The sequence below is a fragment of the Salmo salar genome, chromosome ssa07 (assembly GCF_905237065.1).
Source record: "Salmo salar chromosome ssa07, Ssal_v3.1, whole genome shotgun sequence".
Taxonomy (NCBI): Eukaryota; Metazoa; Chordata; class Actinopteri; order Salmoniformes; family Salmonidae; genus Salmo; species Salmo salar.
In genome coordinates, this window is record NC_059448.1 from 63,115,395 (window position 1) to 63,259,573 (window position 144,179).

The 144,179-nt window shown below is 46.5% G+C and overlaps 2 protein-coding genes and 1 pseudogene across 8 annotated transcripts in view; all 3 read right to left on the reverse strand.

Moving 5' to 3' along the window:
* Window positions 1-5,939: 5,939 nt before the first annotated feature.
* LOC106593594 (CCR4-NOT transcription complex subunit 2-like) lies at window positions 5,940-93,973 on the reverse strand (annotated as a pseudogene).
* A 13,189-nt stretch (window positions 93,974-107,162) lies between these two features.
* On the reverse strand, window positions 107,163-134,711 carry LOC106597878 (myelin regulatory factor-like protein). 2 transcript variants are annotated; one of them, XM_045722427.1, is made up of 25 exons: window positions 134,404-134,711; window positions 131,859-131,947; window positions 126,330-126,420; window positions 125,729-125,790; window positions 125,344-125,555; window positions 125,028-125,275; window positions 124,111-124,347; window positions 123,134-123,329; window positions 122,845-122,921; window positions 122,354-122,464; window positions 121,760-121,850; window positions 121,116-121,316; window positions 120,751-120,969; window positions 120,160-120,365; window positions 118,923-118,986; window positions 118,755-118,831; window positions 116,638-116,709; window positions 116,407-116,459; window positions 113,037-113,210; window positions 112,786-112,833; window positions 112,580-112,664; window positions 112,409-112,483; window positions 111,671-111,782; window positions 111,450-111,524; window positions 107,163-107,818 (listed from the first exon to the last, which is right to left on the reverse strand). In XM_045722427.1, exons 2-25 carry the CDS (start codon window positions 131,932-131,934, stop codon window positions 107,732-107,734), a joined length of 2,949 nt encoding a protein of 982 aa, XP_045578383.1. In that variant the 5' UTR covers window positions 131,935-131,947; window positions 134,404-134,711; the 3' UTR covers window positions 107,163-107,731. The 2 variants fall into 2 exon arrangements, with proteins under 2 accessions (XP_045578383.1, XP_045578382.1); XM_045722426.1 differs by having other exon boundaries at window positions 115,483-116,459.
* Window positions 134,712-139,586: 4,875 nt separating this feature from the next.
* The window catches only part of LOC123743807 (rab-3A-interacting protein), an 80,673-nt gene continuing 76,080 nt past the window's right edge, over window positions 139,587-144,179 (reverse strand). For 5 of the 6 annotated variants that reach the window (XM_045722432.1, XM_045722428.1, XM_045722429.1 and 2 more), the window contains one exon: window positions 139,587-141,629. In XM_045722432.1, coding sequence (XP_045578388.1) covers window positions 141,547-141,629 — 83 coding nt within the window. In that variant the 3' untranslated portion in view covers window positions 139,587-141,546. The remainder of the gene's footprint in view (window positions 141,630-144,179) is intronic. The other variant, XM_045722431.1, reaches the window with a different exon arrangement.

Below are 144,179 nucleotides of genomic sequence, written 5' to 3' on the forward strand. Positions count from 1 at the left end.
ACATACAGACCATTCTAGTGTTTCTATGTCAATGGCCCCTGTCCTAGCCTGGCACAGTTTGGAATGTGCTAACTCTCTCTCTTCTATTGATCAAAAAAATGTTTTCAATATATGTTTAATTTAACCTTTATTTAACTAGGCAAGTCAGTTAAGAAAAAAATCTTATTTTACAATGATGGCCTACCCAAGCCAAACCTGGACGACGCAGGGCCATGGGACTCCCAATGGGATGGGACACCCAATCACGGCCGGTTGTGATACAGCCTGGAATCAAACCAGGGTCTGTAGTGATGCCTCTAGCACTGAGATTCAGTTCCTTAGCACCTGCAATCCCCAACCATTCACATAAGACTTCCCCCTCACATCCCAATGTCCCCCAGCCTACTCTCTCCCCATACCACCCCCTCACATCCCCCTCTCACCAACTCTCTCCCCATACCACCCCCTCACATCCCCCTCTCACCTAGTCTCTCCCCATACCACCCCCTCACATCCCCCTCTCACCAACTCTCTCCCCATACCACCCCCTCACATCCCCCTCTCACCTAGTCTCTCCCCATACCACCCCCTCACATCCCCCTCTCACCTAGTCTCTCCCCATACCACCCCCCTCACATCCCCCTCTCACCTAGTCTCTCCCCATACCACCCCCTCACATCCCCCTCTCACCAACTCTCTCCCCATACCACCCCCTCACATCCCCCTCTCACCTAGTCTCTCCCCATACCACCCCCTCACAACCCATTCACATGCAGGACTCGGACAGAACATCACTAAGGGCCTGTCCAGCTGCCATGCATGCTCAGCACTCTGGAGGCTGTCCCACATCCCAGCATGCACCCTAGGTTGTCAAAGACCGAGAGGAAGGCAGACAGTCAGGGCTGTGAGACTGCTCAGACAGAAATCAACTCTCCTCTTGGGAAATCCTGTACTTTTCTGCAGTGCTGGCTGCTGTTCTGCTGCTCTGACAGAATGACTAATTTTATTCATTTTAGGACTCATGCATACATAAAGAAGATCTGCTGTCAGTACAGACTGCATTACCGACACGTTTTACCATATCTACAGTATGTATATTTTAAGATATATATAAATATTTTAGGATATCTATATGTATATTTGACACTCACTTATCTAGAGGGGAATATATTGATGGTGAAGAGGAAAATAGAGGGTTAGTGGTTGAGGAAGAAGAGAAGGAGAGTAAAGGGGAAGGACAGAAAGAAGGACAGTAAATGAAAGGCTTGGTGGGTGAGGAAGAGGATAGATGGATGGAGGAGAAAGGAAGGACAGAAAGAAGGACAGTAAATGAAAGGCTTGGTGGGTGAGGAAGAGGATAGATGGATGGAGGAGAAAGGAAGGACAGAAAGAAGGAAAGTAAATGAAAGGCTTGGTGGGTGAGGAAGAGGATAGATGGATGGAGGAGAAAGGAAGGACAGAAAGAAGGACAGTAAATGAAAGGCTTGGTGGGTGAGGAAGAGGATAGATGGATGGAGGAGAAAGGAAGGACAGAAAGATGGATGATGGAAGAGGAGATAAAGGACAGTTAATTTGTCCTTAATTAGCCACATCTTTGAGGGGCTGGCTGAGACCTGTCCTCTTCTCCTTCTGTGTTCCTAGAGCAGGGTTCCCCAACTGGGCCCGCGGGTGGTTCTCCTGCTGCTGTGTCCCTAGAGCAGGGTTCCCCAACTGGGCCCGCGGGTGGTTCTCCTGCTGCTGTGTCCCTAGAGCAGTGTCGTGTCTTTGGGGTACCATTAAACTGAAGACATGTTTATCAATTAACTCCCTGTAATTATTATCACGCGATTAAACTGATTAATCGTTTAATTGTAATTAACTAGGAGATCGGGGCACCAAGGAGAATATTCAGATTACAAAGCTATAATTTTCCTAATATAACTTCCTGTACTATAATATTATATTCTATTATAGTATAGGCCGATTATCTTCTAGTTTCAATGGTGTATTTACCTCTAGTCCAGTCTCATTCCAAACGTCGTAAATTGTTGTATCTGCACGAACCCAGTCTTTACTAAAATCATCCATACATCAATTGTCTTAAAATCATTTATTTACTACACTAAGTAATTAACAGAAAACATACAAACAGTAATTATCGTCACAAAGGATTGGTATAGTAATGTGCCCTAATGGCTAACAGGCATGGCTGGTCTGTTAGACAATGGGTCATAAACGGTCAGCTGAGAAGTTACACAGAGTTCATTAATATTAACAATTGACAATTGAAGGCTCACTCATTCGGGAACAATTGCAATCAATATATATTTACGCTCAGTGTGTCGTCGGGATCCTTGTTGGAGCGTCGTTCTGATGGAGAGTTCTCTCTCTCTCTCTCTCGGTTAGAATGGATCATTCATTAATGTCGTCATAGAATGGATGTTTCGTTGGTCTTCGCGTTCGATGATATAATTTACTTAGCTGCAGACTAATAATTAATATCAAAGACTTGTTCTTATTCTGTCGGTCTCGATAGTCTAAAAGTTAACCACGTGGTGTAGTTCACTTTCAGTAGAGGAATTGGATGGTAAAACCTACTGGCCATGGAGTGGAGGCCTGGTCTAAAGAAATGTAAATCAGGGTGGGTTTTATAGTGACCCTAGAACAGGCTTGTCAAATGACGCCTGGTCCTGTCTGTGTCCCCTTGGGGGCGTGCCGATGGCTGAGTGAAGCTTGGTACAGAAATCCAATTCTATCACATTAACATCAGTACATAGCATCTCAATGTATTACAAATAGCTTTATCCTTATTAATACATTTTATACAACCATTATGATGCAAGTCTCAAGCTGAGGCTATTATATAAACAGTTTTATGGTAATATGGCTATATTGTCTCTTCTGAGTATCACAAAATTGTACCAAGCGGACCAGTTCGTAGCTGGATTCTTCACCAATCTTCCATACCTTCTCCAGAACACAAATGTCGCTTGGCTCCCCAATTCTGTGAGTTGGAAGAATTTCCTGTGTCTCTCTATGGGCCATGTGGCCAGAGACTCTCCTGGAATTTTACCACTCCTTCACACAGGGACTGTGTGGGGAAGGTAGGTTGGGGGATGGTGCAAAAGGGGGGAGGGGGTCAACTGTCCTCCCTGTACTCAAAGAGGCCAACGTCATGACAGCAGGGTTCCCCAACTGGGCCCGCGGGTGGTTCTCCTGCTGCTGGGTTCCTAGAGCAGGGTTCCCCAACTGGTCCAATTGGGCCCGCGGGTGATTTTATTTGGCCCCTTAAGTTTAGTGAGCAAAACAAAAGTAATGTCATTGTTGGACATAAAAGAGTAAAACCCAGGAAACACCGGGGCTTCATCACATCCTCATACTGTCACAGTTTAAGAGATGGAGACAGGTTTAGTATCACACCATCTGGTATATGTTTACTGTTTTTATTATTTTATCTTGACTACTTTTATTAAAGGCTTTTTAGTCTTTTTATGGGGCTCACCTTGGCTCTGGTATGAAAGGCTACAACTCAAACCTTGACATACAAGGTTCTGGGGAATGTTTATGGTCTTTGCTCTCTGTAAAATCCAACGATTCCAACCCATTTAGTTTCAGCTCAGCCTGACTGCATTTCCTGGTGATTTACCTTTTGGAAAGGAATGGGTTTGGCTCCATGAACCCAAGAGATCGTCTCCTTGGCTTTAATTATTTTGTCTTTTTTTTGGTATTGGTAGAATTCTTTGCAGCTTCCATACTGTTACAGAAGTTCATTTCCTCAGGTTAGGTTGTGTCCTCGGAGCCCAGCTGTATTGATTCTGAGAGTATACCATATATTGACTGGTGAGTATTAACTAGCTGTATTGATTCTGAGAGTATACCATATATTGACTGGTGAGTATTAACCAGCTGTGTTGATTCTGAGAGTATACCATATATTGACTGGTGAGTATTAAGCAGCTGTATTGATTCTGAGAGTATACCATATATTGACTGGTGAGTATTAACCAGCTGTGTTGATTCTGAGAGTATACCATATATTGACTGGTGAGTATTAACCAGCTGTGTTGATTCTGAGAGTATACCATATATTGACTGGTGAGTATTAACCAGCTGTGTTGATCCTGAGAGTATACCATATATTGACTGGTGAGTATTAACCAGCTGTATTGATTCTGAGAGTATACCATATATTGACTGGTGAGTATTAAGCAGCTGTATTGATTCTGAGAGTATACCATATATTGACTGGTGAGTATTAACCAGCTGTATTGATTCTGAGAGTATACCATATATTGACTGGTGAGTATTAACCAGCTGTATTGATTCTGAGAGTATACCATATATTGATTGGTGAGTAGAGTTTCTAAATTCTGTCAACTTTCCCAACATTTCCAGGTTTTCTAGATATCCAGGCTGGAAGATTCCAGAAACAAAACAGGCGATCCAGAATCCTCCAACCAGGATTTCTGGAAAAACCTGACAGAGTTTTGCTACTTTACTGCACTAAGGAAAGGTGTGATTTTTCTGCCGCTAAATCACATGTTGACCACAAGGTGGCGCCACATACCACAACTAATAATACTTCATTTACACATCTCTTCACAAGGTTTCCCTTTAGTGGATGGTTTCATGCAGTGGATCTATACATTGTCATAAAGACCAGCTATGTGTGAGCAATTATCAAATCATTACTACTCGCATGGATGGGTAAGCCACATGTACTGAGTTAGTATGTGAAAAAGATGCAGAGAATCAAAAGAAGAAATCAAAGAATATTTCTGGTAATTCAATTGAGACCATAAACTCAGAGCCAGACAGACACAGCGCCAGACAAACACAGCGCCAGACAAACAGACAGACTCACACAGCTTCAGACACACCAGACACACACAGACAGACTCACACAGCTTCAGACACACCAGACACACAGACAGACTCACACAGCTTCAGACACACCAGACACACACAGACAGACTCACACAGCTTCAGACACACCAGACACAAACAGACAGACTCACACAGTGCCACACTCAGACAGACTCACACAGAGCCAGACACCACAGACACACAGTGCAGCGGAAATCAAACCCCCACCGCAGCATACAGGAGAAAGCCTTTCTACTTTATTAAAGAGAAGCAGCTTTTTTCCAGAACGTGATCAGAAAATACAATACTGTTTTTTCATCATATTATTTTTATTGGGTTTTTCTTTTCCTATGAAATGCTGCTGTTGAAAACAGCCAAAGTGAAGTGCTTCAGTCCTCATCTTTCTCCAATCGCATCCCTCCAAAACTAGCATCACATGGGTAGGGGTGTTCTTATTGGCTGACTGAGAATGTATCTGGCCCTTGATTGTTTGTAATGGTTGTTGTTCTTCGTTGTTGAATTGAAAGTGTTCAGGGCGTGAGGCATGGTCCCCTGTCCTGACCAGTTACTGTGCTCCTCTATCCACCGGCTCCAGTACGGTTTTAATCCAGGTTATGTGTTATTGTTGACAGGCATGGTCCCCAGAACAGTCCTGTTTTATCCACGTCGTACGGTATCGCTCCGCTCCGTGCTCACCTCCTAAAAACGAGGTACAGCCGGGCGACAGTCTGTTTTTATTTACTTTTTAATCTTCTCCAAAATAGATGTCATATATATAATATATACACATCAAACATACATCTCTTTATTCATCTGTGATGCCTGTAAGCCCCCCCTCCTTTTATTACAAAATGGTAACAAAGACTTCAGTTGGTTCTCCTCCTGTTCATCCCTGGAAGGAGGATGAGGCTCAGTGAATATAGACAACCTCCAGCTGTCCGTCACTGATTGGTGGATCATTCTTGTAGGCAGAAAAGGGGCAGAGAAATGGTGGGTGGAAAGGGAACGAATGAGGGAATAAACAGGAGAAAAAAAAATGTGTGTTTGAGAGTTAATGATATATCCAAACTGAACGATTATGGGTCTCGTCTTCACATATTAACAAATCCACAAACATCTTTTGTGTTCTTTTATTACGAAATAGAGCTACAATATGAACATTGCATTTTCTCCTGGCCTCTTGTCTGTGTCAGTCTGTCAGTGGGTTTTCCACTCTGCTGGAGTAACATTGTGTTGAGGTATTATCTGCATGTCACCGTGTTCTTTCAACACTTCTGATGGATAATGACAGATCAACCTTGTTCTGTTACTGTCAGAGGGGGTGTGTGTGCATTATGATGTCATGGTGCTCCGTGACCAATGGGGAGGTCTAATGAATGAGGTGTAAACAAAAAGTTGTGAATGTTTTCAAAATGACAACCAACCAAAACAAAGAGAAAAGGTCAGGAAAAAGAGGAAAAGAAAAAAAAAGATTAAAAAGGAGAAACCAGCGTCTGATTGGGCGGCACATCATTCAGTTCGGGGAAGAAGGACCTGCTCGGAGCCAAAATGGTCGCCGGGTTTCCCTCCATTTGGCCTAAAGTCAATTTGCCAGATGGTCGATCGTCGAGGAATAAAAAGCAGGATGCCTGAGCCAGCCACACCGGCATTGTCTGTCTGTAGGTCTGTCCGTCTGTCTGCTGTGAGTAACCAGGTCTAGGATCTCATGGTGGACTGGGTACGAGGGGAAGGAAGTCTCTCAGAAGGCTTGCTGAGCTGGGTTGTAGTTGAAGGTGGATGGCACGTGGGGTCTTTCTTCAAGCTTCTCGTATTCCAGATGAAACTCCTAGAAAGAGAGGGAGGGGAGAAACAAGGATTTTAGGGACAGCAGTGGATAAGGGCAGTGTTCAGCAGAAGCAGTGGATAAGGGCAGTGTTCAGCAGAAGCAGTGGATAAGGGCAGTGTTCAGCAGAAGCAGCGGATAAGGGCAGTGTTCAGCAGAAGCAGCGGATAAGGGCAGTGTTCAGCAGAAGCAGCGGATAAGGGCAGTGTTCAGCAGAAGCTCAGCAGAAGCAGTGGATAAGGGCAGTGTTCAGCAGAAGCAGTGGATAAGGGCGGTGTTCAGCAGAAGCAGTGGATAAGGGCAGTGTTCAGCAGAAGCAGCGGATAAGGGCAGTGTTCAGCAGAAGCAGCGGATAAGGGCAGTGTTCAGCAGAAGCAGCGGATAAGGGCAGTGTTCAGCAGAAGCAGCATTGTAAATACAGAACAGCTTCTCCTGTGGAGAAAATTGTACATATGATAGAACAATAGAAGCTTTCTATGGGGGGAAATCAGCAGGTTTACAAATCCTCTGGGAGTGAATGATCCCAGATGTCAAGGGTCCATGCTGGAAACACACATGTCCACAATTGCATGGCAAAGCACATCTATTCAAATACCAAACCACATACACTTTTGCAATTGGAAAAGCCGTTGTTAGCTTGCCTTGAAACCCCAAAAAACAGTATTTCTGATTTCTAGTTGTAACTACAACGCATTCAGAAAGTATTCAGACCCCTTCCTTTTTCCACATTGTTACATTACAGCCTTATTCTAAAATGGATTACATTGTTTTCTTTCTCATCAATCTACACACAATACCCCATAATGACATCACAATACCCCATAATGACATCACAATACCCCATAATGACATCACAATACACCATAATGACAAAGCGAAAACAGGTTAATTTTTTTGTTCAAATGTATTAAAGATAAAAGAACTGAAATACCTTATTTACATTAGTATTCAGACCCTTTGCCATGAGACTTGAAATTGAACTCCAGTGCATCCTATTTCCATTGATCACCCTTGAGATATTTCTACAACTTGGGACATGATCTGGAAAGGCAAACACCGGTCTATATAAAGGTCCCACAGTTGACAGTGCATGTCAGAGCAAAAACCAAGCCATGAGATCTAAGGAATTGTCTGTAGAGCTCCGAGACAGGATTGTGTCGAGGCACAGATCTGGGGAAGGGTACCAGAAAACGTCTGCAGCATTGAAGGTCCCTAAGAACACAGTAGACTCCATCATTGTTAAATGGAAGAAGTTTGGAACCACCTAGACTCCTCCTAGAGCTGTCTGCCAGGACAAACTGACCAATCAGGGGAGAAGGGCCTTGGTCAGGGAGGTGGCCAAGAACCCGAGAAGAATGGGAGAAACTCCTCAAATACAGGTGTGCCAAACTTACCCATGAAAACTCACGCCTGTAGTCGCTGCCAAAGGTGCTTCAACAAAGTACTGAGTAAAGGGTCTGAATACTTATATAAATGTTATATTTCAGTTTTTTAATTTTTTATTATACATTTGCAAAAAGTTCTAAACGGTTTTTGCTTTTCATTATGGGGTTGAGTGTGTAGAAAAAACAATTGAATACATTTTATAATAAGGCTGTAACAAAGAAATGTGGAAAAAGTCAAGGTCTGAATACTTTCTGAATGCATTGTAACTACGGTAACAGTCCTCAAGCCTTTGTTCTTCACCTTGGCTACTTTCCTCCAGTTAAGACAATCAAAGAAGTAGTAGGTGCCTCTCTCATAGGCGTTGGTCTTCAGAGTGGGCTCCATGCCCGGCGCCCGCGTGATCCACACCCGCTCCTCCTTGTGGTACCGCCAGTCCCGGTTGAAGCTGAGGTTACAGGTCACAGGTCATACAGGTTAAGGGTCAAATGTTAGTGCACAGCATTGTATACGGTAGTAACATTTGCTTATAAGACTTGAAGGACAAACTACATTAAGTAGAAGTAGAGGTGGCAGAAGGGGACCTGACTACATAGAGGTGGCAGAAGGGGGACCTGACTACATAGAGGTGGCAGAAGGGGGACCTGACTACATAGAGGTGGCAGAAGGGGGACCTGACTACATAGAGGTGGCAGAAGGGGGACCTGACTACATAGAGGTGGCAGAAGGGGGACCTGACTACATAGAGGTGGCAGAAGGGGGATGACTACATAGAGGTGGCAGAAGGGGACCTGACTACATAGAGGTGGCAGAAGGGGACCTGACTACATAGAGGTGGCAGAAGGGGGCCTGACTACATAGAGGTGGCAGAAGGGGGACCTGACTACATAGAGGTGGCAGAAGGGGGCTGACTACATAGAGGTGGCAGAAGGGGGACCTGACTACATAGAGGTGGCATAAGGGGGACCCTGACTACATAGAGGTGGCAGAAGGGGGCCCTGACTACATAGAGGTGGCAGAAGGGGGGACCTGACTACATAGAGGTGGCAGAAGGGGGCCTGACTACATAGAGGTGGCAGAAGGGGAGTGACTACATAGAGGTGGCAGAAGGGGGCCTGACTACATAGAGGTGGCAGAAGGGGGGCCTGACTACATAGAGGTGGCAGAAGGGGGGCCTGACTACATAGAGGTGGCAGAAGGGGGGCCTGACTACATAGAGGTGGCAGAAGGGGGTCCTGACTACATAGAGGTGGCAGAAGGGGGGCCTGACTACATAGAGGTGGCAGAAGGGGGCCTGACTACATAGAGGTGGCAGAAGGGGGCCTGACTACATAGAGGTGGCAGAAGGGGGGCCTGACTACATAGAGGTGGCAGAAGGGGGCCCTGACTACATAGAGGTGGCAGAAGGGGGCCTGACTACATAGAGGTGGCAGAAGGGGGGCCCTGACTACATAGAGGTGGCAGAAGGGGGCCCTGACTACATAGAGGTGGCAGAAGGGGGGCCTGACTACATAGAGGTGGCAGAAGGGGGCCTGACTACATAGAGGTGGCAGAAGGGGGCCTGACTACATAGAGGTGGCAGAAGGGGGCCTGACTACATAGAGGTGGCAGAAGGGGGCCTGACTACATAGAGGTGGCAGAAGGGGGGCCTGACTACACAGAGGTGGCAGAAGGGGGGCCTGACTACACAGAGGTGGCAGAAGGGGGCCTGACTACATAGAGGTGGCAGAAGGGGGCCTGACTACATAGAGGTGGCAGAAGGGGGACCTGACTACATAGAGGTGGCAGAAGGGGGCCCTGACTACATAGAGGTGGCAGAAGGGGGCCCTGACTACATAGAGGTGGCAGAAGGGGGCCCTGACTACATAGAGGTGGCAGAAGGGGGCCTGACTACATAGAGGTGGCAGAAGGGGGGCCTGACTACATAGAGGTGGCAGAAGGGGTCTGACTACAGAGGTATTTTCTGCTTCATGTTACATGTCAGTACCACTAAAACCCAGAGGAGGGCGCTTGTTGACAAGAAGACTACATAGAGGTGGCAGAAGGGGAGTGACTACATAGAGGTGGCAGAAGGGGGCCCGACTACATAGAGGTGGCAGAAGGGGGCCCGACTACATAGAGGTGGCAGAAGGGGGCCCGACTACATAGAGGTGGCAGAAGGGGGCCTGACTACATAGAGGTGGCAGAAGGGGGCCTGACTACATAGAGGTGGCAGAAGGGGGGCCTGACTACATAGAGGTGGCAGAAGGGGGCCTGACTACATAGAGGTGGCAGAAGGGGGCCTGACTACATAGAGGTGGCAGAAGGGGGCCCTGACTACATAGAGGTGGCAGAAGGGGGCCTGACTACATAGAGGTGGCAGAAGGGGGCCTGACTACATAGAGGTGGCAGAAGGGGGGCCTGACTACATAGAGGTGGCAGAAGGGGGCCTGACTACATAGAGGTGGCAGAAGGGGGCCTGACTACATAGAGGTGGCAGAAGGGGGCCTGACTACATAGAGGTGGCAGAAGGGGGGCCTGACTACATAGAGGTGGCAGAAGGGGGCCTGACTACATAGAGGTGGCAGAAGGGGGCCTGACTACATAGAGGTGGCAGAAGGGGGCCTGACTACATAGAGGTGGCAGAAGGGGGCCTGACTACATAGAGGTGGCAGAAGGGGACCTGACTACATAGAGGTGGCAGAAGGGGGCCTGACTACATAGAGGTGGCAGAAGGGGGCCCTGACTACATAGAGGTGGCAGAAGGGGGCCCTGACTACATAGAGGTGGCAGAAGGGGGCCCTGACTACATAGAGGTGGCAGAAGGGGGCCTGACTACATAGAGGTGGCAGAAGGGGACTGACTACAGAGGTGGCAGAAGGGGAGCTGACTACATAGTGGCAGAAGGAGTGCCACTACATAGAGGGCGTGGCAAGAAGGGGACTACATAGAGGTGGCAGAAGGGGAGTGACTACATAGAGGTGGCAGAAGGGGAGTGACTACATAGAGGTGGCAGAAGGGGGCCTGACTACATAGAGGTGGCAGAAGGGGGGCCTGACTACATAGAGGTGGCAGAAGGGGGCCTGACTACATAGAGGTGGCAGAAGGGGCTGACTACATAGAGGTGGCAGAAGGGGCCTACTACATAGAGGTGGCAGAAGGGGCTGACTACATAGAGGTGGCAGAAGGGGCTGACTACATAGAGGTGGCAGAAGGGGCTGACTACATAGAGGTGGCAGAAGGGGCTGACTACATAGAGGTGGCAGAAGGGGAGTGACTACATAGAGGTGGCAGAAGGGGCCTGATAGAGGTGGCAGAAGGGGCCTGACTACATAGAGGTGGCAGAAGGGGCTGACTACATAGAGGTGGCAGAAGGGGAGTGACTACATAGAGGTGGCAGAAGGGGCCTGACTACATAGAGGTGGCAGAAGGGGCCTGACTACATAGAGGTGGCAGAAGGGGCCTGACTACATAGAGGTGGCAGAAGGGGCCTGACTACATAGAGGTGGCAGAAGGGGCCTGACTACATAGAGGTGGCAGAAGGGGCCGACTACATAGAGGTGGCAGAAGGGGCCTGACTACAGAGGTGGCAGAAGGGGCCGACTACATAGAGGTGGCAGAAGGGGACCTGACTACATAGAGGTGGCAGAAGGGGACTGACTACATAGAGGTGGCAGAAGGGGACTGACTACATAGAGGTGGCAGAAGGGGACTGACTACATAGAGGTGGCAGAAGGGGACTGACTACATAGAGGTGGCAGAAGGGGCCTGACTACATAGAGGTGGCAGAAGGGGACTGACTACATAGAGGTGGCAGAAGGGGACTGACTACATAGAGGTGGCAGAAGGGGACTGACTACATAGAGGTGGCAGAAGGGGACCCGACTACATAGAGGTGGCAGAAGGGGACCCGACTACATAGAGGTGGCAGAAGGGGACCTGACTACATAGAAGTGGCAGAAGGGGGATCAGACTACATAGAGGTGGCAGAAGGGGAGTGACTACATAGAGGTGGCAGAAGGGGTCTGACCACAGAGGTATTTTCTGCTTCATGTTACATGTCAGTACCACTAAAACCCAGAGGAGGGCGCTTGTTGACAAGAAAAGGTGAGTAAAACAAACACCTCACCAAGCCTGTTACCATAGCAGACACTAGCTAGCCCAGCTGAGGAGCATCCTTCACACAGTGTGTCTGTCTGTATACGTACAGCTCTACTGCAGCCAGCAGCTGGAGGAGGTCTCCTCCATTCATGTAGTACAGATAGAACAGCAGGTCCTCTCCATAACGAGACAGTTTGATTGCAGCAAGCTGGAAGGAGGAGAGGGAGAGGAGGAGAGGAGGGGAGAGGAGAGGAGGAAGGGCAGAGAGAGAGGAGAGAAGGGGCGAGAAAAGGGGGCGAGAGAGAGAGGAGAGAAAGGGGGGCGAGAGAGAGAGAAGAGAAAGGGGAGAGGGAGAGAGAGGAGAGAAAGGGGAAGAGAGGAGAGAAAGGGGGAGAGAGAGGAGAGAGGAGAAAGGGGGAGAGAGAGGAGAGAAAGGGGGAGAGAGAGGAGAGAAAGGGGAGAGAGGAGAGAAAGGGGGAGAGAGAGGAGAGAAAGGGGGAGAGAGAGGAGAGAAAGGGGAGAAAGGGGGAGAGAGAGGAGAGAAAGGGGGAGAGGCAACAGGTTATTGATCTATTCCTCTACCTGGCACCATCAACAGAAGCTAACCGTGCCGTTCTTATCACAACCATGCTAGATAAAAAGATGATTCAACTCTCAGTGGACAGAGCAGTTACAACAATGCTTGTTTGGTGTTGCTAGTGCACTCAAACAGAGGGGCCAATAATACGAGGGCCAAAACAACAACGTTACATTGAGCTGGTTAGAAAAAGTACTTTAACCATCCTTAATGAACAACTTAGATGAAGGTGTGATAACGATGTGTTTAGAATGGACCGGTGTATCAGTGACTTGGTGCTAGATCAGAATGGACCGGTGTATCAGTGACTTGGTGCTAGATCAGAATGGACCGGTGTATCAGTGACTTGGTGCTAGATCAGAATGGACCGGTGTATCAGTGACTTGGTGCTAGATCAGAATGGACCGTGTATCAGTAGACTTGGTGCTAGATCAGAATGGACCGGTGTATCAGTGACTTGGTGCTAGATCAGAATGGACCGGTGTATCAGTGACTTGGTGCTAGATCAGAATGGACCGGTGTATCAGTGACTTGGTGCTAGATCAGAATGGACCGTGTTCAGGAGACTGTCTGCTTGGAGGGAAACCTAGTCAGCTGTCTTCCTCATTTAACCCAACCCCTCTGAATCAGAGAGGTGAGGAGGGCTTCCTCATTTAACCCAACCCCTCTGAATCAGAGAGGTGAGGAGGGCTTCCTCATTTAACCCAACCCCTCTGAATCAGAGAGGTGAGGAGGGCTTCCTCATTTAACCCAACCCCTCTGAATCAGAGAGGTGAGGAGGGCTTCCTCATTTAACCCAACCCCTCTGAATCAGAGAGGTGAGGAGGGCTTCCTCATTTAACCCAACCCCTCTGAATCAGAGAGGTGAGGGGGGCTTCCTCATTTAACCCAACCCCTCTGAATCAGAGAGGTGAGGAGGGCTTCCTCATTTAACCCAACCCCTCTGAATCAGAGAGGTGAGGGGGGCTTCCTCATTTAACCCAACCCCTCTGAATCAGAGAGGTGAGGGGGGCTTCCTCATTTAACCCAACCCCTCTGAATCAGAGAGGTGAGGAGGGCTTCCTCATTTAACCCAACCCCTCTGAATCAGAGAGTGAGGGGGCTTCCTCATTTAACCCAACCCCTCTGAATCAGAGAGGTGAGGAGGGCTTCCTCATTTAACCCAACCCCTCTGAATCAGAGAGGTGAGGGGGCTTCCTCATTTAACCCAACCCCTCTGAATCAGAGAGGTGAGGAGGGCTTCCTCATTTAACCCAACCCCTCTGAATCAGAGAGGTGAGGAGGGCTTCCTCATTTAACCCAACCCCTCTGAATCAGAGAGGTGAGGAGGGCTTCCTCATTTAACCCAACCCCTCTGAATCAGAGAGGTGAGGAGGGCTTCCTCATTTAACCCAACCCCTCTGAATCAGAGAGGTGAGGGGGGGCTTCCTCATTTAACCCAACCCCTCTGAATCAGAGAGGTGAGGGGGCTTCCTCATTTAACCCAACCCCTCTGAATCAGAGAGGTGAGGAGGGCTTCCTCATTTAACCCAACCCCTCTGAATCAGAGAGGTGAGGAGGGCTTCCTCATTTAACCCAACCCCTCTGAATCAGAGAGGTGAGGAGGGCTTCCTCATTTAACCCAACCCCTCTGAATCAGAGAGGTGAGGAGGGCTTCCTCATTTAACCCAACCCCTCTGAATCAGAGAGGTGAGGAGGGCTTCCTCATTTAACCCAACCCCTCTGAATCAGAGAGGTGAGGAGGGCTTCCTCATTTAACCCAACCCCTCTGAATCAGAGAGGTGAGGAGGGCTTCCTCATTTAACCCAACCCCTCTGAATCAGAGAGGTGAGAGGGCTTCCTCATTTAACCCAACCCCTCCGAATCAGAGAGGTGAGGGGGGCTTCCTCATTTAACCCAACCCCTCTGAATCAGAGAGGTGAGGAGGGCTGCCATAAGGGTGAATGGTGGTGTGTTGTGGCCATGTTGGCCAACAGCAACCCAACCCTGGGTGTGTTTATTCTGTGTCTGAGGTACATACCTTGTCCCTTATGTGAATGTTGGTTAAATACTCAGATGGAACATGGAAGTCTGGAAGTAAAGAGAGAAGTGGTTAGAGAGAACCAGACGGGGAAATGGGCAGAATCTATCCCACCTCCAGAGCACTCTGGCTGGGTAGGATACGTACCGATGTCCTGGGGTCGACACGGTGCTGACGCCCAGGGTGATGCAAACTTGGGGTACAGGTTTCTGAAGGACAAGAAAGTGGTCATGTTGATACTGTCACATCATTGTGTTGCCATGTTAACAGGTTACAATGGCGTGTCATTCTTTTCATTTTTAGATTAAAATGAAAGAATTGGACATAACAGCAGCCTATTGTCCAGCGAGTGTGTTTTTCAGGAGACTACAGCAGAACAGCTGTCTGCTACTGCTCTCAGGCTGACAGGCTGAAACAGAACATGTAGCAGGATGACTGGTTAATAAAGACTGCTCATCTTCTTATGACTGGAGGAGGGAGATGCCAAGAGAGGTTTACAGATGTGTGAAAGACTTCTGCCACTCCTCGCCCCGTTCCCTCCGTAACAGCCCGTTCCACTCCCCGTAACAGCCCGTTCCACTCCCCGTAACAGCCCGTTCCACTCCCCTCCGTAACAGCCCGTTCCACTCCCTTTCCCGTAACAGCCCGTTCCACTCCCTTCCCGTAACAGCCCGTTCCACTCCCCGTAACAGCCCGTTCCACTCCCGCTCCCGTAACAGCCCGTTCTACTCCCAACCGTTCCTCCCGTAACAGCCCGTTCTACTCCCCGTTCCCGTAACAGCCCGTTCTACTCCCCGTTCCCGTAACAGCCCGTTCTACTCCCCGTTCCCGTAACAGCCCGTTCTACTCCCCCATTCCTGTAATAACCCGTCTGAGTTGGGGGAGAGACTCTCCTTCAAAGGAGTGTTGAGTTGGAACACTCAATCAGCCAAACTGTCTCTCTATTATCTTCAGAAGGACTGCTATAGTAGAGATCAGCCAAACTGTCACTATTATCTTCAGAAGGACTGCTATAGTAGAGATCAGCCAAACTGGCTCTATTATCTTCAGGACTGCTATAGTAGAGATCAGCCAAACTGTCACTATTATCTTCAGAAGGACTGCTATAGTAGAGATCAGCCAAACTGTCTCTATTATCTTCAGAAGGACTGCTATAGTAGAGATCAGCCAAACTGTCTCTCTATTATCTTCAGAAGGACTGCTATAGTAGAGATCAGCCAAACTGTCTCTCTATTATCTTCAGAAGGACTGCTATAGTAGAGATCAGCCAAACTGTCTCTATTATCTTCAGAAGGACTGCTATAGTAGAGATCAGCCAAACTGTCTCTATTATCTTCAGAAGGACTGCTATAGTAGAGATCAGCCAAACTGTCTCTATTATCTTCAGAAGGACTGCTATAGTAGAGATCAGCCAAACTGTCACTATTATCTTCAGAAGGACTGCTATAGTAGAGATCAGCCAAACTGTCACTATTATCTTCAGAAGGACTGTTATAGTAGAGATCAGCCAAACTGTCTCTATTATCTTCAGAAGGACTGCTATAGTAGAGATCAGCCAAACTGTCACTCTATTATCTTCAGAAGGACTGCTATAGTAGAGATCAGCCAAACTGTCACTCTATTATCTTCAGAAGGACTGCTATAGTAGAGATCAGCCAAACTGTCTCTCTATTATCTTCAGAAGGACTGCTATAGTAGAGATCAGCCAAACTGTCACTATTATCTTCAGAAGGACTGCTATAGTAGAGATCAGCCAAACTGTCTCTATTATCTTCAGAAGGACTGCTATAGTAGAGATCAGCCAAACTGTCTCTATTATCTTCAGAAGGACTGCTATAGTAGAGATCAGCCAAACTGTCACTATTATCTTCAGAAGGACTGCTATAGTAGAGATCAGCCAAACTGTCACTATTATCTTCAGAAGGACTGCTATAGTAGAGATCAGCCAAACTGTCACTCTATTATCTTCAGAAGGACTGCTATAGTAGAGATCAGCCAAACTGTCACTCTATTACCTTCAGAAGGACTGCTATAGTAGAGATCAGCCAAACTGTCTCTATTATCTTCAGAAGGACTGCTATAGTAGAGATCAGCCAAACTGTCTCTATTATCTTCAGAAGGACTGCTATAGTAGAGATCAGCCAAACTGTCACTATTATCTTCAGAAGGACTGCTATAGTAGAGATCAGCCAAACTGTCACTCTATTATCTTCAGAAGGACTGCTATAGTAGAGATCAGCCAAACTGTCTCTATTATCTTCAGAAGGACTGCTATAGTAGAGATCAGCCAAACTGTCACTATTATCTTCAGAAGGACTGCTATAGTAGAGATCAGCCAAACTGTCACTCTATTACCTTCAGAAGGACTGCTATAGTAGAGATCAGCCAAACTGTCACTCTATCTTCAGAAGGACTGCTATAGTAGAGATCAGCCAAACTGTCTCTATTATCTTCAGAAGGACTGCTATAGTAGAGATCAGCCAAACTGTCACTCTATTATCTTCAGAAGGACTGCTATAGTAGAGATCAGCCAAACTGTCACTATTATCTTCAGAAGGACTGCTATAGTAGAGATCAGCCAAACTGTCACTATTATCTTCAGAAGGACTGCTATAGTAGAGATCAGCCAAACTGTCTCTATTATCTTCAGGACTGCTATAGTAGAGATCAGCCAAACTGTCACTATTATCTTCAGAAGGACTGCTATAGTAGAGATCAGCCAAACTGTCTCTATTATCTTCAGGACTGCTATAATAGAAATCAGCCAAACTGTCACTCTATTATCTTCAGAAGGACTGCTATAGTAGAGATCAGCCAAACTGTCACTATTATCTTCAGAAGGACTGCTATAGTAGAGATCAGCCAAACTGTCTCTATTATCTTCAGAAGGACTGCTATAGTAGAGATCAGCCAAACTGTCACTCTATTATCTTCAGAAGGACTGCTATAGTAGAGATCAGCCAAACTGTCACTCTATTATCTTCAGAAGGACTGCTATAGTAGAGATCAGCCAAACTGTCTCTCTATTATCTTCAGAAGGACTGCTATAGTAGAGATCAGCCAAACTGTCACTCTATTATCTTCAGAAGGACTGCTATAGTAGAGATCAGCCAAACTGTCACTCTATTATCTTCAGAAGGACTGCTATAGTAGAGATCAGCCAAACTGTCACTCTATTATCTTCAGAAGGACTGCTATAGTAGAGATCAGCCAAACTGTCACTCTATTATCTTCAGAAGGACTGCTATAGTAGAGATCAGCCAAACTGTCACTCTATTATCTTCAGAAGGACTGCTATAGTAGAGATCAGCCAAACTGTCTCTCTATCTTCAGAAGGACTGCTATAGTAGAGATCAGCCAAACTGTCTCTATTATCTTCAGGACTGCTATAGTAGAGATCAGCCAAACTGTCACTATTATCTTCAGAAGGACTGCTATAGTAGAGATCAGCCAAACTGTCACTCTATTATCTTCAGAAGGACTGCTATAGTAGAGATCAGCCAAACTGTCACTATTATCTTCAGAAGGACTGCTATAGTAGAGATCAGCCAAACTGTCACTATTATCTTCAGAAGGACTGCTATAGTAGAGATCAGCCAAACTGTCACTATTATCTTCAGAAGGACTGCTATAGTAGAGATCAGCCAAACTGTCTCTATTATCTTCAGAAGGACTGCTATAGTAGAGATCAGCCAAACTGTCACTCTATTATCTTCAGAAGGACTGCTATAGTAGAGATCAGCCAAACTGTCGCTTATCTTCAGAAGGACTGCTATAGTAGAGATCAGCCAAACTGTCTCTATTATCTTCAGAAGGACTGCTATAGTAGAGATCAGCCAAACTGTCACTATTATCTTCAGAAGGACTGCTATAGTAGAGATCAGCCAAACTGTCACTCTTTATCTTCAGAAGGACTGCTATAGTAGAGATCAGCCAAACTGTCACTCTATTATCTTCAGAAGGACTGCTATAGTAGAGATCAGCCAAACTGTCACTATCTTCAGAAGGACTGCTATAGTAGAGATCAGCCAAACTGTCTCTATTATCTTCAGGACTGCTATAGTAGAGATCAGCCAAACTGTCTCTATTATCTTCAGAAGGACTGCTATAGTAGAGATCAGCCAAACTGTCTCTATTATCTTCAGAAGGACTGCTATAGTAGAGATCAGCCAAACTGTCACTATTATCTTCAGAAGGACTGCTACAGTAGAGATCAGCCAAACTGTCTCTATTATCTTCAGAAGGACTGCTATAGTAGAGATCAGCCAAACTGTCTCTCTATCTTCAGAAGGACTGCTATAGTAGAGATCAGCCAAACTGTCTCTCTATTATCTTCAGAAGGACTGCTATAGTAGAGATCAGCCAAACTGATCAGCTACTCCTCACAGCCCAGACAAACAGACAGCAGCTACTCCTCACAGCCCATCAGACCGACAGACAGACAGACAGCAGCTACTCCTCACAGCCCATCAGACAGAAAGACAGCAGCTACTCCTCACAGCACATCAGACAGAAAGACAGCAGCTACTCCTCACAGCACATCAGACAGACAGACAGCAGCTACTCCTCACAGCACATCATACAGACAGACAGACAGCAGCTACTCCTCACAGCCCATCAGACAGACAGACAGCAGCTACTCCTCACAGCACATCAGACAGACAGACAGCAGCTACTCCTCACAGCACATCAGACAGACAGACAGCGGCTACTCCTCACAGCACATCAGACAGACAGACAGCGGCTACTCCTCACAGCCCAGACAGACAGACAGCAGCTACCCCTCACAGCACATCAGACAGACAGACAGCGGCTACTCCTCACAGCCCATCAGACAGACAGACAGCAGCTACTCCTCACAGCCCATCAGACAGTTTATTATACTGTATCTACTGATGGATAATGAAGCGTCACTCTGTCTGACTCCATAAGTCAGAGTCTAACTACGGCTGCAGCCTTCACTGCTCCTGGATCAGCCTTCACTGCTCCTGGATCAGCCTTCACTGCTCCTGGATCAGCCTTTCTGGATCAGCCTTCACTGCTCCTGGATCAGCCTTCACTGCTCCTGGATCAGCCTTCACTGCTCCTGGATCAGTTATTCCACGGTCCTGTTGGGATGGTTTCTACACGTCCTAGAGACGACCAGACTTACTCTGGCGAGTTGAGGTTGAGTCCTAGTGTTGTCAGGTCACTGCCCAGTGCTAGGTGCACCATGCCCGGGTCTGTCTCCGCTGCCCTGATGAACGTTAACAAGCCAATCATCCCAAACTGGTCTGTTACCATGCCCCCGGGAATGTTCGTCACGCGACCTGGAGGGGGAGGAGAGGAAAGACCAATGAGGACGGGACCCTCGTGTGTGTGTGTGTGTGTGTGTGTGTGACCCCGTCTATTAACTACAGGAATTAGTGTTGAACGTTGACCTTCGTGCCCGGCTGATGATACGGATAAAAAGGTTACATTTTTCCTGACCACATGACCATGGAAAAGTCTTAGTTAAAACGTTTTAATGTCACCTGAACAACTACAGTCAAATGCCTTTCTGTAGCTCTAAACACAATGCAGTAATCAATAACGCATTACTAGAAAAAAACAAACAAGAAAAGGAAATATGAAATACACAAGAAATAGGAAATACACAAGAAATAGGAAATACAAAGTAAGAAAGCATACTATATAGAGGAAATATTTAAAAAGTGGCATGTAGCTCGGCCCCAGTGATGTACTGGGCTGTCAGCACAAACCTCTGTAGCGCCATGCGATCCAGGGCGGTGCTATCGCCATACCAAGCAGTGATGTACTGGGCTGTCCGCACAAACCTCTGTAGCGCCATGCGATCCAGGGCGGTGCTATCGCCATACCAAGCAGTGATGTACTGGGCTGTCAGCACAAACCTCTGTAGCGCCATGCGATCCAGGGCGGTGCTATCGCCATACCAAGCAGTGATGTACTGGGCTGTCCGCACAAACCTCTGTAGCGCCATGCGATCCAGGGCGGTGCTATCGCCATACCAAGCAGTGATGTACTGGGCTGTCAGCACAAACCTCTGTAGCGCCATGCGATCCAGGGCGGTGCTATCGCCATACCAAGCAGTGATGTACTGGGCTGTCAGCACAAACCTCTGTAGCGCCATGCGATCCAGGGCGGTGCTATCGCCATACCAAGCAGTGATGTACTGGGCTGTCAGCACAAACCTCTGTAGCGCCATGCGATCCAGGGCGGTGCTATCGCCATACCAAGCAGTGATGTACTGGGCTGTCCGCACAAACCTCTGTAACGCCATGCGATCCAGGGCGGTGCTATCACCATACCAAGCAGTGATGTACTGGGCTGTCCCACAAACCTCTGTAGCGCCATGCGATCCAGGGCGGTGCTATCGCCATACCAAGCAGTGATGTACTGGGCTGTCCGCACAAACCTCTGTAGCGCCATGCGATCCAGGGCGGTGCTATCGCCATACCAAGCAGTGATGTACTGGGCTGTCAGCACAAACCTCTGTAACGCCATGCGATCCAGGGCGGTGCTATCACCATACCAAGCAGTGATGCAGCCAGTCAATATGCTCTCAATGGTACTGCTGTATATCCTCTTGACGATAGGAGGGCCCATGACAAACTTTTACAACCTCCTGGGGGGGGGGGCACTGCCACGTCTTGTTAACGAATGAGTGCATGTTTGGACCATTTTAAGTCTTTAGTGATTTAGACACCGTGGAATTGAAGCCGTCTACCCGCTCCACTGGCGCCCCATCGATGTGGAGGGGCATGCTCCCCCCGTAGTTCACGATCAGCTCCTTGGTCTTGTTGCTGTTGAGGGAGAGGTTGTTGCTCCAGCACTACACTGTCAGATTACTGTAGGCTGACTCATCGTCGCCGGTGATCAGGCCTACCACCGTCACGTCGGCAGCTAACTTAATAGTGGAATAACAGGGAGTACAGGAGGGGACTAAGCACACACCCCTGTGGGGCCCCTGTGTTAAGGGTCAGCGTGGCGGAGGTGATGCTGCCTACCCTCCCCACCTGGGGTTGCCCCGTCAGAAAGTCCAAGATCCAGTTGCAGGGGGAGGTGTTCAGACCCAGAATCCTAAACTTGGTGACGAGCTTGAAAGGGACTATGATGTTGAACGCTGAGCTGTAGTCAATGAACAGCATTTTCACATTGGTATCCCTCTTATCTAGGTGGGTGAGGGGAGTGAGGAGAGCAACTGAGATTGGGTCATCTATGGATCTGTTGGGGCGGTATGCAAATTGGGGGTGGGTCTAGGGGGCTGGAGTGAATGTGTGTCATAACCAGCCTATCAAAGCGTTCCATGATTACAGAAGTGACTGCTACAGGTTGGTAGTCATTGTGGCATGAAGCCTTAGAGTTGTTAGGAACAGGAATCATGGTGGTCATGTTAAAACATGTGGGATTAACAGACTGGGACAATGAGAGGTTGAAAATGACTGGGAACATGCCTGCCAGCGGTTCTTCGCATGCTCTGAGAATGGGCCCTGGAATACCGTCGGGGCCCGCGGCCTTGTGGGACCTGATTAAAGACCCTTCTCACGTCGGCCTCAGAGATTGAGCTGGGTCAGTGACGGCTCTCACACCCGGGTCCACGTGGTTGTCAAAGCGTGCAGAAAATGCATGGAGACCGTCTGATAGAGGCATCGTTGGGCAGATCACGGCTGGTTCTTCCTCTGTAATCCGTATTGGTCTACACAGGTCTCCCTAGTCATCGACTACACAGGTCTCCCTAGTCATCGACTACACAGGTCTCCCTAGTCATCGACTACACAGGTCTCCCTAGTCCTCGACTACACAGGTCTCCCTAGTCATTAGAGGTCCTGTGACAGGTGAAAGGTTGGATGGAGTGAAGGAGAGAGAAAGAGTACGAGAACAAGAGAGAGAGAGAGAAAGAGAGAAAGAGAGGAATGGAGTCTCACCGTCTGGTAACACCTGTATGCCTTTCTTCAACTGGTTGTTGTTCTGGGCTGTTGAGCTCTTGTCCCCGGGGAACTTGGGCCCGTCTGTGCTGCTGGAAGTCTTACCTGAAGAGTTTAGATTCTGAAAGAGGTGACAGAAAGAGAAGGGTTTAGATTGTGGAGAGAGGGACGGGAAGAGAAGAAGTTTCTGGAGAGAGGGACGGGAAGAGAAGAAGAAGATTCTGGAGAAAGGGACAGGAAGAGAAGAAGATTCTGGAGAAAGGGACAGGAAGAGAAGAAGAAGATTCTGGAGAAAGGGACAGGAAGAGAAGAAGAAGATTCTGGAGAAAGGGACAGGAAGAGAAGAAGAAGATTCTGGAGAAAGGGACAGGAAGAGAAGAAGAAGATTCTGGAGAAAGGGACAGGAAGAGAAGAAGAAGATTCTGGAGAAAGGGACAGGAAGAGAAGAAGATTCTGGAGAAAGGGACAGGAAGAGAAGAAGAAGATTCTGGAGAGAGGGACAGGAAGAGAAGAAGAAGATTCTGGAGAAAGGGACAGGAAGAGAAGAAGATTCTGGAGAAAGGGACAGGAAGAGAAGAAGAAGATTCTGGAGAAAGGGACAGGAAGAGAAGAAGAAGATTCTGGAGAGAGGGACAGGAAGAGAAGAAGAGTAGATTCTGGAGAAAGGGACGGGAAGAGAAGAAGAGTAGATTCTGGAGAAAGGGACAGGAAGAGAAGAAGAGTAGATTGTGGAGAGAGGGACGGGAAGAGAAGAAGAAGATTCTGGAGAGAGGGACGGGAAGAGAAGAAGAAGATTCTGGAGAGAGGGACAGGAAGAGAAGAAGAATTCTGGAGAGAGGGACAGGAAGAGAAGAAGAGTAGATTCTGGAGAAAGGGACAGGAAGAGAAGAAGAGTATTCTGGAGAAAGGGACAGGAAGAGAAGAAGAGTAGATTCTGGAGAGAGGGACAGGAAGAGGAAGAGAAGAAGATTCTGGAGAGAGGGACAGGAAGAGAAGAAGATTCTGGAGAAAGGGACAGGAAGAGAAGAAGATTCTGGAGAAAGGGACAGGAAGAGAAGAAGAAGATTCTGGAGAAAGGGACAGGAAGAGAAGAAGAAGATTCTGGAGAAAGGGACAGGAAGAGAAGAAGAAGATTCTGGAGAAAGGGACAGGAAGAGAAGAAGAAGATTCTGGAGAAAGGGACAGGAAGAGAAGAAGATTCTGGAGAAAGGGACAGGAAGAGAAGAAGATTCTGGAGAAAGGGACAGGAAGAGAAGAAGAAGATTCTGGAGAGAGGGACAGGAAGAGAAGAAGAAGATTCTGGAGAGAGGGACAGGAAGAGAAGAAGAGTAGATTCTGGAGAAAGGGACGGGAAGAGAAGAAGAGTAGATTCTGGAGAAAGGGACAGGAAGAGAAGAAGAGTAGATTCTGGAGAGAGGGACGGGAAGAGAAGAAGAAGATTCTGGAGAGAGGGACGGGAAGAGAAGAAGAAGATTCTGGAGAAAGGGACAGGAAGAGAAGAAGATTCTGGAGAAAGGGACAGGAAGAGAAGAAGATTCTGGAGAAAGGGACAGGAAGAGAAGAAGATTCTGGAGAAAGGGACAGGAAGAGAAGAAGATTCTGGAGAAAGGGACAGGAAGAGAAGAAGATTCTGGAGAGAGGGACAGGAAGAGAAGAAGAAGATTCTGGAGAAAGGGACAGGAAGAGAAGAAGAAGATTCTGGAGAAAGGGACAGGAAGAGAAGAAGATTCTGGAGAAAGGGACAGGAAGAGAAGAAGAAGATTCTGGAGAAAGGGACAGGAAGAGAAGAAGAAGATTCTGGAGAAAGGGACAGGAAGAGAAGAAGATTCTGGAGAAAGGGACAGGAAGAGAAGAAGAAGATTCTGGAGAAAGGGACAGGAAGAGAAGAGTTTAGATTCTGGAGAGGGATGAAGAGGCATAGTGAAAGAGTACATTCTACAGAGGGAGGAAGAATCCTGTTAGAGTCCCAGTATCTTTCCCTGTGCGGTTGTTCTCCTCCGAACACTAAAGATACAGTCCACTACTGAGCGGTCTTCACTAAACTGAACTGCTTCCTGTGGGATAAATAGAACTCTACTTCTTCAGAAGAGAAAAGGGGAAACGAACACTGGCTTCATTAAACAGCCCTCCTACAATGGATTTCAGAAGCCATATCCAGAGTAAACAGCAGTTCACAAGTCCCTCATCCTTCTCCCTCTCATTCCATTAGAGAGGCTGTTTCAGACAGTAACCGTGTTGATTTCCCCAGCAGCTCTCATACCCCCTGCTACTACAACATCAATCAATAATAACTTAGTTTGTCCTAGTTTAGTTCCAGGTCTCTCTACACATTGACGAAGCCTCAGAGCTGAGCAACATTAGTCACACATAACTCTGATCAACTCCCCGCAGTAGGAATAACACCAAATGGATGGGGACTGAGTTCCTCCTAGAGATGTACGACTCACCGTTTTGCTGTCGTCGTTGTTCGACGTGGCGTCCTTGTAGTTGGGACCAGGCAGTGCAGGGAAGTCCTCGTTATGGATGGAAAAGTCTTGGGACTGTTCGTTTGAGGGTTTGGTGACCATTCCAACTGCAGTACAGGAGGACAGGCTGTAGCTCAGGTAAATACAGAATATCTTATCGCTCTGGAAGACAACGATCAATATCACCGCATCCCAGCAACCCAGAAGCAAAGGTAAACATGTTTTATTTTCTCACAGACTGGGACACACACTCTCACCATAGAGAACCAGTGGGTTGAGGAGAGGAGTGGGGGGTCTCACCATAGAGAACCAGTGGGTTGAGGAGAGGGGGGTCTCACCATAGAGAACCAGTGGGTTGAGGAGAGGGGGTCTCACCATAGAGAACCAGTGGGTTGAGGAGAGGAGTGGGGGGGTCTCACCATAGAGAACCAGTGGGTTGAGGAGAGGGTGGGGGGGGGTCTCACCATAGAGAACCAGTGGGTTGAGGAGAGGAGTGGGGGGGGTCTCACCATAGAGAACCAGTGGGTTGAGGAGAGGAGTGGGGGGTCTCACCATAGAGAACCAGTGGGTTGAGGAGAGGAGTGGGGGGTCTCACCATAGAGAACCAGTGGGTTGAGGAGAGGAGTGGGGGGTCTCACCATAGAGAACCAGTGGGTTGAGGAGAGGAGTGGGGGGGTCTCACCATAGAGAACCAGTGGGTTGAGGAGAGGAGTGGGGGGGTCTCACCATAGAGAACCAGTGGGTTGAGGAGAGGAGTGGGGGGTCTCACCATAGAGAACCAGTGGGTTGAGGAGAGGAGTGGGGGGGTCTCACCATAGAGAACCAGTGGGTTGAGGAGAGGAGTGGGGGGGTCTCACCATAGAGAACCAGTGGGTTGAGGAGAGGAGTGGGGGGTCTCACCATAGAGAACCAGTGGGTTGAGGAGAGGAGTGGGGGGTCTCACCATAGAGAACCAGTGGGTTGAGGAGAGGAGTGGGGGGTCACACCATAGAGAACCAGTGGGTTGAGGAGAGGAGTGGGGGGGGTCTCACCATAGAGAACCAGTGGGTTGAGGAGAGGAGTGGGGGGGTCTCACCATAGAGAACCAGTGGGTTGAGGAGAGGAGTGGGGGGTCTCACCATAGAGAACCAGTGGGTTGAGGAGAGGAGTGGGGGGGTCTCACCATAGAGAACCAGTGGGTTGAGGAGAGGAGTGGGGGGGTCTCACCACAGAGAACCAGTGGGTTGAGGAGAGGAGTGGGGGGTCTCACCATAGAGAACCAGTGGGTTGAGGAGAGGAGTGGGGGGTCTCACCATAGAGAACCAGTGGGTTGAGGAGAGGAGTGGGGGGTCTCACCATAGAGAACCAGTGGGTTGAGGAGAGGAGTGGGGGTCTCACCATAGAGAACCAGTGGGTTGAGGAGAGGAGTGGGGGGGTCTCACCATAGAGAACCAGTGGGTTGAGGAGAGGAGTGGGGGGTCTCACCACAGAGAACCAGTGGGTTGAGGAGAGGAGTGGGGGTCTCACCATAAGGAGCCCTCCCAGCCAGTGGGTTGAGGAGAGGAGTGGGGTTTCCACCTCCTTCCCTCCGACTCGGTCTGCTAACGCTGGGAAGTCTGACAAGTCCAGACCCGTCACGTTTTCACTCCCGTCTACAGCAGGAAGAGAGACAGGACAAGAGAACAGTTAGTCAAGTCACCTCCCAATCTATTTAAAAAGCATTTCAGCGTCTCCCACTTGACAGATAAAACAAGGTGTTCCAGAGCCTCATATCAAACCTCTAGTCAGTTACAGAAACAAACCACAAAAAATGATCAAATTACTACAATTCATTGATGGCTTTCTGTCATCAATGAAGAAGGGTATCAATCAGACAGCCAATCAATGTCCTGAACATCACCTGTTCCATTGAAGATGTTGCTGGGTAACGAGTTGTTCATCCCGAACGATGGATTCCGGTTCATTCCAAACCCCGACATACTGAAACAGAGACACTATTTCAGTCGGAATTCAATTTCACATTTTACTCATTCAGCAGAAGCCCTTATCCAGGGCAAATTACAAACATGGACATACTGAAGCATGGAGAGAGAAACACACACCATTTCACTTTAATTCCTGTTTCAATTTGTTAAGTCTTTGACCACGCAATATAGAAAAGTACCTAAAAGTCCAAACCCCCATAACACCCTAAGGCAGTCATAATGACATACGGTAGGTAGCCTAGTAATAATGGGTCATCACAGAGCACCAGTCACTACATGGTCATCATAGAGCACCACAGTCAGTCATCACAGAGCACCACAGTCATCACAGAGCACCACAGTCATCACATGATCTGACTCTGTACCAAGCTAAAGGTAATTTCTCCCTGTTTCAAGGCTAATTTCATGTCATTGATTAGACTAATAACAGACATTTAATAGCACTGTGTCTGGTAGAGTTTGACATAGAAACTACTAAGGATAGAAGGCTTCCACTGTTGCCTTTGACTGCAGACGGGGCACAGTGAAGACCTGTAAAGGACTGTATTCTCAGTCTCAAGGTGCTGATCTAGAATCAGGTTCCCCATGGCCATATAATGATGATAGAAAAGGCTACACTGATCCCAGATCAGCACTGGTTGCTGTAATCCTACAATAGAGACTGGGGAATACAACCGACAGAAGTCTCCTCTGGCTAAATGACCAACGTGTTACATTAGGAGGGAGCGATGACTTCCAAACTGTTTTCTAACAGGTAATGGTGTTTGCTCAGCTGTGAGGAGTGCATTTCAAAACATCCCCACCCCCCCATGCCAAATGGGAATCTGCAGGCCAATCAGGTTGTTCAAAACAGCCCTTTCATCCAATGAAAACATTCGACCTTGTGCTGGATAGAAAGCCCTTATTAATGCACTGAACTGATCCTAATGGGTTAGCTAGAGAGATGGCATAACTACCACACACACACACACATATACACTTATCTATTGTTGTCATATATAACAGATTTACACACCATCTCCATGGAGACAGAACAGAGGTGGACTACTTCCTCTGTACTGTAGTGTGAGGACTAATTAGCTACACTGGGGAAGAATCAAAGTGATGACAGATGAGAAAAGGAGAGGAAGTGCAGAGAAGAGGAGGAAGATGAGATTGAAACTGCTTAGTTGACTCCTATTCTCAGACCACTAAACACACCTTCAGGATAATGTAGTAGATATGTCTTCACATTCATCATTCTCCACATAATTAAGAGACAAAGAGAAGAGGGTGAATAATAGTCTAGGCTACGCTACAGTCTAGGCTACAAGGCTAGGCTAGTCTACAGGCTAGGCTAGTCTACAGGCTAGGCTAGTCTACAGGCGATAAGGGAATTTATATGATTAAAGTATGACTAAAGAATTCCACCCTGTAACGTAATTACTAGACTATGTAAAATGTATTAGGATGATTAGACTAAATTCCAATAAGGTTTGGTTAAGACAAGTTAAGGGTGAGAAATGTGGGACTGAGAAAACAGAGGACAATTGAACTATACGTGACCTGACCTGGTTGGAAGTCTGAAAAACGTACGACAGGAAAGAGACCCTGTCAAGGTCCCTGTAATCTAGGGAGGGAGGGAACGGTATGGAACTGCCAGCTTGGTAGTGATAAAGGAAGAATGTGGACTGTGGGGAAAGATACAGCCCACCTACTGTCTGTGTGTGCATGTAAGTGGGTGGGGGGGTGGGAGTTATAAAATTACGTCTTTCATTTTTGACTTCAGAACGTTCTCTGAATAAACCTTGCGGACCTTTTGCAGAAGCTGAGTCTTTGCCTAATTATTATTAAATCCAGGGTCTTACAAACCTCGGGGATTGGTCAAAGCTTAAATAATTGTTTAGTTATCATTAGGATTGAAAATTCTCGTGACAACAGGCTAGGCTAGTCCACACTACAGTCTCAGTATGTGGAAGACGAGAGGAAGAGGAGACAAGGAGAGAGAGAGCGACAGGGAGAGAGAGAGAGAGAGAGCGACGGAGAGAGAGAGAGCGACAGGGAGAGCAAGAGCGAGAGCGAGAGCGAGCGCGAGAGCGAGAGAGAGAGCGAGAGAGAGCGACAGGGAGAGAGAGCGAGAGAGCGACAGGGAGAGAGAGCGAGAGAGCGACAGGGAGAGAGAGAGAGCGACAGGGGAGAGAGAGAGAGCGACAAGGGAGAGAGAGAGAGAGCGACAGGGAGAGAGAGAGAGAGCGACAGGGAGAGAGAGAGAGAGAGCGACAGGGAGGGGAGCGACAGGGAGAGAGAGAGAGGCGACAGGAGAGAGAGAGAGCGACAGAGAGAGAGAGAGCGACAGGGGAGAGAGAGAGCGACAGGAGAGAGAGAGAGAAGCGACAGGGAGAGAGAGAGAGAGAGAAGCGACAGGGAGAGAGAGAGAGAGAAGCGACAGGAGAGAGAGAGAGAGAGAAAGCGACAGGGAGAGAGAGAGAGAGAGCGACAGAGAGAGAGAGAGAAGCGACAGAGAGAGAGAGAGAGAGAGAGAGCGACAGGGAGAGAGAGAGAGAGAAGCGACAGGGGGAGGGAGAAGCGAGCGACAGGGAGGAAGCGCCAGAGAGAAAGCGAAAGGCGCGACAGGCGGAGCGAGAAGCGAGCGACAGGAAGAGAGCGGCGACAGAGAGCGAGCGACAGAGGGAAGCGGCGACAGAGGAAAGCGGCGACAGAGAGAAAGCGGCGACAAGGAAAGCGCGACGGAGAAAGCGCGACAAGGAGAAAGCGGCGACAGGAAAGCGGCGACAGGGAAAGCGCGACAGAGCGCGACAGGAGAAAGCGAGCGAAGAGGCGACAGGGAGAAAGCGAGAGCGCGAGAGGCGGCGAGAGGGAGGAAGGCGACGGGAGGCAAGAGGAAGCGACGGAGAGCGAGAGAGAGAAGCGACAGAGAGAGAGAGCGACAGAGAGAGGGAAGCGACAGAGAGAGAAGGGCGAGAGAAAGCGACAGAGAGCGAGAAGCGACAGGGAGAGAAAGGCGACAGAGAGAGAGAGAAGCGACAGAGAGAGAAAGGCGACAGAGAGAGAAGGCGACAGAGAGGAGAAGGCGACAGAGAGAGAGAGAGCGACAGAGAGAGAGAGAGCGACAGAGAGAGGGAGAGAGCGACAGAGAGAGAGAGAAGCGACAGAGAGAGAGAGAGCGACAGAGAGAAGAAAGCGACAGAGAGAGAGAGAAAGCGACAGAGAGAGAGAGAAAGCGACAGAGAGAGAGCGACAGAGAGAGAGAGCGACAGAGAGAGGGCGACAGAGAGAGACCACAGAGAGGCGAGCGACAACGGCGACAGAGAGAGGCGACAGAGAGAGAGAGCGCGACAGAGAGAGAGAGCGACAGAGAGAGAAGCGACAGAGAGAAAGCGACAGAGAGGCGACAGAGAAGGCGACAGAGAGAGGCGACAGAGGAAAGCGACAGAGAGAGAAGCGACAGAGAGGCGACGAAGAAGCGACAGAAGCGAGCGACAGAGCGCGAGCGACAGAGAGCGAGGCGACGGGGCGAGCGACAGAAAGCGAGGCGACAGGGCGAGGCGACAGGGAAGCGACAGAAAGCGACGAAAGCGACAGAGAGAGAGAAACGACGCGAGGAGAGAGAAGCGACAGAGAGCGACGGGAGAGAAGCGACAGAGAGCGACAGGGAGAGAGAGAGAAGCGACGAGGCGACAGGGGAGGGAGAGGAGAGACGACAGGGAGAGAGAGAGAAGCGACAGGGAGAGAGAGAAGCGACAGGGAGAGAGAGAGAGAGAGAGAGAGAGAGGCGACAGGGAGGAGGGGAGGGGCGAAGGGAGAGAGGAGAGAGAGAGAGAGCGACAGGGAGAGAGAGCGACGGGAGAGAGGAGAGAAGCGACAGGGAGAGGCGAGAGCGACAGGGAGAGAGAGAAGCGACAGGGAGAGAGAGAGAAACGGGGAGAGAGAGAGAAGCGAGGGAGAGAGAGAGAAGCGAGGGGAGAGAGAGAAAGCGAGGGGAGAGAGAGAGAGGAGAAGCGAGGGGAGAGAGAGCGAGGAGAGAGAGAGAAAGCGAGAGGAGAGAGAGAGGCGAGGGGAGAGAGACGCGGGGGAGAGAGAGCGACAGGGAGAGAGAGAAAGCGACAGGGAGAGAGGAGAGCGACAGGGAGAGAGGAGGGCGACGAGGGAGAGAGAGAGAAGCGGCGACAGGAAGAGAGAGAAAGCGACGCGAGAGAGAGAAAGCGGCGACAGGGAGAGAGAAAGCGACAGGGAGGGGGAGAGAGAAAGCGACGGAGAGAGAAAGCGCGGAGAGAGAGAGAAGCGACAGAGAGAAAGCGACAGGAGAGAGAGAGAGAGAAAGCGACAGAGAGAAAGCGAGGAGAAGCGACAGAGAGAAAGCGACAAGGGGAGAGAGAGAAAGCGACAAGGGAGAGAGAAAGCGACGAGGGAGAGAGAGAGAACGGACGGAGAGAGAGAAGCGGCGACAGGGAGAGAGAAAGCGAAGCGACAGGGAGGAGAGAGAAAGCGCGACAGGGAGAGAGAGAAGCGGCGACAAGGAGAGAGAGAAGGCAGCGACAGGGGCGAAAGCGGCGACAGGGAGCGAGCGAGGAGCGACAGAGAAGAGCGACAGGGAGAGAGAAAGCGGCGACAGGGAGAGAGAGAGAGAAAGCGCGACAGGGCGAGAGCGACGAGAGAGCGAAGCACAGGGAGAGAGAGAGAAAGCGCGACAGGGAGGAGAAGCGAGCGACAGGGAGAGAGAGAGAAGGCGACAGGGGGAAGAGAGCGCGACAAGGGAGAGAGCGAGCGACAGAGAGAGAAGCGGCGACAAGGAGAGAGAGAGAGAAGCGGCGACAGGGAGAGAGAGAAAGCGCGACAGGAGAGAAGAGAAAGCGGCGACAGGGAGAGAGAGAGAGAAGCGGCGACAGGGAAGAGAGAGAGAAGCGGCACAGAGGAAGAGAGAAGAGCGACAGGGCGGAGAGAGAAGAAGCGGCGACAGGGGAGAGAGAGAGAGAGAGAGAGAGAGAGAGGAGAGGGAGAGAGAGAGAGAGAGCGACAGGGGAAGCGAGAGAGAAGCGAGGAGGAGGGAGAGAGAGAAGCAGAGCAGAAGCGGGAAGCGAAGGAAGCGGGAGGGAAAGGAGCGAGAAAGAAGGAACGAGAGAGAGAGAAAGCGGCGACAGAGAGAAGCGACAGAGGAAGAGAAAGCGAGCGACAGAGAAGAGAGCGGCGACAGGGAGAGAGAGAAGCGGCGACAGAGAGAGAGAGGCGAGCGACAGAGAGAGATAGAAGCGCCGAGAGAGAGGAAGCCGACAGAGAGGCGAGAGAGAGGAAGCGACAGAGCGAGAGAGAGAGAGCGACAGGAGAGCGGAGAGAGAGAAAGCGACAGGGGACGAGAGAGAAGCGACAGGGAGAGAGAGAGAGCGACAGGGAGAGAGAGAGAGAGAGAGCGACAGGGAGAGAGAGAGAGCGACAGGGAGAGAGAGAGAGCGACAGGGAGAGAGAGCACAGGAGAGAGAGAGAGGCACAGGGAGAGAGAGAGAAGCGACAGGAGAGAGAGAGAGAAAGCGACAGGGAGAGAGAGAGAGAGAGAGAGCGACAGGGAGAGAGAGAGAGAGAGAAGCGACAAGGGAGAGAGAGAGAAGCGGCGACAGGGAGAGAAGCGAGCGACAGGGAGAGAGAGCGCGACGCGAGCGACAGGGGCGAGAGGAAGCGAGCGACAGGAGGCGCAGAAAGCGAGCGACAGGGAAGCGACAGAGAAGCGGCGACAGGGAGAGCGACAGAGAGCAGCGAAAGCGAAGAGGAGCGACAGGGAGAGAAGCGACAGGAGAGAGAGCGACGACAGGAGAGAGAGAAGCGAGACGCGACAGGGAGAAGCGAGGCGACAGGGAGAGAGCGAAAGCGACAGGGAGAGAGAGAAGGCGACAGGAGAGAGAGAGCGACAGAGAGAGAGAAGCACGGGAGAGAGAGGCGACAGGGAGAGAGAGAGAGCGACAGGGGAGAGAAAGCGACAGGGGAGAGAGAGAAGCGACAGGGAGAGAGAAGCGACAGGGAGAGAGAGAAGCGGCGACAGAGAGAGAGAGAGGCGACAGAGAGAGAGAGAGAGAAAGCGACAGGGAGAGAGAGAGAGAGCGACAGGGGGAGAGAGAGAAGCGACAGGGAGAGAGAGAAGCGACAGGGAGAGAGAGAGAAGCGACAGGGAGAGAGAGAGCGAGCGACAGGGAGAGAGAGAGAGAGAGCGAGCGACAGGGAGAGAGAGAGAGAGAGAGAGCGACAGGGAGAGAGAGAGAGAAGCGACAGGGAGAGAGAGAGAGAAGCGACAGGGAGAGAGAAAGCGACGACAGGGAGAGAGAGCGCAGAGAAGCGACAGGGGAGAGAAGCGGCGACAGGGAGAAAGAGAGAAAGCGAGCGACAGGGAGAGAGAGAGAGCGAAGCGACAGGAGAGAGAGAAAGCGAGCGACAGGGAGAGAGAGAAAGCGAGCGACAGGGAGAGAGAGAGAAGCGGCGACAGGAGAGAGAGAAAGCGAGCGACAGGGGGCGACAGAGAGCGAGCGAAGAGCGAAGAAAGCGACAGGAGCGAGAAGCGAGAGCGGAAGGCGACAGGGAGAAAGCGAGCGACAGGGAGAGAAGAGAGAGAGAAAGCGAGCAGCGAGAGAAGCGAAGGGAGAGAGGGAAAGCGAGAGGAGAGAGAAGCGGGAGAGAGAGAAAGCGAGAGGGAGAGAGAGCGAGAGGGAGAGAGAAGCGACAAGGGGAGAGAGAGAGAGCGACAGGGAGAGAGAGAAGGCGACAGGGGAGAGAGAGAAGCGACAGGGGAGAGAGAGAGAGCGACAGGGGAGAGAGAAGCGACAGGGGGAGAGAGAGCGACAGGGGAGAGAGAGAGCGACAGGGAGAGAGAGAGAGCGACAGGGAGAGAGAGAGAAGCGACAGGAGGGAGAAGCGACAGGGAGAGAGAGAGCGACAGGGAGAGAGAAGGCGACAGAGAGAGAGAGCGACAGAGAGAGAGGCGACAGAGAGAGAGAGAGAGAGAGAGCGACAGGGAGAGAGAGAGAGAGCGACAGGGAGAGAGAGAGAGAGCGACAAGGAGAGAGAGAGCGACAAGGGAGAGAGAGAGCGACAGGGAGAAAAAGCAGCGACAGGGGAGCGAGAAAGCGGCGACAGGAGCGAGAGAAAGCGAGCGACAGGGGCGAAGAGAAGCGAAGCGACAGGAGAGAGAGAGAGAAGCGAGCGACAGAGAGAGAGAGAAAGCGGCGACAGAGAGAGAGAGCGACAGAGAGAGAGCGACAGAAGCGAGCGACAGAGAGAGCGAGAGAGAGGCTATATACAGGGGGTACGTTAGAGTCAATGGCGGTCCGGTATAGAGTCAATGTGGAGGTTATATACAGGGGTACCGTATAGGGTCAATGTGGAGGCTATATACAGGGGGTACCGGTACAGAGTCAATGTGGAGGCTATATACAGGGGGTACCGGTACAAGAGTCAATGTGGAGGCTATATACAGGGGTACAGGTGTAGAGTCAATGTGGAGGTTATATACAGAGGGTATCGGTACAGAGTCAATGTGGAGGCTATATACAGGGTGTTACGGTACAGAGTCAATGTGGAGGTTATATACAGGGGTATCGGTACAGAGTCAATGTGGAGGTTATATACAGGGGTACCGGTACAGAGTCAATGTGGAGGTTATATACAGGGTACGGTACAGAGTCAATGTGGAGGTTATATACAGGGGACAGGTATAGGGTCAATGTGGAGGCTATATACAGGGGGTACCGGTACAGAGTCATTGTGGAGGCTATATACAGGGGGTACCGGGTATAGAGTCAATGTGGAGGTTATATACAGGGGTTACCGGTACAGAGTCAATGTGGAGGCTATATACAGGGGGACCGGTATAGAGTCAATGTGGAGGTTATATACAGGGGTTACGGTACAGAGTCAATGTGGAGGCTATATACAGGGGGTACCCGGTACAGAGTCAATGTGGAGGTTATATACAGGGGTTACGGTACAGAGCCAATGTGGAGGCTATATACAGGGGGTTACGGTACAGAGCCAATGTGGAGGTTATATACAGGTGGTACCGGTACCGAGTCAATGTGGAGGCTATATACAGTACGGTACCGAGTCAATGTGGAGGCTATATACAGGGGGCATGCCGAGTCAATGTGGAGGCTATATACGGGGACGGCCGAGTCAATGTGGAGGCTATATACAGGGGGAGCCGGTACCGAGTCAATGTGGAGGCTATATACAGGGGGTACCGGTACCGAGTCAATGTGGAGGTTATATACAGGGGGTACCGGTACAGAGTCAATGTGGAGGTTATATAGAGGGTACCGGTATAGAGTCAATGTGGAGGCTATATAGGGGGTACCGGTACAAGAGTCAATGTGGAGGTTATATACAGGGGGTACCGGTATAGAGTGAATGTGGAGGCTATATACAGAGGGTACCGGTACAGAGTCAATGTGGAGGTTATATACAGGGGGTTACCGGTACAGAGTCAATGTGAAGGCTATATACAGGGGTACCGGTACAGAGTCACTGTGGAGGCTATATACAGGGGGTACCGTTACAGAGTCAATGTGGAGGCTATATACAGGGTGTACCGGAACAGAGTCAATGTGGAGGCTATATACAGGGGGGACCGGTACAGAGTCAATGTGGAGGCTATATACAGGTGCGGTATAGAGTCAATGTGGAGGTTATATACAGGGGGTCACGGTACAGAGTCAATGTGGAGGCTATATACAGGGTGCGGTATAGAGTCAATGTGGAGGTTATATACAGGTGGTACCGGTACAGAGTCAATGTGGAGGCTATATACAGGGGGTACCGGTATAGGGTCAATGTGGAGGCTATATACAGGGGGTACCGTATAGAGTCAATGTGGAGGTTATATACAGGGGGTACGGTACAGAGTCAATGTGGAGGCTATATACAGGGGGGTACGGTATAGAGTCAATGTGGAGGTTTATACAGGGGTTAACGGTACAGAGTCAATGTGGAGGCTATATACAGGGGTTACGGTACAGAGCCAATGTGGAGGTTATATACAGGTGGTACCGTGCCGAGTCAATGTGGAGGCTATATACAGGGGGTACGGTACCGAGTCAATGTGGAGGCTATATACAGGGGGCGGTACCGAGTCAATGTGGAGGCTATATACAGGGGGTACCGGTACCGAGTCAATATGGAGGCTATATACGGGGGTACGGTACCGAGTCAATGTGGAGGTTATATACAGGGGGACCGGTACAGAGTCAATGTGGAGGCTATATACAGGGGTACGGTACAGAGTCAATGTGGAGGCTATATACAGGGGGTACCGGTACAGAGTCAATGTGGAGGTTATATAGAGGGGGTACCAGTACAGAGTCAATGTGGAGGCTATATACAGGGGTTACCGGTACCGAGTCAATGTGGAGACTATATACAGGGTGTTACGGTACCGAGTCAGTGTGGAGGCTATATACAGGGGGTTACCGGTACAGAGTCAATGTGGAGGCTATATACAGGGGGTTACCGGTACCGAGTCAATGTGGAGGCTCTATACAGGGGGTTACCGGTACAGAGTCAATGTGGAGGCTATATACGGGGTTACGGTACAGAGTCAATGTGGAGGCTATATACAGGGGGTTACCGTACAGAGTCAATGTGGAGGCTATATACAGGGGTTACGGTACCGAGTCAATGTGGGCTTTCGGGGTCCGTACAGAGTCAATGTGGAAGCTACATACAGGGGGTTTACCGGTACCGAGTCAATGTGGAGGCTATATACAGGGGGTTACGGTACGAGTCAATGTGGAGGCTCTATACAGGGGGTTACCGGTACAGAGTCAATGTGGAGGCTATATACAGGGGGTTACGGTACAGAGTCAATGTGGAGGCTATATACAGGGGGTTACGGTACAGAGTCAATGTGCGGGGGTACAGGTTAGTAATGAGGTTATATACAGGGGGTTACCGGTACCGAGTCAATGTGCGGGGGTACAGGTTAGTAATGAGGCTATATACAGGGGGTTACGGTACCGAGTCGATGTGCGGGGGTACAGGTTAGTAATGAGGTTATATACAGGGGGTACCGGTACAGAGTCAATGTGCGGGGGTACAGGTTAGTCGAGGTAATTTGCACATGTAGGTAGGGGTAAAGTGACTGCATAGATAATAGACAGCGAGTAGCAGCAGTGTAAAAACAAGGGGGGGGGGGGGGTCAATGTAAATAGTCCAGGTGCCCATTTGATGAATTGTTCAGCAGTCTTATGGCTTGGGTGTAGAAGCTGTTAAGGAGCCTTTTGGACCTAGACTTGGCGCTCCGGTACCGCTTGCCGTGTGGTAGCAGAGAGAACAGCCTATGACTTGGGTGATCAGACCTACCACTGTTGGGTCGTCAGTAAACTTAATGGCATTGGAGTGGTGCCTGGCCATGCAGTCGTGGGTGAACAGGGAGTACAGGAGGGGACTGAGCACACTCCTCTGAGGGGCCCCCGTGTTGAGGATCAGCGTGGCGGATGTGTTTGTTACCTAGCCTTACCACCTGGGGGCGGCCCATCAGGAGGTCCAGGATCCAGTTGCAGAGGGAGGTGTTTAGTCCCAGGATCCTTAGCTTAGTGATGAGCTTTGAGGGCACTATGGTGTTGAACGCTGAGCTGTAGTCAATGAACAGCATTCTCACATAGGTGTTGCTTTTGTCCAGGTGAGAAAGGACAGTGTGGAGTGGGTCTAGGGTTTCCGGGATGATGGTGTTGATGAGCCATGACCAGCCTTTCAAAGCATTTCATGGCTACGGGCGGTAATCATTTAGGCAGGTTACCTTTGCTTTCTTGGGCACAGGGACTATGGTGGTCTGCTTGAAACATGTAGGAATTACAGACTCAGTCAGGGAGAAGTTGAAAATGTCAGTGAAGACACTTGTCAGTTGTTGTGTCTAACCCAGTGATAATGTTTGTCTTTATTCCATGGAAGCAAAATGTTTGACTGGCAGTTATTCCATGTCTTTATACTGTAGTAGGGAGGAAAAAGGTTTGACTGGCTGTTATTCCATGTTTTTATACTGTAGTAGGGAGGTAAAAGGTTTGACTGGCTGTTATTCCATGTTTTTATACTGTAGTAGGGAGGTAAAAGGTTTGACTGGCTGTTATTCCATGTTTTTATACTGTAGTAGGGAGGAAAAGGTTTGACTGGCTGTTATTCCATGTTTTTATACTGTAGTAGGGAGGTAAAAGGTTTGACTGGCTGTTATTCCATGTCATTATACTGTAGTAGGGAGGAAAAAGGTTTGACTGGCTGTTATTCCATGTTTTTATACTGTAGTAGGGAGGAAAAAGGTTTGACTGGCTGTTATTCCATGTCTTTATACTGTAGTAGGGAGGAAAAAGGTTTGACTGGCTGTTATTCCATGTTTTTATACTGTAGTAGGGAGGTAAAAGGTTTGACTGGCTTCTATTCCATGTTTTTATACTGTAGTAGGGAGGTAAAAGGTTTGACTGGCTTCTATTCCATGTTTTTATACTGTAGTAGGGAGGAAAAAGGTTTGACTGGCTGTTATTCCATGTTTTTATACTGTAGTAGGGAGGTAAAATGTTTGACTGGCTTCTATTCCATGTTTTTATACTGTAGTAGGGAGGTAAAAGGTTTGACTGGCTGTTATTCCATGTCTTTATACTGTAGTAGGGAGGTAAAAGGTTTGACTGGCTGTTATTCCATGTTTTTATACTGTAGTAGGGAGGTAAAAGGTTTGACTGGCTGTTATTCCATGTTTTTATACTGTAGTAGGGAGGAAAAAGGTTTGACTGGCTTCTATTCCATGTTTTTATACTGTAGTAGGGAGGAAAAAGGTTTGACTGGCTGTTATTCCATGTTTTTATACTGTAGTAGGGAGGAAAAAGGTTTGACTGGCTGTTATTCCATGTTTTTATACTGTAGTAGGGAGGTAAAAGGTTTGACTGGCTGTTATTCCATGTTTTTATACTGTAGTAGGGAGGAAAAAGGTTTGACTGGCTTTTATTCCATGTTTTTATACTGTAGTAGGGAGGAAAAAGGTTTGACTGGCTGTTATTGCATGTTTTTATACTGTAGTAGGGAGGAAAAAGGTTTGACTGGCTGTTATTCCATGTTTTTATACTGTAGTAGGGAGGAAAAAGGTTTGACTGGCTGTTATTCCATGTCTTTATACTGTAGTAGGGAGGAAAAAGGTTTGACTGGCTTCTATTCCATGTTTTTATACTGTAGTAGGGAGGAAAAAGGTTTGACTGGCTGTTATTCCATGTCTTTATACTGTAGTAGGGAGGAAAAAGGTTTGACTGGCTGTTATTCCATGTTTTTATACTGTAGTAGGGAGGAAAAAGGTTTGACTGGCTGTTATTCCATGTTTTTATACTGTAGTAGGGAGGTAAAAGGTTTGACTGGCTGTTATTCCATGTTTTTATACTGTAGTAGGGAGGTAAAAGGTTTGACTGGCTGTTATTCCATGTTTTTATACTGTAGTAGGGAGGAAAAAGGTTTGACTGGCTTCTATTCCATGTCATTATACTGTAGTAGGGAGGAAAAAGGTTTGACTGGCTTCTATTCCATGTCTTTATACTGTTCATTGTCTCACCTGTTCAAAGCCTGCCTTTATTATATGTAACCAACAGGTCTTCATGGTTTCTATGTCCTGTCTTCACAATGTTCAATACATCCCCCATTGATACGGTCTGGCTTCATTCTAGTGTTACCTGTTGATGGTGAAAGGTTGCCGTGACTGCTGTTGCTTGGGCATGCAGATGATGCTGGGAGAGGCACGGTTGGGGCTGCCCAGGCCCGAGCTGCCCAGGCCCGAGCTGCCCAGGCTGTTGGTCCTGCCCCCACTAGGCATGCCCCCCACCATGACCTCCTGGCGCCCCACCTGCTGAGGGGTGCTCATCATGTTCCGCGTGTTCATGGGTAGGATGCCCCTACAGTGGAGGAGACAGAGAGAGAGACAGAGAGAGAGAGACAGAGAGAGAGACAGACACAGAGAGAGAGAGAGAGAGAGACAGAGAAAGAGACATCTCAGAGACATGGATGTGATCAGGGCGGCGTGATCAGGACAACATGAAAAGCACGTCAGATAAAAAGAGAACGAAATAAAAATTGCTGATTCATCAAAACCTTGTTTTTATTAGGCACGATGAGTGATATTTACCCAGTAAACAACAGTCCTAACCCCATAGGGAGGAGCTCACCTGGCTGCTGACAGCTGCACTGTCATTAACAAGATGTTCCTTTTGCCAAGCAACTTAATGCTTCAGTCAGCTGAATCAAGTTGGTAGAACCAGACATGCTGAGATGAATTCCAGAGCCAACTAGGTGACTGTCAATGTAAATGTCAGTACATGGCCTGTAAGTGGAGGGGTGTACCTGCTTGGCGAGGGAGGAGTATGGAGGGACATTGTGGGGGCGACTCCAGTGGCAGGGGTAACATGGCTCGGTAGCTGGTTGCCCTGTGGTAAGCTACGATTCAACTGAGCAGTGGTGTTGCTCATGCCCCTCATAGGGAACCCTAGGGCACCTGGACGTCACACAGACAACAGACACACAGGGGAGAAAGATGGTTATAGTTGGAGAGATACAGGCTTTAAAATGGTCAGCTATATTCCTTTATACAGTAGACATACACAGAAAGACAGGGGAGAAAGGCAGTGGGTTAGAGTCGGAGATAAACAGGCTTTGGACTGGTAAACTCTGAAGACGCTAGGTTATAATCCTTTAAAATACTTGGGAGAAACAGAGACTGAGTGTTTCAAGACAACAGCTGACAGGAGAAGACGATAGTGACAACATGGAACGGGTCCAAAACCCAGAGGACTACTGTATTTATATTGATCTGTGTACCAAGGTCGGCCTCAATTACACTTTCAACTCAGCCAATTCAATCCACTTCCTGAACAGGATATAGAATTGATCGCAATCCTTTCCTGTAGAGCATTATGCCATAGGTAGGACATATTGACCCAGCTAAAGGATCAGACCGGAGGACGTGTTATGTCCCAAATGGCATCTTATTCCCTATTAAGTACACTACTTTTGACCAGAGCTCTAAAAGGCAGGCTAAGCAGTGACAGAAGGCAGGCTAAGCAGTGACAGAAGGCAGGCTAAGCAGTGACAGAAGGCAGGCTAAGCAGTGACAGAAGGCAGGCTAAGCAGTGACAGAAGGCAGGCTAAGCAGTGACAGAAGGCAGGCTAAGCAGTGACAGAAGGCAGGCTAAGCAGTGGCAGAAGGCAGGCTAAGCAGTGGCAGAAGGCAGGCTAAGCAGTGGCAGAATGCGGCAAGCGTGGCAGCAGCTAGCAGTGACAGAATGCAGGCTAAGCAGTGGCAGAATGCAGGCTAAGCGTGGCGATGCAGGCTAAGCAGTGACAGAATGCAGGCTAAGCAGTGGCAGAATGCAGGCTAAGCAGTGGCAGAATGCAGGCTAAGCAGTGGCAGAATGCAGGCTAAGCAGTGGCAGAATGCAGGCTAAGCAGTGGCAGAATGCAGGCTAAGCAGTGGCAGAATGCAGGCTAAGCAGTGGCAGAATGCAGGCTAAGCAGTGGCAGAATGCAGGCTAAGCAGTGACAGAATGCAGGCTAAGCAGTGACAGAATGCAGGCTAAGCAGTGACAGAATGCAGGCTAAGCAGTGACAGAATGCAGGCTAAGCAGTGACAGAATGCAGGCTAAGCAGTGGCAGAATGCAGGCTAAGCAGTGGCAGAATGCAGGCTAAGCAGTGGCGTGCTCAAAGCCATGCAGGGATGGTGTAGGGACAGCGGACGAGCAGTGCTTACTTTGTGGCCCGTATAAACTGGCACCAAGCTGCGACAATTGACCTGACGACGATGGGGATGGAGATGCCAGCATCTGGAAGACAGGGAGCAGGAGATGCATGTTAGTGGAGGTTCATTCACTTCTCTTTCAGGTCACTTACAAGAGAAGGAAACTGGTAGGGGGTTCAGTCAAAGATCTTTTCCATTCACTTTACAAAGAAAGTCATCTGTTTTGTGGGATAAAATGGTATCTAATGTTAAATAAGGAGGGCTCCTTATTCTGCTCCTGTACTTCAGCTCTCTTGTATAGGCTACGTCACCTACCCTCTGTCAGACCAGGCCAATTGGCTCTACTAGATGGAAGACCGCGTGTATGGCTTTGTGTGGGCGAGCGGTTTGCTGACGTCAACGTTGTGAACAGAGTGCCCCATGGTGGCGGTGGGGTTATGGTATGGGCAGGCATAAGCTAAGGACAATGAACAGAATAGCATTTTATTGATGGCAATTTGAATGCACAGAGATATCGTGACGAGATCGTGAGGCCCATTGTCGTGCCATTCATCCGCCGCCATCACCTCATGTTTCAGCATGATAATGCACGGCCCCATGTCGCAAGGATCTGTACACAACTCCCGGAAGCTGAAAACGGCCTGCATACTCAGACACGTCACCCGTTGAGCATGTTTGGGATGCTCTGGATCGACATGTACGACAGCGTGTTCACAGGCCACTATCAACAGCCTGATGACGTGTTGTGCTGCATGGGGCAAATGCTGGTCACACCAAATACTGCCTGCTTTTCTGATCCATGCGCCTACCTATTTTTACAGTATCTGTGACCAACAGAGGAATATCTGTATTCCCAGTCATGTGAAATCCATAGATTAATTTATTTTCAATTGACTGATTTCCTTATATAAATTTTAAGTCAGTGTATACCGTATGGTTGGCTGTCATCAGGTAAAGCTGTATATGGTTGGCTGTTATCAGGTAAAGCTGTATATGGTTATGGTTGGCTGTTATCAGATAAAGCTGTATATGGTTATGGTTGGCTGTTATCAGATAAAGCTGTATATGGTTATGGTTGGCTGTTATCAGGTAAAGCTGTATATGGTTATGGTTGGCTGCTATCAGGTAAAGCTGTATATGGTTTGGTTGGCTGTTATCAGGTAAAGCTGTATATGGTTATGGTTGGCTGTTATCAGGTAAAGCTGTATATGGTTATGGTTGGCTGTTATCAGGTAAAGCTGTATATGGTTATGGTTGGCTGTCATCAGGTAAAGCTGTATATGGTTATGGTTGGCTGTTATCAGGTAAAGCTGTATATGGTTATGGTTGGCTGTCATCAGGTAAAGCTGTATATGGTTATGGTTGGCTGTTATCAGATAAAGCTGTATATGGTTATGGTTGGCTGTCGTCAGTCATCAGGTAAAGCTGTATATGGTTATGGTTGGCTGTCGTCAGATAAAGCTGTATATGGTTATGGTTGGCTGTCATCAGTCATCAGGTAAAGCTGTATATGGTTATGGTTGGCTGTCATCAGTCATCAGGTAAAGCTGTATATGGTTATGGTTGGCTGTCATCAGTCATCAGGTAAAGCTGTATATGGTTATGGTTGGCTGTCATCAGTCATCAGGTAAAGCTGTATATGGTTATGGTTGGCTGCCATCAGGTAAAGCTGTATATGGTTATGGTTGGCTGTCATCAGGTAAAGCTGTATATGGTTATGGTTGGCTGTCGTCAGTCATCAGGTAAAGCTGTATATGGTTATGATTGGCTGCCATCAGATAAAGCTGTATAAGGTTATGGTTGGCTGTCATCAGGTAAAGCTGTATACCGTATGGTTGGCTGTCACCAGGTAAAGCTGTATATGGTTATGGTTGGCTGTCATCAGGTAAAGCTGTATATGGTTATGGTTGGCTGTCATCAGGTAAAGCTGTATATGGTTATGGTTGGCTGTCATCAGGTAAAGCTGTATATGGTTATGGTTGGCTGTTATCAGGTAAAGCTGTATATGGTTATGGTTGGCTGTCACCAGGTAAAGCTGTAAATGGTTATGGTTGGCTGTCATCAGGTAAAGGGTAAAGCTGCAATGGTTATGCCGTATGGTTATGATTGGCTGCCATCAGATAAAGCTGTATATGGTTATGGTTGGCTGTCATCAGGTAAAGCTGTATATGGTTATGGTTGGCTGCCATCAGGTAAAGCTGTAAATGGTTATGGTTGGCTGTCATCAGGTAAAGGGTAAAGCTGCAATGGTTATGCCGTATGGTTATGGTTGGCTGTCGTCGTCAGATAAAGCTCTATATGGTTATGGTTGGCTGTCATCAGTCATCAGGTAAAGCTGTATATGGTTATGGTTGGCTGTCATCAGTCATAAGGTAAAGCTGTATATGGTTGGCAGTCATCACGTAAAGCTGTATAAGGTTATGGTTGGCTGTCATCAGTGATCAGGTAAAGCTGTATATGGTTGGCAGTCATCAGGTAAAGCTGTATATGGTTATGGTTGGCTGTCATCAGGTAAAGCTGTATATGGTTATGGTTGGCTGTCATCAGGTAAAGCTGTATATGGTTATGGTTGGCTGTCATCAGGTAAAGCTGTATATGGTTATGGTTGGCTGTCATCAGGTAAAGCTGTATATGGTTATGGTTGGCTGTCCTCTGGTAAAGCTGTCTAAGGTTATGGTTGGCCTGTCATCAGGTAATCAGCTGTTTATGGTTCTTGGTTGGCTGTCATCAGGTAAAGCTGTATATGGTTATGGTTGGCTGTCATCAGGTAATGCTGTATATGGTTCTGGTTGGCTGTCATCAGTTAAAGCTGTATATGGTTATGGTTGGCTGTCATCAGGTAAAGCTGTTTGGTTCTGGTTGGCTGTCTAACAGGTGACAAGCCTGTCAGTTCATCATGTGATCAGTGTTTAGTTCTCTGGTGCAGTCTAAATGGGGACAAGCCTGTCAGTTCATCATGTGATCAGTGTTTAGTTCTCTGGTGCAGTCTAACAGGGGACAAGCCTGTCAGTTCATCATGTGATCTGTGTTTAGTTCTCTGGTGCAGTCTAACAGGGGACAAGCCTGTCAGTTCATCATGTGATCAGTGTTTAGTTCTCTGGTGCAGTCTAACAGGGGACAAGCCTGTCAGTTCATCATGTGATCAGTGTTTAGTTCTCTGGTGCAGTCTAACAGGGGACAAGGAAAACAATGAGAAACATGACTGTCTGAAAAAGCAACACCAATAACTGATGTCATTTCCTTAAGCACACAGCACCTGAAATATGCAAATAGGTGAATTATACCCCAGAGTGAGAGAATATTTTTAGCACAGAACACAAGCGTGTAAAAAATTCTAAACCAAATGTGTGATGAGGATATTATTGAGATAATACATCAATTTTAAAATCGGGGAGACAAATCTATCCTCTGACTGGAAGCTGTATGGCACAGCAGACTACTAAAAGTCTGAATTCTTCCAGACTGGACTAAACGTAGCCCTACTACCTGCTCCTTGAACCCAAGAACTCTGGAATTTTCCGGAATCCCGTCCCACCTATAGAACCCAGGGCAGGCTGGCGTCACATTCCATCAGCACTGCCCGTTACCTCTGACCTGAGGGACATTTCTGGGCTGGACTCAGACCATCTTGTTATCCTTACTACCAAAGTATCCTACTCACTGTACTGGTATGAAGGTACAGAACCTAGTCCAAGCTGAGCTGCACATCTTTGAGGATTGGATTCCCTGGACCACCCGTAAGTTAACATGTCCGCAGGCATGACTGAGATAAAGGTGTCTGCTAAATGGTATATTACATGATGATGATTTATTCTCTTTGTCCTCAGTACTCATCTAATGAGAGGTGATCACAGTGTTGAGACTATAACACATTTATCATCACACCACTAGCACAGTCCAGTTTAGTTGGCCATAAAATAACCCTTTACATGTCAGAGTCCCTTCCAAGTTCCACTACTGCTCTGCTAAGAAGCTCCTTGTACAGAGAGTCTAGATGTCCATCAGATGTCTGCTTACCTGGAGCTGTTTAGAAGTTCTTTAAAGTCCTGGGAGTCTAAACTATTCAATAGAGAAGCACCATTCAGCTGAGCTGTTATCAGACAGGTCTGCTTTCAGACCAGATGATGTTCTCTCTCCAGGTTCAGTAGAGCAGATATCAGACAGGTCTGGTTTCAGACCAGATGATGATGTTCTCTCTCCAGGTTCAGTAGAGCAGATATCAGACAGGTCTGCTTTCAGACCAGATGATGTTCTCTCTCCAGGTTCAGTAGAGCAGATATCAGACAGGTCTGGTTTCAGACCAGATGATGATGTTCTCTCTCCAGGTTCAGTAGAGCAGATATCAGACAGGTCTGGTTTCAGACCAGATGATGTTCTCTCTCCAGGTTCAGTAGAGCAGATATCAGACAGGTCTGGTTTCAGACCAGATGATGTTCTCTCTCCAGGTTCAGTAGAGCAGATATCAGACAGGTCTGGTTTCAGACCAGATGATGTGTTCTCTCTCCAGGTTCAGTAGAGCAGATATCAGACAGGTCTGGTTTCAGACCAGATGATGTTCTCTCTCCAGGTTCAGTAGAGCAGATATCAGACAGGTCTGGTTTCAGACCAGATGATGTTCTCTCTCCAGGTTCAGTAGAGCAGATATCAGACAGGTCTGGTTTCAGACCAGATGATGTTCTCTCTCCAGGTTCAGTAGAGCAGATATCAGACAGGTCTGGTTTCAGACCAGATGATGATGTTCTCTCTCCAGGTTCAGTAGAGCAGATATCAGACAGGTCTGGTTTCAGACCAGATGATGTTCTCTCTCCAGGTTCAGTAGAGCAGATATCAGACAGGTCTGCTTTCAGACCAGATGATGTTCTCTCTCCAGGTTCAGTAGAGCAGATATCAGACAGGTCTGGTTTCAGACCAGATGATGTTCTCTCTCCAGGTTCAGTAGAGCAGATATCAGACAGGTCTGGTTTCAGACCAGATGATGTTCTCTCTCCAGGTTCAGTAGAGCAGATATCAGACAGGTCTGGTTTCAGACCAGATGATGATGTTCTCTCTCCAGGTTCAGTAGAGCAGATATCAGACAGGTCTGGTTTCAGACCAGATGATGTTCTCTCTCCAGGTTCAGTAGAGCAGATATCAGACAGGTCTGGTTTCAGAACAGATGATGTTCTCTCTCCAGGTTCAGTAGAGCAGATATCAGACAGGTCTGGTTTCAGACCAGATGATGTTCTCTCTCCAGGTTCAGTAGAGCAGATATCAGACAGGTCTGGTTTCAGACCAGATGTTCTCTCTCCAGGTTCAGTAGAGCAGATATCAGACAGGTCTGGTTTCAGACCAGATGTTCTCTCTCTAGGGGTTTAATACCTCTTCTCAGACAGATGAGCCAGAGGAGAGAGGTGAGGTACCCGTTTTGAACAGGGCTGTGAGCCTTAAACCAGCAGAATTCCCTCAGAGCAGACTGTGTGGGGGATAAACCCTTTGATATGTTATTGGCTGATATAAGAAGCCCTTATATGGCTGTTAGCCTCCATTATTATGGTGTCTATGGTAAAGCATGGGGACTCAACACAAACCAAAATGACCACGCCATCAGTAGTTGTGTTCATGCTTGGCCGCTGTCACGATTGCGCGGTCCTGCGCAGCGTGGTCCTGCGTAGGGGCCTTGCTCTGAGGTTAGAGTAGAAAGGCAGTCAGCCTGCCTCCCACAGAGCTGGCTTCAGTCAGTCAGCCTGCCTCCCACAGAGCTGGCTTCAGTCAGTCAGCCTGCCTCCCACAGAGCTGGCTTCAGTCAGTCAGCCTGCCTCCCACAGAGCTGGCTTCAGTCAGTCAGCCTGCCTCCCACAGAGCTGGCTTCAGTCAGTCAGCCTGCCTCCCACAGAGCTGGCTTCAGTCAGTCAGTCTGCCTCCCACAGAGCTGGCTTCAGTCAGTCAGTCTGCCTCCCACAGAGCTGGCTTCAGTCAGTCAGTCTGCCTCCCACAGAGCTGGGTTCAGTCAGTCAGTCTGCCTCCCACAGAGCTGGGTTCAGTCTGTTCTTCTCAGGGAGGAACGTAGCCTTGGAGCAGTGGGTACAACGTCTGTTGTTGATGGACTGGGAACATGATGACGGGTGCTCAGACTCAAGGATCTTTCTCAAAAATATTTCCTTGATTCCTCTCTCCTCGCTACTTATCAAACAGCACTGGAGGAGAAGATGTGAGGCTCTCCATAACTTGGCCGGGAGAGAGGACCGGAGGAACTGGGGGTAAGACTCGATAAAGAGACCAAGTTCTCTCCTCAGCATATTTCCTGAGCCTTCGTCCGTCCATCCGTCCGTCCGTCACAGGCTGGAGGGGAAGCTATCATTGTGAAGGGAACCTCTGAGATGATCACAACACACTGAGATGCTTGTTAACTGAGGGGTTTTGTGTCCCTGGCTGTCTGCCCCGTCTCTGGTCCCAGAGAACACTGTAGGTCCATTGTTCCTTCCCACACACAAGTGTCAACTAACCAACAAGGTTCGTCCTCGGCAGCTTCTGAAAAGGCAATCTATTTACTATATAAACACCGTACTTTTGACCAGGGCTCCTATGGAAGGAGAATATGGAACTCAGGGGATAGGGTGTCATTTGGGATACTGCCTCTGCCTGGGACTCCTTCCATTTGTTAATCAGAGGCCATATCAGAGCCGTTGGCTCCCGGCGGAGTTGATACTACACTGCCTCTGCCTGGGACTCCTTCCATTTGTTAACCTGTTGGGGGTAGGGGCAGTATTGACACGGCCGGATAAAAAACGTACCCGATTTAATATGGTTACTACTCCTGCCCAGTAACTAGAATATGCATATAATTATTGGCTTTGGATAGAAAACACCCTAAAGTTTCTAAAACTGTTTGAATGGTGTCTGTGAGTATAACAGAACTCAAATGGCAGGCCAAAACCTGAGAAGATTCCTTACAGGAAGTGCCCTCTCTGACAAGATCTTGTTCTTCTTGTCTCTGTTTATTGAAGACTGAGGATCTTTGCTGTAACGTGACACTTCCTACGGCTCCCATAGGCTCTCAGAGCCCGGGAAAAAGCTGAATGATATCGAGGCAGCCCCAGGCTGAAACACATTTGCGGTTTTGGCAAGTGGCCGATCAGAGGACAATGGGCTTACGCGCGTGCACGAGTCGACCCCGTGCTTTATTTTCTTTCGTCTTTTTACCTAAACGCAGATTCCCGGTCGGAATATTATCGCTTTTTTATGAGAAAAATGGCATAAAAATTTATTTTAACCTCTCTGGGCTAGGCGGGACGAATTCGTCCCACCTACGTAACAGCCACTTTAAGCCTGTGGCGCGATTTTCAAAACCTTAAAAATCCTATTACTTCAATTTCTCAAACATATGACTATTTTACAGCTATTTAAAGACAAGACTCTCGTTAATCTAACCACACTGTCCGATTTCAAAAGGCTTTACAACGAAAGCAAAACATTAGATTATGTCAGCAGAGTACCAAGCCAGAAATAATCAGACACCCATTTTTCAAGCTAGCATATAATGTCACCAAAACCCAGAAGACAGCTAAATGCAGCACTCACCTTTGATGATCTTCATCAGATGACAACCCTAGGACATTATGTTATACAATACATGCATGTTTTGTTCAATCAAGTTCATATTTATATCAAAAACCAGCTTTTTACATTAGCATGTGACGTTCAGAACTAGCATACCCCCGGCAAACTTCCGGGGAATTCGCTAACATTTTACTAAATTACTCACGATAAACGTTCACAAAAAGCATAACAATTATTTTAAGAATTATAGATACAGACCTCCTCTATGCACTCGATATGTCCGATTTTAAAATAGCTTTTTGGTGAAAGCACATTTTGCAATATTCTAAGTACATAGCCCAGGCATCACGGCTAGCCATTTAGACACCCGGCAAGTTTAGCACTCACCATAATCATATTTACTATTATAAAAGTTTGATTACCTTTTGTTGTCTTCGTCAGAATGCACTCCCAGGACTGCTACTTCAATAACAAATGTTGGTTTGGTCCAAAATAATCCATCGTTATATCCGAATAGCGGCGTTTTGTTCGTATGCGTTCCAGACACTATCCGAAATGGTAAAGAAGGGTTGTGCGCATGGCGCAATTCGTGACCAAAAAATTCTAAATATTCCATTACCGTACTTCGAAGCATGTCAACCGCTGTTTAAAATCAATTTTTACGACATTTTTCTCGTAGAAAAGCGATAATATTCCGACAGGGAATCTCCTTTTCGGCAAACAGAGGAAAAAAATCACAAAGGCGGGGGCGGTCGGGTCACGCGCATAAGCCCAGAGTCCCTTGATCGGCCACTTGAGAAAGGCGATAATGTGTTTCAGCCTGGGGCTGGGATGGCGACATTCTGTTTTTTCCCGGGCTCTGAGCGCCTATGGAAGACGTGGGAAGTGTCACGTTAGAGCAGAGATCCTTAGTAAAAGATAGAGATGGAAAAGAAGTTCAAGAAATGGTCAGACAGGCCACTTCCTGTAAAGGAATCTCTCAGGTTTTGACCTGCCATTTGATTTCTGTTATACTCACAGACACCATTCAAACAGTTTTAGAAACTTTAGGGTGTTTTCTATCCATATGTAATAAGTATATGCATATTCTAGTTACTGGGTAGGAGTGGTAACCAGATTAAATCGGGTATGTTTTTTATCCAGCCGTGTCAATACTGCCCCCTAGCCCTAACAGGTTAAACAGCGGTTGACGTGCTTCGAAGTACGGTAATGGAATATTTAGAATTTTTTTGTCACGAAATGCGCCATGCTTGTCACCCTTTCGGATAGTGTCTTGAACGCACGAACAAAACGCCGCTGTTTGGATATAACTATGGATTATTTGGGACCAAACCAACATTTGTTATTGAAGTAGAAGTCCTGGGAGTGCATTCTGACGAAGAACACCAAAGGTAATAACATTTTTCTTATAGTAAATCTGACTTTGGTGAGTGCTAAACTTGCTGGGTGTCTAAATAGCTAGCCCTGTGATGCCGGGCTATCTACTGAGAATATTGCAAAATGTGCTTTTACCGAAAAGCTATTTTAAAATCGGACATATCGAGTGCATAGAGGAGTTCTGTATCTATAATTCTTAAAATAATTGTTATGCTTTTTGTGAAGGTTTATCGTGAGTAATTTAGTAAATTGTTAGTAAATTCACCGGAAGTTTGCGGGGGGTATGCTAGTTCTGAACGTCACATGCTAATGTAAAAAGCTGGTTTTTGATATAAATATGAACTTGATTGAACAAAACATGCATGTATTGTATAACATAATGTCCTAGGTGTGTCATCTGATGAAGATCAAAGGTTAGTGCTGCATTTAGCTGTCTTCTGGGTTTTTGTGACATTATATGCTAGCTTGAAAAATGGGTGTCTGAATATTTCTGGCTGGGTACTCTGCTGACATAATCTAATGTTTTGCTTTCGTTGTAAAGCCTTTTTGAAATCGGACAGTGTGGTTAGATTAACGAGAGTCTTGTCTTTAAAATGGTGTAAAATAGTCATATGTTTGAGAAATTGAAGTAATAGCATTTCTAAAGTATTTGAATAACGCGCCACAGGATTCCACTGGCTGTTACGTAGGTGGGACGATTTCGTCCCGCCGACCCTAGAGAGGTTAATCAGAGGCCATATCAGAGCCATTGGCTCCTGGCGGAGTTGATACTACACTGCCTCTGCCTGGGACTCCTTCCATTTGTTAATCTGAGGCCATATCAGAGCCATTGGCTCCCGGCGGAGTTGAGACTACACCGCCTCCATCTGCTTTCTGGTGCCAAAGACCCGGGCAGGCCACCTTGATCTGGTGCCTGAACAGTTCTGAGTTTTCCTTCAGTTGTCTGGGAATGGGGGGGGAAATACAATCAGGGCTACATCCCAAATGGAACCCTATTCCCTAGTCAAAAGTAGTGCACTGTATAGGGAATAGGGTGCCATTTGGGACACAAGAAGAGTGAAGGCTCTATTGAGACCTGGGTTATGAATGCCTTGTTCTGCTCTTCTCTATGGATATCCTGTCTAGATAGACCAGGTTAGATGTCCTCCTGTCTAGATAGACCAGGTTAGATGTCCTCCTGTCTAGATAGACCAGGTTAGATGTCCTCCTGTCTAGATAGACCAGGTTAGATGTCCTCCTGTCTAGATAGACCAGGTTAGATGTCCTCCTGTCTAGATAGACCAGGTTAGATTTAAGCCCTCTCACGTGGTCAGTCACATAGCAGGCCCAGGATTCAGATTAGTGTTCATCTTGTAGAGACCATAGTTAGGATGTTCCATATCTAGATGGACTAATATCACCATGTGATTCATCTGTATTAACTGGAACTAAGAGTGAATGAGTCGTCCGCTTCCCTATTAACCACACAAGCACACACATATTTAACCTCACCACGCACAGTTACTGAGGCAAAGCGGAAACAACAAAAGATCAGCTTTGAAAATAATGCCATAGCAACAGAAACATGAGCTTAGATGACTGCAATGAAGCCAAAACCTGAACAGCTGGAGAAGCCGTTCACCCCCACATCAATCCAGAACCATAGAGAACCAAGTAGTATTGATTCAACCTCTATGGGTTTTACTGACTGAGTGACAACTGACCAATCAGCCACCTCACAATAGGGGGAAATGAGGTCAAAGGTTGTAACATGCCGGTAGCATCACTTACGTCTTTGTCTGATGGATGTGGGAACATGGACGACTGGCCATAATACATAGTGTCATCAGGGTAGTCGCTCTCCACCCCTCTACAAACCTCTTTCTGGTAGCACTAAACATGCTGTTAGTCACCTGTAGAGGGAGGAAAGGAGGAAAGGGTTTAGGACACAGGTCACCAACTGCTCGATCGCCATCCACAAGGCATTCCTAGTCGATCAAACATTTATGGAGAAAAGCCAACGATAAAGGCTTGAGCTACATTTTTATTATTATTTGTGTTGCCCTGTTGGCGGTGGGTGCACTTGATTCAGAAGCCCTGTTGGCGGTGGGTGCACTTGATTCAGAAGCCCTGTTGGCGGTGGGTGCACTTGATTCAGAAGCCCTGTTGGCGGTGGGTGCACTTGATTCAGAAGCCCCTGTTGGCGGTGGGTGCACTTGATTCAGAAGCCCTGTTGGCGGTGGGTGCACTTGATTCAGAAGCCCTGTTGGCGGTGGGTGCACTTGATTCAGAAGCCCTGAGCACCAGATAGGCAAAGTGTTCCCATTTTCAACCATTTAATTTGTTTAAAAACACAAACTCCTCCTACCCGGCGGACTGGGAGATCTGTGGCTAAATCAAGTGGACCCAGTGCACTGGCTAATCAGACAGCTCAAATCACCATGCCTACAGCTTCCACGGCCCCAGGCCACAGCAGAGTTTCATACTAGCCTACGTGACATTTCATAACTTAAAACCATGACCAGAGAGAGACTGTCAAAGAATACAGCAAAGAGCTGCTGTTTTTATGAGGGGAGTTCATGTCCATGTTTATTCAGCACGGTCACAGTTTTTATTCAACACTATTACAAAACATAAAAGCTCTTGTCCCTACTTCCACTCGCCCTGCAGCTGAAATGAATGAGTAGTCGTGTGTATCGACAGCCCTTCCCTTTTCTTATTATTAGCAGCTCGTCTTGTCTATTTTAATATCAAGTAATATTTCACTTTCTCTGGTCATAAGAGCAACATGAATTAGTGCATGAGACAGATGCAGTGCGACTCGAGTTCCACCGTCAGGTGTAAGACGGCGTCCCCTCACCGGAAGAAAGGATCTCGTCTCTCTCTATCTATATCTCTCTCTCTCTCTCTCTCTCTCTCTCTCTCTATCTCTCTCTCTCTCTCTCTCTCTCTATCTCTCTCTCTCTCTATCTCTCTCTCTCTCTCTCTATATATCTCTCTCTCTCTCTCTCTCTCTCTCTCTCTCTCTCTCTCTCTCTCTCTATATCTCTCTCTCTCTCTCTCTCTCTCTCTCTCTCTCTCTCTCTCTCTCTCTCTCTCTCTCTCTCTCTCTCTCTCTCTCTCTCTCTCTCTCTCTCTCTCTCTCTCTCTCTCTATCTCTCTATCTCTCTCTCTCTCTCTCTCTCTATCTCTCTCTCTCTCTCTCTCTCTCTCTCTCTCTCTCTCTCTCTCTCTCTCTCTCTCTCTCTCTCTCTCTCTCTCTCTCTCTCTCTCTCTCTCTCTCTCTCTCTCTCTCTCTCTCTCTATCTCTCTCTCTCTCTCTCTCTCTCTCTCTCTCTCTCTATATCTCTCTCTCTCTCTCTCTCTCTCTCTCTCTCTCTATATATATATCTGGGAGTTTTTTTTGGAGTTTGAAGTGCGGAGGACTCTGTCCTAACTAACTTTCTTGATCTTTTTCTTACATTTTTTTTTTTTTTCTATGGTGGAGGGTTAATGCAATATTTGTTTTAGCGGTATCCACCGTTTTTTTTTCAGAGTTAGGGTGGAAGAAGACAGAGTAAGGTTTCTGGGGTTTGCAAAGGTGTGGTATGCGCGATGGCTTCTCAGCCTAGCGCGGAGGAGACGCTGTCGATACGGCATGGATTCAGGTGTGTTCCTGAGAATGGAGTTAAGGTGGAGGAGGTTCTGCTCGCGGTCCGCGAACAGGTAGGGAGCTGAATTTATACATTCTGCTTCTAGAATGAACAAAGCGGTGGTGGTGTTCATGAAAAGAGAAAATTTGGTTGGTAGGCTAATTGCTAGCGGAATATTTGTAAGGGATGTGTTGGTGCCAGTTTTACCTCTTTCTACCCCTTCGACAAGAGTAGTTGTTGCAAATTTACCTCCGTTTATTACGGACGATCAAATCAGGAAAGAGCTGAGTCGTTTTGGCAAGTTTGCTAGCGGGTTTCGTGTACTGTCGGCAGGTTTTTCAGGCAGCTGCTGTTAAGCACGTTGTTTCGTTCGGAGGCAAGTGTTTATGTTCCTGAACAACAATGAGCAACAGCTAAATGTGCATTTTAAAGTGAGGCATGGGGAGGGGCTCTATGCAGGGTTTGCCAGCACAGACAGTCTACGGTGTTTTGAGTGTGGGGATTTGGGGCATAAGAGCTTTGGTGCCCACATAAAGGCCGTAGACAAAGTGAGGGTACAAGCGCCGGTGGGGGAAATCGAGGTCAAAGTGCAGGGGTAATGAGATGCGGACAGCAGAGGCTGGGCCTAGTCATGCCAGGGATGGTGGTGTAGATGAGGCTGGGTCTAGTAAGGCAAGAGATGGTGGGGTAGAGGAGGCTGGGTCTAGTCAGACTAGAGATGGTGGTGTAGTGGAGGCTGGGTCTAGTCAGGCTAGAGATGGTGGTGTAGCGGAGGCTGGGTCTGGTCAGGCTAGAGATGGTGGGGTAGTGGAGGCTAAGCCTAGTCAGGCTAGAGATGGTGGGGTAGCTGAGGCTGGGCTTAGCTATGATATGGAGGATGGTGTAAATGATGCTGAGCCTAGTCATGCTATGGAGGGTGGTGTGGAGGATGCTAGGTCTAGTCAGGTTATGCTAGTGGATGAGGAGAGTATAGTGGGGAAGTGTAAGAGACTAGGGGGGAGGAGGAGGTGCCAAGCGGAAAAGGAAAAGGGTGTGGTTAAAGGCACAATGGAAATTTTGCCTGTTGCTGTGGGAGATGCCATGACCAGAGAGGAAGAGCCGGTGGTCAGGGTGGGAGATAGAGATGAGGAGGAAAGTGAGTCTGAGGAAGAGGATGAGGAGATATTTTTTTCAGACTCCTCTTCAATAGGCCCGGAGCTGACAGCCAGTCAAGCAGAGGGGTCTAAGTACATTGAGAGAACTGACAAGGTTCCTGAATGAGACCAAGGGAAAAAAGTTAATCTTGAGGCTTTTTTCCCTGATTCAAGAAAGTTTGTACGATCAGTACAACATGCTGTAAAAATGGGGCATGGTGTCCTCTCACCCAGAAACGGTTTAGGTTGAGGAAGTGGGTCACAACAGTGCGTAAGGGTTTACCTTCGGACACTGTTTAGATGTATACTTTCTTTCTGACACTGGGACTTTTGAGCTTTGCTATTGGTCTTTTTCTCTGCTGGCTTTTCTCCCACTTCTTATGGAGACTCTACGGGTAGGCTCGCTCAATATAAATGGCGCTGCGGGAAAGATGATGTGTTGGGTGAATATGTAAAACAAAAAAAGTACAGGTGTTGTTTCTGCAGGAGACACATAGTGATGTGTTGAATGAAGATCGATTGGGGGCTCTGGTGGAAAGGGGCAAGTGTGTTGAGCCATGGGACAAATCTTAGTGCAGGAGTGGCAGTCCTTTTTGCACCGGTCTGTCTGTAAAAATGTGCTCCTCAAAGGAGGTGTGTGGGGTAGGCTCCTTGTTGTTAAAGCAGAAATTAACAACATGGGTTTTGTCTTTATAAATGTGTATGCGCCTAACACAGGGAGAGAAAGAGGGGTTCTATTTGGGGAGTCTTAGACAGGAACTCTCACAGGTAGCGCCTGAGGAGACACTGGTGGTCGGAGGGGACTGGAACTGCACAATGGATTTTACAAAAAGACAGAAATGGGGAAGAGCCTCATTCAGTGTCAGTGGGAGTGTTAGGGACATTATTAATCAGTTCGACTTAGTGGATGTTTGGAGAACTAAACATCCGAACACAAGACAGTACACATGGGTGAAGGTTTTTGGGGCTAGGGTGAGTGCAGCCCGACTTGATCGGTTTTATATGTCTAGGAATCGGAGCAATAGGCTGTTGGGCGCTACCATTCTCCCGGTGGGGTTTTCCGATCATCACATAACCATGGCTCGGCTGTCTATTTCACCAGGGCCCCGGCGGTAATCCTATTGGAAATTCAATGTAAAGCTCTTACAAGATGCCACTTTTGCGAGGTTTCCAGACCTTCTGGGAAAGGTGGAGGCAGCAAATAGAGGAGTATGAGTCTCTGAGCCAATGGTGGGATGTGGGGAAAATCCAAATTCGGCTTTTCTGTCAACAATACACAGCTCTCTCATCCTCAGAGGCTAGGAGAGTATTGGGGGAACTAGAGCGGTGTATTAGTGAGATGGAGGTAGAGATGGTGGGGCAAGGCAATGTAGGCCTCCAGGCTAATTTAGCTGAATTACGCAGGGACCTGGGCAGTTTTTCCAGGTTAAAGCAAAGGGAGCACTTGTAAGAGCTAAGATTCTCCATGCTCAAGGAGATGGATGCTCCCAGCTCCTTCTTCTTTGGTTTGGAAAGACAGAGCAGTGAAGCCAAGGGTATGCATTGTCTACGGCTGTCTGATGGGCGGGTGACCTCTGTGGTGGGTGAGATGCGGGAGCGGACTGTGGAGTTTTATACTGAATTGTATAGGGCAGAAGAGTGTGATCCTTTGTGTGCTCAGGTCTTGTTCACAGAACTCCCTAAACTCTCTCTGGCACAGAGGGACGATTTGGACGTTCCTCTGTTGTCCCATGAACTGGCAGAGGCCGTAACCCAGATGTCCCCGGTCGTGCACCGGGGGTCGATGGACTCCCAGTGGAGTTTTATAAAAAATTCTGGGGAATAATTGGACAGGACTTCTTTTGCGTGTTGCGTGAATGCATCGGGGTAGGAGAGTTGCCGATGAGCTGCCGTCGGGCGGCTCTGACTCTCCTGCCCAAAAAAGGGACTTGTGTGAACTTAAGAACTGGAGGCCTGTGGCATTGCTCTGTGCGGACTACAAGATATTTGCCAAGGTCCTCTCTAACAGACTGAAGTCCCACTTGGACTCGATAGTACATAAGGACCAAACATATTGTGTACCGGGACGCTCAATCACGGACAACCTGTTCTTAATTAGGGACATGTTGGACTTGTCGAGAGGTTCTAATGTGAACTTTGGACTGGTCTCTTTAGATCAAGAGAAGGCTTTTGACAGAGTGGACCATGAATATCTGTTTAATGTGATGTCTGTGTTTGGGTTTGGGAGGAGTTTTTGACCTGTGTGAAGCTGTTGTATGCTGGGGCATCATGTATGGTTAAGGTGGGAGGGGGGCTCAGTAGGCCAGTCTGGGTGAGACGGGGCATTAGACAAGGATGCCCTCTATCTGGGCAGTTATACACATTAGCCATTGAGCCTTTTTTAGGCCTGCTACGCAGGGAGACTGCAGGGAGTGTGCTGGACAGGTATGGGTGTGGTGACAGGCATAGCAGTGTCAGCATATGCAGATGATGTCTCTGTGATGGTCAGGGATGGTCAAGATATGCAGGCACTGGAGACCAGTCTGAAGGTGTACGAGGAGCTTCATCAGCTAAGGTAAACTGGGGCAAGAGCAAAGCTCTGTTGTGTGGGGCATGGGGGGATAGGGCTCCTCCTCTGCTTCCAGGGGTTTGCAGTGGGGTTGTGAAGGGCTTAAAGTGTTGGGGGTGTACCTGGGCTCGGAGAGGTGGGTCAGGAAGAACTGGGAGGGGCTGTCACAGGCAGTGGTGTCAAGACTGGCCAGGTGGAGGTGGCTCCTGTCCCAAGTGTCATATAGAGGGAGGGTGCTGATAATTAACAACCTGGTGGCATCCTCCCTGTGGCATAAACTGGCTGTCCTCAACCCCCCGCCGGTCTGCTCGCAGACCTGCAACGCAAGCTGGTGGACTTCTTCTGGTCGGGCCATCACTGGCTGAGGGCGGCGGTGTTGTATATGACCGTCCACGAAGGAGGACAGGGCCTGGTGGAACTGGAGAGCAGGATGGCTGCTTTCCGGCTAAAGGCGGCACAGAGACTGCTGTACCATACTGATGTTGGCTGGAGGAACCAGCATGTGCGCTGCTGAGGAGAGCTGGAGATTTGGGGTTGGACCGGCAGCTGTTCCTCATGAAGCTGGAGAGGCTGAGTACAGCAGGTCTCTCCAATTTTTTACTCTGCGGTGCTGAGGGCCTGGCAGCTGCTAAGGCACACACGAGAAGGGGGGGTGTGGAGCCTGGGCTGTGGGTGTGGGAGGGAGCCTATCTTCCACAACCCAGCCATCCCTTTGAGATCGGTCCAGTCGGCCACCCTGCAGAGGCAACTGATGGCAGGGGGTGTAAAAAGGCTGGGTGACTTGAGACTCCTGGGAGAGGAGGGGGGGAAAAGCCCGGAAGTCTTGGCACAGCAAACAGGAATAACGTCTCTTAGGCTGCTGGAGAGATTCCTGGAGGAGGTCCAGGAGGCACTGTCTGAGCCGGTAAGGGGGATGTTTGAGCAGCCAAAGGGAGAGGGGCCACCAATGTTTCCGCCACTGCAGGTGACGGCAGAGACTGGAGACTGGCAAGGGGGTCTGGAGGACTTGTTAGATTTTAACACTCCGAGCCTGGGGGAGTTTGAAGGGGTGGGAGGTAAAGCCCTCTACAACCTCTGTGTTAAGGTGAGGAACATTAGGAGCCTAACAGGAGTGAAGGCACATCAGTGGCAGGGGGTATGTGGGGTGGAGAGTTGGTGGGTTTTAGATGGAGGGGGGCTCTACAAACCCCCAGTACCAAAGAGGTCAGGGGACCTCCAGTGGAGGGTTCTACATGGAGCCCTGGCCACTAACAGCTGGTTGGCACGGGTTGAACCGGGAGTCGGGCAGGAGTGTCATTTCTGTAAAAATGAAAGAAACTGTGATTCATGTGTTTTCTGTGTGCACCAGATTAATGCCATTAATGTCTCTGTTGGAATGTCTGTGTGAGAGGTTGGGGGTGGTCTTTACTGTTGGGGTGTTCATAATGGGATACAGGTATTCAAGTAAGGAGAAGGAAAAATGTGTTTTGTTGAATTTTCTGTTTGCTCAGGCAAAGTTAGCTATTTGGCTAACAAGGAGGAACAGGGTCAAAGGTGGGGGATAACAGACCCTTTATTATTGTTTAATGGGATGGTCTCTGCGCGCCTTAGGGTTGAGTTTTGAGTTCTATAAAATGATAAAAAGTGTGGAGATGTTTCAGGAGATTGGTGTTGGGGGCTGTCTGTATAGCTGGAAGATGTTTTGGATATACGGTTGTAGGAGTGGGTATTGTCTTGAGTATTGTGATGTTGGCTTGTATCATGTGGTTGCTGGAAAGGCGAGTATGGTACATGTATGCATTACAGGATGTATTTTTGGTTTTTATTTTAAGGGGAGGTTGGGTGGTGAGTTTTAAATGAAATGAGAATGTTTCAGTAAAGAAAGTCAAAAGTCTCTCTCTCTCTCTCTCTCTCTCTCTCTCTCTCTCTCTCTCTCTCTCTCTCTCTCTCTCTCTCTCTCTCTCTCTCTCTCTCTCTCTCTCTCTCTCTCTCTCTCTCTCTCTCTCTCTCTCTCTCTCTCTCTCTCTCTCTCTCTCTCTCTCTCTCTCTCTCTCTCTCTCTCTCTCTCTCTCTCTCTCTCTCTCTCTCTCTCTCTCTCTCTCTCTCTCTCTCTCTCTCTCTCTCTCTCTCTCTCTCTCTCTCTCTCTCTCTCTCTCTCTCTCTCTCTCTCTCTCTCTCTCTCTCTCTCTCTCTCTCTCTCTCTCTCTCTCTCTCTCTCTCTCTCTCTCTCTCTCTCTCTCTCTCTCTCTCTCTCTCTCTCTCTCTCTCTCATCTGAGACTATATGCCGTGTTCAAAACAACAGACTCAGGGGGTGGGGGGGACTAGATCTGACTGCGAAAAATATTTTGGAGCGGTCATCCAACTGGGCGTTCCAACCTGAAGATCACTGACGTCATGACATGCTCAGCTGTGCCTCACCAGCACTACACCAACTGATGTGTTGTTATCAAAGCTGGAGTTGTGAAATATATGGTTTGAGAAGAACAAGACTGCATATAGTCAATATGCTGTGGTACTGTATTAGGCCTACTGCACCAACCTCATTCCTAAAGGACATTTTTTTTAGGAGGTTAATGGTACATTTTTTAAGTCAATTTTCTTTTTTAAAATCTGAGCGGTAGATCTTGGCTTGCTTTTTGACTGGGAAAGTGATCTGGACTCAGAAAAGGTTGGTGACCACTGGTTTAGGACAACATGGAGTGACTGACAACGAGTGATGATAGCCAATCACAGTCTGGAGCTGGCCATAAGCCCCTCCTCCCTGTCAAAGTCCTTGCCAATAGGAGCCAGGGGTAGGGGTGGACTCGAGGTCCTGGTTGGTCACATAGCTGAGCAGTGGAAGTCATTGATCATAGGAGTTGGAGTCGCTGCTTTGTTGACAACAGCTGACCTGACCTACTGGTGCAGCCAGCTTCAGTGAGGTCAGGTTGTCTTATCTTCCTGAAAACACATGGCTCTATCATGAAAGCACAGAGTATCAACACACACACACACACACACACACACACACACACACACACACACACACACACACACACACACACACACACACACACACACACACACACACACACACACACACACACACAGCTCATCTAATAGCATTAGCTTACAGCAGATAAACAGTATTCGGTGCAACGTCACTATCCTTAGCTTTGGATTATGTAAAAGCTTCTCTGAGTAGTGATATTTTTTAAGTGTTTCTTTAATAACTAGCTGGCCAAAAACACAACCAGCTGAAAAGTAGGCCCGGATGCAGTATCTTCGAGTTCCCAGATGCCTTCATATTCAAGCCTACTTTTGAAAATATGTTTTCTACATTTCCCTTTTTGAAGCAAAATTCTCCATCTAGCCTTGTAGCACAAACTAGACATCTCGGACCCATTTTACAGTTTAGGCCCAAGACCGTTGGCTAAGCTAACTAACTCAAAGGGATGAGGCCAAGCAAGAGCATAAAACAAAGCTCAACATCGGGGTTGTTGTGGAGAACAGAAAAATGTATTTTGTCTACAAATCCAGGCCAAGTACACTGTGGAATACAGTAGGCTGCTGGATGACCTTGAGAGGATGTTTGAAAACCAGCTGTAGGACTAGAGAGTAAACTATCATACTGTCAAAATCCCACCAAAATAAAGGAAGAATCCATTAGCACTGACCCAAGACAACATGGTCCACCCTCTGAAGGAACACTAATGGCCTAACTATTTATCTCCCACACCAGCTACCAACAGCCTGTGTTATGACCTTAGACCAAGATGAAAAACCTTCCCAGACTCTCACCAACCCGCTCTACATACACCGAGTAGGCCATTTCCATTCGTCTCACACCACAGCAACTTTGAGCCAGAAGCTCATGACTGAGACTGGCCTACACAACAAGGAACATCTAGGGCGTGTTCATTAGGAGAGTACAACACTCCAGGACACTCTTGGATGTTTAAAACTAAACATAACGGACCGACCTATTTTCAAATAACTGCTCCGTTTTCTGGCCTAAAATTTACATTTTCACTAATAAATCTGCTCCCAAAAACATATTCAAATAACAAGCTGTATCCACCAATCCAAAGAGGAATAGGCGGGCGCTTGACAGCCTGCTGTGGACAACGAATCCCATTGTTGGGGGCGGGGACAAGCATCTGGTCATTACACCCTGTATGTGTGGTGGTGACTAGATGAAGACCAGCCATCAGGACATTAAGGAGTAGGGGGGTAAAGGATGGTGGTGACTAGATGAAGACCAGCCATCAGGACATTAAGGAGTAGGGGGGTAAAGGATGGTGGTGACTAGATGAAGACCAGCCATCAGGACATTAAGGAGTAGGGGGGTAAAGGATGGTGGTGACTAGATGAAGACCAGCCATCAGGACATTAAGGAGTAGGGAGGTAAAGGATGGTGGTGACTAGATGAAGACCAGCCATCAGGACATTAAGGAGTAGGGGGTAAAGGATGGTGGTGACTAGATGAAGACCAGCCATCAGGACATTAAGGAGTAGGGAGGTAAAGGATGGTGGTGACTAGATGAAGACCAGCCATCAGGACATTAAGGAGTAGGGGGGTAAAGGATGGTGGTGACTAGATGAAGACCAGCCATCAGGACATTAAGGAGTAGGGGGTAAAGGATGGTGGTGACTAGATGAAGACCAGCCATCAGGACATTAAGGAGTAGGGGAGGTAAAGGATGGTGGTGACTAGATGAAGACCAGCCATCAGGACATTAAGGAGTAGGGGGTAAAGGATGGTGGTGACTAGATGAAGACCAGCCATCAGGACATTAAGGAGTAGGGGGGTAAAGGATGGTGGTGACTAGATGAAGACCAGCCATCAGGACATTAAGGAGTAGGGGGGTAAAGGATGGTGGTGACTAGATGAAGACCAGCCATCAGGACATTAAGGAGTAGGGGGGTAAAGGATGGTGGTGACTAGATGAAGACCAGCCATCAGGACATTAAGGAGTAGGGGGGTAAAGGATGGTGGTGACTAGATGAAGACCAGCCATCAGGGCATTAAGGAGTAGGGGGTAAAGGATGGTGGTGACTAGATGAAGACCAGCCATCAGGACATTAAGGAGTAGGGGGGTAAAGGATGGTGGTGACTAGATGAAGACCAGCCATCAGGACATTAAGGAGTAGGGGGGTAAAGGATGGTGGTGACTAGATGAAGACCAGCCATCAGGACATTAAGGAGTAGGGGGGTAAAGGATGGTGGTGACTAGATGAAGACCAGCCATCAGGACATTAAGGAGTAGGGAGGTAAAGGATGGTGGTGACTAGATGAAGACCAGCCATCAGGACATTAAGGAGTAGGGGGGTAAAGGATGGTGGTGACTAGATGAAGACCAGCCATCAGGACATTAAGGAGTAGGGGGGTAAAGGATGGTGGTGACTAGATGAAGACCAGCCATCAGGACATTAAGGAGTAGGGGGGGTAAAGGATGGTGGTGACTAGATGAAGACCAGCCATCAGGACATTAAGGAGTAGGGAGGTAAAGGATGGTGGTGACTAGATGAAGACCAGCCATCAGGACATTAAGGAGTAGGGGGGTAAAGGATGGTGGTGACTAGATGAAGACCAGCCATCAGGACATTAAGGAGTAGGGGGGTAAAGGATGGTGGTGACTAGATGAAGACCAGCCATCAGGACATTAAGGAGTAGGGAGGTAAAGGATGGTGGTGGCAGCAACATGCTGTGGGGATGTTTTTCAGCAGCGGGGACTGAGAGATTAGTCAGGATCGAGGCAAAGATCAACGGTGCAAAGTACAGAGAGATCCTTGATGAAAACCTGCTCCAAAGCGCTCAGGACCTCAGACTGGGGTGAAGGTTCACCTTCCAACAGGATAACAACCCTAAGCACACAGCCAAGACAACGCAGGAGTGGCTTCGGGACAAGTCTGAATGTCCTTGAGTGGCCCAGCCAGAGCCTGGAAATGAACCCGATTGAACATCTCTGGAGAGACCTGAAAATAGCTGCGCAGTGACGCTACCCATCCAACCTGACAGAGCTTGAGAGGATCTGCAGAGAAGAATGGGAGGAACTCCCCAAATACAGGTGTACCAAGCTTGTAGCGTCATACCCAAGAAGACTTGAGGCTGTAATCGCTGCCAAAGGTGTTTCAACAAAGTACTCAGTAAAGGGTCTGAATACTTATGTAAATTTGATATTTCAGTAGTTTTTTTATTTTTATAAAATGGGCAAACATTTTTTTGTTTTGTGATTATGGGGGTATTGTGTGTAGATTGATAAGGGGGTATTGTGTGTAGATTGATAAGGGGGATTGTGTGTAGATTGATAAGGGGATTGTAGATTGATAAGGGGATTGTGTGTAGATTGATAAGGGGCTATTGTGTGTAGATTGATAAGGGGTATTGTGTGTAGATTGATAAGGGGGATTGTGTGTAGATTGATAAGGGGGTTGTGATTGATAAGGGTATTGTGTGTAGATTGATAAGGGGGTATTGTATGTAGATTGATAAGGGGGGGATTGCATGTCAATCCGCCATCACCCACCTATTGAGTTGAATATCCTTTCTAGTGGTTCCAAGTCTGCCTGCCTGCCTGCCTGCCTGCCACCAACCAACTGTTCCGTTCAGCAGGTTATCCAGGTCAACAACAAACCCAGGAGGAAACCTCTCTGCCTTTCTTCCTGCATGGTGCCTGTGTTTCACACAACAGCCAATTACAAGCCTGGGAACACCTCACACTATTATATAGACTTGTACCATTTGATAACCCTACTGGTACTACTGATGAAGGCAGCACTGATGAAGTGAGAGGGAACAGGCTTTTTGTATAGACGTGAAAGTATGTAATCTGTCTGCCAAAGAGAGGAGTTCACCACTGTAGATAGATTTTCTAAACAGTTTGGTTCTGGCTGTTAAGGGAGAGGGTTGATGAAAACATCAGACTGAAGTTGGTAGATTCAGAGAACATTGAGTACAATGTCCACAATGGGGCCAGAGTCAGGTAGATGGATGATGTGTCAGTGTTCAGCTGCTTCCTACACGGAGCAGTCCAGTTAGAAAACACACATAAGGTCTTATATAGGCGGGTTGATGTGTATCAGTTCAGAAAGTAGGAGTCATGCTTAGAAAACTCAGCAAACAGGTTATGAAATAAACCTAACATGGCCTGACAGCATCTGTAACAAAACAAAACTGATCGGCTAAGCCAATAATACTGTAATAACAGTGTCACCTATTTTTCATATATCTGTTCTTATTCAGCCTCGTTCAAAACCACCATCTGCAATTTTAAACATGTCCTATCTATACATAAGTGTCTGGTCCCTGTGAGAGAGATGGGCACCTGGAGTCAGTGTGTGAAGTGGGCATCTTCCTCAGAGCAGCAGGGACTCCCTTCCCGCCTCACCGCCCACCTCCCTCCTTCCCTCCCTGGCTGACTGGCTCCCTGCCCGCCTCCCTCCCCCCCTCCTTCCCTCCCTGGCTGACTGGCTCCCTGCCCACCTCCCTCCTTCCCTCCCCTGGCTGACTGGCTCCCTGCCCTCCCTGGCTGACTGGCTCCCTGCCCGCCTCCCCCTCCCTGGCTGACTGGCTCCCTGCCCGCCTCCCCCCTCCCTGGCTGACTGGCTCCCTGCCCCGCCTCCCCCTCCCCTGGCTGACTGGCTCCCTGCCCGCCTTCCTCCCCCCCTCCTTCCCTCCCTGGCTGACTGGCTCCCTGCCCGCCTTCCTCCCCCTCCTTCCCTCCCTGGCTGACTGGCTCCCTGCCCGCCTCCCTCCTTCCCTCCCTCCCTCCCTCCCTGGCTGACTGGCTCCCTGCCCGCCTCCCTCCTTCCCTGGCTGACTGGCTCCCTGCCCTCCCATCTCCCTGGCTGACCTGGCTCCCTCCCGCCTCCCCTCCCTGGCTACTGCTCCCTGCCCGCCTCCCCCTCCCATGCTACTGGCTCCCTGCCCGCCTTCCTCCCCCTTCCTTCCCTCCCCTGGCTGACCTGCTCCCTGCCCGCCTCCCTCCTTCCCTCCTGGCTGACTGGCTCCCTGTCCACCTCCTCTTCCTCCCCTGCTACTGGCTCCCTCCGCCCACCTCCCTCCTTCCCTCCCTGGCTGACTGGCTCCCTGCCCACCTCCCTCCTTCCCTCCCTGGCTGACTGGCTCCCTGCCTCCTGGCTGACTGGCTCCCTGCCCACCTCCCTCCTTCCCTCCCCTAGCTGACTGGCTCCCTGCCCACCTCCCTCCTTCCCTCCCTAGCTGACTGGCTCCCTGACCACCTCCCTCCTTCCCTCCCTGGCTGGCTGACTGGCTCCCTGCTGGAGCTCCAGAGCTGGACACGCCTCAGGACTACCACTCCTACCAGGAACAGTTTCTATCAGTGGACAGTGTACTACAGATAGCACTGTCAGCAGCAGAGACGCCACCTGAGGAGCACCACTCTGACTTCCTCTACCTGACACGGATACATATGTGCTCCACACTAGTGTTGGACGGTATACTGAAACTCGATACTAGAACATGAAAAACGCTCCGGTACTCCAATTTTGTTACTTTCTGTACTTCTGTCAAATGTGTCTCACTGATCAAGCCAGTCAATGTCCCCCTTATTAGCTCCCACCAGGCGTACTGCACTTAGCCTGCACTGGGAGATCAACCTAACATGGCAACAGGGATCTGATCCAGGGGGGGTTGAATATCTCTGCTGTAACCAGGAAGTTTGATCTTGACATTTAGCCACTTAGCTAGCCAGTTAGCAAACCAAATGCATCGCTGGAGCCCTGAGCCGGATAGAATTTATTCAAAACATCAGATATTTTAGAGTTCTACTTAACCTCATTGTTGGATAGAAGCAGTGGAGAAGCACACAAAATATTTTTTAAATTTGTTTTTTTTAATAGGTATTGAAAAATCATACCATGGGTATTTCAAAATACCCCGGTATAAAACGGTATGTCGTCCCAAGCCTAATGACGGCCGCGCGACCCCGAGTAGGAAACATGGGGGTTTTGTCTCCCATCTCAAAGACTTGTCTGGGACAGCTAAATCATGTAGTGTAGACTGACTTTAGTCTACTTTCCACACGTCTTCTTTTAATGACAGGGACCATTAACCACAACAGCAATCCAGCGGTAGTATATTCTGATAGTCCTAGTCCCCACCATACTGTTCCATGTGCAGACGACATTAACCTGTTAGGGCTAGGGGGCAGTATTGACACGGCTGGATAAAAAAACGTACCCGATTTAATCTGGTTACTACTCCTGCCCAGTAACTAGAATATGCATATAATTATTGGCTTTGGATAGAAAACACTCCAAAGTTTCTAAAACTGTTTGAATGGTGTCTGAGTATAACAGAACTCAAATGGCAGGTCAAAACCTGAGAAGATTCTGTACAGGAAGTACCCTGTCTGACCATTTCTTGGCCTTCTTTGCCATCTCTATCCATTACAAAGGATCTCTGCTGTTACGTGACACTTCCTACGGCTGCCATAGGCTCTCAGAAGGCGGCAAAAAGCTGAATCGTGGCTTTGCAGGCTCTGGCTGAAAAAAAGTAGCGCGTTTGGGTAGTGGCTGGTTACAGTACTGTGAGACTCAGGCGCGTGCCCACGTCAACCAAAAGCTTTGTTTTCTTTCCTCTGTTTACCTAAACGGAGATTCCCGGTCGGAATATTATCGCTTTTTTACGAGAAAAATTGCATAAAAATGGATTTTAAACAGCGGTTGACATGCTTCGAAGTACGGTAATGGAATATTTAGATTTTTTTTGTCACGAATTGCGCCATGCTCGTAACCCTGATTTACCATTTCGGATAGTGTCTGGAACGCACGAACAAAACGCCGCTATTTGGATATAACGATGGATTATTTTGGACCAAACCAACATTTGTTATTGAAGTAGCAGTCCTGGGAGTGCATTCTGACGAAGACAACAAAGGTAATCAAACTTTTGTAATAGTAAATCGGAGTTTGATCAGGGCTAAACTTGGTCGGTGTCTAAATGGCTAGCCGTGATGGCTGGGCTATCTACTGAGAATATTGCGAAATGTGCTTTCACCGAAAAGCTATTTTAAAATCGGACACCTCGATTGCACAAAGGAGTTCTGTATCTATAATTCTTAAAATAATTATGTTTTTTGTGAACATTTATCGTGAGTAATTTAGTAAATTGTTAGTAAATTCACCGGAAGTTTGCGGGGGGTATGCTAGTTCTGAACGTCACATGCTAATGTAAAAAGCTGGTTTTTGTATAAATATGAACTTGATTGACCAAAACATGCATGTATTGTATAACATAATGTCCTAGGTGTGTCATCTGATGAAGATCAAAGGTTAGTGCTGCATTTAGCTGTCTTCTGGGTTTTTGTGACATTATATGCTAGCTTGAAAAATGGGTGTCTGATTATTTCTGGCTGGGTACTCTGCTGACATAATCTAATGTTTTGCTTTCGTTGTAAAGCCTTTTTGAAATCGGACAGTGTGGTTAGATTAACGAGAGTCTTGTCTTTAAAATGGTGTAAAATAGTCATATGTTTGAGAAATTGAAATAATAGCATTTCTAAGGTATTTGAAAATCGCGCCACAGGATTCAACTGTATGTTGCGTAGGTGGGACGAATTCGTCCCACCTAGCCCAGAGAGGTTAAACTGTGACCTCTGGACAGATGTTTCTAAACACATTGGAGTTCCAGACAGATGTGTGCCAGCCAGGCCAGAAGGGCAGTGGCGAGGAAAGGCAGTGGCGAGGAAAGGCAGTGGCGAGGAAAGGCAGTGGCGAGGAAAGGCAGTGGGTGGAGGGAAGAGAATAATACCAACACCTCAACTCCTGTCCTGACAGAAAGACTGATGTCCCACCATTTAGCTGGAGATAAATCAAGATGGACGCCAGAAGCACATACTGATTAAGTGTCAGGAATCAGAAGTGGACCAGGGCCCACTCGCAGCCAATAACACTACAGTCTGGCTCTCTGTCAAGAGTAGAATACTAGAGCAGGCTATGCTGGGAGGACAAAAGAAAGGTCTTATTCTCCCACTGGAATCAGACAGATCTGGATCTGAGGGACACCAGTCGTCTGTTCTCTGGACTGGTCAAATGTTTTTTACTTGTATTTTCCATATATAAAAACACCTTACTGAAGGGATCTTCAACAGGCCGATCTTTTCTAGAACGGACGGTGGGGAACAGAATTACAAATCATTTGTAGACTACAAATTGACCACAAGAAGAACAATCCGATAATATGACTAAAACAATCATTTCAAACCTTGCTTACATTGTATATGATCACGTGTCTCTCTATCATGCCTGGGAATACTTGGGAACAGATTTCCCAGATTAAAATCACGTGGTGTTTTTACAGTCTTATGGTCCAACAATGAAAAACCAAAAAAATAAACAAAATGGTTCATTTTTATTTGTTAAGAAAAGTTAGGGGGCCAAACAAACCAAGCCGCGGGCACTGAGGGCGTCTGCTGCTTTAAGAGAACCGTTTACAGAACACAGATGACTGAGGGAGCCTGCTGCTTTAAGAGCACCGTTTACAGAACACAGATGACTGAGGGCGTCTGCTGCTTTAAGAGCACCGTTTACAGAACACAGATGACTGAGGGAGCCTGCTGCTTTAAGAGCACCGTTTACAGAACACAGATGACTGAGGGAGCCTGCTGCTTTAAGAGCACCGTTTACAGAACACAGATGACTGAGGGCGTCTGCTGCTTTAAGAGCACCGTTTACAGAACACAGATGACTGAGGGCGTCTGCTGCTTTAAGAGCACCGTTTACAGAACACAGATGACTGAGGGCGTCTGCTGCTTTAAGAGCACCGTTTACAGAACACAGATGACTGAGGGAGCCTGCTGCTTTAAGAGCACCGTTTACAGAACACAGATGACTGAGGGAGCCTGCTGCTTTAAGAGCACCGTTTACAGAACACAGATGACTGAGGGCGTCTGCTGCTTTAAGAGCACCGTTTACAGAACACAGATGACTGAGGGCGTCTGCTGCTTTAAGAGCACCGTTTACGGAACACAGATGACTGAGGGAGTCTGCTGCTTTAAGAGCAGCGTTTACAGAACACAGATGACTGAGGGCGTCTGCTGCTTTAAGAGCACCGTTTACGGAACACAGATGACTGAGGGAGCCTGCTGCTTTAAGAGCACCGTTTACAGAACACAGATGACTGAGGGCGTCTGCTGCTTTAAGAGCACCGTTTACAGAACACAGATGACTGAGGGCGTCTGCTGCTTTAAGAGCACCGTTTACAGAACACAGATGACTGAGGGCGTCTGCTGCTTTAAGAGCACCGTTTACAGAACACAGATGACTGAGGGAGCCTGCTGCTTTAAGAGCACCGTTTACAGAACACAGATGACTGAGGGAGCCTGCTGCTTTAAGAGCACCGTTTACAGAACACAGATGACTGAGGGCGTCTGCTGCTTTAAGAGCACCGTTTACAGAACACAGATGACTGAGGGCGTCTGCTGCTTTAAGAGCACCGTTTACAGAACACAGATGACTGAGGGAGCCTGCTGCTTTAAGAGCACCGTTTACAGAACACAGATGACTGAGGGAGCCTGCTGCTTTAAGAGCACCGTTTACAGAACACAGATGACTGAGGGGCGTCTGCTGCTTTAAGAGCACCGTTTACAGAACACAGATGACTGAGGGCGTCTGCTGCTTTAAGAGCACCGTTTACAGAACACAGATGACTGAGGGCGCTCTGCTGCTTTAAGAGCACCGTTTACAGAACACAGATGACTGAGGGCGTCTGCTGCTTTAAGAGCACCGTTTACAGAACACAAGATGACTGAGGGCGTCTGCTGCTTTAAGAGCACCGTTTACAGAACACAGATGACTGAGAGCGTCTGCTGCTTTAAGAGCACCGTTTACGGAACACAGATGACTGAGGGCGTCTGCTGCTTTAACCTGTTAGGGCTAGGGGGCAGCATTTGCACGTCTGGATAAAAAAAATGTACCCGATTTAATCTGGTTACTAATCCTACCCAGTAACTAGAATATGCATATACTTATTATATATGGATAGAAAACACTCTAAAGTTTCTAAAACTGTTTGAATGGTGTCTGTGAGTATAACAGAACTCATTTGGCAGGCAAAACCCTGAGACATTTTCTGACAGGAAGTGGATACCTGATGTGTTGTATTGACTTTAAACCTATCCCATTGAAAAACACAGGGGCTTAGGAATATTTTGGCACTTCCTATTGCTTCCACTAGATGTCACCAGCCTTTACAAAGTATTTTGAGTCTTCTGGAGGGAGATCTGACCGAACAAGAGCCATGGAACGATGATGTCCCATTAGACACCTGGCGCGCGAGTTCATGTTGGGTACCCTCGTTCCAATACGTTATAAAAGAGTATGCATTCGTCCACCTTGAATATTATTCATGTTCTGGTTAAAAAAGGCCCTAATGATTTATGCTATACAACGTTTGACATGTTTGAACGAACGGAAATATATTTTTTCCCCTCGTTCATGACGAGAAGTCCGGCTGGCTTAGATCATGTGCTAACAAGACGGAGATTTTTGGACATAAATGATGAGCTTTTTTGAACAAAACTACATTCGTTATGGACCTGTGATACCTGGAAGTGACATCTGATGAAGAGAATCAAAGGTAATGGATTATTTACATAGTATTTTCGATTTTAGATCTCCCCAACATGACGTCTAGTCTGTATCGCAACGCGTATTTTTCTGGGCGCAGTGCTCAGATTATTGCAAAGTGTGATTTCCCAGTAAGGTTATTTTTAAATCTGGCAAGTTGATTGCGTTCAAGAGATGTAAATCTATAATTCTTTAAATGACAATATAATATTTTACCAATGTTTTCTAATTTTAATTATTTAATTTGTCACGCTGACTTGACTGCCGGTTATTGGAGGGAAACGATTTCCTCAACATCAATGCCATAGTAAAACGCTGTTTTTGGATATAAATATGAACTTGATAGAACTAAAAAATGCATGCATTGTCTAACATAATGTCCTAGGAGTGTCATCTGATGGAGATTGTAAAAGGTTAGTGCATCATTTTAGCTGGTTTTATGGTTTTGGTGACCCTGTCTTTGACTTGACAAAACATTACACACAACTCTTGTAAATGTACTGTCCTAACATACTCTAAATTTATGCTTTCGCCGTAAAACCTTTTTGAAATCGTAAAACGTGGCTAGATTAAGGAGATGTTTATCTTTCAAATGGTGTAAAATAGTTGTATTTTTGAAAAATTTGAATTTTGACATTTATTTGGATTCAAATTTGCCGCTCTTGAAATGCACCTGCTGTTGATGGAGTGCACCACGGGTGGCACGCTAGCGTCCCACCTAGCCCATAGAGGTTAAGAGCACCGTTTCCGGAACACAGATGACTGAGGGCGTCTGCTGCTTTAAGAGCACCGTTTACAGAACACAGATGACTGAGGGAGCCTGATGGAAGTGGATTAGGGCCGGGCATGTCGTCTCCTCCTCCTGCTGTAGCGACCACAGCTACAGGGTTAATGGCGCTGTCCGTGGTGCTGAACCTGCAACGTAAGACATTTCTAGCTTCTTGTTTTTCCCTGACTGAAAAGCTTCGTTATAGAAATCCCTCATTTGTTTAGGACAGACATTCCCTATTCCCTCAAACCTTGCTCTCTTTACATGACACATGTAAGCATCGCATGCATGTGACCAGTAGGGACTGACCTACAGCCTATCATAACCACATTAATAACTAGGTTATTACTAACTCCAACACTGTAACATGTGTAAAAGTATAATTGATGCAGAGGACGTGAAAAATAAACTCCAAACAGGAGACTGCTGGACTAAAGAAATCTCAGTTGACCAACAGTGTCCATTCATCAACCCTTGGTGGAACAGTAGGTGAATTTGGAGGCTGCTTGTATTCAGTTCCAACTTCTCTCGTAGTGAGAGACTCATGGCAACTTCCTCTCATCAAACCCTGCTCTTTCAGGGCTAGATCACTGGGAAACATGGCGACTTCCTCTCATCAAACCCCTGCTCTTTCAGGGCTAGATCACTGGGAAACATGGCGACTTCCTCTCATCAAACCCTGCTCTTTCAGGGCTAGATCACTGGGAAACATGGCGACTTCCTCTCATCAAACCCTGCTCTTTCAGGGCTAGATCACTGGGAAACATGGCGACTTCCTCTCATCAAACCCTGCTCTTTCAGGGCTAGATCACTGGGAAACATGGCGACTTCCTCTCATCAAACCCTGCTCTTTCAGGGCTAGATCACTGGGAAACATGGCGACTTCCTCTCATCAAACCCTGCTCTTTCAGGGCTAGATCACTGGGAAACATGGCGACTTCCTCTCATCAAACCCTGCTCTTTCAGGGCTAGATCACTGGGAAACATGGCGACTTCCTCTCATCAAACCCTGCTCTTTCAGGGCTAGATCACTGGGAAACATGGCGACTTGCTGCTTCTTATTGATCCCTTTCAGAACACTAGTATGCAGCTCACAGGAGGCTGGTGGCACCTTCATTAGGGAGGATGGGCTCATAGTAAACGCTGGAACAGAATAAATGGAAAGGTATCAAACTCATGGAATGTATTGGTTTGATGCCATTCCATTCACTCTATTCCAGCCATTATTATGAGCCGTCCTCCCCTCAGCAGCCTCCTGTGCTGCAGCCAGAGTTAACCTGTTGGGGCTAGGGGGCAGTATTTTCACGGCTGGATAAAAAAACGTACCCGATTTAATCTGGTTACTAATCCTACCCAGTAACTAGAATATGCATATACTTATTATATATGGATAGAAAACACCCTAAAGTTTCTAAAACTGTTTGAATGGTGTCTGTGAGTATAACAGAACTCATTTGGCAGGCAAAACCCTGAGACAGATTCTGACAGGAAGTGGATACCTGATGTGTTGAATTACCTTTAAGCCTATGCCATTGAAACACACAGGGGCTTATTAATGTTTTGGCACTTCCTATTGCTTCCACTAGATGTCACCAGCCTTTACAAAGTGTTTTGAGTCTTCTACTGTGAGATCTGACCGAACAAGAGCCTTGGAACGGTGATGGCCGATTAGACTCTGGCGCGCGAGGTCATGTTGGGTACCCTCGTTCCAATACGTTTTAAAAGAGAATGCATTCGTCCACCTTGAATATTATTCATGTTCTGGTTAAAAAAGGCACTAATGATTTATGCTATACAACGTTTGACATGTTTGAACGAACGTACATATATTTTTTCCCCTCGTTCATGAAGTTAAGTCCGGCGGGCTTAGATCATGTGCTAACAACACGGAGCTTTTTGGACAAAACTACATTCGTTATGGACCTGGGATTCCTGGAAGTGACATCTGATGAAGAGAATCAAAGGTAATGGATTATTTACATAGTATTTTCGATTTTAGATCTCTCCAACATGGCGGTCAGTCTGTATCGCAAAGCGTATTTTTCTGGGCGCAGTGCTCAGATTATTGCAAAGTGTGATTTCCCAGTAAGGTTATTTTTAAATCTGGCAAGTCGATTGCGTTCAAGAGATGTAAATCTATAATTCTTTAAATGACAATATAATATTTTACCAATGTTTTCTAATATTAATTATTTAATTTGTTGTGCTGACTTGACTGCCGGTTATTGGAGGGAAACGATTTCCTGAACATCAACGCCATAGTAAAACGCTGTTTTTGGATATAAATATGAACTTGATAGAACTAAAAATGCATGTATTGTCTAACAATGTCCTAGGAGTGTCATCTGATGGAGATTGTCAAAGGTTAGTGCATCATTTTAGCTGGTTTTATGGTTTTGGTGACGCCCGTCTTTGAATTGACAAAACATTACACACAGCTATTGTCAATGTACTCTCCTAACATAATCTAACTTTATGCTTTCGCCGTAAAACCTTTTTGAAATCGGACAACGTGGTTAGATTAAGGAGATGTTTATCTTTCAAAGGGTGTAAGATAGTTGTATGTTTGAAAAATTTGAATTTTGACATTTATTTGGTTTCAAATGTGCCGCTCTTGAAATGCACCTGCTGTTGATAGGGTGCACCACGGGTGGCACGCTAGCGTCCCACATAGCCCCAAGAGGTTAAGGAGCTGGCATAGTGGCATTTTGATGTTCTGCAAAGCCATTCATAGAGCTGGGTTTCCTCCCTCCTCCTCAGCAGCAGCAGTTTAACCGCCGTGCCCCAGCTCCCACCTAACAGCTCTGGAGCCAGGTGCAGCTGCAGTACTCTAGTCCATTACCTCCACTCCAGGCAGGGCCCACAACTTCCCACTGGGACGCCATTTTGGATCTAATTCTCACCAATCACCTATCCAGCTGGTAGCTGCAGGCTCTAATCTAGTGGGCATCAGCGGCACAGTCCCATTACCTCCACTCCAGGCAGGGCCAAAACCTCTCAACTGGGCCACCATTTTGGATCTCCATTCCTCTCCTACCCATCTGGCTGCTGGAGGCTCTAGTCTAGTGGGTATCAATGGCACAGCTTGACAGGATGGGATACAGGGATGAATTAACACTTCCTCAGAGTCAGACTACAACACAACACTCAGACTAGTAGTAAAGCTATGAGCTCTTAATTCTGTTAGAAGCCAGCCAACAGTTAGACACTGAGCCTACAGATGTGGGCTAAGAGGTTGTTTTCAGGTGCAGCTCTGGAATGCAACAACATGCAATAGAAGCCCATCAGTTCATAATGTGTCTGCAGTCTAGAACAGCTGCATATGTGATGTGTCAATGGGAGCCAGTATGGGACAAAATGTCAAATGACCACCAGACTGTAGTCTAGTAGAAGAGGTCTAGACCACCAGACTGGAGTCTAGTAGAAGAGGTCTAGACCACCAGACTGTAGTCTAGTAGAAGAGGTCCAGACCACCAGACTGTAGTCTAGTAGAAGAGGTCTAGACCACCAGACTGGAGTCTAGTAGAAGAGGTCTAGACCACCTGACTGGAGTCTAGTAGAAGAGGTCTAGACCACCAGACTGTAGTCTAGTAGAAGAGGTCTAGACCACCTGACTGTAGTCTAGTAGAAGAGGTCTAGACCACCTGACTGTAGTCTAGTAGAAGAGGTCTAGACCACCTGACTGTAGTCTAGTAGAAGAGGTCTAGACCACCTGACTGTAGTCTAGTAGAAGAGGTCTAGACCACCTGACTGTAGTCTAGTAGAAGAGGTCTAGACCACCTGACTGTAGTCTAGTAGAAGAGGTCTAGACCACCAGACTGTAGTCTAGTAGAAGAGGTCTAGACCACCAGACTGGAGTCTAGTAGAAGAGGTCTAGACCACCAGACTGGAGTCTAGTAGAAGAGGTCTAGACCACCAGACTGTAGTCTAGTAGAAGAGGTCTAGACCACCAGACTGTAGTCTAGTAGAAGAGGTCTAGACCACCTGACTGTAGTCTAGTAGAAGAGGTCTAGACCACCTGACTGTAGTCTAGTAGAAGAGGTCTAGACCACCTGACTGTAGTCTAGTAGAAGAGGTCTAGACCACCTGACTGTAGTCTAGTAGAAGAGGTCTAGACCACCTGACTGTAGTCTAGTAGAAGAGGTCTAGACCACCTGACTGTAGTCTAGTAGAAGAGGTCTAGACCACCAGACTGTAGTCTAGTAGAAGAGGTCTAGACCACCAGACTGTAGTCTAGTAGAAGAGGTACTCTAGACCACCAGACTGGAGTCTAGTAGAAGAGGTCTAGACCACCAGACTGGAGTCTAGTAGAAGAGGTCTAGACCACCTGACTGTAGTCTAGTAGAAGAGGTCCTAGACCACCAGACTGTAGTCTAGTAGAAGAGGTCTAGACCACCTGACTGTAGTCTAGTAGAAGAGGTCCTCTAGACCACCTGACTGTAGTCTAGTAGAAGAGGTCTAGACCACCTGACTGTAGTCTAGTAGAAGAGGTACTCTAGACCACCTGACTGTAGTCTAGTAGAAGAGGTCTAGACCACCTGACTGTAGTCTAGTAGAAGAGGTCTAGACCACCTGACTGTAGTCTAGTAGAAGAGGTCTAGACCACCAGACTGTAGTCTAGTAGAAGAGGTCTAGACCACCAGACTGGAGTCTAGTAGAAGAGGTCTAGACCACCAGACTGTAGTCTAGTAGAAGAGGTCTAGACCACCAGACTGTAGTCTAGTAGAAGAGGTCTAGACCACCAGACTGTAGTCTAGTAGAAGAGGTCTAGACCACCTGACTGTAGTCTAGTAGAAGAGGTCTAGACCACCTGACTGTAGTCTAGTAGAAGAGGTCTAGACCACCTGACTGTAGTCTAGTAGAAGAGGTCCTAGACCACCTGACTGTAGTCTAGTAGAAGAGGTCTAGACCACCTGACTGTAGTCTAGTAGAAGAGGTACTAGACCACCTGACTGTAGTCTAGTAGAAGAGGTCTAGACCACCAGACTGTAGTCTAGTAGAAGAGGTCTAGACCACCAGACTGTAGTCTAGTAGAAGAGGTCTAGACCACCAGACTGTAGTCTAGTAGAAGAGGTCTAGACCACCAGACTGGAGTCTAGTAGAAGAGGTACCTCTAGACCACCTGACTGTAGTCTAGTAGAAGAGGTCTAGAACACCTGACTGTAGTCTAGTAGAAGAGGTGACCTCTAGACCACCTGACTGTAGTCTAGTAGAAGAGGTGACCTCTAGACCACCTGACTGTAGTCTAGTAGAAGAGGTGACCTCTAGACCACCTGACTGTAGTCTAGTAGAAGAGGTGACCTCTAGACCACCTGACTGTAGTGACTTATCACGTTCCAAATTCTGCAAGGGCTTGGACAGGCGCCGTTAGTTCTTGACAAGACCGACCGAGCTGTGTAGCATCCTGTCCAAACCCATCCACAGTAAGTCTACTTAGCATCCCAGATGGCAACCTACACCCTGTATAGTGCACTACTTTAGACCAGGGCTTGTGGGCTCTGGTCAAAAGTAGTGCACTACGTATGGAATAGGGTGCATTTTGGGATACAACCAGCGTATCAGCTAAAGAAGCAGATTAAAGAGATTCTGTCAGAAGCTAGCCAATCAGTATCTGTACTGCAGTGAATACTAATGTGACCCATTTGTCATGTGTTTTTCCTGACTAAATGGGCTAGCCCAACTTGTTCCTCTGCTATGCCTCAGATGGATACGAGATCAGAACACAAGGATTAGTCACACAAATAGAGAAGAGAAAACAATGCAGTAGCCAGCCTAGTTACATCATGTTAATGACATTTCCTTGGTACATTTTCATCTGGACAGAAATAAATAAAAATCGCCAAGACCGGGGAAAATGAGGCAGCTTATCGCCAAGACCGGGGAAATGAGGCAGCTTATCGCCAAGACCGGGGAAATGAGGCAGCTTATCGCCAAGACCGGGGAAATGAGGCAGCTTATCGCCAAGACCGGGGAAATGAGGCAGCATATCGCCAAGACCGGGGAAATGAGGCAGCATATCGCCAAGACCGGGGAAATGAGGCAGCATATCGCCAAGACCGGGGGAAATGAGGCAGCATATCGCCAAGACCGGGGAAATGAGGCAGCATATCGCCAAGACCGGGGAAATGAGGCAGCATATCGCCAAGACCGGGGGAAATGAGGCAGCATATCGCCAAGACCGGGGAAATGAGGCAGCATATCGTCAAGACCGGGGGAAATGAGGCAGCATATCGTCAAGACCGGGAGAAATGAGGCAGCATATCGCCAAGACCGGGGAAATGAGGCAGCATATCGTCAAGACCGGGGAAATGAGGCAGCATATCATCAAGACCGGGGGAAATGAGGCAGCATATCATCAAGACCGGGGGAAATGAGGCAGCATATCATCAAGACGGGGGAAATGAGGCAGCATATCATCAAGACGGGGGAAATGAGGCAGCATATCATCAAGACGGGGGAAATGAGGCAGCATATCATCAAGACGGGGGAAATGAGGCAGCATATCATCAAGACCGGGGGAAATGAGGCAGCATATCATCAAGACCGGGGGAAATGAGGCAGCATATCATCAAGACCGGGGAAAATGAGGCAGCATATCATCAGACCGGGGGAAAATGAGGCAGCATATCATCAGACCGGGGGAAAATGAGGCAGCATATCATCAAGACCGGGGGAAAATGAGGCAGCATATCATCAAGACCGGGGGAAATGAGGCAGCATATCATCAAGACCGGGGAAATGAGGCAGCATATCATCAAGACCAGGGGAAATGAGGCAGCATATCATCAAGACGGGGGTAATGAGGCAGCATATCATCAAGACGGGGAAATGAGGCAGCATATCATCAAGACCGGGGAAATGAGGCAGCATATCATCAAGACCGGGGAAATGAGGCAGCATATCATCAAGACCGGGGGAAATGAGGCAGCATATCATCAAGACGGGGGTAATGAGGCAGCATATCATCAAGACGGGGGTAATGAGGCAGCATATGTGCCCACAGTAGCATGAAGTACAGGCCATCTGTGCTGCTACCCATGGTACATACTGCTGTACCCAGGCAGCGCCCTGCTCCACTGAATCCACAGACACAGCACTGCCGTGGGCAGAACTCATACCAGGTGTGTCTTCAGTCAGACAACTGTTTCCCCAACATGACAGACCTCCAGCAGTGAGAATGTGCAATACTGCAACTCCAGGCTCTCCTAGGTGTCCAACAACACGTATCCCTAAAGATAGACTGGCCCGACCGACGACAAACCAGTCTGTCACCATTTCCATTCATGCTGGTTGTAGAACACTGGAGTGTTAAAAACAAAAGGACCAAAGAGACTGAACACATTCAGCCTACAGAATGTCATGGTCATAACATAAGGGTTGTTAGGATGAAGACAGACACACTGGTTATAGGAGAGGAAATCTGACCCACTCTGTCCTTCTCTGGGGAACTACAGATTACACACAAACACACACCAAGAGCGGGGGACACCAAGAGCGGGGGACACCAAGAGCGGGGGACACAGAGGGAAATGAGAGCGAGTGAGACACAGAGGGAAATGAGAGCGAGTGAGACACAGAGGGAAATGAGAGCGACACAGAGGGAAATGAGAGCGACACAGAGGGAAATGAGAGCGACACAGAGGGAAATGAGAGCGACACAGGGAAATGAGAGCGACACACAGGGAAATGAGAGCGACACACAGGGAAATGAGAGCGACACACAGGGAAATGAGAGCGACACACAGGGAAATGAGAGCGAGACAGAGGGAAATGAGAGCGAGACAGAGGGAAATGAGAGCGAGACAGAGGGAAATGAGAGCGAGACAGAGGGAAATGAGAGCGAGACAGAGGGAAATGAGAGCGAGACAGAGGGAAATGAGAGCGAGACAGAGTGAAATGAGAGCGAGACACAGAGTGAAATGAGAGCGAGACACAGAGTGAAATGAGAGCGAGACACAGAGTGAAATGAGAGCGAGACACAGAGTGAAATGAGAGCGAGACACAGAGTGAAATGAGAGCGAGACACAGAGTGAAATGAGAGCGAGACACAGAGTGAAATGAGAGCGAGACACAGAGTGAAATGAGAGCGAGACACAGAGTGAAATGAGAGCGAGACACAGAGTGAAATGAGAGCGAGACACAGAGTGAAATGAGAGCGAGACACAGAGTGAAATGAGAGCGAGACACAGAGTGAAATGAGAGCGAGACACAGAGTGAAATGAGAGCGAGACACAGAGTGAAATGAGAGCGAGACACAGAGTGAAATGAGAGCGAGACACAGAGTGAAATGAGAGCGAGACACAGAGTGAAATGAGAGCGAGACACAGAGTGAAATGAGAGCGAGACACAGAGTGAAATGAGAGCGAGACACAGAGTGAAATGAGAGCGAGACACAGAGTGAAATGAGAGCGAGACACAGAGTGAAATGAGAGTGAGACAGAGTGAAATGAGAGTGAGACAGAGAGGGAAATGAGAGTGAGAAACAGAGGGAAATGAGAGTGAGACACAGAGGGCTCAACAACAAGGACCCTGGTCCCCAATATGGAAATGAATCTACTGTACACAAGCGCAACAACAAGGACCCTGGTCCCCAATATGTCCCCAATATGGAAATGAATCTACTGTACACAAGCGCAACAACAAGGACCCTGGTCCCCAATATGGAAATGAATCTACTGTACACAAGCTCAACAACAAGGACCCTGGTCCCCAATATGGAAATGAATCTACTGTACACAAGCTCAACAACAAGGACCCTGGTCCCCAATATGGAAATGAATCTACTGTACACAAGCTCAACAACAAGGACCCTGGTCCCCAATATGGAAATGAATCTACTGTACACAAGCTCAACAACAAGGACCCTGGTACCCAATATGGAAATGAATCTACTGTACACAAGCTCAACAACAAGGACCCTGGTCCCCAATATGGAAATGAATCTGCTGTACACAAGCTCAACAAGGACCCTGGTCCCCAATATGGAAATGAATCTACTGTACACAAGCTCAACAACAAGGACCCTGGTCCCCAATATGGAAATGAATCTACTGTACACAAGCTCAACAACAAGGACCCTGGTCCCCAATATGGAAATGAATCTACTGTACACAAGCTCAACAACAAGGACCCTGGTCCCCAATATGGAAATGAATCTACTGTACACAAGCTCAACAACAAGGACCCTGGTCCCCAATATGGAAATGAATCTACTGTACACAAGCTCAACAACAAGGACCCTGGTCCCCAATATGGAAATGAATCTACTGTACACAAGCTCAACAACAAGGACCCTGGTACCCAATATGGAAATGAATCTGCTGTACACAAGCTCAACAACAAGGACCCTGGTCCCCAATATGGAAATGAATCTGCTGTACACAAGCTCAACAACAAGGACCCTGGTCCCCAATATGGAAATGAATCTACTGTACACAAGCTCAACAACAAGGACCCTGGTCCCCAATATGGAAATGAATCTACTGTACACAAGCTCAACAACAAGGACCCTGGTCCCCAATATGGAAATGAATCTACTGTACACAAGCTCAACAACAAGGACCCTGGTCCCCAATATGGAAATGAATCTACTGTACACAAGCTCAACAACAAGGACCCTGGTCCCCAATATGGAAATGAATCTACTGTACACAAGCGCAACAACAAGGACCCTGGTCCCCAATATGGAAATGAATCTACTGTACACAAGCGCAACAACAAGGACCCTGGTCCCCAATATGGAAATGAATCTACTGTACACAAGCTCAACAACAAGGACCCTGGTCCCCAATATGGAAATGAATCTACTGTACACAAGCTCAACAACAAGGACCCTGGTCCCCAATATGGAAATGAATCTACTGTACACAAGCTCAACAACAAGGACCCTGGTCCCCAATATGGAAATGAATCTACTGTACACAAGCTCAACAACAAGGACCCTGGTCCCCAATATGGAAATGAATCTACTGTACACAAGCTCAACAACAAGGACCCTGGTCCCCAATATGGAAATGAATCTGCTGTACACAAGCTCAACAAGGACCCTGGTCCCCAATATGGAAATGAATCTACTGTACACAAGCTCAACAAGGACCCTGGTCCCCAATATGGAAATGAATCTACTGTACACAAGCTCAACAACAAGGACCCTGGTCCCCAATATGGAAATGAATCTACTGTACACAAGCTCAACAACAAGGACCCTGGTCCCCAATATGGAAATGAATCTACTGTACACAAGCTCAACAACAAGGACCCTGGTCCCCAATATGGAAATGAATCTACTGTACACAAGCTCAACAACAAGGACCCTGGTCCCCAATATGGAAATGAATCTACTGTACACAAGCTCAACAACAAGGACCCTGGTACCCAATATGGAAATGAATCTGCTGTACACAAGCTCAACAACAAGGACCCTGGTCCCCAATATGGAAATGAATCTGCTGTACACAAGCTCAACAACAAGGACCCTGGTCCCCAATATGGAAATGAATCTACTGTACACAAGCTCAACAACAAGGACCCTGGTCCCCAATATGGAAATGAATCTACTGTACACAAGCTCAACAACAAGGACCCTGGTCCCCAATATGGAAATGAATCTACTGTACACAAGCTCAACAACAAGGACCCTGGTCCCCAATATGGAAATGAATCTGTACACAAGCTCAACAACAAGGACCCCGGTCCCCAATATGGAAATGAATCTACTGTACACAAGCTCAACAACAAGGACCCCGGTCCCCAATATGGAAATGAATCTACTGTACACAAGCTCAACAACAAGGACCCCGGTCCCCAATATGGAAATGAATCTACTGTACACAAGCTCAACAACAAGGACCCCGGTCCCCAATATGGAAATGAATCTACTGTACACAAGCTCAACAACAAGGACCCCGGTCCCCAATATGGAAATGAATCTACTGTACACAAGCTCAACAACAAGGACCCCGGTCCCCAATATGGAAATGAATCTACTGTACACAAGCTCAACAACAAGGACCCCGGTCCCCAATATGGAAATGAATCTACTGTACACAAGCTCAACAACAAGGACCCTGGTCCCCAATATGGAAATGAATCTACTGTACACAAGCTCAACAACAAGGACCCTGGTCCCCAATATGGAAATGAATCTGCTGTACACAAGCTCAACAAGGACCCTGGTCCCCAATATGGAAATGAATCTACTGTACACAAGCTCAACAACAAGGACCCTGGTCCCCAATATGGAAATGAATCTACTGTACACAAGCTCAACAACAAGGACCCTGGTCCCCAATATGGAAATGAATCTACTGTACACAAGCTCAACAACAAGGACCCTGGTCCCCAATATGGAAATGAATCTACTGTACACAAGCTCAACAACAAGGACCCTGGTCCCCAATATGGAAATGAATCTACTGTACACAAGCTCAACAACAAGGACCCTGGTCCCCAATATGGAAATGAATCTACTGTACACAAGCTCAACAACAAGGACCCTGGTCCCCAATATGGAAATGAATCTACTGTACACAAGCTCAACAACAAGGACCCTGGTCCCCAATATGGAAATGAATCTACTGTACACAAGCTCAACAACAAGGACCCTGGTCCCCAATATGGAAATGAATCTACTGTACACAAGCTCAACAACAAGGACCCTGGTCCCCAATATGGAAATGAATCTACTGTACACAAGCTCAACAACAAGGACCTTGGTCCCCAATATGGAAATGAATCTACTGTACACCAGCTCAACAACAAGGACCCTGGTCCCCAATATGGAAATGAATCTACTGTACACAAGCTCAACAACAAGGACCCTGGTCCCCAATATGGAAATGAATCTACTGTACACAAGCTCAACAACAAGGACCCTGGTCCCCAATATGGAAATGAATCTACTGTACACAAGCTCAACAACAAGGACCCTGGTCCCCAATATGGAAATGAATCTACTGTACACAAGCTCAACAACGACTCTGGTCCCCAATATGGAAATGAATCTACTGTACACAAGCTCAACAAGGACCCTGGTCCCCAATATGGAAATGAATCTACTGTACACAAGCTCAACAACAACGACCCTGGTCCCCAATATGGAAATGAATCTACTGTACACAAGCTCAACAACAAGGACCCTGGTCCCCAATATGGAAATGAATCTACTGTACACAAGCTCAACAACAAGGACCCTGGTCCCCAATATGGAAATGAATCTACTGTACACAAGCTCAACAACAAGGACCCTGGTCCCCAATATGGAAATGAATCTACTGTACACAAGCTCAACAACAAGGACCCTGGTCCCCAATATGGAAATGAACCTACTGTACACAAGCTCAACAACAAGGACCCTGGTCCCCAATATGGAAATGAATCTACTGTACACAAGCTCAACAACAAGGACCCTGGTCCCCAATATGGAAATGAATCTACTGTACACAAGCTCAACAACAAGGACCCTGGTACCCAATATGGAAATGAATCTACTGTACACAAGCTCAACAAGGACCCTGGTACCCAAACATAACTAATATTGTTATAGTCAAGGACAGTCAATATTTGGTGCTGTAACAACTGACCTGACAGAGCTCAGAGGTGCCACATTCATGACTGGTTTTTGTTATGATTGTTTGTGGCCAGATTTTAGAATGTGGGTCAGAGTCAGGGGACCACAGGGGCCCAGCAGAGCAGAGTGGAGGAGAGGTAAGTAACAGCTCTAACACGGTGGGGGGAATCAGAAGTAGTCCCATCCCAGACAGACAGAACAGACTGAACAGACAGAACAGACAGAACAGACTGAACAGACAGAACAGACTGAACAGACAGACTGAACAGACAGACTGAACAGACAGACAGACTGAACAGACAGACAGACTGAACAGACAGACAGACTGAACAGACAGACAGACTGAACAGACAGACAGACTGAACAGACAGACAGACTGAACAGACAGACAGACTGAACAGACTGAACAGACTGAACAGACTGAACAGACTGAACAGACTGAACAGACTGAACAGACTGAACAGACTGAACAGACTGAACAGACTGAACAGACTGAACAGACAGACTGAACAGACCTGAACAGACAGACTGAACAGACAGACAGACTGAACAGACAGACAGACTGAACAGACAGACTGAACAGACAGACTGATTGAACAGACAGACTGACTGAACAGACAGACTGACTGAACAGACAGACAGACTGAACAGACAGACTGACTGAACAGACAGACTGACTGAACAGACAGACAGAATGAACAGACAGACAGAATGAACAGACAGACAGAATGAACAGACAGACAGAATGAACAGACAGACAGAATGAACAGACAGACAGAATGAACAGACAGACAGAATGAACAGACAGACAGAATGAACAGACAGACTAGGCCAGGGCCATGTAACTGGAGAGGACAGAACACTGAGCAGTCCCCTAACCTCTGCCTGTCTTCCTGGGAACATCCCCTATTCCCTAGACAACTAGTTTAGACCAAGCCCATATGACTCCGGTAAAGAAACTACTGCACTTTATAGGGAGCCATTTGGGACACAGAATATGTCTGACCTGACTGAACTGCTCTACAAATGAAGACAGGCTAGATCAAGTCCCAGGCCCTCCATATGTGAAGATAACTATCCCCGAACTAGAGGACAGGCCAACATCACATGAAACCCCTTCATTAATAACAAATGAGTTATTCAGTCTTCAGACTACGTGGTCAGATATCCCACCTCTGGAACAATGCTGGCCAGGCTAAAAAGGAGTGCTCTGGGCAAGCTGCCTTCTGGCAACAGATTAACCACCATGGAAGTATTCATCAAGTCTTCAGAGACTTCCCGAGGGGTTTTAGAGAGAGTAGTTAAGACAGGGAAGGCAGTAGTGTAGTCAGGGACTTCCAGAGGGGTTTTAGAGAGAGTAGTTAAGACAGGGAAGGCAGTAGTGTAGTCAGAGACTTCCCGAGGGGTTTTAGAGAGAGTAGTTAAGACAGGGAAGGCAGTAGTGTAGTCAGAGACTTCCAGAGGGGTTTTAGAGAGAGTAGTTAAGACAGGGAAGGCAGTAGTGTAGTCAGAGACTTCCAGAGGGGTTTTAGAGAGAGTAGTTAAGACAGGGAAGGCAGTAGTGTAGTCAGAGACTTCCAGAGGGGTTTTAGAGAGAGTAGTTAAGACAGGGAAGGCAGTAGTGTAGTCAGAGACTTCCAGAGGGGTTTTAGAGAGAGTAGTTAAGACAGGGAAGGCAGTAGTGTAGTCAGAGACTTCCAGAGGGGTTTTAGAGAGAGTAGTTAAGACAGGGAAGGCAGTAGTGTAGTCAGAGACTTCCAGAGGGGTTTTAGAGAGAGTAGTTAAGACAGGGAAGGCAGTAGTGTAGTCAGAGACTTCCAGAGGGGTTTTAGAGAGAGTAGTTAAGACAGGGAAGGCAGTAGTGTAGTCAGAGACTTCCAGAGGGGTTTTAGAGAGAGTAGTTAAGACAGGGAAGGCAGTAGTGTAGTCAGAGACTTCCAGAGGGGTTTTAGAGAGAGTAGTTAAGACAGGGAAGGCAGTAGTGTAGTCAGAGACTTCCAGAGGGGTTTTAGAGAGAGTAGTTAAGACAGGGAAGGCAGTAGTGTAGTCAGAGACTTCCAGAGGGGTTTTAGAGAGAGTAGTTAAGACAGGGAAGGCAGTAGTGTAGTCAGAGACTTCCAGAGGGGTTTTAGAGAGAGTAGTTAAGACAGGGAAGGCAGTAGTGTAGTCAGTAGTGTAGTCATCTCTATTGTTAAGAGATAGAAACAGAAGAACAAAGCGATGCATAGGCCACTACACCATAGAAATAGCATCTCATTCTAGTAGGGTTGTGACAAGTACCAGCACCGTGGCACAACAATGATCTTCCACGGCAGAAAGAAAACCAAGGTGATTCTGGGTGACACCATAAAGGGTGCTCGTCACGGGGAGGCAGGTAGCCTAGCGGTTAAGAGCGTTGGGCCAGTAACCGAAAGGTCGCTGGTTAGAATCCACGAGCCGGCTCAGTGGAAATAATATGCCGTTCCAACAACAACTGTTCCCCGGGCAGCGACGACGTGGATTAAGGCAGCCTCTGATTCAGAGGGTTAAATGAGGAAGACACATTTCAGTTGTACAACTGACTAGGTCTCCCCTTTCAGCGTTAGTACTGTTTTCCTCAACTGACTAGGTCTCCCCTTTCAGCGTTAGGACTGTTTTCCTCAACTGACTAGGTCTCCCCTTTCAACGTTAGGACTGTTTTCCTCAACTGACTAGGTCTCCCCTTTCAACGTTAGGACTGTTTTCCTCAACTGACTAGGTCTCCCCTTTCAACGTTAGGACTGTTTTCCTCAACTGACTAGGTCTCCCCTTTCAACGTTAGGACTGTTTTCATCAACTGACTAGGTCTCCCCTTTCAGCGTTACGACTGTTTTCCTCAACTGACTAGGACTCCCCTTTCAACGTTAGGACTGTTTTCCTCAACTGACTAGGTCTCCCCTTTCAGCGTTAGGACTGTTTTCCTCAACTGACTAGGTCTCCCCTTTCAACGTTAGGACTGTTTTCCTCAGGAAACAGAGTCGGCTTCATGTTTTATTTCCTCTGAGGATGGCGAGCGATAGTGGTATCCTGACAACCCTACATTCTAGTTCTGTGGGCAACACAGGAGTGGTGAATCTGGTGCGAGAGCAGTGTGAAATGGTGTGGTGAATCTGGTGCGAGCGCAGTATGAAATGGTGTGGTGAATCTGGTGCGAGAGCAGTGTGAAATGGTGTGGTGAATCTGGTGCGAGTGCAGTATGAAATGGTGTGGTGAATCTGGTGCGAGAGCAGTATGAAATGGTGTGGTGAATCTGGTGCGAGCACAGTGTGAAATGGTGTGGTGAATCTGGTGCGAGCGCAGAATGAAATGGTGTGGTGAATCTGGTGCGAGCGCAGAATGAAATGGTGTGGTGAATCTGGTGCGAGCGCAGAATGAAATGGTGTGGTGAATCTGGTGCGAGCGCAGAATGAAATGGTGTGGTGAATCTGGTGCGAGCGCAGAATGAAATGGTGTGGTGAATCTGGTGCGAGCGCAGAATGAAATGGTGTGGTGAATCTGGTGCGAGCGCAGTATGAAATGGTGTGGTGAATCTGGTGCGAGCGCAGTATGAAATGGTGTGGTGAATCTGGTGCGAGAGCAGAATGAAATGGTGTGGTGAATCTGGTGTGAGAGCAGTATGAAATGGTGTGGTGAATCTGGTGTGAGAGCAGAATGAACTCTCCATCTATTCCACTACAGAAAGGAGGACAACCTGAAGACTACTTTACACCAGAATGTCTTCTCTGTCCCTCTCTCCCCCATCATCTACTCCACACTAGTATAGAGGACACCTTCCTTTAGGCTGCCCTGCTCTGTCCTGCCGTGCCCTGCTCTAAGCTGTCCTGTCCTGCCGTGCCCTGCTCTGCGCTGTCCCGCCGTGCCCTGCTCTGCCTGTCCCGCCCGCCCTGTCCCGCCGTGCCCTGCCCCGCCCTGTCCCGCCGTGCCCTGCCCCGCCCTGTCCCGCCGTGCCCTGCCCCGCCCTGTCCCGCCGTGCCCTGCTCTGCGCTGTCCTGCTCTGGCCTGCCCTGCCCCGCCGTGCCCTGCCCTGTCCCGCCGTGCCCTGCCCTGTCGTGCCCTGCGCTGTCCCGCCGTGCCCTGCCCTGTCCCGCCGTGCCCTGCCCTGCCCCGCCGTGCCCTGCGCTGTCCCGCCGTGCTCCGCTCTGTCCCGCCGTGCTCCGCTCTGTCCTGCGCTGTCCCGTCGTGCCCCGCTCTGTCCAGCTCTGTCATGCCCGCTCTGTCCTGTCCCGACGCGCCCCGCTCTGTCCCGCCTCTGTCCCGACGCGCCCCGCTCTGTCCCGTCTCATTGACACTGATGACTATGACACCTATAGAGGGTCTGGTTAAATGGACCCATTTGGCTGTGTGACAGGAGGCCTTGGTTCAGAGCTCACTGAAGCATAGCTCCTGCCAGGGAGGCAGCTCAAGACAAGTGCTGCTGGTTGATTGACACACTAACAATGGTAGTGTACCATACAGCCCTTGTTTATGGCACTGCACAGAGGTGATGCTGCTGCAACAAGCAATACTATTCTACAGTATTCAGTTGTATTGTTCCTTTCTGGTTGATGTTGATTAGGAGTCCTGTGATTGAATATTTTCTGGTAATATATTTAGTTTTACCTCCAGCCCCAAGAGGTGCATATGAACAAAAGTATGTGGACACCTGCAAGTCGAACATCTCATTCCCTTCGCTGCTATAACAGCCTCCACTCTTCTGGGAAGGCTTTCCACTAGATGTTGGAACATTGCTGTGGGGGACTTGCTTCCATTCAGCCACAAGAGCATTAGTGAGGTCGGGCACTGATGTTGGGCGATTAGGCATAGCCTCCAATCGGCGTTCCAATTCATCCCAAAGGTGTTCGATGGGGTTGAGGTCAGGACTCTATGCAGGCCAGTCAAGTTCTTCCACATCGATCTCGACAAAGCATTTCTTTATGGACCTCGCTTTGTACGCGGGGGAATTGTCATGCTGAAACAGGAAAGAGCCTTCCCCAAACTGTTGCCACAAAGTTGGAAGCACAGAATTGTCTAGAATGTCATTGTATGCTGCAGTATTAAGATTTCCCTTCACTGGAACTAAAGGGTCAAGCCCGAAACATGAAAAACAGCCTCAGATCATTATTCCTCCTCCACCAAACTTTACAGTTGGCACTATGCAGTCGGACAGGTAGCATTCCGCCTGGCATCAAAGTGTTAAACAAAACAAAATATATCTTCCATTTGAGATTCTTCAAAGAAGCCAACATTTGCATTGATGACAGCTTTGGAAACTCTTGGCATTCTCTCAACCAGCTTAACCTGGAATGATTTTCCAACAGTCTTGGAGTTCCCTCATATTCTGAGCACTTGTTGGCTGCTTTTCCTTCACTCTGTGGTCTAACTCATCCCAAACCATCTCAATTGGGTTGAGGTTGGGTAATTGTGGAGGCCAGGTCATCTGATGCAGCACTCCATCACTCTCCCTCTTGGTCAAATAGCCCTTAGACTGCCTGGCTATGTGTTGGGTCTTTGCCCTGTTTAAATCTCAAATTTGGACTCAACAGACCAAAGGACAGATTTCCACAGTTTAATATCCATTGCTCATGTTTCTTGGCCCAAGCAAGTCTCTTATTATTGGTGTCCCTCAGTACTGTTTTTTTGCAGCAATTCGACCATTAAGGCCTGATTCACGCTGTCTCCTCTGAACAGTTGATGTTGAGATGTGTTCTCTTTGCTTATTTGAGCTGTTCTTTTACCAAATAGGGCTATCTTCTGTATACCCCCTTACCTTGTCACAACACAACTGATTGGCTCAAAGGCAATAAGGAAACAATTTCCACAAATTAACTTTTAGCAAGGCACACCTGTTAATTGAAATGTATTCCAGGTGACTACCTCATGAAGCAGGTTAAGAGAATGCCAAGTGTGTGCAAAGCTGTCATCAAGGCAAAGGGTGGCTACTTTGAAGAATGTCAAATATATGTTGATTTGTTTAACACTTTTTTGGTTACTACATGATTCCATATGTGTTATTTCATAGTTTTGATGTCTTCACTATTATTCTACAATGTAGAAAATAGTAAAAACAAAATAAAGAAAAACCCTGGAATAAGTAGTGTGTCCAAACTTTTGACTGGTACTGTATACATTTTAGAATAAGGCTGTAATGTAACAAAATGTGGATAAGGTCCAGGGGTCTGAATACTTTCTGAATGCACTGTATATCTAAACAAATACGCTTAATCCTCCCCCACCAACCCCACAGCCAGCACCGCCTCCCCACCAACCTCACAGCCAGCACCGCCGCCCCCACCACCCAGCAGTACCGCCGCCCCCACCACCCAGCAGTACCGCCGCCCCCACCACCCAGCAGTACCGCGCCAGTCCGCCGCCCCCACCACCCAGCAGTACCGCCGCCCCACACCAGTACCACCACTAAACACGGGTTATCCTACTTCCAGCGTTTCCAGAGGGGATTTTGGCCAATATGTGCAACTTTTTTCTTAATACGCATCACTGATTCACTAAAAAGACCTGAATCACACCGTCTGTCTGTTACGGCAGATCAAACAGCCTGGGCCTGGCACACCTGTTCTTCTGTTGCTGCCTGCACAGCTCTTTGGTTTGACTCCTCTGAAGCAGTTCACATTGATGTGGTTCAGCAACTGTTTTAACTACTGAGCCAGGTATGATGCTAGGCTGAGGATCCATCCCAAACCCATAGACCTTGGCTATAGCTTAGGGGCTTTTAATACTTACAAAATATTTCAAGTAACATCTGCCTGGCTTCCACATCAGATGTGCAGCTTATCTGTTTACAGTATCCTTACATTTGTCTTGAATGTGGACACTTGAAGACCCATTGGATCTCTCCTTGGTACTGCATGTTCTTTGGCAGTAGTAATGACAACAAGGGCTGTTGACTAGCTTGTGTTTTAATAGAAACATGTATGATCCAACTCCATCTGAACTAGAGTTGCTGAAGACAGAACAACAATATGTGGCTGCTGACCCCTCTGCTTCCACAGCATTTGTACACTACACAGCCAGGGCACGCACACACAATCTGGGACTACACTAATGACAAATGTTGGGGACTGTTAGTGCACTGTTAAAATGTAGGCTATTACCAGCAGTGGGTGACAACAAATGTTCTGGATTCAAAGAGATGAAGCCACACTCCTCACGCCAATCAAAATAAACAGTAAGTGGACAGGCCAAGCAGAATTAGAAACATACAGCCTACTTTAGAGAAGGCTGAATTGATTAACACAATAAAAAAATAAGACTTGATTTATTAATAAAGTGCATTCTGGTCATTAAAGACACAATCTTCCAAAGGGACAATGATGGAAAAAGCAGTAGTTCATCAGAGAAACAAAGACCTAAAAAGGCATTAAAAAAATACATACATTGAATCCTTCTAGGCATGAATAATTTCATTTAACCCTATCTAAAAACAATTATTAATTTGTAATTAGCGATAACACTGAGGAAATCAGACAGAGTCACCTGAGGTCAGGGGCTGTGTCACCTTCACATCAATCACCATTCTGATTGCTGTCAGTCTTCACTTTGCTAAATTCCAGATTCACTGACTGACTCAACCAACCCAAATACATAACAAATAGACTAGTGTTCACTGGAATATCAAAACAATGGGGCCTAAATGCATTAAATCCACAGCTGGAAGTCCTGGACAGAAACACTGAGTTGGGTTTAAGAAATGTTTGCTAATTTAGAGTAGGTATATTCTTTCTAATAGCCATTTCATTTCAGTCAAGAGCTCCAAATCACTACCTGCAACCAAAACATGACCTTTCCCTGAGTGTCAATGCAGATACATAGCTGGTAGACCTTGTAACAGACCTTTGAAACAGACAGTCATGAGTCTTATTCCTTTAGCTACACCATCATGTAATACCACAGCATGTAGCTACTCCTGAAAAGTCATGTCTCTCCAGACCAAGGACAACACAGGCTAATGCTTTGTACTCTGATCCTAGAGACTACTGAATGAACTGACGGCATGGGGAAATCATGATATTATCGTTTAGGTATTGTGTGTTGAGTAGCTAACTACGTGGCTTGGAAGTTGCCTTAAATAGCTACTGTGTTGTCAGAAGTACCAGTAGGCTACGTTGGCTAACAACTCATGCAACTAGCCAGGCGTAACTGGCAACCATTCAATGGAACACGATGCGTTAAAGCTGAAGTTTGATTCCGTTCCACTCGATAGCGAACTGGGCAACTTGAAAGTAGTTCATTCACTGGCTAGATAAAGTTGGATGAATGAACACTTCGGTTGTACGGATTAGCAAAGTCGGCTAACTAGAAGCCCCAGAACTAAATTAGACATAGAACCATAACAAACACCAAAAGAGGTAACGTTGACAAGTTAGAGAAGCATTTTATTGATACGGTAACGTTAGCTGAACACAACCAAATCATCATGATATGCGACAATAACCAAATGTACAGCCCAGATATATGTGGATGTTTGATGCGATTCGCAATAGTTAGGTCAGTGAACATTGTAACGTTAGCTGTTCGCTAAGCAGAGCTAACAAGCTAACCAAAATACGCGCTAGCTAGTTTACCTTGAATAGCTCATTGAAAACGGTTACTTAACTATACCTGTAATGAAATCACCTCCATAAAAACGGGATAAATCAGCTAACTAGCTGGCCGGCTGGCTGACAAGACATCAGTAGGACTCAATGTTCAAACCTTGGGATAACTATTTGACTACAGCAAAGGGGGAGGGCTGTTGTGCGGATTGGGCCTGTCTTGGTTCTCTGTCGCTCTCAATTTGTACAGCCCCAGACAAAAACCCAAAACGATAGGCAAAAGGTCGGATTACACCGCGACCACTCGCCCAATTTCCACCAAACCGGCGTCGCTGGGTGCCAAAATCATGCCGGTTCGACATGCAACGCGTCCCTGGTGGAGCATCGTGGATATTTTTAAAGGAAAAACAGAGAAAAAACTCACCGCATTAATTTCTCTTCTCGCAGATCCAAGATGGCGGTGTACTCTAACATCGAGGATGCTGGGAATACAGCCTTTCCCCTCTGACCCTGCCTCTACCTCCAGAGCCATCTCCTGTTGCCGTGCTGGGTGGATGCTCTTTCTGCGACTGTTGCCACCGTAGAATCGTCTCCCTCGCTTCATTTTCTTCTCTAAACAGACCGTGAAACATGTTACGTGACCGAGCATGATCTATATAGACATCGAAGACGTGAATTGTGACGTAGCCTATGAAATGGCATTAGAAATGTGACATTAAATGTAAATCATTTTTTTCATCACCCCACCTTTCATCACAGAACATCACTGTTTTGTCATTTGTTGCAGCCAAAATTATACACATGTAAGTGAACAATTTGATAGTTTGCTAATTGCAATTCATTCTCAGTTGCAGGGGTCATGGGCTAAAAAGTGACGATGATTTTGATGATTGTGATGATGATGATATGGAGACACTGTCCCAATCCATCACATTTTGGAATATAGTTTAAAATTATATTGAAATGATAAAACTAACTCCAATGTGCAAGATGCCCAACCATTTTGTATGTATTGTCTGTTTTCTTTGACAGATAGCCACCATTCAGGGTTTATCGTCTTTTAACCTGACAGTTTTCAGGTTATAAATAAAAGATCATGCTCTTTTGAGGCAACAAGAGATGTTAATAGATGAGCTAGTGTTATAACTGCTCCAGTTCACTCACTCATAACTCAACCTCTTCTGCACAGAACATTACATATACCGCAACAAATATTTAATTCAATCTTCTTTTTCCGCTTTTATGGGTAATACAAGGTCACAGTAAATAATGCATGATGAATCTCACATATGTTTCAATGTAATATGGAGATCAGTTGCATTTCTACATGTCTAGTGTCATTTATTGATTATGGCACAATTTATTTTTATACACAAAAGATGGAGACACCTGCTGGTTGCTGCTCATGCTTCTGTTGACTTCCCCCTGTTGGTAAGGAAGTGAACTACTATAGATCTGTTCATTCAGCATGCTGAGCGTACAGTTACTGTAGCATCAGCATACCCTGGGAAATGAATATCAGACAGTTGCCCACTTTCACTTTGCATCATTCATTCACACCTCTTGCATGTTTAGGCCAACATCTTTGTTCCCTAGGTGGAACTAGAGTCTATATCTAATTGAATTCATCTGGCCATTGTGTTGTTGTTGTTTCTCAATGGTCAGGTCGTCTGTTGATGTTAACCAGACTATGCTTCGGTTGACCTATAGCTTTCTGTTCGGGCAGCTCTACAATAGCTAGATATCCTCTCTTCTCCTCCAGACCAAGACAGGTCTCAATGGGCCAGTGACAGGAGCGATAAGGGACTAACTGAAAAGGAAGAGAGTGTGTTAACTGAAGCTAGTCCAGGTGTATATAATGCATTCTGCCAGAGCCAACCCATTCAGCATGAATAAAACGTGAGCATGATGAGTACCTGCCAGAACCTGCCACCTGGTTCCAACGGTCACCTAAAAGGAACTTTCATTGGTCGCGTTCCCCTGCTCAGACGTTGCATGCATCAACCAATGGTTGCGTGCCACGTCATCGACTGTGCTGTCAGGCACCAGATGGCTCTAACATATGTGGTTAGCTGATAGGTTAAATATCTATCCAGGCGTTGTGTAAAATCTGGCTTCAGCAACATCTGAGTATGGGTACATGAACATTGTCTTAAAAAACAAATATGGCCACTCAGAACAGACAGTGGAGCAGGGTAATTAACTAGATATGACTAATGATTCCATTCTACAAGGCTGAATGAAGACACAGTTATTAATTAATGTATTTATTTTTAAACATGGCTGCGTTGGCTTGAGCTCTTGAAGTGGTGGATTCCACTGTGAGGAGGGAGGGAGGGAGGTAGAGCAGCCGAGCTATCTGTCTGATTAGCGAACTGTCAGTCACAGGCTTCCTAACCTATCACATTGAACGCAGCTTAGAGAGAGACAGCAACCAATGTGAGAAAATTAACCCACGCTAATTGTTGTGAAGTTAAGATGAGGTGCAGCAAATTCATCCGTTCTCTGCAGATCCTCTCAAGCTCTGTCAGGTTGGATGGGTAGCGTCACTGCACAGCTATTTTCAGGTCTCTCCAGAGATGTTCAATCGGGTTCATTTCCAGGCTCTGGCTGGGACACTCAAGGACATTCAGAGACTTGTCCCGAAGCCACTCCTGCGCAGTCTTGGCTGTGGGCTTAGGGTCGTTGTCCTGTTGGAAGGTGAACCTTCGCCCCAGTCTGAGGTCCTGAGCGCTTTGGAGCAGGTTTTCATCAAGGATCTCACTGTACTTTGCTCCATTCATCTTTGCCTCGATCCTGACTAGTCTCCAAGTCCCTGCCGCTGAAAAACATCCCCACAGCATGTTGCTGCCACCACCATGCTTCACCGTAGGGATGGTGCCAGGTTTCCTCCAGACGTGACGCTTGGCATTCAGGCCAAAGAGTTCAATCTTGGTTTCATAACACCAGAGAATCTTGTTTCTCATGGTCTAAGAGTCTTTAGGTGGCTTTTGGAAAACTCCCAAGCAGGCGGTCATGTGTATGTTACTGAGGAGTGGCTTCGGTCTGGCCTCTTTACCATAAAGGCCTGATTGGTGGAGTACTGCAGAGATGGTTGTCCTTCTGGAAGGTTCTCCCATCTCCACAGAGGAACTCTAGATCTCTGTCAGAGTGACCATCGGGTCCTTGGTCACCTCCTTGACCAAGGCCCTTCTCCCCCATTTGCGGCCAGCTTTAGAAAGAGTCTAGGTGGTTCCAAACGTCTTCCATTTAAGAATGATGGAGGCCACTGTGTTCTTGGGGAACTTCAATACTGCAGAAATGTTTAGTACCCTTCCCCAGATCTGTGCCTATGACACAATCCTGTCTTGGAGCTTTACGGACAATTCCATCAAATCAAATCGACCTCATGGCTTGGTTTTTGCTCTGACATGCACTGTCAACTGTGGGACCTTATTTAGACTGGTGTTTGCCTTTCCAAATCATGTCCAATCAATTTAATTTACCACAGGTGGACTCCAATGAAGTTGTAGAAACATCTCAAGGATGATCAATGGAAACACGATGCACCTGAGCTCAATTTCGAGTCTCATAGCAAAGAGTCTGAATACTTATGTAAATAAGGTGTTTTTTTATTTATTTTTAATACATTTGCAAACATTTCTAACAACCTGTTTTCTCTATGTCATTATGGTGTATTGTGATGTCATTATGGTGTATTGTGATGTCATTATGGGGAATTGTGTGTACATTACTGAGGATTTTTTATTTTATTTAATCCATTTTAGAATAAGGCTGTAACGTAACAAAATGTGGAAAAAGTCAAGGGGTCTGAATACTTTCCGAAGGCACTGTATATCAGTATATTGGCAAAGTAAGAAATACTGGAGAGAGAGCATATAGATATCCAAAATATTCTTTGTGACTTTCTTTTTTCCAACGCAGTACAGAATGTTAAAGAAGCAGCGCTCAGCAGGACTTGTGAGTTACATAGTCCTGTGTCCCACAGTGGTACATGGAAGTGGAACCGATGAACTGTCACAAGCATCCTCCCAGACTGCACTCCTATTCTACTTCCTCTTCTTCTCATCGCTGCCACTTCTTGTTCTTCTTGTTACTGTTTCCTTTTCCAACAGTCTGAATAGGGAGACAGTAGATGTGCATAGGGATGTTCTTGTAATAGCTGGTTACAACTGGCCTGGCAAAACATAGAGAGTCAGCATGGTATAAATACAGAGACACAGCATATGTAGAAGGTAAGAGACTGTACTACCAGGTATCAACAGGTTACCAGTAGGTTATCTCCTTAGAGAGGAGCACAATGGCCCTTTTTATAATGAAGTTTATGTCCTTGAAAATGAAAGGCTATCTCATAAATTCGTACTACAGTATCATATCTGGAGAAAAAGATATTTGTAAAGTGTGTAGTACGTACTTTTTTGAGGCGCTGGTTGAGCTGAAGGAAACACAGTGTCCTCCAGCGTAGCCTGTTGTCCTCCTGTCGTATAACGTTCAGCTCTCTCTTTCTCGCCACCTCCCTGCGAAGGCTGTCTACCAGCTCCTCCTCGATCACGCGCCAGCTGCACAGCAGAGAGCCCAGGGAGACTCATTTTACTATCGACATCACCGCTTTCGTTAACTACAGTGAGTTATAGCTATGGTTCTTCTGTATGTTGACTGCAAGGGGATTCTGCATAGATAAATAGACCAAGACGGCTTTGCCAAAAGGATACATTACAAACTGAATGGACTTCTAGCATTCAGAAGCACGATCCTCCTCCTGATCTCAGGACAAAAACGTGTCAACCAACATGTATCCCACTCAAACACACAGAAGAGAAAACCCTCGCTGCTCGCTCACACAAAAAGCCATGTGTTCGAGCTTGAGGACGACATATCGACACCACAAAGGACTCATTCTCCATATCCAGTGGGCTGTGGTCCAGACACCATTTCAGACAGAACATCTTAATGGGATTCTGGCTCGGCCTTGAGTTTCCAATCAGCTTCATTCTCACATAACAACCCTCCAACTGGGCAACAACATGGTGGTCATTTCAGCCAGCACAAAGCCCAGAGGCTTTATGACTGCAGTTGTGAATGAACAGAGACAAACTCTCTGAAACCAGATGTTATGATCCTCATCTGTTGAGGTTAATGTATGTTGGGTACATCATATTCAATTCCATTTGTAAAGGATTCCCCACCACGGTCCAATGAGGCAGATGGAATCTAATGATGTATTTTAGTGGATTTATTTCCCTCTTCTCTCTGTCTCCATCAGCCAGATAACAACCCTGTAAGATGGCTGAGATAAGACATGATGATGACAGTCAGTACAGCCTCTATAGCGTTATCTCCTCTCTCAGTCAGTACATCCTCTATAGCGTTATCTCCTCTCACAGTCAGTACAGCCTCTATAGCGTTATCTCCTCTCACAGTCAGTACAGCCTCTATAGCGTTATCTCCTCTCACAGTCAGTACAGCCTCTATAGCGTTATCCCCTCTCACAGTCAGTACAGCCTCTATAGCGTTATCTCCTCTCACAGTCAGTACAGCCTCTATAGCGTTATCCCCTCTCACAGTCAGTACAGCCTCTATAGCGTTATCCCCTCTCACAGTCAGTACAGCCTCTATAGCGTTATCCCCTCTCACAGTCAGTACAGCCTCTATAGCGTTATCCCCTCTCGCAGTCAGTACAGCCTCTATAGCGTTATCTCCTCTCACAGTCAGTACAGCCTCTATAGCGTTATCCCCTCTCACAGTCACACTCTGCTGTGATGATGTCATCACCGCTGCAAGGCGACTAACCGACTGCTGATCCCATATCTCTCACCCACACACACACACACACACACACACACTGCTGGCCCCATCTCATCTCACACATCAGTCAACTGTGTGGTATTCAATTTGAGTGTCTTTCTCTCTCTCTCCACCCACCCACCCGGGGGCAAGCAGCTTCTGAGGTAGACTCCATGACTACCTTTCCCACAAGGCCTAGAGGCAAAATGGAAGGCGTTGTAGTTCCTACCACATGTACTGTACCTGCTCAAGTAGACGCTTGTTGTCCTCCACTTTCCTCTGGTGCTCCTGGAGGCTGAGCTCCTGGAGGCTGAGCTCCTGGAGGCTGAGCATGGCTGGGTCTCCCCTCTCTTTGCTTTGAGCAGCAGGGTTGATGGGAGGGAAAATACATGGCCTGTAAAAGGGGAACTTTAGATGATGCTCCTTTTTATAATACATTCTAAAATATATTCATTTATTTCCAAACACATTTACAGAACATTTAAACCTCCAGACATCGTCCTCATAACCATTTCTTTCCACTGCCAGCAGGCCACAGCATGTTTTCTCAGTAAGCAAACGGCATGTTGACACATTGATTGATGGGCGCAGCAGCAGTCCAAATGAAGTGTAACCAGGAAGTCTCCCATTTACAAATGTCTTCCTCTCTCATTGCTTCCTTCCCGGCCTGCTGTTAACCAATCAGATGTCTTTACTGTACATTGAGCCTTGCCACTGTAACGTAGCCCTGCTCCTGAAAGAGAGGTTGTGGTTCAGTCCTGCATCGCCGTGGAGAATCTGAGTAATCATCATTACTCAGGTCAGTAGCCAAGAGCCCTTCAGTTAAGAGAGGAGAGACCTGATAGAGGTGTTGGCTTGCCTGGGTCTGTATCACAGCATACACACACACACACACACACACACACACACACACACACACACACTGAGCAGGGAGAAGTGAGCTCACGTTAAGGTCGTCTTTGGGAGGGTATTTTACAGGTTGGCCTCATTACGATGGTGATGGAACACTGAGTGTTGGGTTACTGGATGGAAACCACACCAAGACATGAGATCGATGGCACCTTGAAGTGGCCCACCCTGTCTCTCTCTCTGGAGCCCACCCTGTCTCTCTCTCTCACTGGAGCCCACCCTGTCTCTCTCTCTCTCTCTCTGGAGCCCACCCTGTCTCTCTCACTGGAGCCCACCCTGTCTCTCTCTGGAGCCCACCCTGTCTGTCTCTCTCTCTGGAGCCCACCCTGTCTCTCTCTCTGGAGCCCACCCTGTCTCTCTCTCTCACTGGAGCCCACCCCTGTCTCTCTCTCTCTCTGGAGCCCACCCTGTCTCTCTCTCTCTCTCTCTCACTGGAGCCCACCCTGTCTCTCTCTCTCCACTGGAGCCCACCCTGTCTCTCTCTCTCTCTCACTGGAGCCCACCCTGTCTCTCTCTCTCTCTCACTGGAGCCCACCCTGTCTCTCTCTCTCTCACTGGAGCCCACCCTGTCTCTCTCTCTCTCTCTCTGGAGCCCACCCTGTCTCTCTCTCTCTCTCTCTCTCTGGAGCCCACCCTGTCTCTCTCTCTCACTGGAGCCCACCCTGTCTCTCTCTCTCTCACTGGAGCCCACCCTGTCTCTCTCTCTCTCTCCTGGAGCCCACCCTGTCTCTCTCTCTCTCTTCTGGAGCCCACCCTGTCTCTCTCTCTCTCACTGGAGCCCACCCTGTCTCTCTCTCTCACTGGAGCCCACCCTGTCTCTCTCTCTCTACTGGAGCCCACCCCTGTCTCTCTCTCTCACTGGAGCCCACCCCTGTCTCTCTCTCTCTCACTGGAGCCCACCCCTGTCTCTCTCTCTACTGGAGCCCACCCTGTCTCTCTCTCTCTCTCTCTCTCACTGGAGCCCACCCTGTCTCTCTCTCTCACTGGAGCCCACCCCTGTCTCTCTCTCTAACTGGAGCCCACCCTGTCTCTCTCTCTCTCTCACTGGAGCCCACCCTGTCTCTCTCTCACTGGAGCCCACCCTGTCTCTCTCTCTCCACTGGAGCCCACCCTGTCTCTCTCACTGGAGCCCACCCTGTCTCTCTCTCTCACTGGAGCCCACCCTGTCTCTCTCTCACTGGAGACAACCCTGTCTCTCTCTCTCACTGGAGCCCACCCTGTCTCTCTCTCTCACTGGAGCCCACCCTGTCTCTCTCTCCTTCACTGGAGCCCACCCTGTCTCTCTCTCTCACTCTCTCTCACTAGAGCCCACACTGTCTCTCTCTCTCACTCTCTCTCACTGGAGCCCACCCTGTCTCTCTCTCACTCTCTCTCACTGGAGCCCACCCCTGTCTCTCTCTCTCACTGGAGCCCACCCTGTCTCTCTCTCTCACTGGAGCCCACCCCTGTCTCTCTCTCTCACTGGAGCCCACCCCTGTCTCTCTCTCTCACTGGAGCCCACCCCTGTCTCTCTCTCTACTGGAGCCCGCCCTGTCTCTCTCTCACTGGAGCCCGCCCTGTCTCTCTCTCACTGGAGCCCACCCTGTCTCTCTCTCTCACTGGAGCCCACCCTGTCTCTCTCTCTCTCACTGGAGCCCACCCTGTGTCTCTCTCTCACTGGAGCCCACCCTGTCTCTCTCTCTACTGGAGCCCACCCTGTCTCTCTCTCACTGGAGCCCACCCTGTCTCTCTCTCTCTCTCTGGAGCCCACCCTGTCTCTCTCTCTCACTGGAGCCCACCCTGTCTCTCTCTCTCACTGGAGCCCACCCTGTCTCTCTCTCTCACTGGAGCCCACCCTGTCTCTCTCTCTCACTGGAGCCCACCCCTGTCTCTCTCTCTCACTGGAGCCCACCCTTTCTCTCTCTCTCACTGGAGCCCACCCCTGTCTCTCTCTCTCACTGGAGCCCACCCCTGTCTCTCTCTCTCACTGGAGCCCACCCTGTCTCTCTCTCTCACTGGAGCCCACCCTGTCTCTCTCTCTCACTGGAGCCCACCCCTGTCTCTCTCTCTCACTGGAGCCCACCCTGTCTCTCTCTCTCACTGGAGCCCACCCCTGTCTCTCTCTCTCACTGGAGCCCACCCTGTCTCTCTCTCTCACTGGAGCCCACCCCTGTCTCTCTCTTTCACTGGAGCCCACCCTGTGAGAAGGAAAAAAGAGAGGGCCAGAGAGAGAGAGAGAGAGAGAGAGAGAGAGAGAGAGAAGAGAGAAGGAAAAGAGAGAGAGAGAGATAAGGAAAAAAGAGAGAGCCAGAGAGAGAGGAGTCACCTGAAACCCTCACCTTTCTGCTGCTGAATGTGAGAGGTAAAGACTTCTTAATGTCCGGTCCACTAGCGCCTGTCAAATTAAAGAGAGAAGGGAAAGGGATCGTCCCAAAGTAACAACCCAGTTTACTGCAGCTGAACAAGAACCAGCCACATAAAATCAATACTTCCATTTGTATTACTTTTACGCTTTCATTGAGTGAGGTGTTTTTACAGTTTGAGCTGGGTGAGAGGTGGGACCGTGGGAGGTAGGGATGGACGGACTTGTTTTACGACTCTGGTCAACATTGCTGTGATCAAATCGTGTCTCTGTTCGTTATGCCTATGTGAGAGAATGTGTGTCTGTCTGTGTGTGTGTGTGTGTGTCTCTGTGTGTGTGTGTGTGTGTGTGTGTGTGTGTGAGTGCTGTCACTAAGGAACCTGACACCTCTCCCACTGCAGCTGAGTTGAGCTTATTTACCTCAGTAGCCCTGTTCAGCTGCAACCCTGCCTGAGCCCTCAGGTAAACTGAACTAGGTGGAGTGGACTAAAGTCTGAGCCCTCAGTAAAACTGAACTAGGTGGAGTGGACTAAAGTCTGAGCCCTCAGTAAAACTGAACTAGGTGGAGTGGACTAAAGTCTGAGCCCTCAGTAAAACTGAACTAGGTGGAGTGGACTAAAGTCTGAGCCCTCAGTAAAACTGAACTAGGTGGAGTGGACTAAAGTCTGAGCCCTCAGTAAAACTGAACTAGGTGGAGTGGACTAAAGCCTGCCATGAAATACATTCAATAGTATACATAGTGTTTGTTTCATTTGGGTACATTTATGAGTTACAAATCCCACATTTTTGTAGACATTTGAGCCAAGTTCCTTGCAAATTGTCCTGTACTAATCCTCCATTAAAACGTTGTGAGAACAACACAAAAACTGCTGTTCAAACACATCCAACAGCCTGTCACTTGGTCATTGTTATGTAGTTCATGTCACTGCAGATGGCAGGATTGATGACTTCATTCACTATGCACTTACTGTTATTACTGAGTGTACAAAACATTAAGAACACATGTGCTTTCCATGACATAGACTAACCAGGTGAATCCATGTTCCCTTATTGATGTCACTTATTAAATCCACTTCAAATCAGTGTAGATGAAGGGGGAAGAGACAGGTTAAAGAAGGATTTTTAAGCCTTGAGACATGGATTGTGTGCCATTCAGAGGGTGAACGGCCAAGACAAAATATTGAAGTGCCTTTGAACGGGGTATGGTAGTATTGAGCCTTTATTTAACTGGGCAAGTCAATTAAGAACAAATTCTTATTTACAATGACGGCCTACACCGGCCAAACCCGGAAGACGCTGGGCCAATTGTGCACCATCCTATGGGAGTCCCAATCACAGCTGGATGTGATACAACCTGGATTCGAACCAGGGACTGTAGTGACACCTCTTGCACTGAGATGCAGTGCCTTAGACCGCTGCGCCACTCGGGAGTCAAGCAGCTGCCAGGCGTACAGGTTTGTGTTAAGAACTGCGACGCTGCTGGGTTTTTTCACACTCAGTTTACCGTGTGTATCAAGAACGGTCCACCACCAAAAGGACATCCAGCCAACTTTACACAACTGTGGGAAACATTGGAGTCAACATGGGCCAGCATCCCTGTGGAACGCTTTCGACACCTTGTAGATTCCATTCCCTGATGAATTGAGGCTGTTCTGAGGGCAATACGGGGGTGCAATTCAATAGTAGGAAGGTGTTCTTAATGTTTTGTCCACTCAGTGTAGATTCCCTTTCTCTTCGGTAATTTTGGTTTTCTATTTAAAAAAAATCCAAGTAGGCTATGCACACAAATTCCATGAAAATGTCTAAACAGAATTTGCAATGCATCTTTCATTGATTTGGCATCAAATGTTATTAATACGCAAGTGTTAGCAGGCTGTGTACCCCAACATGTACATACGTGTAATATGCATTATGTTCACGCTGTGATTAAACAGGCTATTTGTACATTAGTGCTTACATTTTAGACAGAAAATAACACATTAAAAGTAACTGAATCAATACTTTCTACAGAGCCTCTGTGTAATAAAACCGAAATAATAAATAATTCTGAAATAATCCATTCTATATGCAGCTATTTATAAAATGTTTTGTGTGGCAATAACTCACCTCTACATCCATCTCTGTTGCAGAGGCTTGTGGGGATGCTGCTGGTGTGTGGTCTGGGCTGTGTGCCTCTGTCCCCCCCCCTGTCCCAGCCTAGTCTACCCTCTCTGACTCTCTCTGCCTACACCCCTGTCAGCCACAGCCCACTCCTAACCGCCTGGCTAACCAGTGTCTTCACTGTTCATCAATAATGCAACAGCATCTTCTACAGTTTCTCCCATCACTCCAGGTAGAGCAGAAGGATATGTCTTCTGAATCTTCCAGCCGTCATTCTCCACGCCGGCTACTGGCACCTAATTAGTCTTTCAGAGTGCTGCTTGGGTTGCGCTTGAATAAGTCATAACACACACAGAAACAGAGATGGGTTGTGTGTCTACGTGTACCTCTGTGTTTTAGTTGTAAGGACCACGTCATGTCTGTTGACGGATATTTTATTCTTTAGTTTTCATGAATGAATTAGTGGATGACTAAATGAATGACGGTGTGGTCCTGTGCTTGATCCAGATAATATTGGGAGCTTCATTGATCCATAACACACAGCTAATTCATTCAGACCTACAGCGTCCACCTATCGTCTATCCTAACATCTCTAATCCACTCCAACCAACTTTTCTCTCCCTCTACCCCTCTCTCTCCCTCCATCCATCCATCACCCCCATTTCTCCCTCCATCCCCCACTTCTCCCTCATCTCTCCCCATCCCCCACTTCTCCCTCCATCCCCCATCTCTTCCTCCATAAATCCCTCTATTCCCATCTCCCTCCATCCCCCTTCCTCCATCCCTCCTTTTCTCCCTCCCATCCCCCTTCTCTCCCCCAATCTTTCTCATCCTCTTCCCTTCTCTCTGTTGCTTGTCTGAGTACATCACCTCAACCACATGTTAACTGAGCCATGACCCCCATCTCTCCCTCCATCCCCCATCTCTCCCTCCATCCCCCATCTCTCCCCTCCATCCCCCCATCTCTCCCTCCATTCCCCATCTCCCTCCATCCCCCCATCTCTCCCTCCATCCCCCATCCCTCTCCCCTCCATCCCCCCTCTCTCCCTCCACCCCCATCTCTCCTCCATCCCCCATCTCTCCCCCATCCCCCATCTCTCACTCCATCCCCCCATCCCCCATCTCTCACTCCATCCCCCATCTCTCACTCCATCCCCCATCTCTCACTCCATCCCCCCATCTCTCACTCCATCCCCATCTCTCACTCCATCCCCATCCATCTCTCCTCCATCCCCCATCTCTCTCCTCCATCCCCCATCTCTCCCTCCACCCTCCCCATCTCTCCCTCCATCCCCCATCTCTTCCTCCACCCCCCATCTCTCCCTCCACCCCCCCATCTCTCCCTCCACCCCCATCTCTCCCTCCACCCCCCCATCTCTCCCTCCACCCCCCATCTCTCCCTCCACCCCCCATCTCTCCCTCTACCCCCCATCAGACAGACACACACACTGCACTCATATAGGTCATAGGCTGCACAAAGATATCTCTTGTCTCCTGTTGGAATGGATTTCAGATTAATTAAAATGTGAAGGATTTATACTTGTGTCAGAACGGATTATGGGCCATTGGTTGTGTGATTTACATTCTAGTGTGTGTGTGTTACTTTCTATTCCAGATTCCTCCAATCCCTCTCTCATGGTGTGTGGATGATGTCAAAGGTTTAAAGAGGAGAGAGAAGGAGACATCTCTATTGGTTAGAATAGAGAGGAGAGGAGAAGGAGACATTCTATTGGCCAGAATAGAGGAGAAGGAGACATCTCTATTGGTTAGAATAGAGGAGAAGGAGACATCTCTATTGGCCAGAATAGAGGAGAGGACACAGGGAGACATCTCTATTGATTAGAATAGAGGAGAGGAGACATCTCTATTGGTCAGAATAGAGGAGAGGACACAGGGAGACATCTCTATTGGTTAGAATAGAGGAGAGGACACAGGGAGACATCTCTATTGGCCAGAATTGAAGAGAGGACACAGGGAGACATCTCTACTGGCCAGAATAGAGGAGACATCTCTATTGGTTAGAATATAGGAGAGGTGACAGGGAGACATCTCTATTGGTTAGAATAGAGGAGAGGAGACAGGGAGCCATCTCTATTGGTTAGAATAGAGGAGACATCTCTATTGGTTAGAATAGAGGAGAGGAGACAGGGAGCCATCTCTATTGGTTAGAATAGAGCAGAGGAGCCATCTCTATTGGTTAGAATAGAGCGGAGGAGCCATCTCTATTGGTTAGAATAGAGGAGAGGAGACATCTCTATTGGTTAGAATAGAGGAGATCTCTATTGGTTAGAATAGAGCAGAGGAGCCATCTCTATTGGTTAGAATAGAGGAGAGGAGACATCTCTATTGGTTAGAATAGAGGAGAGGAGATCTCTATTGGTTAGAATAGAGGAGAGGAGACATCTCTATTGGTTAGAATAGAGGAGAGGAGACATCTCTATTGGTTAGAATAGAGGAGAAGGAGACATTGGTCAGAATACCTTGTAGCCGTTGGTTTAAAAGTTGTGTTGGCGGTGGTGTGTGTTGTAGGCAACTGACGTCATTCTAAATTAGCGTCTGAATGATAAAGTTGACCCTGGATGGAAGTAGCTGCTTCAGAACAGAGAATTCAGTACTTTATTTGACAGTTTCCAATGGTATTTACCTGGTAATTACTAGGACATTTTGCAGTAACACAGAATTCAACACAATTACTTTCTGAAATAAATGTAATAGCTACCTACACAGTCAAGTATGAAATATAAGTACTATTTTACTTTGGGACTCATCCTGTCCTCCTGTGTGCCAACAGTGTGACATGATCAATGTATAGTTTAATGAGTAATCAATAACCTGTTATACTGCATTACATTCTACTGAAAACAAAATGATCCTATTCAGGTCTGTTCCAGTTCAATCTCTTTTCACATAGTGCAAGAACTGTCACAAGGCAAAGTGAATCAAATGACTCTTACCTACTGTAATTCTGTATCAATAAATATGCTCTTATACAGTCCTTGTAAAAGAGATTATATACAACAATCTCAACAATCAACACATTTCATAGAAAAACAATACAAAGTGGATTAATTATTACGGTTTCCATACATCTTGAAGAGAAGCATTGACACACACGTCATCGGACACTGGCTGGCCTGCCAGAGGAACTACAGTATGATGAGATCTTCTTCCTCACTCACACCTCCGGTAGAAGTTGAAATGGTAGTCTGTGAACAGCGCCCCCACGAAGCCACGGTCGGTACTGCAGTCTGCCTGGCCCTGGATGGAGACAGACCAAGATTGTCTATTACATTGGCAAGTGACGGCTCTAACACTGGAAATACTGTACAAGTCCTCAAAGATGGAAGGCAAGCGTGAGGAGGCGAGATCAGGTGGAACCATTCTAGCCAATGACAGGGTAGATAGGCGTGTGCACAACAGGCCTTAGAGATAGATAGAGGACTCATCTTTGTATCTGTGCCATTTTAGCTTCTGTGACAGCATGGGCAGCATCTCCATTTTAAAGTAGTCCATTTTCTTCTTCTTCGTTGTGGGATTGCTTCCATCTCATAGGAATCCCCACCCAGTTGACTACTTTAAAATGGTGGAAGCCCTCAATGGCAATACCCATGCTAAAATGGGTTTTAGCCATGTTGAGTTCTCCATCTATCCCTATGACAACAGTCACAAATCTGATACCGTCGTTTTCTTTTTTTTTTTCCAAAGTTGCCGAAATGCCAGGTGCTTTCACTTATGTCCGTTTAACAACCTAACCATAACGAAACTTCTATTCAATCAAACAAGCCTCACGTAGCAAAATATGAATTACATTTTTTGTTGACCAAATTCAACACTATCTCATTGACCTTCATACAAAAATTCCTCACTTTGTGGGCAGATTTTGAGCAGAGTAAAACCTCTCGCTTCACCTCTTCCTCTCTGAGATGAAGAATTACAGTTTGTTTTGGTCAGAAACAAATCCTCAATCAACCACACATACATACATTTGACTGTATGACATCGTAAGCATAGGACATCTGGCATAGACTACTAAACCATAACAATGACAGGGTGTCTTCATAGTCTGTCTGTTACAACATTAAATAACATCTCTGGGTGACCTACAGTGACAGGGTGTAGTCAGTCTGTTACAACATTAAATAACATCTCTGGGTGACCTACAGTGACAGGGTGTAGTCAGTGTGTTACAACATTAAATAACATCTCTGGGTGGCCTACAGTGACAGGGTGTAGTCAGTCTGTTACAACATTAAATAACATCTCTGGGTGACCTACAGTGACAGGGTGTAGTCAGTCTGTTACAACATTAAATAACATCTCTGGGTGGCCTACAGTGACAGGGTGTAGTCAGTCTGTTACAACATTAAATAACATCTCTGGGTGGCCTACAGTGACAGGGTGTAGTCAGTCTGTTACAACATTAAATAACATCTCTGGGTGGCCTACAGTGACAGGGGTGTAGTCAGTCTGTTACAACATTAAATAACATCTCTGGGTGGCCTACAGTGACAGGGTGTAGTCAGTCTGTTACAACATTAAATAACATCTCTGGGTGGCCTACAGTGACAGGGGTGTAGTCAGTCTGTTACAACATTAAATAACATCTCTGGGTGGCCTACAGTGACAGGGGTGTAGTCAGTCTGTTACAACATTAAATAACATCTCTGGGTGGCCTACAGTGACAGGGTGTAGTCAGTCTGTTACAACATTAAATAACATCTCTGGGTGGCCTACAGTGACAGGGGTGTAGTCAGTCTGTTACAACATTAAATAACATCTCTGGGTGGCCTACAGTGACAGGGTGTAGTCAGTCTGTTACAACATTAAATAACATCTCTGGGTGGCCTACAGTGACAGGGGTGTAGTCAGTCTGTTACAACATTAAATAACATCTCTGGGTGGACCTACAGTGACAGGGGTGTAGTCAGTCTGTTACAACATTAAATAACATCTCTGGGTGGCCTACAGTGACAGGGGTGTAGTCAGTCTGTTACAACATTAAATAACATCTCTGGGTGGCCTACAGTGACAGGGGTGTAGTCAGTCTGTTACAACATTAAATAACATCTCTGGGTGGCCTACAGTGACAGGGTGTAGTCAGTCTGTTACAACATTAAATAACATCTCTGGGTGGCCTACAGTGACAGGGTGTAGTCAGTCTGTTACAACATTAAATAACATCTCTGGGTGACCTACAGTGACAGGGTGTAGTCAGTCTGTTACAACATTAAATAACATCTCTGGGTGGCCTACAGTGACAGGGTGTAGTCAGTCTGTTACAACATTAAATAACATCTCTGGGTGGCCTACAGTGACAGGGTGTAGTCAGTCTGTTACAACATTAAATAACATCTCTGGGTGGCCTACACTGACAGGGTGTAGTCAGTCTGTTACAACATTAAATAACATCTCTGGGTGGACTACAGTGACAGGGTGTAGTCAGTCTGTTACAACATTAAATAACATCTCTGGGTGACCTACAGTGACAGGGTGTAGTCAGTCTGTTACAACATTAAATAACATCTCTGGGTGGCCTACAGTGACAGGGTGTAGTCAGTCTGTTACAACATTAAATAACATCTCTGGGTGGCCTACAGTGACAGGGTGTAGTCAGTCTGTTACAACATTAAATAACATCTCTGGGTGGCCTACAGTGACAGGGTGTAGTCAGTCTGTTACAACATTAAATAACATCTCTGGGTGGCCTACAGTGACAGGGTGTAGTCAGTCTGTTACAACATTAAATAACATCTCTGGGTGACCTACAGTGACAGGGTGTAGTCAGCATTACGGTGAGACGAGAGCATTACGGTGAGACGAGAGCATTACGGTGAGACGAGAGCATTACGGGGAGATGGGAGCATTACGGGGAGACGGGAGCATTACGGTGAGGCATTACGGTGAGACGAGAGCATTACGGTGAGACGAGAGCATTACGGTGAGACGAGAGCATTACGGTGAGACGAGAGCATTACGGTGAGACGAGAGCATTACGGTGAGACGAGAGCATTACGGTGAGACGAGAGCATTACGATGAGACGAGAGCATTACGATGAGACGAGATCATTACGGTGAGACGAGAGCATTACGATGAGACGAGAGCATTACGGTGAGACGAGAGCATTACGATGAGACGAGAGCATTACGGTGAGACGAGAGCATTACGGTGAGACGAGAGCATTACGGTGAGACGAGAGCATTACGATGAGACGAGAGCATTACGGTGAGACGAGAGCATTACGGTGAGACGAGAGCATTACGGTGAGACGAGAGCATTACGGGGAGACGAGAGCATTACGGGGAGACGAGAGCATTACGGTGAGACGAGAGCATTACGATGAGACGAGAGCATTACGGTGAGACGGGAGCATTACGATGAGACGAGAGCATTACGATGAGACGAGAGCATTACGGGAAGACGAGAGCATTACGGTGAGACGAGAGCATTACGGTGAGACGAGAGCATTGCGGTGAGACGAGAGCATTACGATGAGACGAGAGCATTACGGTGAGACGAGAGCATTACGATGAGACGAGAGCATTACGGTGAGACGAGAGCATTACGGTGAGACGAGAGCATTGTGGTGAGACGAGAGCATTACGGTGAGACGAGAGCATTACGATGAGACGAGAGCATTACGGTGAGACGAGAGCATTACGGTGAGACGAGAGCATTACGGTGAGACGAGAGCATTGTGGTGGGTTGAGTAAAGGGAGGGGGTGGTTATAACATACTAATGTTTAACAACTCTGTTAGATTGTGGTTATCAGATCGGGTCGTTTTTCCCCCCACAACATACAACACCTAGTAGTTGTGAGGCTACTGGGACAGTGTCGTTTGACATTGATATTTTAGGAAAGGACACATTGAGAATCTTCTAGTTCTTACAGCCACTGCTGAGCGGAAGTGGTAGGAGCTGCTGTAGAATCGAGACACTGGCAGAGGCCATTCATGGACGTAGCCCTGGAGAGAACAAGAGAGAAACACTTTCAACCTTTATACTCTCTTTCTTACTTTCTTTGTTCACTTTTTATCATACAAAGAGCAAAGAGTTTGCAATTATCATACAGAGAGCAACCACAGTATAGTGTTGTCTGTGGATGCCATACCTGTGTATTTATGAAATTGTCATCTTCGTTGGTTTGATCATGGTCCATCAAGGCAGAGCATTTAAATGTCTCATCATGATGACACAGGTGGACAACCAGCAGCTCTGTCGTACTGTGTCAGAGGAGAGGAGACACCTAGTGGTTATTTACTGTACTTACAACAAACCCACGGTGCAAGTACCAGGTGTTCTGTGACCATTTGTAATTAGTGTGAACAACAATGAGAGAATGTGCCTTATGCAGCTCTGTCTTAGAGGCCTTCATCTCCTCATACAGAACAGGAACTCCTGCCAGACTGGGTCCAATGTCTGACTCAGACAAAGCTTCAATGCTCGATTCAATCCGTAGCGCTGAAGATCTGCGGTATAGTGTGATTGACATTTAAAGGTAATTTCCCATTGAGACGACATACGCAGCAACTACATGACTGCAGTCTCCGCAAATGCCCGGAAACATTGCCTTTAAATTCCAAATCGCATCATACTGCACTAAGGATTAAATGGAGCCCTTTGACTCGCAAGCTCCCGCAGTCCCCCGTGCATGGACTCAATGTCTGGGAGGATTCAGACCATCATCAGCCCCTGAGGTAAAATAAACTCTGAGAAACTCTCCCCTGCTCCTTCCAGAGTCCACAGTCAATGCCAATCTGTCACCACTGCAGTGGAAAGACAAGTCCTATTGAATTATTGAAGTGGAAAACAAAGTGTAGACAAGAGGAAGCATGTCCTGGTTACTCACTTCATCTGGACAGTGACACGCATGTTGGTAGGGACGAACTTGCTGATGGGGATTTGGAAGGAGTAGTTTCCTGACCTGAATGGAACCAGATCAAATGGAGATGGAGTAGACCATCAGTTTGGCAGTCTGATTCTAAATCTGTAAATGAGTTGAAACTGACTGAATACGTACCCACACCTTCCCCTCTCACAGTACCGAGAGTCAATCATCTGCTCGTTTTCTTTGATGAAAAAAGACCTTATCGTTGTGTTTGTCCCTGAAAATAGAACAACAATCTGATGTCAGTCTCTAAAGTATTGTGAAATAAACTCAGAAAATAACAGATTTGGATTAGCATAAAATGTGTCTTCAAACGTATGTGGTAGAATTTGACTTACAATCTCCGGCACCTTTGATTTCTTCATTGAATTTGTCTTTCCCTTTATCTGAGAAGGCAGAGTTGGAACCACAAAAGGTGGGATTACTGCATATCACAAGCAGCACAATGCCAACACTTTATAGAGCATCAGAACTACGTCTCACTCAAGGTCAGCAACATGTAGGTTTTACGCCAAGATAAGCTAGCATGAAGAAAGAGATACAGTGGAGATCGCTGTTGGTAAATGAAGACAGGGAGTAGCCAGCTCACCTGCTAGAGAGGGCCCGATATTGGGAGATACAGTGGAGGAGAGGAGGGCAGGAGAGATGGTGCTGGTATTATCCATGGAGGCTGTAGTGGGACAGCAGAACACTTCTTCACAGTAGATCAGGCTACAGAAGTCCACATCAGGAGTCCACGGGACAGGGGTGGTTGTTGGGTTTACTAACAAACAAACAAAACAAACAAGGGTCAATTTCCACATAAATGACTACTCATGACAGACAGCAACACTTTTACCACCTCTTTGTACAATAGAATTGAATGAGACATCACAACGTTCCGATGATGCGACATCACAACGTTCCGATGATGAGACATCACAACGTTCCGATGATGAGACATCACAACGTTCCGATGATGACATCACAACGTTCCGATGATGACATCACAACGTTACTATGATGAGACATCACAACGTTACTATGATGAGACATCACAACGCTCCGATGATGAGACATCACAACGTTCCGATGATGAGACATCACAACGTTCCGATGATGAGACATCACAACGTTCTCGATGATGACATCACAACGTTCCGATGATGACATCACAACGTTCCGATGATGACATCACAACGTTACTATGATGAGACATCACAACGTTACTATGATGAGACATCACAACGTTCCGATGATGAGACATCACAACGTTCCGATGATGAGACATCACAACGTTCCGATGATGAGACATCACAACGTTCCGATGATGAGACATCACAACGTTACTATGATGAGACATCACAACGTTCCTATGATGAGACATCACAACGTTCCGATGATGAGACATCACAACGTTCCGATGATGAGACATCACAACGTTCGATGATGAGACATCACAACGTTACTATGATGAGACATCACAACGTTCCGATGATGAGACATCACAACGTTCCGATGATGAGACATCACAACGTTCCGATGATGAGCATCACAACGTTCCGATGATGACATCACAACGTTACTATGATGAGACATCACAACGTTCCGATGATGAGACATCACAACGTTCCGATGATGAGACATCACAACGTTCCGATGATGAGACATCACAACGTTACTATGATGAGACATCACAACGTTCCGATGATGAGACATCACAACGTTCCGATGATGAGACATCACAACGTTACTATGATGAGACATCACAACGTTCCTATGATGAGACATCACAACGTTCCTATGATGAGACATCACAACGTTCCGATGATGAGACATCACAACGTTCCGATGATGAGACATCACAACGTTACTATGATGAGACATCACAACGTTACTATGATGAGACATCACAACGTTCCGATGATGAGACATCACAACGTTCCGATGATGAGACATCACAACGTTCCGATGATGAGACATCACAACGTTCCGATGATGACATCACAACGTTCCGATGATGAGACATCACAACGTTCCGATGATGAGACATCACAACGTTACTATGATGAGACATCACAACGTTACTATGATGAGACATCACAACGTTACTATGATGAGACATCACAACGTTCCGATGATGAGACATCACAACGTTCCGATGATGACATCACAACGTTCCGATGATGAGACATCACAACGTTCCGATGATGAGACATCACAACGTTCCGATGATGAGACATCACAACGTTCCGATGATGAGACATCACAACGTTCCGATGATGAGACATCACAACGTTCGATGATGAGACATCACAACGTTCGATGATGAGACATCACAACGTTCCGATGATGACATCACAACGTTACTATGATGAGACATCACAACGTTACGATGATGAGACATCACAACGTTCCGATGATGAGACATCACAACGTTCCGATGATGAGACATCACAACGTTCCGATGATGAGACATCACAACGTTCCGATGATGAGACATCACAACGTTCCGATGATGACATCACAACGTTCCGATGATGAGACATCACAACGTTACTATGATGAGACATCACAACGTTCCGATGATGAGACATCACAACGTTCCTATGATGAGACATCACAACGTTCCGATGATGAGACATCACAACGTTCCGATGATGAGACATCACAACATTACTATGATGAGACATCACAACGTTACTATGATGAGACATCACAACGTTACTATGATGAGACATCACAACGTTCCGATGATGAGACATCACAACGTTACTATGATGCGACATCACAACGTTACTATGATGAAAGTAAAACTATATAAATAGCATTTAGGGGTTGTTTACCTAAGGTAGACCCGACTGTTGTGCGGTAGAGAGGATGTTTACCTAAGGTAGGCCTGACTGTTGTGGTGTAGAGAGGATGTTTACCTAAGGTAGGCCTGACTGTTGTGGTGTAGAGAGGATGTTTACCTAAGGTAGGCCTGACTGTTGTGGTGTAGAGAGGATGTTTACCTAAGGTAGGCCTGACTGTTGTGGTGTAGAGAGGATGTTTACCTAAGGTAGGCCTGACTGTTGTGGTGGAGAGAGGATGTTTACCTAAGGTAGGCCTGACTGTTGTGGTGTAGAGAGGCAGTTTACCTAAGGTAGGCCTGACTGTTGTGGTGGAGAGAGGATGTTTACTTAAGGTAGGCCTGACTGTTGTGGTGGAGAGAGGATGTTTACCTAAGGTAGTCCTGACTGTTGTGGTGTAGACAGGATGTTTACCTAAGGTAGGCCTGACTGTTGTGGTGGAGAGAGGATGTTTACCTAAGGTAGGCCTGACTGTTGTGGTGTAGAGAGGATGTTTACCTAAGGTAGGCCTGACTGTTGTGGTGGAGAGAGGATGTTTACCTAAGGTAGGCCTGACTGTTGTGGTGTAGAGAGGATGTTTACCTAAGGTAGGCCTGACTGTTGTGGTGTAGAGAGGATGTTTACCTAAGGTAGGCCTGACTGTTGTGGTGGAGAGAGGATGTTTACCTAAGGTAGGCCTGACTGTTGTGGTGGAGAGAGGATGTTTACCTAAGGTAGGCCTGACTGTTGTGGTGTAGAGAGGATGTTTACCTAAGGTAGTCCTGACTGTTGTGGTGTAGAGAGGATGTTTACCTAAGGTAGGCCTGACTGTTGTGGTGGAGAGAGGATGTTTACCTAAGGTAGGCCTGACTGTTGTGGTGTAGAGAGGATGTTTACCTAAGGTAGGCCTGACTGTTGTGGTGTAGAGAGGATGTTTACCTAAGGTAGGCCCGACTGTTGTGGTGGAGAGAGGATGTTTACCTAAGGTAGGCCTGACTGTTGTGGTGTAGAGAGGAAGTTTACCTAAGGTAGGCCTGACTGTTGTGGTGGAGAGAGGATGTTTACCTAAGGTAGGCCTGACTGTTGTGGTGGAGAGAGGATGTTTACCTAAGGTAGGCCTGACTGTTGTGGTGGAGAGAGGATGTTTACCTAAGGTAGGCCTGACTGTTGTGGTGGAGAGAGGATGCACAGTGGTCTCGTTGCTGCAAATAAAAAAACATGATATGACCTTTGAAATGAATTCCACATTCAGTTCTGGATAGCGTTGTCACAGATGATAATAAAGTTTAAGTCTCAGTAGTATTCTTGGCACCGTAGACTTGGCAAATAAAGGCTGGCGGCACCTGTAGTTTGTGAAGCCAGTTCAGTGGTGTGTCTTACGTGCTTCCAGGAAACAGCATGCCGGTGTCGTCTCTCAGAGTCAGCATGTAGAGAGCTGTGATGGCAATAGAACTGTGGAAGAGACACGGACGTCATAACACTTCATAACTCATACATAACACAATCATAAGAAAAAACAACAACGTCAGGCCCAGACCTGGGGATTTACAATGCAGGTACATCAACAACAAAAAACTTCAAGTGTCGATTTATGAAAAGGAATAGTAAACTTCTATATTCTAAACTCTCCAATGCTTTTATACAGTCACGTCCCACCCTATCTGATCTGTCAGTCAACTTTTCTCACATTTTCATTTCTCTGATACAGTTATCAGAACAGATAAAGCTTTACGCATTCAATATTATATTATATTCAGGTAGAGGTAACTGCCAAAATAATGGAAACACGAGTAAATGAGGGATACAAAGTATATTGAAAGCAGTCGCTTCCACACAGGTGTGGTTCCTGAGTTAATTAAGCAATTAACATCCCGGCATGCTTAAAGGTTATTATTTATATTATCACGATTAAGGGTTATTATTTATATTATCACGCTTAAGGGTTATTATTTATATTATATTACCACGCTTAAGGGTTATTAAGCGTTATTAAGGGTTAAAGGTTATTATTTATATTATATTATCACGCTTAAGGGTTATTATTTATATTATATTATCACGCTTAGGGGTTATTATTTATATTATCACGATTAAGGGTTATTATTTATATTATCACGCTTAAGGGTTATTATTTATATTATATTACCACGCTTAAGGGTTATTAAGCGTTATTAAGGGTTAAAGGTTATTATTTATATTATATTATCACGCTTAAGGGTTATTATTTATATTATATTATCATGCTTAAGGGTTATTATTTATGTTATATTATCATGCTTAAAGGTTATTATTTATATTATATTATCATGCTTAAGGGTTATTATTTATGTTATATTATCATGCTTAAAGGTTATTATTTATATTATATTATCATGCTTAAAGGTTATTATTTATATTATATTATCATGCTTATTGGTTATTATTTATATTATATTATCATGCTTAAGGGTTATTATTTATATTATATTATCATGCTTAAGGGTTATTATTTATGTTATATTATCATGCTTATTGGTTATTATTTATATTATATTATCATGCTTAAGGGTTATTATTTATATTATATTATCATGCTTAAGGGTTATTATTTATGTTATATTATCATGCTTAAGGGTTATTATTTATATTATCATGCTTGAGGGTTATTATTTTAACATGTTTCAGGGTTATTATTTATTTTATATTATCATGCTTAAGGGTTATTATTTATATTATCATGCTTAAGGGTTATTATTTATATTATATCATCACGGTTAAAGGTTATTATTTATATTATCACACTTACGGGTTATTATTTATATTATCATGCTTAAGGGTTATTGTTTATATTATATTATCATCCTTAAGAGTTTTTATTTATATTATCATGCTTGAGGGTTATTGTTTATATTATCATGCTTAAGGGTTATTGTTTATATTATCATCCTTAAGAGTTTTTATTTATATTATCATGCTTAAGGGTTATTGTTTATATTATATTATCATCCTTAAGAGTTTTTATTTATATTATCATGCTTAAGGCCATTACTTAGGTTACCATGGCTATGCCCCCGTTTATGACAATGCCCCCGTCCACAGGGGTCGAGTGGTCACAGAATGGTTTGATGAGCATGAAAACGATGTAAACCATATGCCATGGCCGTCTCAGTCACCAGATCTCAACCCAATTGAACATTTATGGTAGATTCTGAAGCAGCGCCTGAGACCACCATCAACAAAACACCAAATGATGAAATGTCTCGTGGCAGAATGGTGTCACATCCCTCCAGTAGAGTTCCAGACACTTGTAGAATCTATGCCAAGGTGCATTGAAGCTGTTCTGGCTGGTGGTGACCCAACGCCCTAGTAAGACACTATGTTTCCTTTATTTTGGCAGTTACCTGTATATTGCAGTGCTTCAATATCTAAATGTATTTTCTAACAAAGCAGTCATACTTTTTGTTTCACTATGAAACTAACATGAACATCTCCTCCTCAGTTGTAACAGGAAGTCTTACCAGAAAGCTATTGTTGCTACCAGAATGATCATGCTGACTTGGACAAACTTGTGTTTTAAGCAGCGGTGGAACTTTGCCTACAAGAGAATAAATATAAATGGTATTAGTTTGATTCAGACTTGCTGTACACTTATTCAAGTATACAGTCTTTCTGCAGTTCTACCTCACCTTGACAGATCTGAGAGGTGTTGGCTTCTGTGGTGGTGGAACACTGTTGTGTCTGTTCATCTTCCTGTGTAACACAACACATGTATGTATATTATCAACACAACACGTTAAATAATGACAGTTGAAACACAAAACGTTAAATAATGACAGTTGAAACACAAAACGTTAAATAATGACAGTTGAAACACAAAACGTTAAATAATGACAGTTGAAACACAAAAGCGTTAAATAATGACAGTTGAAACACAAAACGTTAAATAATGACAGTTGAAACACAAAACGTTAAATAATGACAGTTGAAACACAAAACGTTAAATAATGACAGTTGAAACACAAAACGTTAAATAATGACAGTTGAAACACAACACGTTAAATAATGACAGTTGAAACACAACACGTTAAATAATGACAGTTGAAACACAACACGTTAAATAATGACAGTTGAAACACAAAACGTTAAATAATGACAGTTGAAACACAAAACGTTAAATAATGACAGTTGAAACACAAAACGTTAAATAATGACAGTTGAAACACAAAACGTTAAATAATGACAGTTGAAACACAAAACGTTAAATAATGACAGTTGAAACACAAAACGTTAAATAATGACAGTTGAAAATGTATTAGGAAACCAAAGAACGTTGAGCATTCCCTATCCAGTCCGTTACAAGTACAAACTCAGTCCTTCCATAAGGCGAGATTCCTAAACTACAATAAAGTGGAGATATTTGACAGTACAGGAGGCATAAAGCAGAAGCTGTAGGGCTGTTATGGTTGAGCTGAGAAAGTGTTGATGGTCCCCATGAGAGTGACCCTGGTCATAAATACAGACACACAACACATCCAGAACTCAACCATCCTCAGTACTACCCCTCTGTCTCATACACACCAGGCTGTATCACAACCGGCCCTGATTGGGAGTTCCATAGGGCGGCGCACAATTGGCCCAGCGTCGTCCGGGTTTGGCCGGTGTATGCTGTCATTGTAAATAAAAATGTGTTCTTAACTGACTTGCCTAGTTAAATAAAGGTTAAATAAAATTTAAAAATTGTTTAAACTCAGCAGGGATCTGAAAACAGAGTCCCTGACTAAACTGATTGACTGAATGTAATAAAGAAATGTTTTTATGTTGGGTGAAAATCTCTGTGTCTCCAAATTATTTTGAAAACTGAAAGAGAATTTGTAGGCAATAGGGCATAGAGAATAGCACCCTCTGGTGGCACTGTGGCATTACCGTTTAGTGCTGCTGTTAGCAGGGTTGCTGCTTTTAGCAGGGTTGCTGCTGTTAGCAGCGTTGCTGCTGGATCGCAGGCTGCCCATGTTCTTGAGCTTGGCTAACCGTGTGTTCCACACCTCCAGCTCCTGAATCCTGTTCTCCAGGTTGTCAGTCAGCTTACACAGCTGCTTCACAGCCCCTACATTCTCCATGAAGATCTGCTCCTATGGGGACAAATAGAATAGAAATGGTACATTACATTGTTCTTCAAAGTATATATATATATATCTTTTTTTAATTGAACCTTTATTTAACTAGACAAGTCAGTTAAGAACACATTCTTATTTACAATGATGGCCTACCCGGGAACAGTGGGTTAACTGCCTTGTTCAGGGGCACAAAGACAGATTTTTACTTTGTCAGCTCGGGGATTCGATCCTGCAACCTTTGGGTTACTGGCCCAACGCTCTAACCACTAAACCTGCCGCCCCAAAGTGGGACCATAACAGTGGGACCATAACTCTGACAGATCTCTTGGCAGTCCTCATACTGATTATCACACGGATCATATGTTGTCAGGCCTTAAATCTGGTGGGAAAGGACACTTACTTTGTCCACCATGAGGAAGTTGTGGATCTTCTCTCCGTCGCTGCAGGTGATGTCCCCCACCTCTTTGACAGCAGTAGGCAGCAGCTCCTTCACCTCCTGGGCTATGATGCCTGTTTCATGTATGTGATCGATCCCCATCTCTGAGGCGAACTCAGGCTTGTAGTCATACTCCACGATCCTCATCTGCGATATTCTCTTCAACTGTTCTGTTGAATCCACCTACCCAGTTGAAACATTGTCCCGTCAGGTAAGATATCATTCCTTGGACCACTGTGAAGGCATTTCTATGTTCCTTCCTGTTATTCCACACCAAAACCATTCTTTTGATAGGTATTATATAAGAGCATGCATGTGCTGCTTCCTACCTCTTGTATGTTGTGTTTGGCGCGGCGGTCGGAGGGGTGCATAACCTGCCCCATGATCTTAGCGTTGCCACAGACCACCAGGGCTTCATCGGGGGTGTCGGTGTTGATGCCCACCCTCCCCTGGCACACCACCGCGTCCGGAGCCTGTCCTCGTTGCCACAACACCTCACTGTCGTTCTCAAACTGGCCCGGGTTCGACGCCTGTAGTGGAGGAACACAGAACAGTTTAGAGTTTTGGTTACGGTTGGTTCCATTTAGATCACGGTGCATTCTAGAACTAATTGTTCAATGGAAACATGGTAGGAACCATATTTTATTACATTTTTATGTATTCTTTATTTAATCTTAATTTTAGCAAGGAGTCCCATGCTTTAGTACTTAGTCCTATACTTTAGTACGCTTTAGTACTCAGTCCTATACTTTAGTATGCTTTAGTCCTTAGTCCTATACTTTAGTATGCTTTAGTACTTAATACTTTAGTCCCATGCTTTAGTATGCTTTAGTACAGGGTTCCCCAACTGGCGGCCTGCGTGCCAAGTTTGGCTCCGGGTGATCTCATTTGGCCCCCCAAGTATTCTGAGCAAAAAAAACATCTGCTCAACAGTTGATGATCCCTGCTTTAGTACTTCTGGTTCAGTACTTACCCTGACTATGATCCTCTCTGACATGTATGCTATCAGCAGGTAACTCTCTTCCCTCACTGTGGCATACAGACCCACCACCATCAGGAAGTACCTGGTCATAACACAAGGACACATGGAGCGACATGTTGAAACTTCTCTTTCAATTATGATATTAGTATGTAAAGTGATGTTTTTTAGAGGGTCTGAGTAATACCATGGCAATACCATGGCAATAACATGGCAATAACATGGCAATAACATGGCAATAACATGGCAATACCATGGCAATAACATGGCAATAACATGGCAATAACATGGCAATACCATGGCAATAACATGGCAATACCATGGCAATAACATGGCAATAACATGGCAATACCATGGCAATACCATGGCAATAACATGGCAATAACATGGCAATACCATGGCAATACCGTGGCAATAACATGGCAATAACATGGCAATAACATGGCAATACCATGGCAATAACATGGCAATAACATGGCAATAACATGGCAATACCATGGCAATAACATGGCAATAACATGGCAATAACATGGCAATAACATGGCAATAACATGGCAATAACATGGCAATAACATGGCAATAACCAACCTCTGGTCAGGGTTGGGTTTTCCCTTCTTCCTCATGTTGTTGGCAGTGGTCTCACTGAAGTGCAGTCTTCCCAGAGTAACTCTAGTGATCCTGTCCCCTGGTAGACTCACTCTGAGGGATGAGATGTTATTCCCAAATTTAGGCCCGAGATTCAATCCAAATCGCCCCTTGTTTGGTTATGCACCATATACCATTTAAAGGCAATGTTCCTGTGTTGGCTGAGACGGCGTTTACAGTAAACGGTGCATATGACGGCTCAACGGGAAATGACCTTTAAAATGTCAAAAGTGCTAGTACGTGGAGCTACCGCTGATGGGAGGAATCTCAGCCATAGTTATCACGTTTCTGCAACCACAGCCATGTTTTGTGGAGATCGCCTTTCTAATCACAATTGTGTCATTGTTCAGATTTGAATTACAGATTACACTCACAACATTGAACACAGCAGTCTACAGTAAATAGTATAATGAAATGGAGGACAGGACACTCACTTGACTGGCAGGAATGGTTTCTTGCTGCGATCAGGCTGTGACTGTTCTATGGTGACTTTGTGAGTCTGTGCCTCAAGCTGCAGAGACAGAATAAATGGTCAAAGTATTGCTAACTAGCAGGGTTGGGGAGTAACAGGTGACATTTAGAAAGTAACCTACACAACCCTGCTAACTTACATACTAACAAAAAACTAGTGCTTTTAATGCCTCATCTGAAGTAGTCTGCCGAGGTCAAACGCTGATGTTCCAAGTAAGTTCGTGTTGCATATTTGGATGGAGTTAAACTAACCTTCACACCAAACACCTTGACCTGGAAGCTGTCTATTGGCGCAGGGCCGTTGGGTGTTTTGACGTACAGGGGGTCTCCGGCCATCCCTACGTGAACTGTGACCTGAAAGTGGTTCTTTTTCTGACACACAAAGGACTCGTCAGCTGTGGAGTAGTTGAAACCTTTATCAGTGTCCACATGGTAACCGGGGGAAGGGCTGTGGAGAGACAATAGAGCGAGCTACACTGAGTGACAAAACATTAAGAACACCTGCTCTTTCCATTACATACTGTATACTGACCAGGTGAATCCAGGTGAAAGAAGCTATGATCCCTTATTGATGTCAATCAGTGTAGATGAAGGGGAGGAGACAGGTTAAAGAAGGATTTTAAGCCTTGAGACAACTGAGACATGGATGGTGTATGTGTCAGAGGGTGAATGGGCAAGACTAAAGAGCCTTTGAACAGGTTAGCCCTTAGCTGTGGTATATTGGCAATATACCACAAACCTATGAGATGCCTTTTTGCTATTATAAACTGGTTACCAACGTAATTAGAATAGTAAAAATACATGTTTCATCATACTCGTGGTATACTGTCTGATATACCACAGCTTTCAGCCAATCAGCATTCAGGGCTTAAACCACCCAGTTTATAATTATGAACGACCAAGTACGATAAGAATAACATACAGTAGGAGTCAATTGTGTCCATTTCAGTCAATAATTTAACCAAATGGGTTTTGTTTACAATGACTCATGACTAAACCATTTTACTGCTGGCTAGGAAATGACAAAGATATTGCTGATGAGTTATGACACGGTCAGACATAGAAAGTGAAAAATATTTGTTCCCTCTGCGCTTAACTTTAACAAAAATCAGTCCCTTAAAAGAATGTAGCGTTAGTTGAATAGCCTTTGAGTTAGAGACTAAAGACAGGCAGCTTAAGGCATGAGCCTTGGTGAAGAGTGAGGGAACGTAAGGCAGAAGGCCACTCACAGGATGTCATAGTTACTGTTGTAGAGCGTGGTCCACAGGCTAGGCTGGTAGCGATCCCAGCTGAGGAGCTGATAGGCCCCCATCCCAGAGCTGCTCCCTATGGCCCCGTCACTGTCATAGGACGGGACGTCACCGCCTGCACTCTCAGAACCCGCTGCTATAGGAACAGCCACTAAATGGTTCTGTACCTCAAGGGGTTCTGTTCGTCTTCTCTTCTTACACTCAGGTAATATAAGCCTGTGGAGGAAGAGGAAGAGGAGGAAGAGGAGAGGATAAGAAGGCACTGTTAAAACATTCATATCCCGTTGAAGTAAAACATATTTTGACTGTCATTCTCAAACTGATATGTACTGTACGGTAGTTTAGTAGTTTATGTACCCATATGTACTGTACGGTAGTTTAGTAGTTTATGTACCCATATGTACTGTACGGTAGTTTAGTAGTTTATGTACCCATATCACTGTACGGTAGTTTAGTAGTTTATGTACCCATATGTACTGTACTGTAGTTTAGTAGTTTATGTACTGTACGGTAGTTTAGTAGTTTATGTACCCATATGTACTGTATGGTAGTTTAGTAGTTTATGTACCCATATGTACTGTACGGTAGTTTAGTAGTTTATGTACTGTACGGTAGTTTAGTAGTTTATGTACCCATATGTACTGTAGTTTAGTAGTTTATGTACCCATATGTACTGTACTGTAGTTTAGTAGTTTATGTACCCATATGTACTGTAGTTTAGTAGTTTATGTACCCATATGTACTGTAGTTTAGTAGTTTATGTACCCATATGTACTGTACGGTAGTTTATGTACCCATATGTACTGTACGGTAGTTTAGTAGTTTATGTACCCATATGTACTGTACGGTAGTTTAGTAGTTTATGTACTGTACGGTAGTTTAGTGGTAGTTCTCACCCTGTGTGTTGACCAGCTGTGGGAGGCAGGTATGAATATCCTGGTTCTGAAGGGCATCCAGGCACAGGTAGTAGACAGGATGAGGGCAGTCCTAGGCCTGGGGCTAGGTGTGGGGCTTGGCCTGGAGGTAGTTCTGGGACCGGGGGTGCATTGGCCCTGGGGTAGCTGTCTGCCAGGCCCTGGCGTGGAGGAGGCTGATGCTGCTGGAGAGCCTTGTGGTGGACGGGCGCTGTGGGGGCAGTGTTAGCCTGTATATAGCTCTCCCCTGGGCTCAGGTGTGGGGGTGGTGGACGGGCGCTGTGGGGGCAGTGTTAGCCTGTATATAGCCCTCCCCTGGGCTCAGGTAGTGGGGGTGGTGGGGCAGTGAGCCTGGAGATGTGCCTGCCTTGGTGTAAGAGTTAGTCAGCCCCTGGTGGTATGGCAGTCCTGGGTGTGGTGGGGGTTGTGGTGCCTGCTCTTTATATCGACACGATGAGGCTGGAGGACGTGTCACTGGCTGGAAGACTTCCTGGGAGCCGTAGCTTACGTCTAGATTAGGAACGGGGCAAAGGCAGTCATATCATTAATTTTAATCGGAGCATTTTATTATTATGATATGGTTGTACTGTTTGTAACACTTGGCATTAAAAGAGATTCCTATCAACCATTGTTGATAAGGTATTGCCAATAAAGGAAGAGGTTTCATTATGACAGTGGCTCACCTGGTATTTGCGGAGGTGAGCACGGTTCTGAACCAGAATCTGGTGGTGACTCTGGTAACATGCTAGGAAGACAAAGTCACAGTCAGGCATGGCCCTCCAAAGTCACAGTCAGGCATGGCCCTCCAAAGTCACAGTCAGGCATGGCCCTCCAAAGTCACAGTCAGGCATGGCCCTCCAAAGTCACAGTCAGGCATGGCCCTCCAAAGTCACAGTCAGGCATGGCCCTCCAAAGACAAGGTTTCTAGAACTAGCCTTTCTCTCTGCTTACCTTACTTGTCATTGTCTTGACTAGCTAACAACAAAGCCTACAGCTGTAGCTGTTGGTGCCATGGTGAAGAGCTGCCCACCTGCAGCAGGTACAGTATAGGGCAGGAACAAAAGCCAGCAGACCCAGTAGGGCTCTACGAGGAGGGTTGGCCACCTCAGCTCAAGGATTGTGCCGTTGTGTTGTAAACACTTATGTGTGTCCTCCATTCCATTTAATACAGCTGCTGTGTTTACGGGTGGTAGATGGACTAAGAATATGGATGCTTACAAGGTATTAGATTGTACTGGAAACAGATTTACCCTCAGGTACAATAAAGTAAACATGGATGCTTACAATGTTGGGTCCATGTCGTTGCTGAGGTACTGTTCCAGTATGCTGGTGTCCACCACCGCACTCTCCAGGACCCCACTCATATCCTGGCATCCTGGAAATGCACATACTTTTCATTACAATTCACAAGCGTCTCATTCTGGTTCACAGTCTCTCTCTAAATCTTGCTCCCTCTCTCTATCTTGCTCCCTCTCCCGCTCTCTCTAAATCTTGCTCCCTCTCTAAATCCTGCTCCCTCTCTCTCTCTTGCTCCCTCTAAATCTTGCTCCCGCTCTCTCTAAATCTTGCTCCCGCTCTCTCTAAATCTTGCTCCCGCTCTCTCTAAATCTTGCTCCCTCTCTAAATCGTTCTCTAAATCTTTCTCTCTAAATCTTGCTCCCTCTCTCTCGCTCGCTCGCTCCCGCTCTCTCTAAATCTTGCTCCCGCTCTCTCTAAATCTTGCTCCCGCTCTCTCTAAATCTTGCTCCCGCTCTCTCTCTTTCTGTCCAAATCTCTCTAAATCTTGCTCCCTCTAAATCCTGCTCCCTCTCTCTCCAAATCTTGCTCCCTCTCTCGCTCTAGATCTTGCTCTCTCTCTCCCCCCTCTCTCTCTCGCTCTAGATCTTGCTCCCTCTCTCTCTCTCTCTCGCTCTAGATCTTGCTCTCTCTCTCTCCCCTACAGAACATGAATCTGCCAAGGTTATAGGTCACCAGGTGAAACTAACCCATCGTTAATATCAGTATGTAACCATTACAGCGTATCAGAGTGTGGTCCATCACCTCCAGGCTCGCTGTAGTCTGCCCTATACATGGCTCCCTGTACTGTAGGAGACATTAGTAATCACTGTTATCAGCCAGGACACAGCTCATAGAGGCTCCCTGTTCTGTAGGAGACAGTAGTAATCACTGTTATCAGCCAGGACACAGCTCATAGAGGCTCCCTGTACTGTAGGAGACATTAGTAATCACTGTTATCAGCCAGGACACAGCTCATAGAGGCTCCCTGTACTGTAGGAGACAGTAGTAATCACTGTTATCAGCCAGGACACAGCTCATAGAGGCTCCCTGTACTGTAGGAGACATTAGTAATCACTGTTATCAGCCAGGACACAGCTCATAGAGGCTCCCTGTTCTGTAGGAGACAGTAGTAATCACTGTTATCAGCCAGGACACAGCAGTAATAGAAAATAGGAAGGTCGCAAGAAGAAATGACTGCTCAGTGTGTGATGTGGTTGATCTCCCAGTCCTGCTGTGTATCTACTGTGTGTACACTCCCCTACATATTACATTTAGGCACAAGTATAGTATCTGGTCCCATATACTACTTTAATACACCAGAAGTGAATTTGTCCAAATACTTATGACACCTTCAAATCAAATCAATTGTTATTAGTCACATGCTCCATATTCAACAGGTAGACCTTACAGTGAAATGCTTACTTACTTACGAGCCCCTAACCAACAGTGCAGTTTTAAAAATACTGGGGCGGGGTACTAGACACATCAAGTGCATTTATTTCTAAAACGGTAAAACAGGAATGTATGAAAATATCCTCAAATAAAACAAAAGGTGACATTCTGTACTGTTGCTTCATAAAAAACATTTTAACTCAATTCCAAAATGCTGGAGTATAGAGCCAAATGAAATGTTTTAGCTTCAATGTCCAAATACATCAGCAGGGGAGTCTATGTCTACGGTGAGCTCACCTCAGAGCCATATACAGCCTGTATATACATGTACACACACAGTACTGGCTGGGTTCTGCTTCCAACACATCAGTGTAGTGACTAGGACAGGACACATATTATGGACAAGACCTGGATCAAATACATACCTAGCATGTACCGAGTTAAATGCAAGGCGACATTTTCCAAACACTAAGGCAGCAAACGAAGACCTGAACTTTTCTAGGTTCTTTAAAGAATGTCCTACTAGCTTGTCCCTGAGAGCGATGTGTTTGGCCTTGATCTAATTACTGTGTGACTCTGATTGTGGGACAGGTGGCCTTGAGCTGCCCACGACGTCAGAGCTCTGCTGCACCTGTGTAGATACGGGGCTGGGAAGTGTCTCTGGTCTGCTAACTCTATGACCGTATTTTAATTGTCATAAGCACCTTATCGGTCCTCGTATGCTGTCCATTTTTAGCCTACAAAATGTGAAATAACTGGCTCCTTTGAACTTTAACTCCAGATATGGAATGTGTGAGTAGGGAAGAGGACCAAGCTTTCGTGGAACTATCAACACAGAACTGGGATCTTTTATTTCAGCTCATGAAACATGGGACCAACACTTTACATGTTGCGTTTATATTTGTTTTCAGTATACATCGTCAGTCACAGGCTTCATGAGGAAATGTGTTGATGATGATGTACCCACAATAACAATTCGGACATACCCCCAACCAAAAACCCTGGATGAACGGAGATATCCGTTGTCAGCAGAACGGATCCCGATGACTCTGTGGCGTGCGGCGTGTACACAGCTAGTAGGTACGAGCTCCGCAAATCTTTTAGGAACACAAAAAGACAACACAGTCTCAAACTTGAATTGATGTTCCACAACTCAGATTCACAACACATGTGACAAGGACTACAGACTATGACAGACTACAAAGGCAAATCCAGCTGTGTGGTGCCCACCGAAGCTCCCAGCCGAGCTTAACACATTCTATTCTCGCTTCCAGGAAGACTCTCGCTGCTCCAGACATCCAGGAAGTCGCTCGCTGCTCCAGACATCCAGGAAGTCTCTCGCTGCTCCAGACATCCAGGAAGTCTCTCGCTGCTCCAGACATCCAGGAAGTCTCTCGCTGCTCCAGACATCCAGGAAGTCTCTCGCTGCTCCAGACATCCAGGAAGTCTCTCGCTGCTCCAGACATCCAGGAAGTCTCTCGCTGCTCCAGACATCCAGGAAGTCTCTCGCTGCTCCAGACATCCAGGAAGTCTCTCGCTGCTCCAGACATCCAGGAAGACTCCCGCTGCTCCAGACATCCAGGAAGACTCCCGCTGCTCCAGACATCCAGGAAGACTCCCGCTGCGCCAGACAACCAGGAAGACTCCCGCTGCGCCAGACAACCAGGAAGTCTCCCGCTGCTCCAGACAACCAGGAAGTCTCCCGCTGCTCCAGACATCCAGGAAGTCTCCCGCTGCTCCAGACATCCAGGAAGTCTCCCGCTGCTCCAGACATCCAGGAAGTCTCTCGCTGCTCCAGACATCCAGGAAGTCTCTCGCTGCTCCAGACATCCAGGAAGTCTCTCGCTGCTCCAGACATCCAGGAAGTCTCTCGCTGCTCCAGACATCCAGGAAGTCTCTCGCTGCTCCAGACATCCAGGAAGTCTCTCGCTGCTCCAGACATCCAGGAAGTCTCTCGCTGCTCCAGACATCCAGGAAGTCTCTCGCTGCTCCAGACATCCAGGAAGACTCTCGCTGCTCCAGACAACCAAGAAGTCTCTCGCTGCTCCAGACAACCAGGAAGTCTCTCGCTGCTCCACACTGACTCAACACAGGGCCCCCCAGGGGTGTGTCATCAGTCCTCTGCTGTACTTCCTGTTCACCCACCGACTGTGTGGCTTTGCACCACACCAACTCCATCATTAAGTTCTGACGACACCGCGGTTGTAGGCCTGATAACCAACAATGACAAGTCAGCCGATAGGGAGGAGGTAAGTGAACTGCCATTGTGTTGTCAGGACAACAACCTCTCCATCAATGTCAGCAACAACAACAACAAAAAAGAGTTGATTGTTGACTTCAGGAAGCAGAGGAGGGAACATGCCCCGATCCACATCAGCAGGACTGCGGTAGAGAGAGTCACAAGTTTTAAGGTCCTCGGCATCCACATCACAGAGGACTTATCATGGACAAACAACGCTACCAGTCTTGTCATGAGGGTACAACAGCATCTCTACTTCCTAAGGCGGCTGAAGAAATTCGGCATGCCAACCCGGGTCCTCTCCAAATACAACCGCTGCACCATCGAGAGCATCCTGACTGATTGCATCACGGCCAAGTATGGGAATTGCTCCGTTCGCGACTGCAAGGCCCTCCAGACCGCGCTCCCACCCAACCAGGACATCTACTCGAAACGGTGTCTGAGGAAGGCACACAGCATCATCAAGGACCCCACACAACCCCCAGTCACGAGCTGTTCTCTCCCTTACCGTCGGGCAGACTGTATCGGAGCATGAGGTCTGATAGAAACTGTCTCTGAGCCTGTTGTTATCTACAAGCCATCAGACTGCTGAACACTTGAACTGGACTGAACACCCGCTCTGATTCTCCTCACCTTAGCACTCACCCACCCACCCACACCCACACACTTTAGTGGAGGCTGCTGAGGGGAGGACGGCTCATAATAATGTCTGGAACGGAGTAAATGGAATGTTATCAAACACATGGAAACCATGTGTTTGATGTGTTTGATACTGTTCCACTGATTCCGCTCCAGCCATTACCACGAGCCTGTCCTCCCTAATTAAGGTGCCACCAACCTCCTGTGATATACAGTCACGCTATACACACACATCACAACTGCTGCTACCAGACTGTTATTATACTGCTCAGTTTATACACTGCCCCATCCCCCCTTCTCCAATACACGTGGAAATATTGTTCTATAAATTGTGCCTTCCTTTATTACACTTAAGCTAAAAAAAATGATTCTATTCTACTGAGACATTTATTTTCAAATTCTTATTTTATATTATTTCTTATTGTTGTTGCATTGTTCTAGAAGGAACCTACCAGTAAGCATTTCATTGGACGATGTATACCATGCATATCCCGTACATACGACTAATAAAAAACTTGAAACTTGACAGTGGACTGATCTAGCCAAACGACTATCTATTTCTCAATTAAAACCGCCTCACAACATTACCTATTAACTAATCTAACTGTAGTAACTTTGGGAAGATGAATAACTGTTTAAATATATTTTCAACCTGACGGGTGATCATTACACCTGACGGGTGATCATTACACCTGACGGGTGATCATTACACCTGACGGGTGATCATGATCTTTACACCTGACGGGTGATCTTTACACCTGACGGGTGATCTTTACACCTGACGGGTGATCTTTACACCTGACGGGTGATCATTACACCTGACGGGTGATCTTTACACCTGACGGGTGATCTTTACACCTGACGGGGGATCATTAAACCGAATGGGTGATCATTACACCTAATGGGTGATCATTAAACCTAATGGGTGATCATTACACCTAATGGGTGATCATTAAAGACAGTTCTGAAAGGTTAGAGACATTGAATCAGAGCCTCTCTCCCCCCACCCCCCTCTCTCTCTCTCTCTGTCCCCCAGAACCCCCTCGCTCTCTCCCCCACCCCCTCGCCACCCACCACCCTCACCCTCTCTCCTCCCAACCCACCCCCCCTCCCCCCCTCCCCCCACCCTCCAGCCATTACAAATGAGCCCATCCTCCTAAAGTTCCTCCCACCAGCTTCCTCTGACTCGCACAACACTCTCTCACACACACACACACACACACACACTAGGGAGCTGTTTGGGACACAACTATAGAATGTCTTACCATCAAAGAACTGCTGCAACGCCTCATTCTCTCCCAGAACATCAATGGGCACTCGGAGTCCTCCAGGGGGCTCCATGGTGATCAGCTGCCTGAAATACACAACTGTTATTGGGGGAGAAACAGTAGGCAAGGCCTATGCTTGAGCACTGTGTAGGCCCAAGCATGTTCATGAGGAGGTAAACACACAGACTGTACAAAATGGAAGAAACCCCTTCACCAATTCCAACCTATTATTTTCCAGGCTTGCATGGTAGGCTTTGAATGTAACTCCAGACTCTCAGAAAATTGGAGGCTCTGTTATTTCTGTCTGGAGAACATACTGGCCGAGCTAAAACCATTTCTGTCAGGAAAACTTACTGCCCTAGGCCAAACTATTTCTGTCAGGAAAACATAGCAGCCTAACAAACTATTTCTGTCAGGAAAACATAGCAGCCTAACAAACTATTTCTGTCAGGAAAACTTACTGCCCTAGGCCAAACTATATCTGTCAGGAAAACATAGCAGCCTAACAAACTATTTCTGTCAGGAAAACATAGCAGCCTAACAAACTATTTCTGTCAGGAAAACTTACTGCCCTAGGCCAAACTATTTCTGTCAGGAAAACATAGCAGCCTAACAAACTATTTCTGTCAGGAAAACATAGTAGCCTAACAAACTATTTCTATCAGGAAAACATAGCAGCCTAACAAACTATTTCTGTCAGGAAAACATAGCAGCCTAACAAACTATTTCTGTCAGGAAAACTTACTGCCCTAGGCCAAACTATTTCTGTCAGAAAAACATAGCAGCCTAACAAACTATTTCTGTCAGGAAAACATAGCAGCCTAACAAACTATTTCTGTCAGGAAAACATAGTAGCCTAACAAACTATTTCTGTCAGGAAAACATAGCAGCCTAACAAACTATTTCTGTCAGGAAAACATAGCAGCCTAACAAACTATTCCTGTCAGGAAAACATAGCGGCCTAGGTAAAGTTATTTCTGTCAGGAAAACTTACTGCCCTAGGCCAAACTATTTCTGTCAGGAAAACTTACTGCCCTTGGCCAAACTATTTCTGTCAGGAAAACATAGCAGCCTAACAAACTATTTCTGTCAGGAAAACATAGCGGCCTAACTGAAAGTCAACCTGCCATCGAGTAAACTAACAGGCCGTAACCCCCGGTAACAGTTTCATAAAGCTGCTCGTCACCTAACATCAACTAATGATGTGTAAACTGGAAAGACAACTTCTGTATTTGTTCACGGAGTAAGAAACGTTTAGACAGATCTGATTATTACGCAGACTTGTTTGTGCTTTCATAACAAGACCCCGTTTTCCTGCTATTCACTTTGTGTTGCTCTTCCAGGAAGGCCTTTCTCTATTGAGCAAATGGTCCATCCGTTTTCCGTTGGCCTAAGTGTTTTTCACTGGGAATCAGTTCAACTATAGTAGTCTCTATCTCTGCAAGCAGCCTACGCACTCAAGCTTTACTAATGAAAACCACCGATTCTTCACGCTTCATAACGTTCCTGACTGATGTTAAGGCGTTATATATGATGTAATAATAATTATTGCCTGCTTGCTGACAGGGGTTGTGCGTGTGTGTGTGTGTGTGTAATATACTGTACATTATAGCTAATCCATGATTAATCATTACTATTGTCTCTAGTCTCTCTCAGCTCATTTAGGGAATGTGTAATTGCTTTGGCTTTACACACGAGAGGCTTTCTGTAATAATGTACATGATGCATCCCAAATGACAACCTGTTCCCTTTGTAGTACACAGCTTTTGACCAGGGCCCATAGGGACTATTTTGGGAATAGTCTGCCATTTGGGACAATGATACAGTGACTAAACTGCTGTGAATAATGAGGCTATTTTCTTCTAGATAATGACTTTATAACATTGTCAGTTTTGTTCTATGAATTTATGACACACTAAAGTCAGCCTATACATTATGAGAAACGGTCAGCCTTATGATAATGAAGAAGGATGTTCAAAATGATTTGATAAAACAAATCTGTCAGTCCCAGATAAAGATATGGATGCTTATGGAACACTAAGAATTCAAGTGGCCTTTTACCAAGACAAAAAAACACAGGAAATATACATCTTTTAGACTTACTAATACAGAGCTTTGATTAAATTATCCTGAACATAGCTAAGAGACAACAATCAAATGGGAGTGTTGTAAATACTAAAAATCATTAGCTTCCTTCTAACAGTCAGTAGAGAAGGGAAACCATTAGCTTCCTCCTAACAGTCAGTAGAGAAGGGAAACCATTAGCTTCCTCCTAACAGTCATAGAGAAGGGAAACCATTAGCTTCCTCCTAACAGTCAGTAGAGAAGGGAAACCATTAGCTTCCTTCTAACAGTCAGTAGAGAAGGGGAACCATTAGCTTCCTCCTAACAGTCAGTAGAGAAGGGAAACCATTAGCTTCCTTCTAACAGTCAGTAGAGAAGGGAAACCATTAGCTTCCTCCTAACAGTCAGTAGAGAAGGGAAACCATTAGCTTCCTCCTAACAGCCAGTAAAGAAGGTAAACGCTGAATGTGAACCTTACCTTTCCTCCAAAATGGAGTCCTGGCTGGTAGTTCCGTTAACAACCTTCTCTCCGACTTCAGTTTACGTCTCTCAAGTACAATCCATTTGGCAAACAATATCCATTAAATCCTCAGAGCCCAGTTACTCTGTGTTTGTTCACCCATCCAGGTAGTTTCGGTAGATTTAGGCCCTTCGGTTTTGACAATAATATTCCCAGAATTGTACATCCAAGATGTTTCTAAACTCTAAATAATGTATGTCACAGGTGTCTCTCCTGTGTACTTTGTTCTCTGGTCTGAAAGGTAAAAACCATTCACATACCCTGCGCAGGCGTTCTGTCTGTGTGTGCCAGGTGTCCTTGCCCTGGACCATAAAGCAGGTATTCATTACAAGGTGACACACAAGGGTAGTACACTAAAAAGCAGTCTTATCTCTGGCTTAGACACTATACAAATAGAACACTGTCATTACCGATATACAGTACAGTACTGTCCATACAGATACAAGTACAGTACTGTCCTTACAGATATACATTACAGTACAGTCATTGCAGATACACAGTACTGTCATTGCAGATATACAGTACACTGCCACTACAGATATACAGTACACTGTCATTAGAGATATACAGTACACTGTCATTAGAGATATACAGTACACTGTCTATCCATGACCCAGAATGCATTAAAGGTCCTCTCTACCTGGAAAGGTGTGCCATTTGATGTGTTTCTTCTGATATCAGGTATTTTGATATTCCAAAATGGCAGATGTGCTATGTTGTGTATCTATAAGGATCTTCTCTTTATCTATCTATCTACATGAATAGATAAGAGCTTATGTTGTTAGTTGAGACAACATAAATCTTCCATTACTTTGATGTTGCAATATACTACAGATGTAGGATCTTAATTTGATCAATCTTTTGTTCCTGAGAATGTTCTTGCAAAGCAAACTTGTAGTGTATTTGCATTTGAAAAAGGCTTCTAAAGTGTGTAATTTACACTTTGAAATGTCAAGACTTGATATGCCCTAACTGAGAATGTATCAACCCCTACAAAAATGTCCATTAAATATAATCCATATAATAATTCACTTTTTCTGATGCTGCAGTATTATTTTCCAGCTGTCACAAACTGGCTCAAAGTAAGATCCTACATCTGTACAGCAAGTGTTCCACAAGAGAAGTAGGAGCTCCAGCTGATCTGCCAAATCAAAGTGTATTTGGCACGTGCGCCGAATACAACAGGTGTAGACCTTACAGTGAAATGCTTACTTACAAGCCCTAACCAACAGCTGATCGTCCTCGCAGTGGCAGACCACGTGTAACAACACCTGCACAGGATCGGTACATCCGAACATCACACCTGTGGGACATGTACAGGATGGCAACAACTGCCTGAGTTACACCAGGAACACACAATCCCTCCACTGCTCAGACTGTCCGCAATAGGCTGAGAGAGGCTGGACTGAGGGCTTGTAGGCCAGTTGTAAGGCAGGTCCTCACCAGACATCACCGGCAACAACGTCGCCTATGGGCACAAGCCCATCGGCGCTGGACCAGACAGGACTGGCAAAAAGTGCTCTTCACTGACGAGTCGCGGTTATGTCACACCAGGGGTGATGGTCGGATTCGCGTTTATCGTCGAAGGAATGAGCAGGATCGATTTGGAGGTGGAGGGTCCATCATGGTCTGGAGCGGTGTGTCACAGCATCATCGGACTGAGCTTGTTGTCATTGCAGGCAATCTCAACGCTGTGGGTTACAGGGAAGACATCCTCCTCCCTCATGTGGTACCCTTCCTGCAGGCTCATCCTGACATGACCCTCCAGCATGACATGCCACCAGCCATACTGCTCGTTCTGTGCGTGATTTGCTGCAAGACAGGAATGTCAGTGTTTGGCCATGGCCAGCGAAGAGCCCGGATCTCAATCTCATTGAGCACATCCAGGACCTGTTGGATCGGAGGGTGAGGGCTAGACCCATACGCCCCAGAAATGTCCGGGAACTTGCAGGTGCCTTGGTGGAAGAGTGGTGTAACATCTCACAGCAAGAACTGGAAAATCTGGTGCAGTCCATGAGGAGGAGATGCACTGCAGTACTTAATGCAGCTGGTGGCCACACCAGATATTGACTATTACTTTTGACTTTGACCTCCCCCTTTGTTCAGGGACACATTATTACATTTCTGTTAGTCACATGTCTGTGGAACTTGTTCAGTTTGTCTCAGTTGTTGAATCGTATGTTCACACAAATATTTACACGTTAAGTTTTCTGAAAAACGCAGTTGACAATGAGAGGACGTTTCTTTTTTTGCTGAGTTTATGATAAACAGTGAGTAGCAGCAGTGTAAAATAGGGGTTGGGAGGGGGGGCACAATGCAAATAGTCCAGGTAGCCATTTGGTTACCTGTTCAGGAGTCTTATGGGTTGGGGGTAAAATCTGTTGAGAAGCCTTTTGGTCCTAGACTTGGTACTCCGGTACCGCTTGCCATGCGGTAGTAACGAGAACAGTCTATGACTGGGGTGGCTGGGGTCTTTGACAATTGTTAGGGCCTTCCTCTGACACCTCCTGGTGTAGAGGTCCTGGATGGCAGGTAGCTTAGCCCCAGTGATGTACTGGGCCGTACGCACTACCCTCTGTAGTGCCTTGCGGGTGGAGGCCAAGCAGTTGCCGTACCAGGCAGTTATGCAACCAGTCAGGATGCTCTCGATGTTGCAGCTGTACAACTTTTGGAGGATCTGAGGACCCATGCCAAATCCTTTTAGTTTCCTGAGTGGGAATAGGCTTTGTCGTGCCCTCTTCACAACTGTCTTGGTGTGCTTGGACCATGATCATTTGTTGGTGATATGGACACCAAGGAACTTGAATGTTCAGGGAATTTTTAATCCCAATAATGCATTTAATCTTTAACCAATTCACCTAGGTTTGTAAGACCCTGGGTTCACTAATAATTGGGCAAAGTTTCAGATTTTATAAAAAAGGTTCAACGATCTTTATTCATGAGTGCTCTAAAGTTAAAAATGAGGACTCATTCCTTTTATACACACATTCCTGTCTTTAGACCACTCCCTTCTCAAACAACCAGTACTTTTCCACTAACCACAAAGAACCATAAAAGTTGTCACATTCTCCAAGGCTTTCACCTCCCCTCCCCCGTTGGGACCCTCTTGGTTTGAAACCCTCTAATGATTTTCTATTACCTACTCTACAACTTCACTCTGTTTACAATACTAACAGATCTACCCACATCCTGGTTTTATCTTCCCATGATTCTCAAACATGTCACCCTATCCTATAATGACAGAGTGGAACAATTTAGTCATTATTCTAACACATACAAATGATTCTCACATTGAAGCTCTCGACCATCTCCACTACAGCCCCATCGATGAGAATGGGGGTGTGCTCGGTCCTCCTTTTCCTGTAGTCCACAATCATCTCCTTAGTCTTGGTTACGTTGAGGGATAGGTTGTTATTCTGGCACCACCCCGCCAGGTCTCTGACCTCCTCCCTATAGGCTGTCTCGTCGTTGTCAGAGATCAGACCTACCACTGTTGTGTTGTCTGCAAACTTAATGATCGTGTTGGAGTCGTGCCTGGCCACGCAGTCGTGGGTGAACAGGGAGTACAGGAAGGGACTGAGCACGCACCTCTGGGGAGCTCCAGTGTTGAGGATCAGCGTGTCCTGGCAAATGTGTCCAGGATACAGTTGCAGAGGGAGGTGTTTAGTCCCAGGATCCTTAGCTAGTGATGAGCTTTGAGGGCACAGTGTTGAACGCTGAGCTGTAGTCTATGAATAGCATGCTCACGTAGGTGTTCCTTTTGTCCAGGTGGGAAAGGGCAGAGTGGAGTGCAATAGAGACTGCATCATCTGTGGATCTGTTGAGGCGGTATGCAAATTGGAGTGGGTCTAGGGTTCCTGGAATAATGGTGTTAATGTGAGCCATTATCAGCCTCTCAAAGCACTTCATGGCTACGGACGTGAGTGCTACGGGTCTGTAGTCATTTCGGCAGGTTGACTTAGGGGACTATGGTGGTCTGCCTTGACACATTTTGGGTCTTGTTTCTAGTAAACCAACGTATCAGGTGTAGAAAGACACCTGAACGGCGTCCCTACCTCTTCAGGGGGACCGGAAGTTAGGTTGAAGAGGAGCAGATGGAGGGATAGCTGTCTCTGCCCAAGCCCTTTCCACTCGTTTCCACTAGGGAACACTGGGACGACAATACAGTCATATCTCAGTACACCGTCTACGTCAGAGCACAGAGATACAGGGGGGAAGGCATCCCAAATGCATCCTATTCCCTAGACCAGTGGTTCCTATTCCCTAGACCAGTGGTTCCCATCTAGGGCTACTAGGACCCCTGGGGGGGGGGGGGGGGTACTTGGCCTATCCACAGGGGGTACATGAGAAGACTCATGAGACCATAGGGTTACTGCTAAAAAGCACACGAGTGGGTACTACATGTGTACTCTGGGAAGAGAAAAATTACGTTGGTGGTACAGTAACCAAAAAAGGTTGGGAACCACTGCCCTATAGAGAGCACTACTGTTGACCAGAGCCCTACATGCATGTACCCTAGTCAAAAGTAGTGCACTATATAGGGAATAGGGCTCTAGTCAAAAGTAGTGCACTACGTATATAGGGCTCTAAAGTAGTGCAATATATAGGGAATAGGGCTCTAGAGTAGTGCACTATATAGGGAATAGGGTACCATTTGGGACACACAACATGGGTATTGAACCAGGAAGTATTTTATATGCAGTATAATTGTGTTCAGTCCAAGATAATAAAGTTTATAGCGTTGAATCTATACTGCAGAGGAGGCTGGTGGGAGTGTTGAATCTATACTGATAAACTGTGATTGTGATAGACGACAACAAATTCACATTTTTAAATGCAGCAGAATTGCAAACATATTGAAACAGTAACATCGTCAAACCTACTGTATAAAAAAGGACATTTCATCAAGATTTCCAATCCAGTTGAAGGCCCAGAGATGTGGCAGGCAGGAGAACCATTAACAGGAAGAGTCTGGTACCAGATAAGTTGCCCTACTTCTATAAGACAAAGCATGGGCAACATGCAGAATGTACTGAACAATTTGGATATCTGCTTTTATATGCAGTAGAATTGTGTCCTGACAATTTTACCCTTAGTGTGTTTGGGACAACAGATTATATCTTCAAAAACAGACACGTTGATTCCAGAGGTAAACCATTTTTAATTCAGTGTGTTCCAGAAAGGCACTAAAATAAATTGAGGAAAGCTTGGAGTTGGAATGTTAACAGAGGAATGGAGGGATGAAAGGATGGAAAACCAGGAGAAGGTAAAGAGATTGGAACGTTCACAGACCACACACACACACACACACACCACGACACACATGACGACACAGCTACATACTTCTAACTAAGAGTTGGTAAAGAACTAAAAAGCCAGAGAGAATGTTCTTCCTCATCATCGATGTGTTTTCTAAAACCTTCAAAACATTTGTACAGATTCTTCTAAAGTCCTTGTATTGGAGAGAACGCAACAGAATCCTGCTCATCTGCTGCTCCCAAACAGCACCTATTCTCTACATCACGGGTCCCAACCATATGGGAGGGCACGGGACCTTCCGATCTAAAACGAAGTGTAACTCCGCAATGCATTAGGCTTGAAACAAGTAGTAAAATGACGAGAGGAAGACGCGACTCTGATGCACATGGGAACATATTTGCTTCGTCTCTCTGACATTGAGAAGCTGAGCTACGACCTTCTAAAGTTGAGGAGTCAAAGAAATTGGACTTTGCTTGTAAAGTAATCTTATACAATGTGTGACTCTGTCGCTATCAATTGATCTAATCATTTCCTGTAAAATAGAATATGCAGAATTAAATTGAGGGTTCATATAAAACATTTGGGGAAATCAGGTCTAGCCTATTTATTTTCCTTATCGATCTATTATTATCATCATCATAGGGGCTCCAGAGTGGCGCTGCTGTTTAAGGCACTGCATCTCAATGGTCGAGGAGTCACTACAGACCCTGGTTCGATTCCAGGCTGTATCACAACCAGACGTGATTGGGAGTCCCATAGGGTGGAGCACAACTGTCCCAGCGTCGTCAGGGTTAGGGGGTTTGGCCTTAGTAGGCCGTCATTGTAAAGAAGAATTTGTTCTTAACTGACTTGCCTAGTTAAATAAAAGGTTAAATAAAAAACACAAAATAAAATAAGTCATGAGACATTTTGCTAGGTCCCTCAAATGAAACAAAATTAAGCTGGTGTTGTATTTAATAAAGACAATCTCAATAAACAATAATAAAACAAGGTTGGGAACCCCTGCTGTGCATATTGCACTACTACAGTAGTTAACTATATAGGGAATAGGGTGCCATTTGTGACTCAGCCTTGTAGTGTGGACAGAAGAGCTCATTCAGCGTTTCTTACATATAATAATGGAGTCAAGTTACATAGAGCAGCGTGGTCGTCACCATAGTTACTGTCCTCTGGTTTTAAATATGGACTGGAGATAGATGGATAGAATAACCACAGATGGATGGATGGACGGACGGAGTGCCTCGATTTACACTTGTCCGGTGTCCCAAATGGCACCCTATTCCATATTTAGTGCACCACTTTTGCCCATAGGGGCCACAAGTCGTGCACTACAGTGAACAGGGTGCAATTTGGGAAGCACCAGTTGGGTTCAGAGCACTTCCTCTCTGTTCCAATATGCATACTAGCAGACCAATCAGAATGACAAACAATGGTCATGTTCCAGACAGACTGCAGACTGACTGATCTACCAATCCCCTTACATCCTGAATAACTACTCACTGTTATTGGCAGATCAGTCAGTCTGATCTACCAATCCCCTTACATCCTGAATAACTACTCACTGTTATTGGTAGATCAGTCAGGATGTAAGGGGCATGCATTCTAAGTCATATGCTAGTAGGTATTGAAGACAGAGGATGGGAGGAGTCTCCTGAAATGACACGTGATTGGATGAGAGATTGGAAGGGGGTGGCGATGAGGAGCGTTGGGGCGGTCCTTCTTCCTTCTGAGAGCCAGGAGGGTAGGATGATTGGAGAGCTATCTTGTCCCTCACGGGAGTGCGTCTGATGATAGGTTGAGATTCCGACACGCCTCCCTCTGTTCTGGATCGTGATTGGTTGGTCACAGTTCCTCCTTGTAGTAGCCCAGCTTAGCAAAACTCATCTCTTTCCTCAACTGCATGACTTCCCAGAACATCTGTTCTGCTAGAGAACAGGAAAGGAGATGGAGGGAGGAAAGAGGAACGGATAGAAGAGAGCATAAACATTACAACACATTCTGACTATACTGTAGAGACACATTACAACACATTCTGACTATACTGTAGAGACACATTACAACACATTCTGACTATACTGTAGAGACACATTACAACACATTCTGACTATACTGTAGAGACAACACATTCTGACTATACTGTAGAGACACATGACAACACATTCTGACTATACTGTAGAGACACATTACAACACATTCTGACTATACTGTAGAGACACATTACAACACATTCTGACTATACTGTAGAGACACATAACAACACATTCTGACTATACTGTAGAGACACATTACAACACATTCTGACTATACTGTAGAGACACATTACAACACATTCTGACTATACTGTAGAGACACATTACAACACATTCTGACTATACTGTAGAGACACATTACAACACATTCTGACTATACTGTAGAGACACATTACAACACATTCTGACTATACTGTAGAGACACATTACAACACATTCTGACTATACTGTAGACACACATTACAACACATTCTGACTATACTGTAGACACATAACACATTCTGACGATACTGTAGACACACATAACACATTCTGACTATACTGTAGAGACACATAACAACACATTCTGACTATACTGTAGAGACACGTAACACATTCTGACTATACTGTAGACACATAACAACACATTCTGACTATACTGTAGAGATACATTACAACACATTCTGACTATACTGTAGACACATAACACATTCTGACTATACTGTAGACACATAACATATTCTGACTATACTGTAGAGACACATAACATATTCTGACTATACTGTAGAGACACAACACATTCTGACTATACTGTAGAGACACATAACAACACATTCTGACTATACTGTAGACACATTACAACACATTCTGACTATACTGTAGAGACACATAACAACACATTCTGACTATACTGTAGAGACACCCATAACAACACATTCTGACTATACTGTAGAGACACATAACAACACATTCTGACTATACTGTAGAGACACATAACAACACATTCTGACTATACTGTAGAGACATTACAACACATTCTGACTATACTGTAGAGACACATAACACATTCTGACTATACTGTAGACACATAACAACACATTCTGACTATACTGTAGAGACATTACAACACATTGACTATACTGTAGAGACACATAACACATTCTGACTATACTGTAGACACATAACAACACATTCTGACTATACTGTAGAGCACATTACAACACATTCTGACTATACTGTAGAGACACATAACAACACATTCTGACTATACTGTAGAGACACGTAACACATTCTGACTATACTGTAGACACATAACAACACATTCTGACTATACTGTAGAGACACATAACACATTCTGACTATACTGTAGAGACACATAACACATTCTGACTATACTGTAGAGACACATAACAACACATTCTGACTATACTGTAGAGACATAACAACACATTCTGACTATACTGTAGACACATTACAACACATTCTGACTATACTGTAGAGACACATAACAACACATTCTGACTATACTGTAGAGACACGTAACACATTCTGACTATACTGTAGACACATAACAACACATTCTGACTATACTGTAGAGACACATAACACATTCTGACTATACTGTAGAGACACATAACACATTCTGACTATACTGTAGACACATAACAACACATTCTGACTATACTGTAGAGACATTACAACACATTCTGACTATACTGTAGACACACATGACACATTCTGACTATACTGTAGAGATACATAACACATTCTGACTATACTGTAGACACATTACAACACATTCTGACTATACTGTAGAGACACATAACACATTCTGACTATACTGTAGACACATAACAACACATTCTGACTATACTGTAGAGACTACAACACATTCTGACTATACTGTAGAGACTACAACACATTCTGACTATACTGTAGAGTCACATAACACATTGACTATACTGTAGAGAGACATTACAACACATTCTGACTATACTGTAGAGACACATTACAACACATTCTGACTATACTGTAGAGACACATTACAACACATTCTGACTATACTGTAGAGACACATAACACATTCTGACTATACTGTAGACACATTACAACACATTCTGACTATACTGTAGACACACATAACACATTCTGACTATACTGTAGAGAGACATAACAACACATTCTGACTATACTGTACAGACACATAACAACACATTCTGACTATACTGTACAGACACATAACACATTCTGACTATACTGTAGACACATAACACATTCTGACTATACTGTAGAGACACATAACAACACATTCTGACTATACTGTAGAGACACATAACAACACATTCTGACTATACTGTAGAGACATTACAACACATTCTGACTATACTGTAGACGCATTATAACACATTCTGACTATACTGTAGAGAGACATAACACATTCTGACTATACTGTAGAGACACATAACA

What these genes read in the sequence shown, in the direction of transcription:
- LOC106597878 (XM_045722426.1), bottom strand. Translation starts at nt 131,934, where the DNA reads ATGGAGCCCCCTGGAGGACTCCGAGTGCCCATTGATGTTCTGGGAGAG. An exon ending in CTCACCTCCGCAAATACCAG is followed by an intron (nt 125,556 to 125,728) that starts GTGAGCCACTGT and finishes TTCCTAATCTAG; the next exon opens with ACGTAAGCTACGGCTCCCAG. An exon ending in ACAGCTGGTCAACACACAGG is followed by an intron (nt 124,348 to 125,027) that starts GTGAGAACTACC and finishes CTTCCTCCACAG; the next exon opens with GCTTATATTACCTGAGTGTA.